The sequence below is a fragment of the Ptychodera flava genome, chromosome 19 (genome assembly GCF_041260155.1).
Source record: "Ptychodera flava strain L36383 chromosome 19, AS_Pfla_20210202, whole genome shotgun sequence".
Lineage (NCBI taxonomy): Eukaryota > Metazoa > Hemichordata > Enteropneusta > Ptychoderidae > Ptychodera > Ptychodera flava.
The window spans coordinates 15,800,019-15,931,178 of NC_091946.1; the positions used below are offsets into that span (position 1 = coordinate 15,800,019).

General features: G+C 37.8%; 4 protein-coding genes across 4 annotated transcripts; all 4 read left to right on the top strand.

Annotated features, from left to right (window-relative positions):
• The first annotated feature begins 7,783 nt into the window (after positions 1 to 7,783).
• LOC139118056 (neuronal pentraxin-1-like) lies at positions 7,784 to 8,167 on the top strand. The gene has a single exon (XM_070681351.1). It carries the CDS (start codon positions 7,784 to 7,786, stop codon positions 8,165 to 8,167), a length of 384 nt encoding a protein of 127 aa, XP_070537452.1.
• An 8,243-nt stretch (positions 8,168 to 16,410) lies between these two features.
• LOC139118057 (uncharacterized) lies at positions 16,411 to 66,452 on the top strand. Its single transcript, XM_070681353.1, has 20 exons — positions 16,411 to 16,936; positions 52,469 to 52,551; positions 53,278 to 53,332; positions 54,904 to 55,044; positions 55,610 to 55,767; positions 56,490 to 56,667; positions 56,845 to 57,002; positions 57,384 to 57,470; positions 57,749 to 57,879; positions 58,308 to 58,433; positions 58,853 to 58,969; positions 59,185 to 59,371; positions 60,360 to 60,464; positions 61,183 to 61,243; positions 61,655 to 61,961; positions 62,208 to 62,272; positions 63,460 to 63,720; positions 63,925 to 64,185; positions 64,490 to 65,116; positions 65,726 to 66,452. Exons 1-20 carry the CDS (start codon positions 16,411 to 16,413, stop codon positions 66,304 to 66,306), a joined length of 4,215 nt encoding a protein of 1,404 aa, XP_070537454.1. The 3' UTR covers positions 66,307 to 66,452.
• A 4,733-nt stretch (positions 66,453 to 71,185) lies between these two features.
• LOC139118679 (uncharacterized) lies at positions 71,186 to 89,839 on the top strand. The gene is made up of 19 exons (XM_070682097.1): positions 71,186 to 71,272; positions 72,061 to 72,115; positions 73,008 to 73,148; positions 73,947 to 74,104; positions 74,753 to 74,918; positions 76,045 to 76,202; positions 76,578 to 76,664; positions 77,006 to 77,136; positions 77,485 to 77,610; positions 79,810 to 79,926; positions 81,370 to 81,556; positions 83,023 to 83,127; positions 83,784 to 83,844; positions 85,071 to 85,377; positions 85,636 to 85,700; positions 86,676 to 86,936; positions 87,136 to 87,399; positions 87,734 to 88,360; positions 88,918 to 89,839. Exons 1-19 carry the CDS (start codon positions 71,192 to 71,194, stop codon positions 89,496 to 89,498), a joined length of 3,678 nt encoding a protein of 1,225 aa, XP_070538198.1. The 5' UTR covers positions 71,186 to 71,191; the 3' UTR covers positions 89,499 to 89,839.
• Positions 89,840 to 94,938: 5,099 nt separating this feature from the next.
• On the top strand, positions 94,939 to 119,249 carry LOC139118680 (uncharacterized). The gene is made up of 19 exons (XM_070682099.1): positions 94,939 to 95,241; positions 95,863 to 95,917; positions 96,836 to 96,976; positions 97,763 to 97,920; positions 98,526 to 98,676; positions 98,879 to 99,036; positions 99,396 to 99,482; positions 99,837 to 99,967; positions 100,435 to 100,560; positions 102,636 to 102,752; positions 102,962 to 103,148; positions 112,168 to 112,272; positions 113,211 to 113,271; positions 114,455 to 114,761; positions 115,044 to 115,108; positions 116,001 to 116,261; positions 116,467 to 116,730; positions 117,072 to 117,698; positions 118,337 to 119,249. The coding sequence occupies exons 1-19, from the start codon at positions 95,161 to 95,163 to the stop codon at positions 118,912 to 118,914; spliced, it is 3,660 nt and encodes a 1,219-aa protein (XP_070538200.1). The 5' UTR covers positions 94,939 to 95,160; the 3' UTR covers positions 118,915 to 119,249.
• The last annotated feature ends 11,911 nt before the right edge of the window (positions 119,250 to 131,160 follow it).

The window sequence follows — 131,160 nt, forward strand, 5'->3', positions numbered from 1 at the left end:
GCTAGGCATCCTTGCCTTATTTTTGAAAGATGATGGTGTAAAGTGCCCTCAAAGAATTTTTAAGCGAAACTTTACATCTTTTAGTTTTTAGGCGTGTACTATTGTAAAAGATTTTCCAGGAAGCAAGACTCTACAAAGCAGATACGAGACAAACGTATTCCTCGGTTGACTGGAGGAGGTTTTCAGTCGGTTGCTTTTTACGTGCATCAATATTTCATGAGTTCTCTCTTCAAGATAATCTACAGCAGATCGCAATGCCATAAATGCCTTATCATGTAACGTTGAAAAGTAAATTCACGGCTCGCGAGTTCGATTAATGTTCACATTAATTTTTAAAGTTTTGAAGGCAGCACGTGTGTGTAAACAACATTTCTTAGGCATCTTTCTTACGTCGCCGACTTTGAAATTTCGTGGGATGAAATTCCTCTCAAAGAAGATCTGGATCTCGACCAAACCGAACCAAACCGACTGTAGCTTTACAAAATCTCATATTTTTCTGGATGATATCCTGTTATACACGTGGCAACGGTGCTGATAGCAGTATTTGTACTAAAATAGAGTTGGTCAATTACTACCAAGGCCAATGTATTCCTATATACCAGGCCCCTTATGTAAATATTGATAAAATCTGGGGTGTGGTCATTGCATGAACACTGCTTAGAGTAAAAATTAAGTAAGTACCAATAAACCATATATTTTCTGAATCAGCATGGAATTTTCCACTTTGTCATACATAAATTTTGTATTTCCAGGTCACGTGACTGATCACATGACACGTCATGTGACCAGAGTTGGCAAAGAATATGAATATTTGAAGCATCAGGACGTGTTTTGAATCCATAAAATGATGCAAATTTGAATACAGTTGCAATTTTCATGGCATTGTCTTTACATATATGTAATAATAACTACCCTTTACTTTATTTATAGATGTACCTATTTAAGATTTTTCTCACCAAAGGCAGAGTAAATGAACCATAAACATCAGCATCTGACATGATTCTGTATTTGAAAATCAACACATTTTATATTTGTAAACACCTGCTTTAAGTCTTCCTTGCAGAAACATGCATCTAAAATGGTTATGATTTATCAAAAAATATTTCACAATATTTAAAAATACATTTTAGGGAACAACATATCACATGACCAAACACATGACCAGTCATGTGACCAGTCATATTGATAATATGGCTGCTATAAAATTTTACTGGCTTATATATAGTAAAACACTGTATTTCCTCTAGTTTCATTCAAGAATATAGCTGTTAATAGAACACATTTACATATAAATCATTTGTTTTCAATAAATAAACATTTCATTTCATTAAAAAACCCCATAAACATCTTTACGATCGTCCGTACTTCTGAAAACTGTAAACAATCAGCGCGACGCTTCAGTGATCAGCCTGACCTTTCAGGGTCGAGGTCATGGGTCACGACATTTGCTTCCGGATTTTGGCCATATTCGGACGTACGGTGGCGCAATCACATTCAGGCCAGATCGGAATACATCAATCTTAGTTGCGCTGCGTGCAGGAGCCGAAATTACGGGATTTTTAGCGACAAAAACGAAGCAAATACGCCTATTTAACTGTGCCGGATATTTCCGGCACTCAAGGTATATGGTAATTCAATATGGCGCCGGAAATATCCGGCGCCATAGGTAGTCAAGGGGTTAAGTGAAAAAATTCATTTTAAAATCCAATAAACTTTCCTTTAGTAAGGCGTTGAAGCAAGACGGTCTTAAATAAATCAGTTTGTAAACTTGATACTTCCTGCAAGGTTTCCCTTGTCTCTTTAGAGCTTTCATTTTAAAATCGATAAGAATGCCTACGACAACATATTGAATGCCTACCACAATAGATTAAATGCCTACGACAGCCAATTTAATGCCCAACACATTGAATGCCTAGGACAACATATCGAATGCCTAGGACAATATGGCAAATGCCTATGGCATCATATCGAGTGCCTACGACAACATATTGAATGCCTACCGAAACATATTATAAGCCCAAGACAACATATTGCATGCCTACGACAACATTTTGAATTCGTACAGCAACATATTGAATGCCAGGACAATATGGAAAATGCCCAGCACAACATTGTAAATACCTGCGTCAACATATTAAATGCCTATACGACATATTAAATGCCTACGACAACATATTGAATGCGTAGAAATATATGGTAAATAGGCCTAGGACATTTTAAATAACTAGCACAACATATTACATACCAGTCCTATACGACAACATATTGAATGCCTACGACAACATATTGAATGCCTAGGACAACATATTGAATGCCTAGGACAATATGGCAAATGCCTACGGCATCATATTGAATGCCCAGCACAACATATTGAATGCCTACCACAACATATTAAATGCCCACGACAACATATTGAATGCGTAGGAATATATGGTAAATAGGCCTAGGACATTTTAAATAACTAGCACAACATATTACATACCAGTCCTATACGACAACATATTGAATGCCTACGACAACATATTGAATGCCTAGGACAACATATTGAATGCCTAGGACAATATGGCAAATGCCTACGGCATCATATTGAATGCCCAGCACAACATATTGAATGCCTACCACAACATATTAAATGCCCACGACAACATATTGAATGCCTACCACAACATATTGAATTCGTACGGCAACATTTTGAATGCCTAGGACAATATGGTAAATGCCCAGGACAACATTGTAAATACCTGCGACAGCATATTAAATGCCTATACGACATATTAAATGCAAACGACAACATATTGAATGCGTAGGACAATATGGTAAATGCCTTGGACATTTTAAATAACTAGCACAACATATTACATACCCATACGACAACATATTAAATGCCTACGACAACATACTGAATGCCTACCTGGATATATAAAATGCCCACGACAACATTATAATGCCTAGGATTATATGAAAAAAATGCTTACGACAACATATTGAATGCCTACGACAACATATTGAATTCCTTGGACAATACGGAAAATGCCTAAGACAACATATTAAATACTTGCGACAACATATAAAATGCCTACGGCAACATATTGAATGCCTGGTACAACATATTAAATGCCTACGAGAACATACTGAATGCCTAGGACAATATGGTAAATGCCTACGACAACATATTAAATGATCATGACAACATGTAGAATGCCTAGGACAATATGATAAATGCCTAGGACAACATATTACATGCGAGCGACAACATATTACATGCCTAAGACAAACATATTGAATGCCTAGGAAAATATGGTAAATGCCTACGGCAACATATTAAATGATCATGACAAGATATTGAATGCCTAGGACAATATGATAATGCCTAGGACAACATATAACATGCCTACGGCAACATATTGAATGTCTGGTACAACATATCAAATGCCTACGAGAACATACTGAATGCCTAGGACAATATGGTAAATGCCTACGACAACATATTAAATGATCATGACAACATATTGAATGCCTAGGACAATATGATAATGCCTAGGACAACATATAACATGCCTACGGCAACATATTGAATGTCTGGTACAACATATCAAATGCCTACGAGAACATATTGAACACCAACCACAATATATTATTTGCCAACGACAAACATATTGAATGCCTACTACAATATATAAAATGCCTGCGACAGCATATTAAATGCCTAGGACAATGTGGTAAATGCCTTCGATAACATAATGAATGCCTAGGACAACATAATGAACGCCTTGGAAAACAGTTGATACATCACAACTTGTTAATACTCATGACAACATGATATTAGACAACTTAAGTCAGCCATGACTTTCCTTAGATTTGACTATGCTATTCATGTAAGATATGTTTGCTCTGCTTGTTCATTACCTATTGTGTGTTACTTGATTTTGTAAACAATTAACTTGGGCAGCACAATTGAAGATCGTGGACGGGTATGACTGTTGATTTTATTTTACAACTTCGACTTGTTATCAAAAGAGCACGAAAGAGAAAAGGAGTACCTTATGGTCTGAACTTAAGAATGTGTCGCCATTGACTATGTCTTTATCGGACAGTCAGTGTTTATATAACCGGTGGCCATAATGACCTGCAAAATGAACAAAAGGTTAATCCGAAAGTGGCTGATATGGGGAATTACAAACTGGCATTCGGACTTCAATTAACAACATTCTCATAGAGAAAATTGTTGACAAGACGTATAACTGTGGAATTGCAAATCTTTGCTGTTCTTTGTAAGTCGACACGTCTACCTACAGACAGATAGATTTGGCGATATCTTGATGGGCTGGCCTATCTACTACAATTGTTGGTTGCGGGCGAATGAATGTTCTTCATGACTAGTTTTGCTCGAGCTTCTACGATAAAATCTTTCAAATCTTGTATTTTCCTAGAATCTTAGATTAAAATTGCAGGAGTTTTTTACGCCGTTTCAACCACTTGATCGTTTCCTTCTATCTGTTGATAGATATATCGTCCTTTTTCATACTCTATCAATACTTCTATGAAATGACAGATGTCATGGTATCTCATCAAGTTTGATATCTTGAGTTAGAAAGGATCAATTACAGCTAGAGGATAGTTATAATTCTTTAAAATTCGCTAGAAAAACTATCGAAGGCGAATACTGTTGTCGGAATAAATTATGCGTGAAACTTTTATTAACAGTGTAGACGAATGTTTGGCATCGTGCGCATATTCAAAACAGCAAGTGCGGGATACGGAATCTGGATTGGTTAATAATGAAATAACCCTGTATCGCCTGCATTAATAATAGAGCTACGCGCTAAATGAGCGCAAGGTGGTAATAATGATCTTTCAAAATTTATTAAACCCTTTAAACAAATATAACAAGTGCACCCAAGACTTTGCAATTCAGAAGACGACAGCGATTAATACGGTTTGGTTTGATGATGCGAAAATGGAATCAAATGATATGAATTAATTCATTCTCAAGACATTTGCCGGCTCATAAGCCCGAGAAAACATTTTGTTGTCGAGTGTTGCTCGATTGTCAGGTCCTGTGTGTTGAAAGCGAAAGAGTTTTTGACTTCTGACAAGATTCTCAACCTGATATCCCATTTGGATTGGTTGGGGACCTGTTGAACAGATCGTACTCTTGAATTACCTATTGCTATTATTTTTAAGAAACTCTCATTTAGTCAGAAGACAATGTCACCAAAGAGTGCACGTGTTGAGGAGATTCTGGTCTTTTAACGTCATTCAGATTTGTTACTCAGAATACGATTTGTTATCATGGAATTGCTAAACAGCTCTTGCCTTACTGCAACAGCAGTTATAATTTCCTGTTGCCTTCTCTTACCAATAGTCACAAACTGTAACATTTGCAAAGCTGCTACAATGCCGCTAAGAATATGAGTGAACACATCATGGCTCTTTGCGACTTTCTTGTCAGTGTAATACAGCGCAATGCACGAGAAATTACAGCTGATGCAAATGAGCCCTTTCACACCTATTTTGAAATTTTAACATCCAGGCGTAATTATCACTATCGAATGTAATGAAGGGCGATACAGCGAAGGCCTCGCACTACTAGCAATCAGAAAACTCGGTCTCTGACTGCTATGCCAGTCTTTACAAGTTTGAACGTTAGTTTTAGTCCCCATGGACACCGTCTGGGCGACTTACTGGTTTGGTCATGTCAGTGCGTGCGTGCGTGCGTTCACGCAGATATCTCAGAGATACCTTGAGCGATTTCACTCAAACTTGGTACAAGGATTACTCCTTATGTCATACATATGCACGTCGACATTTTGTGATCCGATCTAATATGGCCGTGTGACGGACATTTTATTAAAAAAGCAGGGACTATGTCATTGACAATGACATTTTGAAAAAAGAGCTCTATTTCTAGAGCGACTGCACTAAATTTGATAAAACTTTTTAAAGATATTCGTCACACAGAGCTCTGATAGCACACAGTCAGGATTGCGTATATGGTGAATCTTTGTAATTTGGGTGATACGTCTAATGGTAAATTTTAATGGTGATTAGTCTTATTGTTGATAAGTTTTATGGTTAGCTTTGTCTAAAATATTCTTATTATCTTCAAGGTGGGAAGGATGAAAATACGAAGATTCCAATGGTATAATTATCGAGGCAAAGTTTCAAAACCGAAGAGGGCCATATTTGTGATGAATGGACATCCCCAACGCCACAACAGCATTCTAGTTCCCCTGAAATTTACCGGAACCGTGGTCTTGGAGATCATAACTACCGCAGAAATCCAGACAATGAATAAGGCCCTTGGTGCTACACTGTTGAGGATCCGAGATGGTAGTAATGTGATGCCGGACAGCTAGGGGATCGTGGTAGGAAACTTAATAAAGTCAAGATACGTCATTTTGTGTCAGCTTTACTTGCATTTACAATTTGTAGTAATCTTGCTATTATCATTAAACCACTCTACAGTGATGTTACTAAAAGTATACATTCCTTTCCTCATTTTGGAGATGTTTATGTTTGCTTATATTGGTATTTTTAGACAACCATCTGTTTCTTCAATGCTATTCACAAAGATTCATTCGAATCAGTTCAGGAAACCATGCCATGATAGATTTAAACACGATATTTTTCTTAGCAAAAAACTTGGTCAAGTATAAGACGGGAAAATGGTACGTCTAGGGGAAACATCGACGCTTGAATCGACAAAACCTTTCTCGGACAGCATATTTGATATTACTGAGAGAAGTTCGGGTGAGAAGTTCGGGTAGCAACTCGACCGTGCCTTTCGCTTATTCATCGCCATCTACTGAAGACGAATTCAGTGTTCACAATATCGGTAACATGAAGATGTCCGTGCACGGCACCGCTGGAGACTCCTCTTAATGTGGTGCGAACGACGGTTTCTTGCGTCACGTAACTGTGACGTGGCAGAGTTCAAGTGGTGGTTGGCAGTTTTTCAAATATGGCGAAAAGGGGCATCAACTTGAAGCAGGTGGACTAATGATTATTGGCCGTGGCCAAGATAAAGTTAACGACGCATGGTCTTCTGGGTACATAGAGGACGAGATGACAAACTTCAATGCCTGGAACAGAAAACTAACAGCAGAGGATATACAGAATTTGGCAAAAGCATGTGATGGATCTGTCTCCTGTAATTTGATATCTTAGTTTTCAGTTTTCAGCTCCGGGTAGCTTACCGATCGAAAAGGCTGATACATGCGGTAAAGTCTCTTGTTTTCGTTTATACTAGTGTCAAAACATACTACCTACACTTTCTTAGTATAAAACAACATCGGGGGGGCGAGTGGCAGATCTTCAAAGATGGCGCAGAACTTGGCAAAAGCATATGATGGATCTGTCTCCTGTAATTTGATATCTTGGTTTTCAGTTTTCAGCTCCGGGTAGTTTACCGATCGAAAAGGCTGATACATGCGGTAAATTCTCTTTTTTTCGTTTATACTAGTGTCAAAACATACTACCTACACTTTCTTAGTATAAAACAACGCAATTCGGTGTTCTTTGGTCACTTTGATAAAAAATTACACATTTAAATTGAGCACTTTGACTGTATGGTTACATTGCAGAACCAGTGTTGTCTGGCCTGGAGGGGAAAATGATCATGTTTGACGGTGATTTTACCATCGAGACCTCCACTACCATTCCTAAGCTGACACAACTAACTGCATGCTTTTGGTTACAATCAACCTACTCCAATGGAGGATGGTTTACTTACCAAACACAAGGGCAGTACGCGATGGCTTTGTAGTATGATACCGAATTAATGGTGCAGAATTGCAACTGGAATGGTGTTTCGACCACTGTCAATGACGGCAATTGGCATCACGTGTGTGTCACGTTGAAGTCATCGGGAGGCGAGTGGCAGGTCTTCAAAGATGGCGTCAGAGCTACGAATGGAGTTGGACATGGTGATGAATTCGAACTGGCAGCCAGTGGCAAGTTCATATTGGCTACTTCTAGGCAATATGAAGTCAAAGGCAACATGATGATCTTCAACGTTTGGGACCACGTGTTAACCAACGAAGAAGTCACTGATGTTACGAATGCCCTCGATGGCAACGACGAGGGAAACGTGTTGTCTTGGAAACATGGTGTCATATCTCCTCCCGACCAATACACTACGAATGTCAACTTATGTGCTGAGTAGTTCAAGAAAAAATATATGCCGTACGTAGGAATAGAAGGTGGCTGAAAGATAAGCTTAGCTAGTTGATTCATGCGAGATTTAGTATATGTTATGAGCGACCCGGAAACCTCAATCTAACCCTTGAGTATAGAGTGTTGGTTAGATGGCTTTGCATTTCATATGAATATATCTTTTCCTTACTTTAGAAATAAACATCACATTTGCTCAAAAACGTTTGTGAACATTTGCAGCTTTTCCATAGTAAATGTGCGTTACTAACTATCTTATGCTCTCACATCGCTGCAATCATGAACTTTAAATCAGACAACAGATAAAAGGTGATCCAACCTCTGTGTTCAAAACCAATAGTTTTAATTTTTTTACTGTGAAGGTTAAAATTTGAGATTTATAAAAGGCGAAAACCTACATGTCACCAGATTAGCTTTTTAGCTAGTAGGCGATAAAATGCATCTATTTCTCACATGTAGAAAACAGAAAATACTGTACATTCAATAGAATGTGACCACATATTTATCTTCGATATAGTTCTCTGGTGGTTACGAGAATATTACTTGCGTTATTTTCAATTTCAATTATGTGTCAAAGGTTCACAAGTTCCTCCAGAGTGTTTGTCGTTATCTTGTACACATGGGGGATGGACTCTTATATCCTTTCTTTGTTCGCCATTTGAAGTCACCAATCATTTTAAAAGTTTTGTGACATTCACATTCAGGGTAGGAGACGCCTCAGGAAAAGACCTTCAACTTTTTATACTACTTCGCTAGTCTGCTGCTTTTGTGGATCCATATTAAAGTCCCTCGAATAAATGAAATTTTCATCGACTTTGTATCGATGGTTAAAGTTTTCTCCACGAAGTTAACGCCGCGTATGGTGGCCATTTGAAATCGCAAATATACGTGAATTTAAGGTAATTTCTTTCATCCGAAACTTTGCGTAATTTCTTTCATCCCAAACTTTGCATAGCGATGCTAGAGCTTTAGTGCTGACTATGAAAGAGAGAATGCTTATAAGTTTTCTTGAGGAAAGTTGGAACAAAACACTAAATTTTGGTTAAGAAACGTATTATGTCTTAAACCTGGACCACGCACAATGATCATACACTGATGTAGTAGATTTGTCTTAAAACATCAAATTATACAATTCTAAATATGCGTAGTACAGCTGTATTCTTAGCCATTTGTTCCTTTTACTTCCTCAAAGCGGTTCGTTATTTATGGCACATTGACCGTGTGTTAATTGCAAAACAAAGCAAACACGCAAACGTCTGCCGCAAAGCTGACTCCAATGACCACATGTTGTTATATACAAACGACCACTTGGAACGAAAATTGACAAATAGGCTAGTTTCATGCGGTTAGTTCTTTTTCAAACCCCTCTAAAAACAACCTGCTGTCGAACTTAGTATTTGTTGGTGTTTCATGGTTCTTCTTCGATATTAAGAATAATGCATTCGCCTATGCCACATCAAAAATGTTAAGACTGCACAGTGGGTAAATTACATGGTCATGGATAGGGCCGACTTGCAGCGATTTGGAAGCTGTTATCCAATTGGTTGGCAGAATCCTATCGTAATAATTGAATAATTCAAATAAACTCCCTAGGTTGCTGTGAAAAATGACAATCGACCAATTAGGTATAGAACGTTGGAAACACGTTGCAAGTCAGCGTATGGATACTGCAGATTTTACGGCACAATACACTTTCAATTGGTTTTAGAGCTCAAAGAAAAGTGACTCACTGAAATGATAATGACTTTAACCTGACCCTGTGTTGAAGCTTATAAGTTACAGACAAAATCAAGAAAACTAATCATTGAAAACGATATCATGTCGATGCGGTATCAAATACGTAAAATAGATTAATTTAGGTAGCATCACATAAAGGAAGTCTCAACAACCTAGAGCGTTAAATTATGTCTTTTTGCGACCATCAATGTTTTATGATTTCAGAGATGGGTATATAGCGTTTCAACTTAAGATTGCCATAGAAGTCATTATTATATTCTACACTTCAGGCCACACATTCAACATAGTAGAAGTGTTTAATATTCAGTCTTTTGTCAGTCTTTCTTCTGTCATTGAGAATGAGAGTTTCTTACAATCAATTCAATTCGATGGGCTCGACTTTTTACATATTCAAAAGGTCTTTCTTTGCTCTTTTCAGTTGTTTACATGAATACATACGACCGCGGGAAAAAGACAAGAACAACCGATATCCTTCGAAATTACCCAAATTCGGGTGTCCAAAATAATTGATAAGATACAAGACACATTTAAAGAGACGGATAATCGATTTCATTGAATTTCATTTATCATTTCATCATCCCAAGAGATGTGGGATAAAAATGTTCCATGTGCAACAGGATGTCGCAAAAGGTATGCATTACTTGATATTATGCAATCAAAACGAGTACTATTAAGTGGTTCTCTAACAGAGCCGAGAATGTCGTGTGGAAGTATGTTTCTGAAGTCGAGTCTGTGTGATGAAGCAGTAGAAGTGAAGAGCAAATACATTACTTTTTCAAAGTTTTCTTGGAAAGGAGGTTGTGGTTGAACGATCTTAAGATGGAAGGTATTCATACATTCAGCGTTTGCACCTAGAGGAGCAGAAATTTGTGTCCTTTGGTATTAGAATGTTAGAAACAAATGAAGGAAAACAAATACACGTATCTTGCAGCCACCCAACCTTTGCTGCAGCAATTCTTTGTATGCTGGCATGGGCTTTGTGGCCCGCCTCATTCTTGAGCTCAGAGTACAGCATGAAACAAAAAGACGTATAACGCAGGCAGCCAAGTAACATTAGGCATGTCGTCATCTACACAACAAGACAGAAAATTTGTCACTTTAGGAAAATGCAGTCGCAAATATTTGTGTCAGAAACATGGTGGAAATTACGGAATAAAAAACCATTCATGCAATTTGATAACGGACACCCCCCAAAAAATTGTGTTTTTCTATTTGACGCCTGCTAGCGCTTGCTCACGGCGTTCACTCATGTTTAAATCAGAGAATAAATCGAACTTATACACGGTTTTAAAATGGCAAACCATTGGTAATTTATTTCTGACAAAAAACAACAATAATAGTCTAAGGTCAATAATTATATGAATAAGGCATGTTGAAGTATTAAAATAAGTATACAATCCTTGTATGTTTTTTAAGAAAAATGAGAGTCAACATTCACTCTTTGACAAAAATTGCAACATCGTATTTCATTTTAAAATACACATGTTTATTTGAGGAAAATTAATTATATATCATATGAATACAAAGTTTGCAACATTCCATCTAACCTGCGCTATTCTGGAAAAATGCTATTTCTCCCTACATGTACCATAGGTTTTGTACTGTGATCAACAGTTTAAGATGTCAAAGTTTCACAGATAGACTGGGAAGTACGCTGCATTCTGTGGTTGTGTCGATGTATGTATATCGGTGTTCTTGCCTGTAATGTTATTGCTGTTGACTTGATATTTGCCTATACATTTGCTGAATATATCACATCATTGCTTGTCTCTTTGTCGAATATTAGCCCTCCTTTTATGTATTCGTCAAATTCAACTTTACCGAAGATATAACACTTATAATTATAATAATAATAATGATAATAATATTAAGCTTCAACTCGATAGCCGTGATAGGAAGAGCCCCTTTTCACAAATGTCGAGTGATGTAAAAGTATATTTTACAAGGACAAACAAAAGTACATTTATACATAAATACAATTATTTTATTTTGATTTCTAGGAACAATTACCAAGCATTTTATTTTAAGCCATTTACATGTCATTTCATTCTCATTTCAAGCTGCTTGATTAAATGATCTGTTGTGAGTTTGTAACGGTTCTGAGATCTTGAGATTTCACTTTTACAGTCTCGTAAACAAGGCTCAGAGGAGTTGGTGGAGAAAATTCCTAGCATCTAAGTTATACAGTTGTTACTGTTATGTGTTATGTGTTCGATTACAACAGTCCCTTCACACACTTAAAGGTTGTACTAATTTTTAGGTGAAGCTTACTGAGATGCTTTTAAGTGCCTTGCATCTGAATAGTCTATCACACAAAACATAAGAATCGCTACTGGACGCGATATGTTCCTTTCTACAGTCATTTATTGCACGCGTTTGCTGAATAATAGATGGCTAACAAAGTAAAATAAGCACTGCCTTAAAGATTGAACGTTTGTTTTTGCCTTTCTGAAGGGTGCTCGATCTTTAACTATGTGAATAAATTGAGTACTTCACATGTCCGCTAAGAGTGATGATGAGACATAGACCCCGTTTGTAAAACATGAGCTTTTAGTCGTCCGCCTAGGGACGGGGACTTCCTTCCATGTATCCTGACCCACTTTTCTATCATTGAAATTCGTTCAAGTCTGGCACAAGCTTAATAATAATAGATTATGAGCTACGTATAAACATCAATTTTTTTAACGATACAATCAAATACAGCCCCTTTCGATCATTCTTTTTTTTATTTTGAAACCAAGTTATTCTGATCATCAGGTTTTTGAAATTCGTCGACGAATTTTTTTACAGTATGTTATGATAACTATGATGGAACTACAGTTGCACTGTACGACCTGCTGTTATGTCCCTTTTCGACCAACATGCTTTAAATAACCTATTAAACACATTGCATGCGCACTTTAGCACACGACCTCGCTCCCGGCCTCGTTGACCAGTTTTTCTGAGCCTCGATCGACTTTGCAGCAAAGGGAGTAAAATACCTAATTATTATACCATTTGAAAGAGATCTTTACTAAACCGAAGTAGAATATCGTTTTTTGTTGAGTGGACAACTGCTCGCCCATAACTTAAAGAAATAACGTTTTTTCGACATTGATCTCTTGATGTGGTTCCTAAGCTGGTCGATTTTGGTCGTTTTGCTGGGCGATATGGCGCCAGAAAGCACTTTCGTTACATTTCTTTACGCCAGACGGCCATTTCGTCACACCTTTGATGCCCAGCGTCATAACGCAGACATGTCTGAACAGGTCTTTAACATTTTTGACAAATCCGGGGTTTATCATCAACGAAAAAAGTTCCAATTGGTACCTCAACAGATAAAGTTTCTTGGTTTCTTAATAGACTCGACCACAATGATAATTCCTCTTCTGTCAACCAAACAGTATACAACACTGCATGACTCTCATGAAAGGACAAAACTTTCCTGTCCACGACCTTGTTCGTATCATTGGCAAGATGACGGAAGCAACTGTGGCTGTCTTCCAAGCACCGGTACATGATATGCAAAACGTTGCAAGGTTCAACCATAGACCCAGGAGCGAGAGGGGCTATGGTTCAACGAATACATCAAAATATGTTCACACGACACAGATGGGAGAAAGGACTTGGTGTGGTGGGTAATCCACTGAAAGGATTCAACGGCCGGCAAATAACGCTGCCAGTGCCAGATTTAAGCATAACAGCAGATGCCTCCCGCAAAGGGTGGGGGCATACACAATGGGACAGAAACGGGGGTACATGGAGAAAAGCAGAAACAGCCTTCCATATAAATGTCCTAAAACTCTTAGCTGCTATTCTAGCAGTAAAGTCATTCTCCACGTCGGTCGAAAATTGTCAACCTCTACTAAGAATGGACAATACGACAGCAATGTCACACGATCACTCTCATTAGTAATAATAGCTAGCAAAACATCTGCAAGAATGGTGCCTCAAGAAAAGAATAACAGTATCTGCCGATCACATCCGTGGGAAACCGAATATTGAGACAGACAGGCAGTCAATGGTCGACCTCGACTCAAGCAACTGGCAGTCAGACAAACATATATTCCGCCAGATATGTTCCAAATTGGGTCCACTATCAATAACACTGTTTGCAAATCGTCTGACTAAAGACTAAGGAGGCAACAATCGTACTGATGTGCTGTGATATACATATTCTCGTCAATGTTGGTCACAATCTGCCTAAAATGCATCGTGCAAGGCACGAATTTCATCATTTAGTTACGTTTTTAAGATTATGAAATAACGAACGGTGGTACCAAATATCAAAGCTACCGCCAAAATAGTTCACCGCTCTTTTTCAAAGTGTCGAAATATCTCTCGAGACAGTAAGAGGCGCTGCTTGATTTGTCGCAGGCTCAACTTTATTAAAATAACATCGGAACACTTTCAGAAATCCTTTGCGAAACATGTGATAATGAAACGCGTAGATAAAAGGATTGACGCACATGTTGCAAAAAACCAGTACTACGGCTGTATTGAAAAACGGACCCTGGAAATCAAAATAGCCACCAAGATTGTACTGTAAGTAGCACACTTGGTTCACTGTCCAGCACACGACGTAGGTTACGAACACGATAAATAGAGTTTTAGTGACGTTTCTTTTCGCCTTATTTGTCGATACGCTGCCTTGAACGGCATGGTTCTTAAGCTTCATCAAAATGCTAACGTATGAGAACACCATTAGGGACAGGGGTAGGAAATACATCATCAGAAACACAAAAACGCCGAAGACCTTCTGCACTAATCTATTCGGCCATATTGGATAGCAGAAACCATGCGCGACTTTGTTCACCAATAGCCAGTGAAGTTCAAAGGTGAATGCCGCAGACCAGATAAATAATACTATTATGCGCGCCTTTGTGAAAGTGAATTTGTGTCGGTATGATGCTGGGTGAACAATGGCGACGTACCGTTCCATAGTCATTGCAACTAAATTGAAAGTGGACGCCACAAAAAGCCACCAAAGAAGAAACTCTGATAACCAAATTTTGCATAACACTTCTCCCACTATGCCTTGCGGTATGGTCAAAGGGCACATAAACTTTGTCACGAGAAATAAGCAAGAGCTTAACAAATCAATAACCGACTGGTTGACGATGAAGAAGTTTGTAAGTGTGTGCAACGAACGCACTCTCGCAAAAACAAAAATAACCACTGCATTGCCAACGACACCGAGGCTGCCCAAGATGCCGTACACAATGGACATCACACGTTGTAACGATAAAGATGTAGAATGTTGTGACGTTGAATCAGGGAATGTCAAATTCGATGACGTACTAGTCGTTATATTCATTTTGTGTTTAAACTCTTTTCTTTTCGAACCAATATGAAGTACTGTCGAATGAGTTTTATAACTGAAATTTCACCAAAGGCCAGTGTGTCTCGGTCTTTCAAATCTTCTTCAGGAAGATATCCAAACGGTTGAGGATGAAAGATGTTGTTAACACTTGCGTGGAAGACTTGTTCGTGTTTTTCTTCGCAACTGCAAAAACAATGAGAAGTAAAAATTGCTCAAATGTTTTCAGTATTTTAATACTTTCACTCATTATGTGCTGTCCCAATATGAATATTTTGTGCGAATGCGAATATATCAGGCTAATCATTCACTATTCCCATACTAGAAAGAACACGTGCACAAAAATATCACAATTTCATAACACGCGTTCCTTAGCAACCAATGACAGGAAGCAAAATAAAGAAGTCATTTCTTGAAACCGGAGTAACTTAATATGCAAATGCTGAAATTTTATGTAGTAATCATGAAACGAAATGTGCACAACTGAAAAATTAATTCATTAACCAATAACCTACAGACAAAGATCAGGATAACAGCGCAATCCAAGCTTAACTTAATGGCATGCATACTTCAAAAAGTGAACATGAAATGTGCTTTGTCAAGCATGTATGTATGTATGTATGTATGTATGTATGTATGTATGTATGTATGTATGTATTCTACATTAATGAATGAATACACTATGCGTATCTATATGTATGCATACATATGTGTGTAGCTATATGTATGCATACATATGTATGGCCAATGTATATGTGTGTTTGTCTGTGTGTGTATATATATATATATATATATATATATATATATATATATATATATATATATATATATATATATATAAGTAGTAGGTTTTTGTTCCCTTTTGGGATAAAGTAAGAATTTTACACCCATTTTATTCATTTATCTAAAGGAAGTGAAGGAAAAATTAACCATCCATGTAACTAAAGTATGACCCTGACCTATATATGAACTCACGCGCGACAGCTGGCGCAGCAGTGCATTGTCCTGAACTAAGCAGGGAAATTCCCTGCTGAGTCAGGTCCTGGACTTGCGCAATGTGTTAGCAATACACTATTATATGACTCACTGTCATATAATAGACATTTACGTCAGTATTTATAGATGATTCACTGTGGTATTTCAACATCTGTATGGCTATTTAAGCAGACGAAAAGCTGTGAAACAGTCACATTTCAATAATGGATGGAAACTATTCAAATGACGTGGATATGTTATCACTTACAAGCTCTACAGATGAAGAGGAGTTACTACTAGATGGATTTGAGTATAAATATTTCCCAGCAAATAATCCAGAAGCCCTGAATGAGCGAATTAGACATTGTGTGAAATTTTATCGTGATATAGTTATTGGAAATAATCATCAATTTTCAGCAACAGAACCGGAGGTGCCTCAACTAGAAGTTCAACAAACTCCAAACCCAAAGCGCAAGAAAGTGATTTCTCCCGATGAAATTTTCAATGAGTTGAAGCGATCTTACCAGAGAGGAGTGGTGATCCCCGAGATACTGGAACCACCAATCATCACGAATTCATTCGAAGAGTTCAAGATTGGATTCAAGAATTTCTACCATGGTTTTAGAGCACGTGATCAACGAAAGTTACAGGATAACTACTTGTACGGCCAGTGGTTGGAAAAAGCTTTCGTTCATTTCAGCGAGAAGAAAAAGAAAAAGGAGAATTTCATTGATTGGGTTGAAGAGAACTGTGACATAAAACATGTTCGCGCGAGCCAGTTCAGAAAATTTTATAATGATTTCAAACATTATCCACAAATATTACATTGTAAATTAAGCTTTGAATGGTTTAACAAGAATGGTAAAAAGTTGTTGTTATATTTTGATGACCACAGAGAAGAAATTTTTCAGTGGACCCATCCTCTACAGTGCACATGTAATTTATGCGCAGCGACCTTTAACGTACCTGTCATGTGATTTCAGAGGTCTGAAAGTCTACAGTTTTCAGAAACATTTTCTACAAAATTTTTTCTGAACCTAACTTTCATATCCATTCAATCCATAATGTCTTAGGTATCTTTCCAGAGGAGGACTAAATCCTTCTTGTTTTTGTATTTCTAGTGCCTGTTTGAATATGTTCTGAATAAGTTCTGACTCGTTTTCTGTTGTTGCACCTTTTTCTTGTATTTGAGTAAACAACTGCTTATATTGCACATAATAATGTTTATACTTCTCTCTTCTTTTTGATACTCCAGTTTTTCCTTGTATTACATCAATAATAACACCTGGTACAGGCGTCAAAGCTATGAGTACCGGAACTGTAGGAATTGCCGCTATTACAGCAGAGCTTACAAGAATTCCTTTAGTAATATTAAGAGCCATATCAATTCGACCCATTAATTTATAACTTCGTCGATATGCAGCACTTGTTCTTTCTATGTAATCAGCCAATTGTTCAACGCTTTCAACAACTGAGATGTGCATTTTTTTTACTGTATATGTAAGGGGATAAAAAATAATTGTAGTAATATAGAAAGACAATATGGCAGAAGGAGGAGAAGAAAATATACCACTCCAGGATTTCGATGATGCAAATTTAAATGATGATGATGATGCTACTGCTGAAACATTCTTTATAGAAGATGATAATGCCCTTGCAGAAGCTGATCCTTTCCTGGATAGTCCAATGGTGGATAAATTAATTAAACAGAGAAGACAAATTACAGAAAATATGGCTGAAGTACTCTTAGACAAATATAGGATTACTAATCCGAATGCACGAACCGAATTGATTTTAAATGCTAAGATTGAAGGTGGTGAACTGTATTATAAAGACATCAGAGTTACAACAGATAAAGGAAGTAGATTTTTAGAGAAATCCACATTAAGAAAGAGGAAAGGAGGACCTGAATTTATAAATAAAGTATACACATGGAGTGGAGTCGAATATCACTCTAGCGCAGAGCCCGAATTTGTAAGTTCTACATTGTATTCTGAAGATGTGAAAAACAATAAAATACCGGCTGAGAAGATGACACCAGAAGACATGGGTATATACAAAGATGAACTGACATTCTTACGACAAGATGCTTCTGGTAATGCAGATAAAATACAAGCTTTTGAAAATAAAATCGATGAATGGAACAATCTAAACCCTGAATATAGAGCTATTAATGATGAATTAAAGATTGCGAATATGCGTCTTGGTGAGCTTAACAACGAAAAAGTTAAAATAAGGCTAGAGAAAAGAGAAGTTGAAAAACAGTTAAAGGAAATTCCTGAAGATCACACCCAAGGAAAAGAAAAAGCCAAGAAACTACTAGCTGAACTCATAACAAGAGAAGCTAAAATTGTTGATCGAATTGAATACGAAAATGGTAAGATTAGCGGGGCACGTGAAAGTCTCGCTACTACTAGGTCTCTTCGTGATGTAATTTCCGATCCAGAATTGTCACTCAGGCTGAAGCTGACTGAGTTATTTAAACGAAATGGTATTACAATCGCTGCAATACTGACTGCCCTTGGAATGACAATATCAACAATTGCCCTGGCTGTGACTAGAGGAGGAGGAGGAGGAGCGGGAGCAGGAACTGGCGGGTCTGGTTCAGGTCCGCCCAAAGTATATACAAAAGCGAAAGAAATTGTAAAGCAATTTGGCGAATGGTTAAAAACATTGGCCGCAAAAAGTGCTGCTGCAATACCAGGTTTAATCGGCTCCCTTGTCAGTTTTCTATTAAAAACAGCAGGATCGGTGGTTGGATTTGTTGGAGAACAGCTATGGATATTTTTAACTGGATTAACATTAGTCATTATAAATAAAATTATGTACTAATATATGGCCGCGCATGTTTGGTGAAAAGAATATTGCAAAGTTTCTTTCTAAAAATAAAGACCTGTTTGGTTTCTCTGTCGAATTGGAATGGTGCAAACTTCGGCGGGTAAATCGCCATATCCTTCGAGCAAATCCAGGTGTCCGACTCAAAGATGATAATCTATATCATAACATTTTAGCTTTCGTGAAGGAATGTCAAAAGACTAACTTCTTTAAGCGACTAGAATTCATAAACGTCTTTCAGGAGATTGACAATGATGAAATGGAAGTCCAACATCTCCAAGAATATTGGGTTCTTCGATTGATTCGCGACACAGGTAATCGATTTATCTTTCAATCAGACGGAAATATTTATGTAAAGATGTGATTTTTTCTTCAAAGTCATTATATACACGAAGTGAAACTTAAGATGTGATTAATTTTCTTTTTAACTGTAATTTTTTCTTCTACACTACTATATACATTACACGAAAATGGGGTACGATAGATCATTATTACCGAATTTCACCAACCGAATACCGAAGGGAACGAAGTCAGAAAGAACTCATCATGTGATTGCTCATAATCCAAGTGAGGCAGATCCAGGTCAGACACTTATCATACGATGTCCGAAGTTAGAAAGCGGAGTAGTACTAGTTCCAGATACTTTCGACCTGGTTTTGATCTCGAAGTAACGGGAGATGAATATACCGAGTAGTACATAAAAAATTTGGTGAAAAAATTTGGTGGAGCGTATGGAACTCAAATTTGAGGGTCAGACACTTTTCAATTTGAATAAATATAACCTTATTGAATGTTATCGTGATCTCTTCAAACATAAAAAGGAGAGAACGAACATGACATTGTACGGAATTCAGAACGAAAATCTAAGAAAATTAAGAAGTGGCGCGACCGATGCAGATGCCGCCGTCGTGAACGATAAGTTACTTTTCGACACATATAAAACAAAATATGCTATTCGTCTGTCTCATCCCCTCATAACAGGTCATGGAGTTGCATATCCAAAAGAGTTAGGGAGTCATATCGAATGGGAAATTACGCTTGCACCTGCCTCCCAATTACTTGTCAGTAATCAGGTTGTTACAGCCAATTATAAATTAAAAAACATTCAAATGGAATACGAAACAATTTCTGATTCCGTACTCGCGAGAGATACTGCTGGTTATTACAACAGTGGGAAAAGTTTTCTCTACGAGCATATACATTATTTAAGAATAATCCCATTCAAAGAATCGGACACGGTTATCAATGAAAATATAAATGTGCCACGACGTAGCATTAGAGGTATCTTATTACTCTTCACTAAAAATCAGAATCAGACAGAACTGAACAGTGAACTTTTCTTTAACCCATCCATTGAATCTGTGTCTGTATCAATCGAAGGCATTGCAAATAAAGTGTACACTCAGAAGATGATACCAAGACAATTTTGGACAGAAACACGACGGTATTTTGCTGAAGATAAAGATTGGTGTGAAATTGATATAGATGAGGTCGATTATTTGAAGAATAAATTTTGTCTGTTTATCGATCTGCGTAGTTTTAAAGATATTGAGTTTCATGGAAATGGTCTTAGAGTAATGAACACAAAGGACGGAATACAGCTTGAGATCCTGAAGAAAGATGCCTCGTGGGGTGGCGATGACGCTCACAATGATAATATATTTGCCCACGTTTATGTTATCAGTGATGCCCAGGTATCTGTTGAAAATAGTAGATTAAAGTCTTTACAATTTTAACCATGACCCGTCATTCCTATTGGCCACGTTTCTGCCAACCATTCGCCCGTGTCCAGATCGTATAACTGCACACGCTTGATATCATTTGGCGCCATCATAATTTTACTACGCTTTTCACTACGGATTTCTCCAGCCTTTTTCCGTACAAACTGTACAAATTGTGCCGGCTCCGGCTTCTTCCCAGTTTCAAATAGATCTTTATAATCTTCAAAGTTCAAATGTTTTCTAACACAAACATCTTTAACCCCTTTATTTTTTTTCGTCTCGGAAACGGGAGTTCGAAAAGCATACACTTTCGAGCGTATGCCGACAAAATCAAGAATAGGTTCACTATTCAACTCATCTTTAAATTTACCTATCACTTTTTTATTAATCTTCGGAAAGTTGGGCCCACTCATCCCACTAGTATCATATATAGACTTCTCACCATTCTTTTCAACATCTTCTCGGACTATATCATTGAAAGTTACGTCCGGATCCGGGATCGGTACACTGTAAACAAAACTGTCAGTATCCATGTAGGCTAATCGTATTCCAGGGAACCGCTTTCGAAAGTAATTGTAATGCGTCTCATACATTAGCAGCTTAGAAAGTTCCAGTACTGCGGCGCCGATGAAAACTGGTTTTACATATCTATGCTCATCCGTTTTCAGTTCCAGTAGGGCACTGTCGCAGGAATCGCCATCCTCTTCGGAAGTTATGAAAGTTATATGTTTCGTCTTTGGATTATACTTCTGAATCTTTTTACGGCCACTATCCGTACCGTTCCAGTCCGAAACAAATTTAAAGTCTCTGTACTTTCGAACATCTTCTATTGTCTTACCGAACATTGCATTATTCATCAGCTTATAGAAATTCGTTTCGAAATCTGTCTTCCCGTTTGCCCTCATTTTAGTGTTAAAGTCAATATATTTCGCGAGACATGCCCTCTCATCGAAAGCAAGCACCCGATAAATCTTTTTCAATCTCATTCCCATCCGAAGATAGAATTCCAGCAACTTGTAGTGTAAGACGTATCTCTCTCTGTCCAACACACTTGTAATCAGTCGAGTGCCCTGCCTCGGAAATTCATAGTGATGTGGCGCTAATGGCAAATCGCTGTGTTCTTCATGTAATTCGACCGGATATTCTAAGTCTACTTCTAGAAAACTTGGTGGAAAGGTGGCGCCAGGTCCCCACCCTCCGGAACCCGCTCCGCCGGCTCCGCCTCGGGCCCCGCCTTCCCATTCGTCCCACTCTTCCATCGTCATCCAATGAAGTCCGCCCGTGGGCATTGCCTGACTCATTGCCCAGCCGTAGAGATTGTTTGCATCGAGATATTTTATTTCGGTCACCGGCTTCTCTGGATCGTAATTCCCGCCAGCTTCACCAGCCCCTTCGGCGACGTAAGCAGGATGATTTGTCTGTAAGTAATGAATATTACACTGGCTGATACCGCCTCGAATCCCCCTCTGTACGAAATTCATCTGCTCAGCATCTTGAATGAGCCCAAATTTATTGCCCGTGTAAAGTAACATAGCATCCCATGTCAAGCCGGGCGCTGACATGTAATGGGCCGGATCTAACTTGTACGCTTCTAAACATGTGTCACGGAAATTTTCGAATATATTTGCAAGAAGTAGAACGTCAGTCTCACAATAGAATTCCATATAATCACGAATCGTCTTACATCCAACTTCGTCCCATACTCGCAAAGCATGTTCGTAATCAGACTCCGAAATCCCCTCTTCCGTCAATTCGCTATAAAATTCCCCCCTCTCCGGGAGCTCCTCCTCTCCCAGTCTGTCAACCGAGTCTAAATATTCGTAGGGGAAGAAACCTTTCGCTCTTTGAATGTCCGGGTACGAAAGTGGTACCGTCCACCCATCCTCCGGCACAGTTTTTGCCAACTTCGCGAGCGACCCCATCATCAACTGAGCACTATCCATAAACTTTATAGAAAAGAAACGTTTCTTTATCTCCCTCTTCCCTCCGCCGACAACAACTGAGGCACTAAAAATAAATGTTTTCGAGAGACCCATAATTCCACCATTGCTCGTCTTAGCTATGATTTTAGGCTCTGGTCCGGAACCATCATCATCTATTTCATGTAATTCTTTCAAAATAAAAGAACCATCGTATCCCTTGAGGTTGTGAAAGTAGATAGAAATGGTTCTCGACGGTCGACATCCCTCGCAATAAAAAGTCGCCCCCTCCTTCACTACTCGGTATCCTGCCGGCTCTCCACATGCAATACAGACTGGATTGTCGTAATTAGAAGGATCTTTCATCGGTATTATTTTCCAATAATACGATTTCGAATAATACTCGGCCCGTTCTTTCATATCCTTTAGAAATTCTGTAACACAGGAGAGACCTGTGAATGCTCTTTTACCATAAACTTTTGGCCGCCGTTCCGAAGGGGCCCACCCCCGTTCCATCATAACATACGAAAGACAAATTGGAATATGTCGACCGGTCCCCTTCTCAATAATTGCCTCAGTATCTGCATAGACGACGTAGGGGGCGGGAACCTTCTTCCGATGTCCTTCGAATTGACATACTTCCTTAGGAAAAACTGGCTGGGCGGCGTCTGTTCCACAGTATACCTGATGTTTTTCTAACTCTTCTGTTGACTTAAAACCTCTTTTACAAACCGGGCAAATACACTTCCTTCTGTGCTTATTCTTACGATTAGTATGAGAATTAAGAAGACGATTTAACGAAGTAATTGGCACGAAGTGACCCCCGCCCTCCCCACCAACTATCAGTAATATATTTGCAACCCGATCCGCTCCCGGAACGGGTCCCTCGGCTCCGCTATATAACACAGTTATGTCTGACGGGTCGGGATCGGACTCGTGGATCTGAAACACTTGAAGTTGGACTCCCGGATTTTGCTGCTCGAAGCGCCTGAACACAGTCAGATCGGCGGGCGTAGGAAAGGGAATACCTTCCCAACAGTAGTCAGCCATAAATGGGGCGTACGTCTTCCAGTTTCTCCTTACCTGACCACCCCTCTTTTCACGAAACTCGGGATCGCTCAACTTTATACTTGCTACGACGGCATACTGAAAACAATTCTCGGCCCCCACCGGTAGAATAAGTTCGCTAACACAATGCTTATTTTTTAACCATCCGGGAAGTTGGACTGCGCCAGCCCCGGCACCGAGTAAAACTTCTACTAGAATTACTTCAAAATTAAGTATCTCCTCGAGAACGAGGCCAGAACCCTCAACAGCTTCAATTGTATCAAGCATACGATTGTAGCGATCTATTAATTGTTGTTTCACATCCGCCCCTCCTACATCTTTTGTGTATGTATTTTTTAATTTAACAGGCAATGTACGATTTTGTGTATTACCAGTTTTCGAATCCGATAATTTGACTTCCATTTCAGTATAAACAGAGTACATCTTTCTTTCTTTGACCATACCTTCAATATCCACCAGCTCCCCGATATCCTCGACTCGCTTGACTTCAGGAAATTCTTTTCGTAAAACTGCTCCCTTGAATGCTGTATGTAATCGACGGGCCATAATAATCTTTATGATATATACTATCCTAAAAATTTTTAAAATGAAAAAATAATTATTCTATGATAGGTCATCAAAATCCACTATAATATTTTTGTCAGCATTAATTTGTTTATATATCTCACCTAATCTTTCTAAGTCGACTAGTTCTTCCGCATCTTGAATTTCTGGTTTATTAGGCGCAGCACAAAATAACCTCTCAACAGTGAAAGAAAGGCCACGCTTACTTAATCGCGGTTTAAATGCTAAGAATTCTATCTTACTACCTTTCCTGATATTACGAGGTACAATAGCAGGATTTTCTCGGACTGGCAATGGGCTCACTGTTTTAAAAGCACAGTCAATTTCTTGAACCATATCAATACATGTAGCAAAATCGTCCCCTCTTTTAAACCGAAATTTAAAATACGCCACTGGCTGTGCCTCGCTCCCTCGCTTCTGATACACTTTAGATGGATTGTAAAATCCAGTAGTATTCTTGGAGTGAGCGGCCAGGCTTGCAGCATAACTTTTAGCAGTGCTTGCATCGAAACTTTCACCTAGGGTACGGAATATTATTAAATCGGTAAACTTTTGAAGACTCGGTTGCCAACGGACACACATTTCATCGCATGTAGCTGGATCTTTAGAACCGTACTTAGGTCCGATGGGGAAAACCACTTCTAGCTCACTGTCTATGTATATGAAAGGATCTACCAAAGATTCTTCAAATATGAGTTTGCCGTCACTGATTCGGTCTCCTTCTCCGGTTTCAAGTATTTTTATTGCAGTTGAAATAGAAAGGATTGTCATTGTATTATCGTATATATCTTAATAAAAAAATAATTTAAAAAAATTTTTTCTATGATATAGTATCCCAAAATGCCATACATATTCATAAATGGACCAACTGGAAGTGGTAAGAGTTACGATGCATTAAATTTGGATCCGTGTCACGTACCAGAATTTGACACTAGTTTTTCCAGCAACATTGCCGACTTTTATAATGGGCGCCACGTTTCGATTGCCGATTTTCAGAAACAGTTTATAGAACATACTCTTAGTTTACAATATCAGGCTGGGGAGGGGGAGGGGGAGTGGGAGGGCCTCCCTTCAGAACGCTACATTATTTGTGACTCTTCCATAATTCAACATCTGACTTTTTCTAGAATCCGGGGCGTTTCCGTGGCAGCGGAAGAAAAAAGGATTGTTTCTTTAGCATTTAACCATTTACATAGTTTCATTATCATATTCAAAGATATGCCTTGGTATTATTGCAGGCGGAATGTGTTGACTCGAGCCAGGTCGTACGAAATAACCGCCTTAAAAGAACTAGAAGAGATTCACAACAAGTTCAAACAGACTTTCTTAGAAATTTGCCACGACTACAGGCTTCCATGTTTGGTAATTCGGAACGCTCTTACGCATGAAGTTCTCAATAATATACTTAATCCAACAATTGATACCGAGACAGTCGGGCCAGTAGATTTTCCACGAGCTTTTGACTTTGGAATTGCATGGGGCAGCGGCAGCCAAGGATTTTTAATAGAAGGTTTCAGCAAGGAGGAACTTGAAAAAGCTTATTATCCACCTAATCAAGAACAACTAGAACAACCTCGAGTCTCACTCAAGAACCTACACAAACTTCTTAATGCTTGTGAATCTGTGCACGCTTATAATGCTTCTTTTGACTTACAGGCACTTGATATGATGAAAAGGGTGGACTTTGAAGTTACTTGTCTATGGCTCATGTCAGTTGTGTACATTATACTTCAACCAGAACTTATAGATAAAGCTGAAAAATGGGGACTCGAAAGAACAGCTAATGGCAACATGAGAAGTCGCTTTGAAGATCTTGCAAACTTAATATGTGGCTCCGGATCCTTCCCTGTACCATCTCATCCACATACGGCCAAACAAGATGCAATAAGTGAACATTACTTACGACAGTACATGATAAATAATTGGCCAGGTGGGGGGTGGAAGCGAGGTGGTAAACTGACACTTTCGGCTTTCAAGAAATTAAGACTTCGTCCATGGTACTTACTGAATAACTTTCGTAAATACTTACGTTAGTACTTACGTAGTACTTGACAAGTACCAGCACAGGAACTTACGAAGTACTTACGTAGTACTAATAACATTTTCCTCCGGCTCCCAACTATTGAAACTTTCTGGATAGCCGCGCCATTTTATCAGATAATATTTCTTTCCTCTAATTTTTTTCGTCTTCAAAATTCGTTCTACTCTGTACAGCTCGTCGGCTCCAGCAGCGCTCTGAAGTTCATCGGAGTAGAAAGTGCCGAGTATTTCCTCTCCATTCAGATCTTTTATTTTGTAAACTGGTGGTGTTCCTAGTCCAGCTGCGTACACCACTTTTGAAACTACGAAAATCTCCTCTGTCCAATTTGGTAAATATCCTTTCTTAAAAGTGGTCTTGTATTTTGTAATTCGAGCCCGTTCTCCCGGCTTGAATTCAGGGTTAACTCCCCCGGCTGCCAACTCAGGACCGAATAGTGTATAAAATGCCTGCCAATCGTTCTCCTCTGTTACGTCGACGGGTTTCATTTTGATACTTCCGTGTACGGTGTTATTGTAATTCTCAAGAAGTTCTGGTAGAATGGGGAGCCAGGAACGTGTCTGTTTATATGTAAAGTATTTCCACATCATCGTCTTAAGAGTCCGATTAAAACGTTCAACGACGCTAGCTTTTTTGTCTCTGTATGTGTGAAACCAATGAATGCCTGACTCCTGGAGCCACCCCTGCATTTTTCGATTAGTAAATTCCCGTCCCTCATCTGTCTGAAGTTTGTTGGACCTTCTCCCGGATTTCTTAATCACGTCTTGTAGCGCCTGTAACGTATCATCAGCCGTTTTTGACTGTATCGGCCTGGCCCATGCGTATTTACTGAGTACATCGATTACTGTTAGCATGTATCGAATGTTACGGTTCTCTTTTGCGAACGGGGGAGGGAATTCCACAAGGTCAGCCTGCCAAAACTCTTCCACCGATGTTACGAAAACGCGCCTCCCCCTTCGGAACGCGCCACGAGTACGAGGTACCGGTTTATGTAGATTATAGGTTAGCTGAGTTTTTAACCACTCCTGCACCTCTTTCTTAGTAACGTGGAGTCCGCTGGCCCGTGCTGCGTCATATAATTTTTGTACACCTCCAAATCCAGTTTTCGGGTTGTAATATAATTCTCTAAGAGTACCTTCGGGATTTCCTTCAGCTTCCATAATTGCTATATTATACGAAAAATTTTATGCCGTACGGATGCCGTAAACGAAATACTAGTTTACTGAATTGTGTATTTTGCAATCGACTGATTAGTGAATCTGCCTTCTGTTTTGACATCCTCATTCCATATTCTTTTATAATAGTCTTGTTGTCTGTCTCGCTCGGTGTGAAAAATAGTACTAACATCTGTATGTTTTCCCTGAATGGTTTACTAATACTAGTATATTGTTGAGTCAGAACCCAGACAGATAATCTGTCGTGTCTTGAGCTGAAAGCAATTTTGACTAAATTGTCACTGCGCTTCTTTATATCTTTGGACGCGGCGCAGTCGTCGAGTACTATTAAAGTGTTTGTACCGGCCCATTCGTTCCGTACGTAGGCTAGTGTATCATCCACAGCATCGAGTCTGACCGGAAACACGAATACGTTGTCATCTGTGAAAATGAATCTTTTATTATATGTTTCATTGTTCATGAATGTCAGACAAATGAAAACTACATATTCAAATTTCCTTAAGTACGGACCGGTTAGGAGGTCCATTACAAATTCTGTTTTGCCAGAACCTATCGGTCCAGTTATAATCATGTTGAATGGTGGGGTTGCGAACATTGCCATCGGATCGGATCTATATACTGTACATGAATGTAATGAATATGGCTAAAGATAACAAACCAATTTTGCCGAATTCGTGAATAGGGTCTGCGGTGAGTGTTGCAGATGCTGCCCGTTCCGGGGGGAGGGGAGGGGAGGGGAGGGGAGGGGGATCCCGACTCGTATCAGTCGCTCCTCCGACCTTACGCTCGTCCTGCCACTTCACAGGATCATCCCACCCTTCCATCTCATGTATAGCACTTTCTCGAACTTCCGTGTTTATATCACCATTCACCCCGAAGACATAGATTCTGTTGCGTATTGCAATTCATTATTATAACCCGAGATTGCCGGGCCCGAAAGAATGACCATCTCAGACGGCAAGAGAAGTAAATTGGGTGAGACTGCCATATCAAGTTTGACACCAGTATTTGTTATTGTGTCTTGATATCGCCTATAACTGATTACTTTGTCGGTATTACGAATTTCATCTTCGAGGAGAACGCCGAATTCTTTTCGGACTTGCTGTGCACTGCCAGTATCACCTACTATGGTACTGCGAATATTTGCTTGTGCGCCGAGTATGCAATATACGTAGGCTTCAAGGCTTTCATTGAGGCGGGCTAGGCCAGCCTTTGTTAGACCCGAGTCTCCCTTCAGAGGAATGAAACTATTATATTGTCCCTCCGATCCATCATTTCTGAAGAAATAATAGTGTGGTCGGTCTTTGTCGGACAGTACATGTTTTTTCTTTCCAAAAATTGTATGTGTATAGAAAACGCCTCCGTCGGCGGAGAGGAAAAAGTCGTGTCCATTGTATACAGCGGCAGGCTGTCGAACGGGACCACGGTTAGTGTAATATTCATATCCATAACCAAGACCCTTATTTTGACCTTTTCGATATCGAAAGTCGGACTTCGTTGGACTTATATTTCCAAATTCTGTACAGAGAAGTTCATATTGAACGAGATTGTACGGATTGTCGCCCGCTTTGAAGGTGGGGGTATCGTCTGGAAGTGCAACACCCATTTCATGAAGGATACGACGTACTGTAAAGTAAACATGGAAACGGCAGAATGATCGTATTTGTGGTGGATATTTCTTATCGACGAGATGGGCGAATGATATACCACAACCAGTAGTGCTGCACCATACGGCGAAATTTAATTGCTGGTCCCAGTATTTCATGTGCGGGCCGCCCAGCCAGACATTACTTTCTTTTGCTGATCGATGAGTGATTACGTTATCTTTAAATATATCCCGTGGATGAAAAGTAAATTTATCTGTCGGTGTTACATATACTTCTAAGTCCATGAGAATAGGTTTTACTCCCCCGTTCGGTTTGGAAGGAATATCAGTATGCTGTACTGTGGGTACGCTCGTCTTATTCAATTGAAAAGCAACAGGGAATAGGTCTGTACTCATTATTTGTGTTTCTATATACATATAGATTTAAATGGAGGAGAATTTTCCCGGAATCCCTGTCGGAATCATACTAACATTCCAGACTATGTTAATACTTTATTTCGGATTCAGGTTTAAACGAATTTTTTATTTTTTACTAAGAATAGATAACATACTGCAAACAATGGAGAATTTAATAAAGTCATCGGCAGCGGCAAATACGACAGCGCATTCCGAAGAGCCAACCGCAGCGTCGGACGCTCGATCCATAATAGAGACGAAACGTGAAAAAATACTCTGTGTCATCGCAAGTGGTCAAAGTAAGTTATTTTTTGGTAAGGAGATTTCAGTTGCTGACGTAGAAAAATGGAGAGATGAAACGGTGGATAAAGCCTTCAAAATGTACGAAGCGAAATACAGTTCTCTTATAAGTGATACCATCACTCAAAGTTTCATAGATCTAGGAGCCCGTGCAATAAGTCAGGTAGTTCCAATCGATGACCGAGATAACTATGCCACTGATCTTAAAAAGGATTTTATTCTAAACAGTGAAATAAAACGATTATCAGGACGGATAGCCTACACATGGGGGCCCGTGATTGCTCTAATTTCCACCGGTTTAATTACGGGTAAACATTTAAATTTAAAAAAAATCGGGTTTAATATAGTACCTGAAATAAATGGATTCAACTTCGCAAACGATTCCGACTCAGCAAACGGAAACGACGACGGGGCCCACACCGCAAACGGAAACGACTCCGACACAGCGCAACATAGAGAAAGTGACGTTACCGACGAAGCATCCAGGGAGAGTTGCTGCAGGGAAGCAAGTAGCGGAATGGAAAAGGGCAAAACAAGGAGAAGAAACGCCAAGCAATGGAGAGGGAGGGAGGGGATAGTGATGCGGTAGCGAGTCCCTTTCGAGACCGTTCCGATAGGGTACCGCCTACAACGAAAGAACAGGGTGATAATAAATGGTATAATAAATGTTATCTTGTTTTAGGAATTGTGGGAGTTTCATTGACTGCATTAGGGTTATATTTTGGGCGTGCTCGGCATAATTGTCCCCTCCGGAAAGATGAACCGCTTCAGAAAGCGAAAAAAACAGAGCCCGTAGCGGCTCCCTCCGGAACAGTTCCGACAGGGGTTCCGAGGGGAGGGGAGGGGGGACCCAGCTCCTCTACATTGTATGAGATGGATTAATACATAATTTTATTATGACTAATGTTTCCAATTACGAAACATATAACTTCCAAAGAGGATGGCGATTCCTGCGACAGTGTCCTACTAAACCTGTTCTCCCCCATATGTTTTTATTTTTATTTTTATATACTAGTCAGCAATCATGGATATTAAAACAGTTGTAAACACAATATACGATGGTATTGTAATCGCAGGACTTGCGATGGGATATCTTATGATCTCCAGCAAATTTCTGAAAATAGAGGTTGGCGATCCAAGTCGACCAAATTTGACTCGATTGGCAAAATTAGGCGGTGCGACTGCTGCCGCGGTTGCGACCAAAGATCTCCTTGAACAGAAAAATATTATTCCTGCAGAACCTTATACTTTGTAATAATATACAGTTAGCTATGGCTTCAGCTATAGGAATGACAGTTCTCGGTGCTGTATTAAATGCAACGGCATTCACAGGAGGAAATATTATCGGACAAAAGCTTTCTGGGAATGGTGAGGCTCTTATTGAAGAGAAAGTCCGACATGATAAAGCATTAGAAAAATTTGAACATGATCGCAACGTCTGGTCAGAAAAAAGATTACTCCAGGCTGACTGGGAAAGAGAAAATCAAACAAAGAATGCACATGCTGCGGCAGAATTAAGAGATACAGATGCAGAAATCCTAGAAGAAGCAGAAGCGGTGCAAAGCAAAGCAGTTCAATTCTCAGATTATTATCAGCCAAGTCAAGAGCAAAAAAAATATGAGATGATCTATATTGCTGGAGGATTGGTCGTGGGATGGTTTATGTTACACCGGTAGGATCCTTCGGAACGACTACAATAATTCAATACAAAAGCTAGTTGGCCAGTTATTGAAATTGATCATGTTTCCATCCTGATCTGTTATCCAGATGCGCATTGAACTCATCCAGTCTGAGCTTTTTCTCAATGGCATGGAAATTGAGCCATTTTTAAAATCATAGGTGACCTTTTCACCTATTTCTTTTGTATCCTGAATGGGAAGTGTTTGTAAAGAGTCTGATACTACTCCCTGTATGTATTCGTCAGAGCCCAAGCCAACATAACTTCCAGTAAAATCAACAACATCTGAATGAACTATATATTCAGTGACTGTTAAGAAATCCATTCGACCTGGACTCATAGTACTTTTTATCACGGGGTTGTCCTCAGGTTTATCTGAAAAGCCGACGACGTTGGCGAAGCTACCTGTGGCATTGAAATAGACTTTAATATCTTTAGCCAAAGTTAGAAGAACGTGGCCTGTCGGCAGATATTTTTCAAAATTAATTTTTTGCTTCAACCCGATTGCTTTGTTTAACGTATCGATATTGTAGTTACCCGTCGTATTGATTTAGTCTTCTTCGGTTGGTCGCCTTCTTGGGTATTTTAATACATTATTCGTCGATGTTATGTTATGCCATGAATTGTACAGTCCATACTCTAGCAGCCTTATCTTCGTAAACTGTGATATGTCAATGCAAGGGTTAAAATACATAGTAACCGGTTTGCCTGTTTTGCTTACAATCTTAATGATCATCGTTGTATGTTGTATATTATTACAAGGTATTATTTTAATTTTCACTGTATATAGGTTAATTATGTCTGGTCCAAGTAACTCCGGTCTAGGTGCAATTCGTGTACAAAATCTTGAGCTTGAAGATTTAAGTGATGTTAAAGTGAACAATAATACTAAGATAGCTACTAATCATAATAAGGATTATGTCCTTCGTTACAAGGACCGCGAAAAATATTTCGTTTTAGCCGCGGCGCCCAACGAGCATGCTGTAGAATTTTCTGAACTTACAGACATTGATGAAACCGTAATTGATGCCACAAAGGCTTCGAATGATCCTACTCCTTTTGCACTGACATGGAATTCGGCTAGTCGGAAATTCATGCCTTATAATGTACCGCGTAACATCTTAGATATATTGGATAGTGAAATTAGTGGTGGAGTTGCTGAACTGCCAGGAACTCCAAATGTTATTTATTTCGATAGCAATGTTAACAAGTACAAGTTGTTAGATTTTCGTAGTTGGCTTACTCCTACGAATCCATACATTGCACTTCTTGGTATACCGATTCACCTTAAAATTAGTCCTCTTAATACAATAATGAAGGCAGATAATACACTAAGAAGGTGGATAAACGAGGGGGAGAATTATTGCTCGTATACAGCTAGCGGAGTTCCAGTTAGATTATTTTGGGACACAACTTTAAAGAAACTGGGTCTGAAAAGTGTCGGTGATGAGGCAGCTGTTCTCACTTTACAGACTGTAAATCAACAGATGACTGATAATATGAAAATACTTCAACATGGTACAGTTCTCATTAGATGTGTAAAGTTAGCTACTGGAGATGAATTTGACGATTTGGTTGGATATTATGCTATGAAAACAGATAACAGAACAACTTGTGATATTATCATAAGTATTGATAAAGATCGCAATGAAATGAGTATTGAATGTTTTGTTGGTGGGAATAGAGTAGAGAACGACTTAGGAACTACATTTGTACGTAGAGATAAAAGAGTGAACACTTTAGATATCAGTACCATTCATCTGAAATGACTCATTTTGTTTGAAGTAATGGTCTTCCGACATATTTTAAGTTCAGAGGAAATTACTAAAATTTTATCTCTCGTGTGAACAAGTTAACTAGAGTCGTTCAGAAAAAATTCTGTAGAAAATGTTTCTGAAAACTGTAGACTTTCAGACCTCTGAAACCACGTGACAAGTTGCTAAGCAACATTCGAAGCCCGGTATTGCGAAAGTTCCCTACCGGAAAGCCCCTGCTGAAAAGGTATTGCGCAACAGTGTTCAAGATCGGAACGGTTACTGTATGGGAGGGACTAAAATAGGTGAAAATCTCGCTCCGATAGGCGTAGGAAAAACATAGTAAATTCACACAACCAGAAAACGAGTATATACTTACATCCAGAAGACAAAAATCAGCACTGGAACGGGCACTGGAACCCCTTAAGGAGCAGTACAGAGCTGCAGCACAGTCGGAATCTATCTAACAAATGATCCGACAGACGTACTGATAGTGGATTACCTAGTGAGTCATAGCGCATTGCAAAAGTTCCATTTGGAATGTGAATGACCTGACTCAGCAGGCCCAGGACAATGCACTGCTGCGCCAGCTGTCGCGCGTGAGTTCATATATAGGTCAGGGTCATACTTTAGTTACATGGATGGTTAATTTTTCCTTCACTTCCTTTAGATAAATGAATAAAATGGGTGTAAAATTCTTACTTTATCCCAAAAGGGAACAAAAACCTACTACTTATATATATATATATATATATATATATATATATATATATATATATATATATATATATATATATATATATATATATATATATATATATATATATATATATATATATATATATATATATATATTGGTTCGAATCCGATTGAAAACTAGCCGTATTTTCTACCCTGGGTTGGTAGCTCTGCTGGTGGACAGAATTGTCCCCGAGGTTATCGTTCGCCCAGTTAAAGCGATGTATTCGTTGCTTTGCTTCGATAAAGTTTGTATTTGCGATGTGTGATAGTGAGCATACGTGCGTAAGTGCTTCACGAACTCTACAACGTGTGGAGCGGTCTCAATCAGAAAAATGTAACAACTTATTCGGCTATTGAACCACTCTTTTTTTGGAGTGGAGATTTAGCAGAGCTGCTCTCTCTGTGGCTAAAAGCAAACTTTGATGCATAAAATTGCATCGAACAAACAAAGTACGACAAGAAAAAAAGATAACAGAAATACAAAGTAAACGTTCATGCTTATATGCCTGCAGTATTAAATTTTTACAATGTCGCCTGGAAGGCACACAAAGGTAGGCGAGAAGGTAAGAATTCGAGGATTTTCTGTCCTCTTATTAGGCTCTTCCGATGAAACAACCATGCATTCAGACGTCTCAAAGTAGCAAAAATGACGGGAAAAGCCTACAGCGTTTTATAATTTGAAATAAAAGAAGAGTGGATTTGTTGTTATCCGAAACGACTTCAGAAAACGAGATCGATTTTTTTTAACCTCAAGCCACCCCTTTCTTTGCGGATATTTTCTTCTATTCAGCCGATACAAAAATAATAATGATAAGATCTAGCCGTCTTTAACAGTCCCTCGCCATACTTCTTCCAGCAAATGAACAGCACTCCTTTCGTTTAAAAACTTCAGTAGCTCTAGGGTACAAAGACATTTCAGTCACTCAGTTATCATAGAAGAATATCAAGTACTCAAAATAGAACGAATGCACCTGCGCTAGAAAATTGTCAATATGTACCAGCGATATTTTCTTGGAAAAATTAACGATACAGAGAATAATATGGGGGATTGGAAATCATATTTGTAAAAGACAGGAACGCACCTGAACTAGTTTTTGCTGTGTATACTGGCACGTTGTACTCTAGAAGTTGTCGACAAAAGCAGTAGTTTTTCGTAAAAAATGATGATCTAAATAATAAAAAGAGAATGCAACATAAAACTCTATAGGATTACCTTTTCGCCAAAAAGTGTAGTAAAATAATGTTCACAAAAAATCTGTAATACAGCATGTAGCATGCATGAATGCATACATGCATACAAACATACATACATACATGCATGCATGCATGCATGCAGCATGTAGCATGCATGCATGCATGCATGCATGCATGCTACATGCTGTATTGCAGATGCATGCATGCAGTACGTACGTACACACACACACACACACACACACACATACATACATACATACATACATACATACATACATACATACATACATACATACATACATACATACATACATACATACATACAGAAAAAAATCGGCATTCAATGACATAGTCTGCTACTAGCTTCACGTGCTGTTTTGTCGATGTAAGTCTTGACATTCCGAATCGATTTGTTGTTCAACTTTCAATAACCATCATTGGCCTCTAAAGCTACTGCTCCTGGTGCAAGCTTTTAATGGAAGCATATCAAACTCTTCAGGACATATGTACTCATAAAACGAAAAAAGATTGGACGGTAAAGATTTTCCTCTCTCTCATCTCTCTGACACGACGCTCCTCGATAACTAATAACATATTACCCAAAATATAACAATTAATAACAAATACCAGGTGGCTTAGCAACAAAAAACAGGAAGATCGTTACACAGATGACAAAGTGCCAAATTTGATACAGAGGTTCACATATATGTAGATCAAAATTAGCTATTGATCCAAAAATTTGGGCCGCCGGAAAGGGTAGATGAAGTCATAAATTCAAAATGGCCGCCATTATAACCCTTAAAAATGGTAAAATACGGTTTATTCCGCCAGTTTTCTATATTCTTTTGAATAAACTGACACAAACATTCTGAATTATAAATAAAACATTGAATTGATGCAAATTAGTTATAATGATGACGTCATAAAGCCAAAATGGCCGACCGAATTTAAAATATCCGCCGTAACATTGTCTAAAAATGTTAAAACACTGTTAATTAAGTCTGTTTTCAGCTCTTTATCACCTGGACTGAAATTTACACCCCGAATTATAGACAAAACATATAATTGATGCAAAATAATTTTTGAGATGACGTCATAAAACCAAAATGGCAACCGAAAGTTACAAAATGGACGATTATGAAGTTCACTGTGCTTGATAAAATAGCCCATTTACGTGACAAAATGATAGTTTAAAGGTAATGTTCAATTTGTATTAATTTTCCATAAACTCAAAATAAAAGATAAATATATCAAAACTCGGCCAATAAGTTCAACATATGTAACAAACTTTTATGAGATTATTGATTATTAAACAATGGTCTGTGTTTGAAAAATCGAGTCGATATAAAGGAAATGAAGGCAACTTCACACACAGGTTCTACCTTTGCTTGTGATACGGTATATTGAGTACATCAATGTGGTTTCGTGATGAGGGAAACATTGTGAGAAACCAGTGAATCGATAGTGCTTTGACCCTCGTAATGTGACCTTGATCCCAGAAAAAATGTTTTATGTTGGTGATTCCTCCTAGTGGCATTTTGGGCCAGTGGTCCCTTCTTCAGTCACTTCAATGGTTTTGTATTCCCACATGCTCATTTCAATGGTAGCCATTGTTGATCAAAGAGAGATGCTAAGATCATTATGTTGCGGTCTGATTGTTACGTGAAGTTTTCCTCTGACCGTTTATTTGTACTCTCCTTGTGTTTAAAGTTTGCTTGAAGGAAGATATCTCGTATGTTTATCTTCCTTTTTAAAATTATTATAGGTTTTCTGGAAAACGATGGCCAGCGTTTAATCGCCCTTCATTATTTGTCAGTTTCTTATCACATTTTTTGATTAGGCTGGTTTTGATGAGGTTATGCTGACAAGGTTTCTGTTACATCATTACTCTTACTTTTGTTGATGAACCTACTTTTGTTGATGAAGGATGGCTGAAATTTTGTTAAATTAACTTTTTTTTGATACAAGTTTTGTCTTTCTTTTTGTTATCTCGTTGTTGAAGGTTTTACATTGAGAAATTGAATTTTTTTTACGAAGTCCATATTGTTGTTGCATGAACGAATATATCTGAGTAATTCACCTTCAATGAAGCATTTGAAGGGTTGTGGAAGATAAATAGCGTCAGATGTTTTGTGTGAGTTTTAAAATCGAGCCATCTCTCTCGATTGCGTCTCTTACATTCGAGGACCACAAAGTCAAGGTATGAGATTTTGTCGATAGAATGTTCAATTATGAATTCCAAAGTTGGACATAGGGTACAGGGTGTTGCATTCCTCGTCATATGTTCTGAATGTTAGAAGTTGATGTTCTATTCCTTTGTAAATCATGGAAATGTCACCTTTTAAATTTCCATACGAATATTTGACCGGATTTGGGATTTAATATAACTTTCTCCGTTTTATGATATGTGATATCAGCTATTTCTGTTGAGCCCATGATGCATCCATTGATTTGTTTGCATTTTTCTCATTTGAATTAAAATATGTTGCGTTTAAGAATAATCGACAGTAAGGCTTTCATGTACGCTGTTGGTGGGTGTTTGTATCATATCAGTGGGCTGGTATTGTTTCAGAGTCCAACGCTACGATCGCTGCATTTATGGTTTCATTTTTGACACGTTTTTCTACATTGATACCACGTCTAATGTTACCAGAATCGAGTTCGCTTGTTTTTTATTGATTCTAACTAGTTAATGAAATTTTGGGTCCCTGGCATATGTAAGTCGTCTTTGGACGATTGATTTTATGACAAAGTCTAGAAATTCCGGCATTTGGTTTATTAGGCTCGAGCAGCCATTTCTATGGAGACGTTGGGTGATGATTGTTCCTTCTGCTTTGGTATTGTGTATTTTGGCAGGAGATACCATGTGGTGTACAAATTATTCTTCTTATTGGAATAGGGAAACTGTAAATCACCTCGTCAATGATCTTCTTGTCGCAGATAACTGATTTCATATACAATACCCACCGTATAGTTAATGTCGCCAAGTGTAATAGTGTACATTTCGCAGCTGTCTATAACTTTCTTTAATGTCATTTGTTTTATTCACAATTGATATGCCTCTTCCTTTATTGATGGATTTTATTGAGATGTGTTTGTTTTTGGACAGATTGTTCGGGGCAGTCTTTTCTGCTAGAGTCATGTTCTTTCTGATATGGGTTGCGAATGGAATTTCCTCTATCGATTAAGTTGCTTCGAGACAGTTTTACAATTTTTGGGTTTTCCGCTGTTAGTAGTGCCGAACATGGACTTATCTTAGAACAGATGTCTGATTGATTGATTGTTTGTTTCTTATGATATTGCACAATCATATTATGCGAATAAATTTGTTGATATCTCATACGACAATTTTTCTGTATAGGCACTTCGGAGTTGGAATAAATTTCTAGCCTTTGCTTAATGCTTTGATTGCAACATTTGTTAAGGTTTGATTTGTACGATTGTTGATGAATCTTAGAATCTTTCTGAGTTCTTATCTTTGTTTAATCTTCCATTTCGGTTTATGTTCTCCCTGGCGATTTTTATGTCTTTGGTTTCCAAACAGCAAAACGAGACCAAAAACGAAAGGCAAAGACACTTTTCATAAAATTCACGAAAGCTGCAAAAAAGTAAGTAAGCTAGCTTCAAAAAGCAAAAAAGTCTTCTCTTTGTTCATAAAACCTTGACCAAACGGTCTTTTTAGGCCAGCACATCCTCCAAAAAGAGAACTACTGTAGCACAAAACTATGTGTCTGTCACTACACATCGAGACATAAAAAAAAGAAAATTCAACAAACGAAAAAGGTTTCTGAAACAAAGGAAGCAAAAGACCAAAATCACAAACATAAAACCTTTTTTCAGGGACCAAGGTCACATGACCAGGGTCAAGGCATGATTTATTCACCGGTGTCTCGCCAGGTTTTTCGTTATCATGAAATCACACTGCTATTGATCTACTCACTATATCGTAACACTTTCAAAAGGTAGAACTCATGGGTAAAGTTGCCATCACTTCCTTTATATTGATTCAGTTTTTCAGACAGAGGCCAATTTCAAATAATTTCATCATAGTTTGAATCTGTGTTGAGCTTATTGGCTAAGTTTTAGTACATTATCATTTATTTTGAGTTTATGGATCATCAAGACAAATTTTACATTACCTTTAAACTATCATTTTGTCACATAAATGGGCTATTGTACTAAGCACAGTGAGCTTCATAATAGGTCATTTTGTAAATGTCGGTTGCCATTTTGGTTTATGACGTCATCACAATAATTGATTTGCATCAATTATATGTTTTTTCTGTAATTTGGGGTGTTAATTTCAGTTCAGGCACTAAAATGCTGGAAACAGGCTTAATTAACAATATTTGAATATTATCAGACAATATTATTTGGGATATTTTGAATTTGGTCGGTCATTTTGGCTTTATGACGACATCATAATAAATGCTTTGTATCAATTGTATGTTGTATTTGTATTTTGGGATGTTTGTGTCAGTTTGTTCAAGAAAACCTTGAAAAATGCCTGAATTAGACGTATTTTACCATTTTTAAGGGTTTTAATGGCGGTCATTTTGAATTTATGACGTCATCGAACCTTTTTGGTGGCCCAAATTTTTGGAGCAATAGCTAATTTTGATCTACTTATACATGCGAACATCTGTAGCAAATTTGGCACTTTTATCATCCGTGTAACGATATTTATGTTAACTCAATGTGTAATAAATAACCAGTAACTGAAACCCAGTATACATCAATACTTGACCCAGTTGGTAATACCAAATAAACATGCTACCAGGCCGAGTTAGTTGCACATAAGTTGTGAGACGATCTGTGACGTAGTATCGGGACATTAATAATGAACACTTTAATTCATTCATTCATTCATTCATTCATTCATTCATTCATTCATTCATTCATTCATTCATCAATTCATCCATCCATCCATCCATCCATCCATCCATCCATCCATCCATCCATCTCATACATTTAATAAAGAGCACGCACAGTACAACCATTACGAATCATTCAATTACGTGTCAGTTTTATTCAAAACATAACATGACGATATCCCGTAATAGATCAGATTGATGCTAAAATGTCCTCGGTACGGTAAGGTGCATATACTCTACAAAGTCAAATTAAATGGGCCTGATGCGAGTATTCACATATCGGTTTAGAGCGTCATTTCAAAACGCGGTTAAGCTTATAGTTACATATGGGGTCAGTGTTACACAATCAGTTGATTTTTACATATTCGTGAATACAAATGAAAGCGACACTTAGAAAGTGTAAGTTGTAAAAGCAGTGACGTCAGAGTTCATTGCAAGGAGTTATCCGGCGCCTTCTTTGTCGATTTGATGCTTGATATGGTTTTCATATGAGGAGCTTTCATTTCTTTAATTATCCTCAATCCTTTCCTTTACAACATAGGCATTCGGGGAACAACAACTCAAGAACCTAGAACTAGGACCGTTGTATCGGGACTGTAATGACATTTGTCATTGCTGCACTATTCAATAGCTTGAGCGATTGCATCCTCAATAATGATCATACTGGGTTTCACACAAAATAATTTGATAAAATATTACGGCAAACGGTGCTTTGCTGTATGTAACACGGTATGACTTAACCAATATTAAATTTTTCACTAATCTTATGTCAAGTCAGCAAAAAACCCCGGGATGAGAAATAGCAATAGGTATGATTGTCCGACCTCTATTTTTGTAAGCAAATATGTTGTTGTACCCCCTGGCTTCCTTATACGGTACTGTTTGGAGCAAGGTGGTGGTTACACTGAAATTTTCGTTAACTTACTTTGAAAACTTTATCTGCGATGTTCACAGCCTGAGTTGCCGACCTTTGGGAGGGAGGGAGAGAGAAAGAGAGAGAGAGAGAGAGAGAGAGAGAGAGAGAGAGAGAGAGAGAGAGAGAGAGAGAGAGAGGGGAGAGGGAGGGATGGAGGGAGGGATGGATGGAGGAGTCAGACATACAGAGATACAAAGAGATTGGCAAAGGAGAGCGTGTATAGAGAGATTGTGAACCGCAGATAGACACAAAGGCAACGAGAGATGACTAAATTATGGTGGCGCCTTTTAATTGTAAAAATTAAACTGTAGTCCAAAATTTCACAGGAAAACTTTAGAACCATTCTCTTTAGAAATTCTACCTTAATATTAGTATGAATTCTATCCAATCTCCATCAACTGCATTTCGAACGCGTTTCAGGGAGATGGAAACCTTTACTTACGGACCGGAGTAATGGATACCAGATACATCCTTGCAGTCGAGGCCAAGGAGTATAACAAAATTGCTTCTTAGTCGTGAGTACTTCTGAGTTACCATTTCTCCTAATTCTAATTAATTCACTGTGTTACCTGCATGAAGACAGGTGATCATAAATGAACGAAGAATTGATTTGTTTATAACATTGTTTGGTGTTCGTTTCTATCACACTGGATACACCTAACACGATTGGAACTAATTTGGGATAATTGGATCTTCATACTTTTCAATTTTCTCAAAAATGTTAGGTGCCCTTTAGCTGAATAAACACAAGAGCGTAACGTAAAAAAAGCAGATGAGCTTACATTTGCAGATGTTAAAGACCTTACTTCACCATCCAATTATCCCAAATTAGTTACAATCGTGTTACCTGTAGTTTCTGCATTTAATGCAATGGAATTGTCCCGGATCATTTCTCGAGGAAACTTTCTTAACCCAAGTAGTTTTCTCGCCTCAAAGTCTTACTTTGGTGTCAGTCCTTTAAATCAAGTTTGGCACTTTTAAAACTATGTGACCGTGAAGACATGTCAAGCCAAATTCTCTAGAAGAGATGAATTAAAATTGACATGGTATCGGGCGCACTGATCGTTTGCATTTATCGGGGCCGCGGGCCGGGTAGTCTCGTATGCCAGACCTCGAACCTGCGTGCGGCGCGAGCGCGCGTTTCGCATGCAGGTTCAAGGTCTGGCATGCGAGACTACGGGCAGGATGGCTCAGCTGTACAGCTTGCCATTAAGTGATCAGCTACGCTTCGCTGGTTTTCTTTATAAGTGTCTATAGAGCACAGCATTTATTGTTTTAGTAATAACAACGGTATCCTTAAAGACGCTAAAATATTTTTGGGGGGGGGGACTTACTCGGGCAGAAGGGAACAGATGACGACAACGCGACTCCTTCGTCGAACCTTCTTCGCTTCACGTTGTGTAACTGTTACGGACAGCGCCGTGCATGATTACGATACGCAAACCCATCGTTTAGTCTCGGTGAGAGCCAGTCAATAATCATTATTTGAACTTTACCTAGGTATTAGTTCGATATCTCGAAACGTTAGTAATTATACAGTCACACATACACGAGATGTAGTACTTTTATTTTTTTATTTACAATTAATTTCGTATTAAAAGCGACCGTATCGGCGTTCAGTCCTGGTGGATATAAACACGGCCATACCTCTCCGGACCCGGATCCCCTCGATATGTTTTGGGCGACCGGCGACCTGTCACAGTCTTGCTGCTGTCCTCACACATGTCCACAGTTGTAATAAACGCAAACGCTTCCTGGTGACAATGGTTGTACTGGTACGGCATCTCGACCATACAATGGAATAGCTCCAGGAACTAAATTCTACCTTACCGTACATCTGCATGAATTACAACCCTGTGTATTCGACGAGAAGTCACGAGGCCAAGGAGCGGCATTCAATGGACTCGAACATGTGCACCGCAGAAAACGCTTGTCTGAATGCTCCCTTTCCGACCCTTTCTTGTAATTTTGACAACTGGTAATACAGCATGCTAGAAAGCACGGTAAATAGCAAATGATATTTTGCTTGAAACAACTGGAACACCAACACGCTGCAAAACTTTTATTACGAGTGTATGCATTCATAATCACTAAGGTTACGTAGCATCATTTCATCATCTTGAAAGGTACTAGTAGTTCAAGTTTACAGATCATTTGCACTTCCTCTAACAATACAAGAGTTTTTATAGATAACCGTGTATTCGCTTTTCACAAACATTTCATATATCGATTGTCACCTTCAATAACGCGGGAAAACGTACTGATAAATAAATTATTAACTTTTATATCCTTAGAAGGACTATCGATGGATACAACCTTGAAGGCTTGAAAAGCGAAAAATAAACAATATTTTAATTCGTGTAGATATCAACTGAAGCATCGATATATCTTAAACTTTTTTCAGTTCCCTTGTCATCTTCAGGTGATAGTATTTTAATATTGCTGTTAGTTTCAAATTGGAGTAATACCAGTGCGGGACAGAAACTCAGCCTGTCAATAATTTAAAAGTGAGACACCAAATATATGTAGAGGTGAAACTGTCACCGATAATGAATAATACACGGTTGGAACTGATTTGGGAGAACAGGATGCTGTAATAAAGTTGATTTAAAGCTAATCTAATTTTTCTGTTTGCAATTGACTTGCTTTTATGGGTAATTTGTAACATTGCAACTTTCAGATACAGGACACCTGACACTTTTGATAAATTTGAACAATAAAAAGATCCTATTCTCGAAAATTCGTTCCAGTCGCGTTATTAATACACGATCATTTTCAAACCGTGTACAGCAACCGTGTCAAATGTGCCATGATTGGTGATCTTGTGCAGTGATCACCGCAATCTTCACTTTCGTCAATGACTCAGGTCTATAAATGTGTCTTTTTCAAATTTGTTATAACTCTTTTTGCCATCCTGCTGTCTGATCTCTCTGTCACAGACCCTTAAGCTTCTGGCTCCAGCTACGGTGTAATATCTACGTATTATATTGATATCTAGGACCAACTTGCTCTTTCAATCTCTCTTTCTGTCTCTTTCTATCTTTCTGTACGTCATAGCCTATTAAACTCATTAAACTCAAAATGCAACTGTGTCTATCTTGATATCTGCATATCGTCTCATTGGGCATGTAATTCAGTCTCTTCATTCATTCTTCCAGTAATCGTTTAAACACTGATCTACCTCTTTGTCAAATCATGATTACAGCCGTGCTTCAGGCTTGACCGTTTTTCTGTGTTATACTCTCTCCGTGAATTTGTCTCTCTTTATTAGTCTACTTTCACTTGTCTCCTTTCTTTCTTTTTTCTTGTTTTGTATTTTGCCTTTCTTCCCTTGTCCATCGCTGCTGTACCTTTCCTTGTTGTCTTGTTTTTTTCCCCCTTTTTTCTTTTCTATCTGTGTGGATCTGTCTGTGTGTTGCTCTGATGATCACATTCTTCTCTGTCTGTCTGTCTGTCTGTCTGTCTGTCTGTGTCTGTGTCTCTCTGTGTGTCTCCCTCCTGTTGAATAAGGTTTGAAAAACTCATACCGTACATCATAGACTCTTTCTGCAATAAACGAACAATGACTTCATGCCTGCATTCTCCCTAGCTCCCAAAGTAAGTTTTCTCTGAAATCTGGCCCTATTAAATAATGGATTGGTTCACATTGGTATATAATAGAGCTATTTCATGGTGACATTAAAGAAAATGAAATACTTAAATCTCCGCACGCTATACACATTGATCGTGTACAGCCACAAGCGCAATATTTAGATAAGTAGGAACCGTTCAACTATCTTGTGCCAGCTGCCAATATCGTGTAAACGTAGAAACACGTTCACTCGCTTCTTCCATGTAAAAGGGATATTTACTCGAAAATTTCCGAAGGTTTACAAGACCAGTGATTTTTCCGAAGTTATGCAACAGGCTCTCCCCGTAATGAAGTCGACGTTCGGAACAGAATACACGTTTCCGCTGAATGTCACGTCTTGGCGGGCTTAATTGATGAAACAAACAGCATATATTCTATATACAGTAAGTACCACATAGTAGCCAAAGCATTGTTCGCAACTTTTTCACTACGTTTTAGTGGTTGATATCCCATACTCAAAAGCCCAAGTATCCGAAGTGTAAGTATAAAGTTGCCTACTATAGTCACGCTTTCTGCCTTATCGGCGTAATGAAATTAGCAGAGATAACAAATTTTGCAAGTTGGTCCTCTGAAATTCAGGTGTGGCCCACATAGGTTTCATTTCGACTTCGATTGGTCACGACGTACGAATTAACATAGTTTAGCGAATCTTTACTGTGCGAATCTTTACTGTAAACAAAGCAAACCAGTAACTATGCTAAAGAACTTATGGCAAGTCGCTGTTCAAACGGATGATTTTTTAAAGTTTACATGAGCTAAAAGACTTTCGGCTTGTCTGAGAATGGTAGTCGTCATACTCAAAAACCTTTCTTCAAAGCTAGCGCCTGAAATACAATACAGACCAATTGTCCACTCACACTAAACCTTACAAATCAAACTAAAGATATCATTTCAACTGTATATTCAAAAGCCGCCGTAAACATAAACAAATATTAAGATACGGTGTAATGCAAGTCCTGCTGTGAAGAGTGACAGCGAACAAGCGCGAAACCTATGAAGTCATACATGTATATCGTTGCACATACGTTACAAACAATATGGCGGCCAGCGATACGCACAACGTGTACTGTAGGCTATTACGTGTGTTTCGCAAATGCGATCACGGCAAGGTCGTCGTTGTCTGCTGTACAACTTTTAACACATTCTTGAGGAAAACGACCAACGTTTATCTCAATGTAAAACATACTCCGCTCGAGTTAAATTTGCCAGTATTGCAGCTGGCCCGTGGTTTGAAGTCCAGCAGATAAATATCCAAGTTGGCGACGTTATAATGAACTTCAACGTGAAATACATTCGCGACTGCGAAAGTTGAGGAATTACGCAAGCTAATGAAACCGTTGATGCATTTCAAGTTCTGATCGTGGGCGCGGCGATCAGCAGTTTGCACCACCGAAGACAAGTTGGTCTGAAACCGGACCATACAATTTGCTATCAAAAGATTATGATTCAGACAGTTCAGTTTCTATGACATTCAAACAAACATATAGGTCAACCAGTAATCCAATCTGATAATGAAACTTTTAACAGCTGCATGGCTTGTACCCCTGAAAAATGCGTATTTAAAAAGAACAATATTTTGAAAAAAAATCCCTACCGACCTACCTACCCTAATTTTGAAATCGATGTTATCGGAACAGCACAATTTATTTGTTTGGCCTAAGCCGAGACCACCTTAGCGGAAGAACACATCATACTGTATGGTTTTGACATCTCACAGAAATGTTTTTTTTTTTAATTTCGACATTGAAACGCTGACTTGATCTGTCTCAAACAGTCTGATGTATGCGTCGGTGCTTTAAACACGATCTCTCCTTCACTGTTATGCCTAGTCCAAAGGTAACATTAAATAAACCTTTTCATTTATTGGTCCATAAGAACACTCACCACGAACATAACGATATTCCTGCCACGAATTAGTAAGCCACATACGATACGAGCGCAACAAGGGAAACAACTTTTGTCTTGTAATAGTCTAACAAAACAAGACAAAGTTCGATCGCGAAGTTTCTTATCGTATACTTCTGTGGAAATCCATATTTTATGAATACAAGCGGGTGCCAAGCAAATCCCTAGTAAAACCACCAGATTTCAAAAAAAGTCCTATATTTGATAATTTGCCTGTTCGTTTATTCACTGTAAAAGCCTTGGAAGTACACCCTCTGTTGTGAAATCCGGCTAAAATCGATTATAGTCAGTCTTTCTTTGATGCCTGAAAATGTTATCATAAATATATAAATTTGCCTTCGTTCAGTATGTTGAATGCTCACAATAAGTCTAAGTACTCCGAAATAAATGTATCATCTCAGATGATTGAAGTAGGGGTTAAGGACGCACATCTGAATATACCGCACATCAACGTTTTTTACGATGGACCGAAATGGAGGCTGTTGGAAACAAAAAAAGCATTGTACATGATCATATATTTGACACAAAATTCGACTCCCTGGTAACTTGGTACCATTACTTGGACTTATAAATATCTCTTACTATTACTCTTATAAGCAATATATTCAACTTACTCGGATATGTCGACTGCATGAGTCGGCCTGTCCCTGCATCTGCAGTGGCGAAGTCGGCTTTTTTGCTGAGCTTTCTCGATCCTCAAATGGCAAATGAGAGCGTGCGTGTTTGCGAGAAAGACATGCCAAGTATATAATTATATCATAGTATATTTTCAAAGATTCCAATTGGCTGGCGCTACAAGTCTGAAACCATGACAACAACCCTATCAGATGTAACGACTGTAGCAACTCACATATATAAAAACCAAACTGATGTTTATTCTGTGAGTTGCATGAACACTGACGATAAGCACCAATAATTGCCTGTTTTCGGTAATGAAAATATAAATATGCATTTCTGACGGGAAGTCGCAAAAGCTATCGCCCAGTGCTTGTTTTTGTTGAAAGTACATGGGGAGATAAACACAGATTATAGTAGATCGGAGCTGTCTTCTCTGGGACATAATATTGAATCTAGGAAACTTAATTGATTAACTTCAATGAACCATGCGTACTTTTATTATACGTAAAATAGTTCAATTTCATGAAAGACACGGACTCTAACAGTGACTTCGATGTAGCAGTGCTAACTTACAGATAGTACTCTTTATGTACAATGACATTGAATGAAACAACTTATGGTGTGCTTCTACAGATGTCACTGACTATGAATGCTGTGGCACTCTTCGAAGGCTCTGATTTCTACGCTCTCTTACGCCCGCTCTGTTCCGACAATTTAGTCAGCTGACCCCAATGCCTGGCCCTAACCCTGCTTTACTAGACAAAAAAACTAAGGAAAGTCGTAAATTGTAAAAGTGATTGGAAGAAAGTGGGAATTTATTTTTATTCTAACGTTATTAGTTAGTCAGTGCCGCAATTGCAAGGCACCATTGCCTTATTTTTGAAAGATGCTGATGTAAAGTGCCCTCAAGGAATTTTTAAGCAAGATGTCTTTTAGTTTCGAGGCATGTAATACTGCAAGAGATTTTCTATTAATCAAGACTGCACAAAACAGACACGAGACAAACGTATTCCTCAGTTGACTGGAGGAGAGTTTCAGTCGGTTGCTTTTTACGTGCATCAATATTTCAAGAGAAGTTTGCGCTTCAAAATAATCTACAGCAGATTGCAATGCCATAAATGCCTTATCATGTAACGTTGAAAAGTCAATTCACGGCTCGCGAGTTCGATTATTGTTCACATTAATGTTTAAAGTTTTGAAGGCAGCACGTGTGCGTTAAGCAACAATTCAAAGGCACCTCTATGTTCGCTTACACCCGCTCCGTTCCGACAATTTGGTCAGCTATCTCCAATTCCTGGCCCTCACCCTCAGCTGCTTTACCAGAAACAAAAAACTGAGAAAAATCGTAAATTGTAAAAATAATTGGAAGAAAGTGGAAATTTATTTTTATTTTTCACGTTATTAGTTAGTCAGTGCCGCAATTGCAAGGCACCCTTGCTTTATTTTTGAAAGATGATGTGTAAAGTGCCTTCAAAGAATTTTTAAGCAAAACTTTACATCTTTTAGTTTCGAGGCGTGTACTATTGTAAGAGATTTTCCAGGAAGCAAGACTCGACAAAGCAGACACGAGACAAACGTATTCCTCGGTTGACTGGAAGAGGTTTTCAGTCGGTTGCTTTTTACGTGCATCAATATTTCATGAAGGATTCTCTCTTCAAAATAATCTGGAGCAGATCGCAATGCCATAAATGTCTTATCATGTAAGTTTAAAAATCAGTTCACGGCTCGCGAGTTCGATTAATGTTCACATTAATTTTTAAAGTTTTGAAGGCAGCACGTGTGTGTAAGCAACATTTCTTAGGCATCTTGCTCACGTCACCGAATTTAAAATTTCGTGGGATGAAATTTCTCTCAAGGAGATCTGGACCAAACCGAATGAATAAGTTGGTCACGCATTTTCTATATGATTGACTGTCCCTTGACAAAATCTCAATATCGATATTTTTCTGGATGATATCCTGTGATACACGTGGCAATGGTTGCCGAAAGCAGTATTTGTGCTAAAATAGAGTTGGTAAATTATTAAGTCAAAATTCATTTTAAAATTCAATAAACTTTCCATTAGTCAGGCGTTGAAGCCTACAGTTTCCTTCCTGCAGTTTACAAGATTTCCCTTGTCTCTTTAGAGTTTTCATTTTAAAGTCCATAAGAATGACTACCACAATATGGTAAATGCCTAGGACAACATGTTAAAAACCAACGACAACATATAAAATGCCTACCACAACATACTAAATGCCTACGACAATATCGAATGCCTAGCAGTACATATTTAAAGCCTAAGACAACATATTGCTGCCTAACACAACAGATTAAATGCCTACGACAGCCTTTTGTATGCCTAGCCCAACATATTAAATCCTACCACAAGATATTAAAAGCCTACGACAACATATCGAATGCCAAGCACAATATATTGAATGCCTACGATAGCATATTGATTGCCTAGTCCAACACATTGAATGCCTACGACAACATTGAATGCCTACGATATTATGGCGAATGCCTACGCCATCATATTGAATGCCTAGCACAACATATTAAATACCTATGCGACAAAATATTGAATGCCTAGGAAAATATGGTAAAATGCCTAGGACAACATTTTAAATAGCTAGCACAACATGTTAAATACCTATTCTACAACATATTGAATGCCTATCATAACATATTAAATGCCTTCGACAACATATTGAATGCCTAGCACAACATATTAAATACCTATGACAACATATTAAATGCCTGCCACACAATATTAAATGCCTACCACAACAAATTGAATGCCTACCTGAACTTATAAAATGCCCACGACACATATTAAATGCCTAGGACAATATGGTAAATGCTTAATACGACCACATATTGAATGCCTAGGACAACATATAAAATGCCTACGCCAACATATTGAATGCCTGGTACAGCATATTAAATGCCTACGAGAACATATTGAACGCCAACCATAACATATTAAATGCCTACGACAACATAGTGAATGCCGAGGACAATATGGTAAATACCTAGGACAACACATTAAACGATCATAACAACATATTGAATGCCTAGGACAATTTGATAAATGCCTAGGACAACATATCACATGCCTACGACAACATATTAAATGCTTAAGACAACATATTGAGTGCCTAGCACAACATATTTAATGCCTACAAAAACACATTCAATACCCACGACAACATATTAATGCCTGCGATAACATATTGAATGCCTACGACAACATATTGAATGCCTAGGAAAACATATTGAAAGCCTTGGAAAACACTGGAAGTACATAAGTTAAATGCACATCACAACTTGTTAATGCTCATGACAACATGATATTAGACCACTTAAGTCAGTCATGGCTTTCCTTAGATTTGACTATGCTATTTATCTAAGATATGTTTGCTGTTCTTTGTGAGTAGAACACGGCTACCTACAGACAGATGGATTTGGCGATATCTTGATGGGCTGGCCTATCTACCACAGTTGTTGGCTGCGGGCGAATGAATGTACTTCGTGACTTGCTTTGCTAGAGCTTCTACGATCTTTAAATCTTTTTAAAATCTTTCAAATCTTGTATTTTCCTAGAATTTTAGATTGAAATTGCAGGAGTGTGGCTTCAGGATTTGGACGCCGTTTCAATCACTTGATCGTGTCCATCTATCTTTTAATAGATATCTTGTCCCTTTTCATACTCCATTAATCCTCCTATGAAATGATAAATGTCACGATATATTTTAAGTTTCATATCTTGAGTTAAAAAGGATCAATCACAGCTAGAGGATAATTCGGCTTGACGTCAATGGCCCAGCATGTTTTAGTGCTGATTGATGCTGACTGAAACTGTTCCTTGTCAGGAAAACCAATCAGGTCTGATAGCAATAGTAATTCATGGCAGTCTGATGTAAAAAGAGAACTTGAGAATGTCATAAATTTTAAGTCACGATTATAGAGAAAAGATGAGCGTTTAATGGTATCACTTTAATTCAATGCCTAGGCTTGATTTTTTTCATATCTCAAAAGTCTCTTTATGCTGTAGTTCTAATCGCGTGAATGCATACAACCACGGAAAATGACACAAACAATCCATTTCCTTCGAAATTACCCGATTGGGTTATAAAATATAATTGATAAACCATAAGACACCTTTAAAGAGACGGATCTTTGATATTTCATTGATATACATAATTATCGAACTAGAAAAAGAATCATGACGAAGAACGTTTCATGCATTCTCCTAACTTATATCAACATACCAGACTGCAACGATTTTAAGGTATTCATTTTCTGCACAAACAGTGTGCACGTGTTTGGCGGAAGTGCCTCTGAGAAGCCTATACCAGGTGAACTTGATCAACTCATTATGTAAACTCAATCAAATCCCCTTCGTAAAGAAATGATACTTTCTAAAGAAATGCAATCATACATTTTGGCCAATTTAAATGTATGGACAACTAACATGCATTAAGACTTAAGAAATTATTCTTGACAAAGGGTTTGGAAACGAAAGGTTACAAAGTGGACAAAGGTTTCATCATTCATATCAATGCAAAGCAAAGGTCCCAAGGGATCGGTTTATATTAAATTTAACCTGACACATAAGTTAGCAGCACGTCAGTCTCAGCATCAATCGATATCTGTGTAGTATTCAACTCTCGATCACCGTAAGTGATGTGTCAGTGTCTGTCACAAACGAATCCAGTAAATTATTTGTCAATTATATTCATATCTCGATGTACACTCTGCAAACATCCTTGACAAATATCGCATGGTAGTTACTGTAAACAAGCAAAGGAAATTGACAGTACAACATCGTCTGTTGTTCAGGGATTACACATAATTTATTCTTGATAGCAACATAAGTAATTTTGACTGAGAGATTAACGAAGCGGTATTGTATGCCAGTTCCTGAAATTTGATATCAGGTTTTGATTAATGCATTTTTTGTATAATCTGATACTTTTGACATGATTCAAAGAATAATTGGAGGCAGCACAACTGCTGTTGTTAAAACTTGAACGGTTTAATACTCGTTAAAATTTTAAACAAAACTATCCTTAAGAACTTCTGCGTAACATCAATCGAAATTTTTTTGTCGATATATGTATGTCGTGGAGGGAAGTTTCATACCATGCCGAGCTTGATTCAGAAACTCTACTGATCAAGATAAATATGTGCATTTATCCTTATAGGAATAATTATTGCTCTTCCGTTGGTAATCGGTGTGTTTCGATATAAAAACATTCACGAATACCATCTATTTTATTTTTAGATAAAAATTATTTTGAACCTCGGTCAGTTTAGGACTTAAATACCTGATGGCAAAGAGCTTTCATTAATCCATTTTAGACATGGCAGTTGAAGGCAAGGTGGTGCTGACGCTCGCTATTTCGCTGCTCTCACACAATGTAGCAGCATTTTCCCTTGATAAGGTTAGTGAACTTCTGCATGTAGTACTGGTTTAAATTATAAACTCAATTGCAAAAGCGTGTAATATTCTAGTGTATATCACTAAATCATACAGCCATCTGATATCTTCCTTCGCACTCCTTTAATAGCTATATCATTATCGGATTTGCTCCAGCCATATTGTCTTCTCTCCATTGCAACAATGAGCAAAACTACGGCGAATAATATTTTAAACATATGTCGAACACTCTACTAAGCCGGGAATAAAAATGAAGTTTCCAAAGCCTGGCTTAGTTAGAACTAATTTGGGAGAATTGGATCTTCAAATATTTTAAATTTATCAAAAGTGTTAGGCGCCCTATAGCTGGAAAAGGTAATATTACAAAACACTCATAAAAACAAGTGTATAACTTAAACAGAAAAGCAGATGGGCGTGCATTTGCAGATAATGCAAAGATAACTTCACCATCCAATTGTCCCAAATTAGTTCAAAACGTGTTCTACTTAAACCACATTGACGTGTATTAATCGTCACTGAATTCGAGTACCGTTCATCTTTGGGGTCTCTTGGCTTATTAGCGTTAACTTTGTAAGGGGCAAATGAAATGGGTCTTTGTGTTGTTTTCTCTTTTCCCCCTAAAAACCCAACCAAAAATATATAGCCTGTCTCTGTTTGTCTCTATCTATGTCTGTCTGCTTGCCTGCCCATTGCTCACCCTCCATCTTCTTCCTCGCTCTCTCCCTCCCAGATACTACCAGCAGAGGCGGTCCAACGATACGCGAAGGCCGCAGGCTTGGATGAAGGTAAGGAAAAGTGACGTGACACAGATGATATCTGGTTTAACTGTTCTTGTTTTTCGCCTTGCTCTCCCTTCATCACAGTGCAGAAATATGAAACGTTTGATCCTAGTTTTTATCAGCTTTATGACTTTGACGTGTTCTTGTCCATAATGTACTTCCGAATCCATTTATGTGAGGCGTTTCTGTTGACGAAATACTGATAGCATTAAAATTTTTTGAACAGTACAGAATAGTTTACAAACATTCTTTTCTCGTATAAGGCTTGAATGTTTATCATATGACTTTTGTAAATTAATATAAATTACAAGCAAACTTCGACATTTTTTCTTAGAACTTTCAGACAAATTTGACAACATGTGATTGTTATCTAAATCACTAATTCTACCATTGGCGACCTGCACGAAAGTCATTGAACATGTATTCATATATCCTTTCGATGATATCCGTGCTATTTCTAAAACAAGAACTGTATTTGTATCAATGGTTTCCCCTGTCTTTACTTAGTATACGGCTAGTTTTCAATCGGGTTCGAACCCACAACACACGGCATCAGTCGCCTAGCGGAGAGGCCACAGAGAGAACCGCTCGGCTAAATCTCCACTCCCAAAAAAGAGTGGTTCAATAGCCGGCCAAGTATCTTAATTGCAACCCCTGATTATCACACACCATATTGTTAATCAATAACCTGCCTAGTGAGACGTTGACCTCATCAGTCAACATCTCGTGAATTACCGATGATCTTAAGATATTAACCACGTGACTTACTCCTCTGATAAGGTCAACGCGATAGATCATTAGGCAGTGTTTACAGACTGACAGCAGCGTGTGGTCAAGTGATCAGAGGCTCCAATTAAAGTGCCAAGCACTGTCTCTTTACCAAGTTTCAATTAACGGGCGACCGTTTATACTATGGACAATACAAATCTGCAGAAAATGTCACAGATACCAGCAATGTAATATGTGAAAATCGTACTTCTTCCTGTCATCCAACCCTACAAGGACTTGATGAATACGTGTATTTCTCTAAATGCGCTTCCCTTTTCTCGAGAATGGTGCAATGTTTTTGCATAATTTGTTTGTGGTCAGGGGTCGACGAGTTGGAAATAAGTACTTCCCCCTAAACCGGGCGAATTGCATGGGTTTAAGGCATGATTCACAAAAATGCCAAGAAATGATAAGACATTATGAACAGATTTCTTGCCTATGTAATTATTTCTCAGACATTATGATCGAGCTAACCTGTTTTTCCTACACTGTATACTAAGGTTATGCATTACTGTGTGTTTATATAGCTTCTATCTCGTATACAGCGTTCAGTAGGATTTATGCGTGTTGCACTTGGCTTTTTTCATTGTACCACCTATTTTAACATATCCAAAATCTTTGCAACGGCATTTTATTTTCAGTCTTCATGCGATTCGTAATCGTAAACCTGACAATTAAAGTACACCGTACCTCACCAATATTTTAAAGACCTGTTCCATTTGTGGCAGTCTGAAATTGCTGTGAAGCTTGAAGTTTCTTTTGTTCTTCATCGAATACAACGCGCCTTTGTACACTGCCAATAATTTCAGGAGGAGAATATGACGTTGTCTATCCTAAGTTCAGCCAACGTCGGAAAAGGGAGGCTGCCGTGAATGATGATGACGTGGAGGATCACATTACTGTGACTGCATTTGGTGAAACGTACAACTTACGCTTGAAACGAAGTGATGGTAAGTTTGAATATTGTAGCACCTTATTATCATTTACTAGCACCATCTTCATATGTAGCTGTAAATTGTGATGAATATTCCAAAATTGTCTTGTTTGTAAATTACATGCTGATATAACTATAATACGGAATTCACGTTTAAACGATTGGTGTTTCACTTTGCATCAAAAGCTTAATGTTTCCCATGACTTTGGTCCAGACCAGAATTCATCTTTGAACAGTAACGTCGTGCACCGTGCACCATGATGCCTTGTGATTGGAAGCTCAATATTTCTTAAGACGAGCAAAAAGTGTTTCATAGATATTGAAAATACTATGAAAAGCTACCAGTGTAAGTTTGACAGACATCCGTCACTGGGGAACCAAACATATTTTTGAATACTGTTTGCCACATTGCTGTCAATGATTTCGGCAACATTTGCACATGCACAATATGCATAAGCACATGTATCAGCACACATTGTCGAGTTAATTACTTCAAAGCTGTGACATTTCTTTGTGATATTACCATCGAACTGCATTCTAAAATGTCCAATAGTCCAAGCTCATTCTGCTATCTTTCACAGATTTCTTTGTTACGCCATTCGTGGAATACTGTGGCGATGGTGGAATTCGTTTGGACAGGTTTCCGGTTGATGTCGACAAGTCTTGCTATCACAGTGGTTACATCACTGGTGTTGAAAACTCCTTGGTTGCTGTTAAATCTTGCAACGGAGATGACGTGGTATGTAATCCGTGGAAGTACATTGTAAACTTCACAGCAAGAATGCAATTGTGTTATTCCGCTAAATACCATGAAAGTCCATAAGGGACATTTTGAAGGACAAAATAATTATCATTTCGTGCGCACTCGATACTGACTTGTGCGCACATTAAAGTATCTCGCGCGCACCAGATAATGTCTCGTGATATGAGATAGTTTCTCGTGGCCCCAAGAAACTATCTAGAGCGCACAAGATATTATCACGTGGCCACGAGAAATTATCTCGTGTGCACGAAATACTACTTGGTGTGCACGAATTGCTATCTGGTGCGCACGAGATATTATCTCATGCGCACGAGATGATATTTTTTTCTTATTTCAAAAATGCCCCTGTGGGCTTTCATAAAATACAATACTAGAGACATAGCCTTAGTTTTGTTAAGTTTGTAGTCTTCATAGTATGTGTCATATAGTCTTCTATTAACCCGATTTCCGTTTATGTCTATTCGTACATCATATCTTACATCTGACATTTGCCTGCTTTTCCAGTCCGCACTCAAAGATCGGTAATTGATCTGTTATAAACTTCAAGGCACTCCTGGATATGAACGAAAATGAGCGCTTAATTCAGCCAACAACATTGTTATGTTTCAATAGCCTGGAATTTACTTATTCGTGCCTCTCCGTTAGACATATAATGCATTTTCAAATGTACGTTGCATTTTGCGTATATTAAAAACAAGACCGGCTGGTTAATTGGAGACTACACACTCTTCCTGCACCCGTTGAAAAGCGAAGATCTCCCGGCAAGGCTAAGGCGAGACATCGATGGACACCCACATATAGCATTGCTTGTGCACGAAAATCCCATGGAAGAATTCTTGCAGCATGACGTCCTGGTACCGAAAGGAGAAGCAGGTGGTAAGTGAAGTCTATACTATAAGACTCTGAAAACTAGTGTTCTTTACATGGAATCTAGCTGTAAAAGCGACTTATAAGATTGGTCTACAGGCATGTTATTTGATATTCCAGAGTCTGGTCAAAGGCTCTCTGCATTGTTTAGTACAAACATTATGAAAAATATTCTAATATTAACAGAGCGACATCGAAAACGTTCTGCACAGAATGAGCGGGAAACAAGAGGTATGGAGAATTCTCGACCTACGTATATTGAGTTGATGGTAACCGTTGACAAGACCGCTCAGGAGAAACTGGGGGACAACACTATTCCTCACGTACTTGCTATGGTTAATATGGTGAGTGATAGTGGACATGCATGATTCAAAGAATATCAGACATTTTCATTGTCTTTATGGTTTTGAAATTCGTTTCTTTTATTCTTATGTGCAATTTACAGCTTTATATCAAGTTAGGTCCTTGCTTCAGTGTTTTTTGAATAATTTTTCATTTTGCCAGCTTGATCACGTCAGCAAATTATTCTGAACAGCTTCAAGTTCCAACTCACTATATTTTAAGCTAAATATTGATCCTAAATTGCTCTCTGAATTCCGTTTTTGATAACCATTAATTTTCAATATAGACATGCCACGATATTGTCGAAGTAAGATAGGGAAATAAGGGCACAATCATTGCAACAGCCAGAGCTTGACTTAAGCGATGTTTCCTTTCGATTGTAGGTTGCGACTGCTTATAGACATCCCTCGTCGGAAGATATGAACTTCAACGTTCGACTGGTCAGATTAATTCTTATTGACGACGATAAGGTACGAACTACAGCTGGCATATATGTACTGATTAGCTAACTTATTAGCAGTAATGATGATGATAAAGATGACGTCGAGAATAATTTATGGAAAGCAAGAACGTTTTATAACAACACATGTTTGTTTTGAACATAATAATGATGTCTAAAACAGAAAAGACTGCAACGATAGCAGCAACAGCAGCAATAACAACAACACAACATGAGCAATCATCATTGCTATTATCATTTTCGCCAAAGTTAATCAATAACTTTCTCTTTACGATTTCCTAAATAAAGTGCAAACCATTTTTGAACATCTCGGATGATGTCTATGACCGCCTTAGCTTTTTTGCTGCTTGGGCAGATACCATCAACGTTGCCGACGAAGATAGTCCTCTGCACTTCGACTATGGTTTCCTTATTACTCAGTAAGTAAAGAATGCTTCTATTATCTAATGTTATTGGCAAATATTTATTTCGATATGAACCATCAAAGTATGAAACGTAGCACTATTGCTGCTAAACATAGACTTTACATTGAGGCATTTCTCATAATGCTTCATTCAGAATTGAACCATCGAAGCAACAAATATCAGCGTGATTTCGATTGTGAAACTAACAACACAAGAGACTTCAATGGGAATAACGCATGCGCACATGAAATAAATGTTCTGCGAGGTTCAGAAACACGTTATCTTATTATGAGCTCATTAGCGTACAAGGACCCTCTTATCACATTCGATGATACTGGACTTCGATCAACAAGACTTACTAAGATTGTTGTTTCTCTATGTTGGAGGCACCATACCAAATAGACTGTTTTCTCTAGACATGTTCTTTTCCTTGAACCATATAGGAAGGACTGGATTAATTCTGACGTCGGTGGTCTTGCCTACAGAGGAGCAATGTGTGGTTATTATTCCGTTGGCTTGTGTCCTATCAGCACCTATGTCAGTTGCTTTGGCCATGAAATGTCGCACTCGTAAGTTACTAAAATATGTGGACTAGAAAATTATAGAGATCTTTCTTGGAACGTATACTTTTTTCGTTGCTTATTTTGAACTTCTAATTAAAAATGGCCAAGATCATGTAATTACATAAGTCACCCGTCATATATTATATTGTCAGGAAAATCCGAGGAACAAGTTTTGCTTTGGCCTAAAGAGGACGTAATTCCTTTCATACCTGTCCTTTTTCAGAAAATTATAAAACGAATTCCGTAATGTTCAAAATTATCAAAGGTCATTCAAGATCATCCAAAATGGAGGAGGATTCAGAAAAATAAATGTCAATCTCACAAGTACTAGTTGGCGCATACAGTAAGATTTAAAAGTAAAGTTTCATGTAAAAAGAAATTGTTGTTTTACCAAAATTAATGGTTGCTCTACTCATTAACTATAGGCTCGGCCTAAACCATGAACTGACAGCCTGTCCCGAGTCAACCGATAAAGGCTTTCATTCAGGTGGATACTACAAATTCACGGAATGTAATAGAAATGAACTCAAAGACTACATGATGTGAGTATGCGACATAGTTAAAATCAGATCTTAAAATGTGTTTAATTGCTACACACACAATTATTTTTTAAGGCATGCAAAGGAAGGAAGGAAGTATGTATGTATGTATGTATGTATGTATGTATGTATGTATGTATGTATGTATGTATGTATGTAAGTATGACCAATCAAGAAATTTCAATGCTAAAAGTAGTGTCATGAATATTTTATTACAGACAGTATCGACATCCTTCTTCATGTTTGTACGATGAACCTTTACCACAAACTACATTTCCGTGGCCTGGGTATGGTAAAACGGAAAAAGTGATTTCTGGGGAAGTCTTTACTCCAGACATGCAGTGTAAGGGTTATTATTATGGAAAAAGTAAAGGGCAGTGCCCATGGAAAACACTGGAAGTACAGGTATAGACATTTTCGATGTCACTTACTGATAGTTTTTTGCAATATGAACTTCATTAAAGCAATGATGCCCGAAAGGCAAGGATATACACTGTAATCGGGTACAAACGCAACTAATAGCATGAGCCGCTGAGTGAGTGCCGTATTGGTCGGATTGTGAGAAAATCGAGTATATATCTAGTAGTGGAACGGATTATTGCCATTATCTAACATCAAAATGTAGTTTCATATATTGTATTTTATGGTGGTTTTCTATATATGTCCAGCAATGTAAAAGAAAGGTCAGATTTAAAATACATCCGAATGATAATTCAGAGCCCGGGAGGCATTCTCGGTAATGAAACCGGGAGTCAAGAAGACGTGCGCAAAAACGTAAAAAGTAATAATTCTGGCAGTGCGATGCGCATTCCAAAGGTCTTGACAACACAATTTCACTATGCAATTTCATGTAATTAAATCGCTGTGCAAATAATTCCCATGATATTAATCATAGTAGTTTTTAAAACTTCAAATGGTGTATGCCCAATGTTTTGGCATCAGCCTTCTTTGTTAGTTCTAGGACCGCTTCATACACTCTTGACCAACAAACTCAAGTACGAGCAAATTACGTATGAAGGCCCTGATGTATTATTATGTGTATCATACACTTAAAACACAAATTAGTTGTCAATGTGCTTCAATGGCAACTTCGCATTCTCCAATGGAAATAAATTGTTCCGATTGCCAGTGTTAAAATGGCATGTCTGGCAACATCATGAGAACTAAATTTCCCAACTCATTTTCCAAACTGTCAATTAACTTACTGTCAATTCGAATGGTACGATCCATATTGCAATACACTGGTTTATTAGAGTTTCGTCAAGCAAAGTTCGATCCACCGATAGTACAGTAAAAGAAACAAAGCCCCCCCCCCCCCGCTCAGAGCGTAATGACACAGTCTCTCTTACATTGACTGTTTACTGGCACGATATTGTCGCATGTCAATTTTCAGGACTTCAAGAACGGCGAAGAATGTTATATGTACTGTGAAATGACAGATGGTTCCTGTGAATACTGGGGTAAGGCAATTGAAGGCACGCCTTGTGGACATGGAAAGGTAATGTAACGGCTTCATATTTCTAATATTCCTATAAGAAAGGAATTATAAGATGGAAAAATCGTAGAAGAACTTGATGGAAGACACACATTTTTGGGAGCTCTAAATATCTGTTAACCCTGCCATTTCTTTTAAATTCTATTTAAAGTGCCGGTAGATATAACTTTTGATGATTCGTTTCATTTTTTTGTTTGTATTTCAATTGCTAATTCTTGTGTTCCTACTCTAAAGCATGTGGAAACATCTATTTAGCTCGTCAACCCGCCGTGTATACATGTAAAATGCACTCTATTGTTTACAAACTCCAGCCCAGACAAGAATTCACTTGTCAAGAATGACAAGGCAGTTTCACAATTTACAGGCCGAGATAACAAGCTTAATATGTATCGTGTATCTAAAAATGAAGAGTAAGAACAGGAAACTATGGTTAAAATAATAAAAATAGCGAAAAAGACCATCAAAAGTTATGTCTGATACCGAACCTTTAAACTTCTTTACTCGTTTGAACGATCGTCTGCTAACCTGTAAAGCACTATCTTATGCAAATTTCTTCAAGAGTAATTGTAATGATTTCGTAACCTCCACAAGATATGACTATTGTCCATTACATTGTCCAAGACGACAATAGACATGCCCGTCTGTATCTCCGTCTTGTGATATCGGAATTCTTATTCACATTACTCAAATCATGCACATTTTCTTCCATTCTCAATGGTAGTCTTGTTTGGCAGAAATCTGCACATGCGTTGATCAGGCATCCTGTTCATCGACGGACATAGGTATGTGATGCTAATATTAAATGTTTTGAATCATTTGAATCTTTCTAAAGTATCTTACTTCATTTTAATATTTCTTTTGATGAATAAATTATGAAATAATGACTTCGTCTAAATTTTGCTGAATAGTATTATGTTAACTCGATTTTTGCTACATTGTACTCTAAATATGTGAAATAAATTCTGTAAATACTCATAGAATTGTTATTTATAATCGCAGTCACCGTGTAATATGCTAAGGACACCAGAGACTTTAATAGGAATTACTGTTACTTACTAAAAGTTGCGTTTACGCTTTTATAGAAATTGACAGCCTAATATAAGCAACGGACAAAGAATGAAATTTTTTTTTAAATACCCAAAGTCCCAATATCATAAACATTGCTTTAGAGGCACAATCAAATTATTTTTCAGGTTCTAGGCCTAATAACGTTAATTACGTGCCGTCAGTGTTTGAAGCTGACCGTGACACCGCGGTTCAAGTCTGTAACAGCCAGCAAGGCTCGCTGGTAAAAATACTGAACAAGGACACGTATGACCACTTGATAGGTGTCATTTCAAACCATCATCAGAGGAACGACCGCTTTCATTTCGACGGAAGGCGTTACCCTGACAAGGGAAACGACTGGAGGACATTTGATGGAGAAAAGTTAACTTTCTTCAAGTGGGAATCCAAGGAGCCGAATAATGCCGGCGGCAATCAAGAGTGCTTGTACCTCTGGTAAAAGATTAAGATATGTTTCAATATTCCAATCTATCATTGTGTAATAATATTGTTTTCGCAACCTCAGAAAGACGACCTTTACTCCATTCATGATTTACAGAGATTTATGCTGTTACGATCGGCAGTGGGTATGGTATGTAAAACTGGGTTCTTTCGGGTTACATGTTATTCTATCCTGTTTGCATGTTTTCTACAACATAATGCTACATGAAAACTAAATTCTGCTGGTTTTTTTTTCGTCAGGGAAGGACTAATGGAATTTTCAGACTACCCATGTAGCAGTTACGGACATTATGTCTGCCAGAAAGGTATCGTATCACTTATTCTATCAAACTATAGATCTGACGACAAACACTGTTTATCTTTACTCTAGTTTTCTTTATCCTTTCAAAATAATTTGCTCACAGTTATATTGTCGCAAAACACGACCTTCTTAAGCAGGAACTTAAAATAATTTGATCTTGAAATGTTTACACTTGATAAGTTTCAAATTCAATTAGGATTAAACGTGTCATCAGCTGAATTGATTTAGTTAAACTAACTTCATTGAAAGGAATGTCTTGGTGAATAAAGGGGATGGACGTTGTTTAAGATCGGATGTACCTCTCTCCTGGGAGACTCTCTTTTTTATAGTAATTCATAGTATACTGCTTCTGTAATGTGGACTTATATTACGCTGAAGGGTATTTAGTAATTTTTGAAAACCAAACTTGCTGCAAATGTTAACGACGGCATTTCAGCAGTGAACGATGTTGAGATATGACATGAAAATGTATTAATAAGTTGAATATTTAAATCTGACATCAATTAAAGTAAGAAATTGGGGAAGTTATTGTCTCTGCTGACAAGACAAGCAACTTTTGCAAGGTTAACGCTGATGGTTATCTGAAGCTGTTACGAGAGAACATTACTAAGTGATACAATTTAGTGGACGACAGCGTCTACAACGAAATCAATAGTGAGGTGAAGGAAATAGCAAGTAGACATATATATATATATATATATATATATATATATATATATATATATATATATATATATATGTGTATGTAAGATTTATAAAAATACAAAATATCTGTTGTTAGGCGTTAAGCTTTAGTAAGTCTTTCAATTCAAAATATTTCTTACAAGCCATACCTGCACATCAAATTGATGCGATCATCTTCACATTCGTCATTGCAACTTTGATACATTCCTAGTTCTTACTGTCTGTCTGAATATTGCAGGGTGCATGAAACTTAAACAGCAGATATTACTTTACACCTCAAGTAATTTGTGTCATGATTTATAAAGCTCTGCTTGTATAGCATCAAGCACTGCAATTTCCCACGGGGACATATGTATACATTCATAATGGAATGATTCACTATACAATGAAACGAAACAGAAAGCGATGATCTAGGAATATAGGAGATTGGAAACTTCTTTTGCGATAGCTTTCAGTTGCTTCCTGCTCCTACTTAGGTCTTGTCGTTTTCTCTTTTGACCCTTACAGATGGTAAAGGGGAATGTTTCACCGAGGCATTGGCAAACGACTATCGAGGTATGAAATCAACCACTAAGCAAGGTTACACATGTCTTAAATGGACAGAACACTCATATCCTAAGACTCCTAAGGCGTTTCCAAATCGTGGACTTGGTGATCACAATTACTGCCGTAACCCTGATGTTGACTCTGGCGGCGCTTGGTGCTACATTTTCGGCGGAAGTATACACTATGATTACTGTGACGTTGGTCAACCTCAACAGACCTGTGGTGAGTGGAGTAGAATCTGTAGTAATGTCTAAATTTGCCATCTGACTCATGAAAAATTTATCAGATATATATTAAAGCAACCCTATCGTGTTCTCTGCCTCAAACCTTTCCCTGTACGCTGTCCCACTGTTAATGTGCACATGACATCGTGGAATAATATAAAGTTAAAGTTCAACTGGTTAAAGTCAGATTCTGATTTAACAGGTGGAAAAGACGAATGTTACCAAGATGCCAATGGATATGATTATCGAGGTAAACGTTCAAAGACCATAAGTGGTTACACCTGTCAGAAATGGACCTCTCAGACTCCACGGCAGCATAACAGAATTCCTGAAAATTATCCAAACCGTGGTCTTGGCGATCATAACTACTGCAGAAACCCTGACAATGAGAAGGACCCTTGGTGCTACACGGTCGATGGCCCGAGGTGGGAGTACTGTGATGTTGGCAGGCCAGGGGATTGTGGTATGATACCCAAGTTGAACTAATTCATTTCTTACGTGCTAACGTATTTGGATCGGTTGATATACTCGAAAACGTTTTGTTACATTACGTGAAATACTACAGCTTACGTTAAGGTTCATCTAAGGTACAGATTCGGTATATTCGAGTAGATATAGTGGACAACTATCTTAACGGGACTGTGAATTCAAATGTGTTTTGTTTAAAAAAAATGTATACATTAAGACATATTTAAGTCAGTTTGATTCGATGTGCATCGATTCGAATTTGCTGCAATAATAGAATCTGTGATCACTTTATTTTACAGAAAAACTTGGTCAAAACATGCACGGAAAGATGGTACGACTAGGGGAAACATCCACACTTGTATCGACAAAACCTTTCTCGGATAGCATCTATGAAATTACTGTGTCATTCTGGGTAAGAAGTTCTGGTAGGGACTATGGTGTGCCTTTCGTTTATTCCTCCCCATCCATTGAAGATGACTTCAGTGTTCGTAATATCGGCTATATGCAGATGTATGTACATGGCATTGAGGGGGAAGCATCTTCATGCAGTGCAAATGACGGTTTTTGGCGTCATGTGACGGTGACGTGGCAGAGCGCGAGTGGTGGTTGGCAGTTTTTCAAAGATGGCGTTCAAATGGCCACGGGCTCCGATTTGGCAAAGGGGTTTCAAATTGAAGCCGGTGGAATAATGGTTATTGGCCGTGGCCAAGATAAAGTTGGCGACGCATGGTCTTCTGGTTACATAGAGGGCGAGATGACAAACTTCAATGCCTGGAACAGAAAACTGACGGCCGAGGAAATCCAAAATTTGGCAAGGGCATGTGATAGTTCTATGACTGGCAATTTGATATCCTGGATTAGTGACGATCTTGGTGTTCAACTCTCGGTCCCGGGTAGTTTACCGATCGAAGACGCCGATACATGCGGTAACTTCCCTTATATCAGTACAAAGTTCGAATGTGTCAAAACAACTAGCTAAACTGTTTGGCAAGCTTCGGAAAAACTCGTATTTCATTGCATTCGACGAATGTCAAAGTAATCGATCAAAAATGTAAAATAAAAACAATATAAGAATTCATCGTAAATGTTGGCCACATATGCTGATCATTATTTGATTACACCCTTTTTAGTTCCTTGATTACTATGTCTAGCGTATCTTCTGACTGAAAGCATTTTGTTTTACAAAACCATTTTAAGTAGGTCTCTATTTTTACAAATTATCAGAATGAGACAAGAGTACAGTGCAATAAGCCGGATCCATTATTTTGTTTCAGCTGAAGATATTTGAAGATATCATCAATCTCATGCAGAAAACTTTTGATGATGTGAAATAGAATGCACGAAAAAACTTCGAAAATTAAAGCTAAATGAAACTGAAAAAGTACCGTTGGTTTATCGACCTAGTGTTCTTTCATTGTATCGTTCATAGTGTTAGCTCTAATCATTTTCAGAGAAAGCGTAATGACAACTGATGAAATATTAAGAAAACGCAAATCAAGCACAATAACAAGTGTGACTGTATGGTTACATTACAGAACCAGTGGTTTCTGGCCTGGAGGGAAAAATGATTATGTTTGACGGTGAGTTTACCATCGAGACCTCGACTACCATTCCTAAGCTGACACAACTAACTGCATGCTTTTGGTTACAATCAACCTACTCCAATGGAGGATGGTTCACCTACCAAACACAAGGGAAGTACGCGATGGCTTTGTGGTATGATACCGAATTAATGGTGCAGAATAGCAACTGGAATGGTGTTTCGACCACTGTCAATGACGGCAATTGGCATCACGTGTGTGTCACGTGGAAGTCATCGGGAGGCGAGTGGCAGGTCTTTAAAGATGGCGTCAGAGCTACGAATGGAGCTGGACATGGTGATGGATTCGAACTGGCAGCCGGTGGCAAGTTCATATTGGGTACTTCTAGGCAGTATGAAGTGAAAGGCAACATGGCGTTCTTCAATGTTTGGGACCGCGTGTTGACCAACGAAGAAGTCACTGGTGTTAAGAATGCCTGCGATGGCAACTACATCGGCAATGTGTTGTCTTGGAAACGGGGAGTTAAACCTCCTCCCGGCCAATATACTGAGCATGTCAACTTGTGTGCTCAGTAGTTTATGGAAGAAAATATCCTAAACGTCGGAATACTATGTTGCTAAAATATAAATCTGGTTGATTCATTTTAGACTTACAGTTTCTAAGCGACATAAAGTCCTCAGTTCTTCAAATGAATAGAGACGGTTGGTCAGATAACTTTGCATTTCGCATGGATTTATCTTCCTTTAGTTTAAAAATAAACATCATATCAGATCATAACTGTCATCTGTAGTTTTTCTCATGTGTAAATGTACGCTATTGTACTGTATAAAGGTTAGCATTTGACAAGTGGTCTTACAAATCCTTCTTGTTAAAATATAATTCTCTGATATTCTTCCTCAAATATCTCCTTTGAAACATATCAATTAAAGGTATAGTGTCAACTGTTCCAATTTTGCCACAGTTACCATGGAAAGAGAAAATCTAATCAATCACAGATTTTAAGCGGGTGGCCGCTTTTTAAAATCAGCGCCCTCACATGGGCATTTTGAATACCAAAGAACACCCATTTGACCATATATGGGCATATTTAGATTACAGGTGACTGTATACCTTTAAAGCAATGGCAATTGTTGGCTCAATTTGGCTAATTGTTAAAGCAACTGATGAGGCTAATAGATAGGGGATGCACACCAACCGTTCTTACTATTTCTTCTTATGATTCAATATTTACAACGGACTTATCTGCGGTTGCAGATCAACTTTTTAAAATGAAGAGGCTAATAGATAGGGGAAAGCTACGCACTACATTTTCAATTTAAGTTGAAAAGAATCCTATCGAGATTTGAACCTTTAAGCATCAACCTATAATCGCGTCAGCAATGAAATTGTTGCAAAATAACTTGTTTCACCGAGTTTGTTCTATTCTCTTGAAGTATGGGACTCTTCTCTTCCTTCTTTTTTCATTTACTGTGAAAGAAAACGCCAACAAAAGCATGATTAGAACTTAAATTTGCCTAAAACAATCATTGCTAATCAAAATCGTACGTTGACATCACAGGTTTTATCTCAGAGCAGTGATTTAAACAAATGTTAATTCGCAGATTACAGGCGTTTTCCTACCGTATGTGTCTCTTCTATTCTCGAGATATTATCTGATGTTAATGGCATGTATGATGGCGTTGATTATGATTTCATCACCTACACAATGGGATTGCAGCAAAACCTGATTCAGATGACCGTGCAATATGCCGTTTGTCACAGACCACCACTTCAAACGGAAAATGAGCTTCTTCCGTCTTGTGAGTTCTTTGTCCGTCAACACAACCTTCTATAATGCGTTATGGTTACTAAGTTTGCATGATGTTCTTAAAAGTGAAGACCAATACATTCACCTAGGCCATCATCAAAAACGTTAAGACTACATCTGAGGTAGGTTACATGGCTATGGGTATGGGAGATTTCGCAATAACATATAATTTCCATTCGCTTAAGAGTTCGAAGGAATGTCACCGTAATGATAGTGACCTTGATCGACCATACCATGATTACCAATAATGCTTCTCACACACTTTTCAGAACATGTTCAAATTCAATAAAACAAAGGACCATTGTCGTACATGACTAATGCACGTGTCATAGATGGCGATATCGAGAAACTTATCATGAAAAGGTTATCTTCTTTCTTGACGGCATGAAACATATAAAGTGAGTGTATTTCAGATAGCATTGTGTAAAGGAAATCTGTAGAACACGATTGGAACTAATTTGGGATAATTGGATGGTGAAATAATGTCGATTAATCTACAAGTGTTATCCATCTGCTTTTCTTTTTATATTACACACTTGTTTTTATGAGTATTTTGCGATATTGCAACATTTAGCTATATGGCACCTAACGCTTTTAAGAAATTTGCAAAATATGAAAATCCAATTATCCCAAATTAGTTCCAATCGTGTTTTAGGGTTACTTCTTTCAATCCGAAAATCAGTGTTAATCATAATCAAAGAAGGCTGTTTAGCACCGCATGTCGGATAGAAATGTCACAAAAAGTTATTATCACATGAATTGACCCGAAACGCCACCTGTCTGACGTAGAAAAGGACCGAGAGGAATCCGAATTACCCCTGTTATACGTCATCAACTGGAACTTTTTTCTTACACTTTCCCGTGGCGATTTTGTGTACAGACCGATCTGTCGCGATCGATGGCGTGCTTTCATGACATATTTGCGAAGAGGTAATGCAATAAATTCAGACATGGAAGCATGGGAGGCATGTCAAACGAAATTTCGAGTCGCCAAAGCTTTTGTAGCTATTCCGAAGAATAGAATGGGGTGCCGTCGCGGCTACACGCCAATCTAGTAGTACGGACGCCCAATGTGGAATGTTGAACCTGGAAATAAGCCCGAAATCTACACCTCAATGTAAGTTCGACTAGATAAAGAAGTACCGTATGATCTTCGGAAAGCGACATAGAAGGCAAAAGACATCAAATCATTCGAAGAACAAAGATACATTTCATTCAGTCTGTAAATTCTCGATCGAAATCGAACCTGCAGCGTAGCGCTGTGCGCTGTAGCAAAGACATATGATCTGGCAGCTGTATCTGAAGTCTGAACTCTGCAGTGGAACGCTATGGGTGCATTATCGAAAGTTGACTCGGAAAACAGAAAAGAGTTTCCGTCAAGTGACAAATTTGGAGTTATCTACGGGCGAGATATGTGTCACTGCAAACATCAAAGTTCGTGTGACATAAACATTGACGACCGGGATCGGGACTGACGAGCTTACACCTTGGGAGACGCGGTGGTGACGGCTCGCTGTGGCCACGTACTTAATCTGGGTCATAATGGATGCAATTGAACTGAACTTTGCGGGCTCGCCAAGATCGTAAGCTCGTGGTATTTTGAAATCCACGATACCTCCTTGAATAAGTACTACTGTTTCGATCTTGTTGTTGTCTTCCCTTCATAAATATATTTGAAAATATTTTAAATAATTCTGGTGATAGCACCATGTTGTCAGGTTCTGTAGCGGTGGAGCCCCCATGCCAGCCGATGGAAAACCTTCTTTGGCGTTGGGACAGCTCGAGACAATGATTGACAAGTTCCCGTGATCGAATTCGTATATCTGATCGGGTAAGATTGCATTCGGTGTATCAAAATTTCAAATTCACCGGATTTATGAATAAAAGTACCCAGTAAACATTTGCATATCTTCAGGGCGATGGGCCGTTTTACTCATTAAATGAAAGTAATCGAGGAAATAAAACCCTAATTCCGCTCGAAGTTGTACTGCTCCGCGAAAAACACTGTATACGATGACGTCAAACAAAGAAGATTTCATTAGATAATATATAAATATAGATTTTGCATTCAAGGCCACTGTTTCAACACTGAAGAAGGGCTCGAAGATGCACCTCCAGAAGGTGAATATTGCAAATTCATTTTCAAACTTTTGTGCTACAGAAATGAAGAACTGTCTTTGTATAATATTTATTTCCATGTAAACTTCAGGCGTTGCCAATTATGAGTAGCTTATCAACTATATCAGCTGTAAAGTTGCCTATAAGCACCTGATAATATTCTTATATTGGGTCACCAGTAACGGATAGGGTCGAACATTTATTTCCGATGCCATATTTACCCCTATTTTTCCACTAGCATTAATGTACACGAATAACATATTTCCTCCGGGATTACCTAAAATTTGTCTGTCACCAACTATTTGATAAGAAATTTGATACATTTAAAGAGAGGCGGATATTTGATATTCAAATGATCTAAATATTTATCGATATAGAAAGAGAAAGAAGATGACGAAGGACATTATGAATTTTCTTAACATATATCAAATTGCAAGACTTAATTCATAACTTTTAACGCATTCACCGTATTCACAAAATGTTTGTATTTCTTTATAGGAGGTCGATAACGCATAGCAGCTCATTATGTTAACTCCTTCAACTATGCCTACGCAAACAAGTAAGTGTTTAAGGACATTCATTTCATAGATTCAATTTTAAAAAGATACAGGTACATATTTTGCCCATTTTAATGGCAGTGAAAGTTTATATGTATGGAATTAAGAAATTGTGTTCGACAAAAGCTTTCAAAACAACAGAGACTTAAAGTGGGGAAAGGTTCCACCAATAAAACTAACACCAGGCATAACTTTTCTTGACGGATCAGTTCGCAACATATAACTAAATCGATATTTGTGCATTAGTTATTTCTCGATCAATTTGAATGTTCTGTCAGTGTCTGTAACTGACATGTCTAGTGACATATTTGTCAATTACTCTTGGTCGATGTACACTCTGTAAACGTCCTTCACAAATGTCATAATTGTAGTCTCTGAAACCAGCAAAGGAAATTCCAGTACGACATCGATTGTTGTTGAGCGATCAAACATAATTTTTTCTTTTGTTGCAAAATTATTAATTTTGACAATGAGACTAACCAAGCCGTATTATATGTCAGGCCCTGACATTAGATGTCACAGTTATGATTAATAGCGTATTTTGAATAATCTGATACTTTTGACATGATTGGAATTATATTGGAATAATTGAAGTAGAAAAAATATACACGACATATTAAGGTTGTGTAAACTGGAACAGCATATTACTTTTACAACTTTTTGTGAAAATATCCTTTCAAAATTCTGAATAACATCAATCGAACACACTTTTTGGGTAGATAAATATTCCTTAGAGAGAAGTTTCACACCATGCTAGGCTTCACTCAGAATGTGTCTAATAATCAAGATACATTTTGAATTTATCCCTAGGCCTATAGGAATAATTATTGCTCTTCCGTTGGCAATCAGTGTGTTTCGATATGAAAGGGGGAATGGATACCAATTCACTTATTTTTAGATGGAAACAATTTAGAATTGTCGGCAGATTCAGACTTAAATACCCGGTAGAAAGGGAACTTCAGTTAATCCATTTTAGACATGGCGGTCAAAGGCAATGTGGTGCTGATTTTCGTCATTTTTTCAATTTCATACCACGTAGCGTCGTTATCCTTGGAGAAGGTAAGTGAACTGCTGCAGGTAGTCACATTTTAAATGGTAAACTCAATTGCAAAAGCTTTCGTCAGATAGTTTCGTGAGTATCCTTTAATAATACTTCCATTACATGGTGAATGACACTTCTTCGGCCTGCTTTAATAACTTTATTAGTATCGAATATGATCCAGCAAAATTCCATGCATGGCAATGCTGCGGCAAATCTACATCGGATAAATTCTTCACCATTTGTTCGACAGGCGACCAAAACGGGCATAAAAGAAAACGGTGTTTAAGAAAATGATGTTTCCAAATCACTCAAAATGACCTGAAAACAATAAAGTAAACTTGTATGTAAAACTGCTTTTGTTTTTTCCATAATGGTTTGTGAAGTATGTTAAGGGCACGGGACATGATGAGTCATGTAGCTGCTAAGTATCTAAAAACACACTTTGTTGATTTACCTAGATGAATACTGTTCATCTCTTAACGTCTTTTGGCCTAAAGGGAAAGCTGTCTTTCTGTTGTTTTCTCCCATTTTTCCTAAAAACCAACCAACTAAACAACCGACCAACCAACCAACATTCTGTCTGTGGGACCTTCCTCATAAACCTCCCGTCTGTCTTTCTGTCTGTTTGTCTGCCTGTTTCTGTCTTTCCCCTTTCTTTCTCTCTCTCTCTCCCGGTCTCTCCCGGTCTCTCTCTCTCTCTCTCTCTCTCTCTCTCTCTCTCTCTCTCTCTCTCTCTCTCTCTCTCTCTCTCTCTCTCTCTCTCTCTCTCTCTCTCTCTCTCTCTCTCTCTCTCTCTCTCGCACAGACACTACCAGAAGAGGCAGTCAAACGATATGCGAAGGCCGCAGGCTTAGATGAAGGTAAGGAAAAGTGATATGACAGTAATACTGTCAGTTTGTTGTTTTGTTCGTTTCGTTTGCCCTTGATAGAAAGATGAAACGTTTAATCTTCGTCTGTACGACCTCCATGGCGTGAAGGTATTCTTGTCTATAATGTACTTCATATGGTGTACAGTTTTTCTGATAATGAAATGCCGAAAGTTCATCTCAAAAGTACTGGCTACATGTTTAACTCGTAAAGATCATCCTTTGATATTCTTCATCTTTTCGTATTAATCTACAAGGAAAGTCCGAGACATTGTTTAAAAACATTAGGACAAATTTGCCAGCATCCGATTGTAATTCAAATCATAAATTAAACAATTGCCGATCTTGTCTTATGGGACTTCTTTGCATTTCAATTATGCCCTATTGGGCATAATAGGTCTTTGGCCCGGGATGGAGGAGTGGCGAAAATGGTACTTGACTGTAATCACGCGGATCGCATGGATTCACAAAAACTCTAAAGAATGATACGATATTATGAATATACATCTTGACTCATATCATGTTTTCTAAGACTTTGTAATAGGCTGTTCTAACTAAATTGAAAATGGCGTTGAATGCATTTCTGTATGCATTTCTATGTCCTATCCGACTTATATATAATTTTTCTGCGCTATATTTCACTTTTCCATTGTACCAATCATTTGAACATATTCAATGACTTGGCAATAGCACTAGAATTTCAGTGTCCTCACGTATCCTAATAGTAAGCGTGGATTAATCAACTACCTCTGTATATTAAGCTATTTTTGTGTTCCTCGCCCATTTCGTGAAGACGTGTGCCATCTTTGCGGCGGTCTATACATTTCTCGAATGCATGTGTTCTTCATCCGTGTACCTGGTCTTTGTACTCTGCCAATAATTTCAGGAGGAGAATATGACGTAGTCTATCCTAAGTTTAGCCAACGTCGGAAAAGGGAGGCCCCCGTCAATGACGATGACGTTGAGGATCACATTACAGTGACTGCATTTGGTGAAACGTACAACTTACGCTTGAAACGAAGTGATGGTAAGTGTGAATAATGTAACATCCCACTGTCATTTTACTGAGTTTCATTTTAAAACTGTAAAGCGTAATATATTTTCCTTGTTTAAACGCCTTGTGTCCAACTTGTCATCACAAGTTGAAACTGTATGACTTTCTTCGCGATCGTTACCAAGCTAAATTGATTACGCCGGATAAGAATTAATCTTACTACGAACATTAAAGTCGCATGCCATGCAAAATGCATTATGGATAGAAGGCAAATGCATGCAATATTTCAACATATCTTAGGAAGAAGAAAATATTTTTCTTTCGGACATACTGTAAAATGGTATAAAAAGTTACAACGAGTGTTCTTGTAAAAGACGTACGTAACTATATATTATATTGTTTCGATAAACAGACTGATGCGGAATCGTGTGAAACTAAATACATTTGTTAAAAATGGCTTTTGCCCTATTGCTATCAAACATGAACTCTGCAGCATTCGCATATGCAAATATGCAAAAGTCCAAGTATACGCACAAAGGGGGCATCCAGGACCAGTGGTTAAGGCAACGGACTCTATCAGAGGATGAAGTGTTCAAGCCTTTAGCACGGTGTTGTTCCCCAGAGCAGGGCACTTTACTCCTCAGCGCTCCGTTAGGGGTTACTGGTTAATGGGTAACCCATACCTCATCCTGTAATTGGGCTATCGCCCGTTGGATGATGGACTGATAAAACAAAACTTTCGAACTTACCACTTCAAGGCTTTGGCATATCTTGTGTTCAATCAACCATTACAGTGTCAATGTTCCCAGCGCGTTTTCCTTTCTTTCACAGATTTCTTTAATGCGCAATTCGTGGAATACTGCGGCACTGAGGGCATTCGCGCCGACTGGTTTCCTTTTGATGCCGACAAGTCTTGCTTCTACAATGGTTACATCACTGGCGTTGAAAACTCCTTAGTTGCTGTTAAATCTTGCAACGGAGATGATGTGGTATGTAATCCGTGGATGTTTATTTTATAGTTGTGACAACAAGTGTACAAATGTGACGCCCTACTCATATACAACCCGGACGACGGAATATTAGTTTAGTGAAGCTTGTAGTCTTCAGAATGTTACATCTGATTCTTGCCTCCATTTTCCTACCATTCACTGTTTGGTAAATTGATAAAATAAAAGTACAGCCCTACAACCCGTACGACAAAACACAGCCACTTCTTCAATGCAGTTAATTTTCGATAGTATTTTGCATCTAACTAAATTGAAGTCCGCGGTGTTCAGGCTGCACATCATGTTGTCTTCCATGTAACCTGGTTTTCGTACCTTTCTATTCGTGCAACATATCTTACATTTGAACGTGTTTTCCAATCTTTTCAATAATTTGTTTTGTGTCAGAAAAAATTAACCATTAGTATACATATTGTCACGACCTGACAGAAAACGGAGCAATTGACTGTAATCGGTGTGATAAACATAAAAGCGATGCTTGTGTGAATGCGAACGGAAACAAGTGCTTGATTAAGCAGACACGATAGGACGTTACGTTACTCTTTATGTCACCTGTTCTTGCCTTGCTTATGATGAAAATAGTGTATTAACAGATTTACGTTTGGTGCATTTTTCATAAAAAATTAAAAAAAGACCGGTTGGTTGATTGGAGACTACACGCTCTTCCTGCACCCGTTGAAAAGCAAAGATCTGCCGGCAAGGTTTAGGCGAGCCATCGATGGACACCCACATATAGCATTGCTTGTAGAGGAGAACCCCACAGAAGAATTTTGGCAGAACGACATCTTGATACCAAAAGGTAATATACATAGTAAGCGAAACTTATTCGTCACAGAGCTGAGAAATTCTGAAAGAAGTATTGTTTACGTTGCATTTGGCTACAAAAGCGTAATTTTCGTTAGGGCATGTTATTTCATATTCCAGTGTAAGGAACGACGAATTTGTTACATTTATGTCAGGCGCCCTCACTGTTTTGCACAAACATTATGCATAAGGGAGCGTTCAGTTTTTACGGCCTGGGGGGGGGCAGCAAAATCAGCAAAAATATAGACCCCCTGCATTTTTAGTGAAAAAAGATGACCCCCCCCCCTTTGTCAGATGAAAAAAATTGATGACCCCCCCCCTCCGCTGAAAAATAACCAAAACCCATATGTCAAATTTACCCGCATGGTTTGGATTTGAACTCCGGTACGCGGCACGCTTTATTCGTGTAGCAGAGATGCCAGTGCACAAACTTCTCAGCCACACTAATTGAAACGTCTGTTAATTAGGACGACTGTAAGGCAATTTTTAACTTCATTTCCATAGACAACTTATGTCCATGGACATTGTATAAAGTAAACTTTATTGGAGTGGTTCGCCAAAGGCAGCCCTCCGGTTAAGAGGGTCATGGGCCATTACGTAAAGTCAACTTTATTCTAGTGGGCCACCAAAGGTGGCCCGCTGGTAAAGAGGGTCGATCATGGCTATTGCATAAAGTAAACTTTACTGGACAGGGCTGCTGAAGGCGTGCGGCCATTAAGATTGCCGTGGGGAATTACATAAAGTCAATTTATTGTAGTGGGCCGCCGCAGGCGGCCCGCCGGTAAGGAGGGTTGATCATGGCCATCGCATGAAGTAAACCTAATTGGAGTTGGCCGCCAAAGGCGTCTGCCCGTTAAGAGGGTCATGGGTAATACATAATGTATATTTATTGTAGTGGGCCGCCCAAGGCGGCCCGCCGGTAAAGAGGGTCGATCATGGCCATGGCATAAAGTGAACTTTATTGTTGGTATTATGTTTTTGAAAATGTGGTGACCCCCCTTTCCTACCAGTGAAAAAGTGATGACCCCCCCCTTTGCAGATTCAAAAATTACGATGACCCCCTGGATTTTGCCGCCCCCCCGCCGTAAAAACTGAACGGTCCATAAATTCTACTGTTACAGAACAAGCAAAACGCGTTGCAGAGCACGATAGGGAAACCAGAGACAAAGGCAATGTTCCTAGACCTACATACGTAGAATTGATGGTAGCGGTTGACAAAACCGCTCAGGAAAAACTTGGGAAGAACACGATACCTCACGTACTTGCAATGGTTAATATGGTGAGTTATTGTGAAAATGCTATTCTTAAATCAAAGAAAATTAGGCATTTTCATTTGTTTAAATGGTTTTTGACATTTTTCATTTCGTTTGTTGGTCTTCACGTGCAATTTACGGCTTTATATAAAAACAGGTCCCGACTTTGGTGTTTGAATTACGTTTCATTTTGCCAGCTTTATAACTCCAGCAAAGTACTCTGAGCAGTTTCAAGTGTAACTCAGAACATTCTCAAATCAAGTTTGATGTTTGAAGTGTCCCTCATAGTAATCTCTGAATATGGATATTACTTTTATTGTTCAAATAAGATAGGAAGAAAAAGGGTTCAATTATTGTAACAGCAAAAGCTTGACATTTGTGATATTTTCGTTTGATCGTAGGTTGGTACTGCTTATAAACATCCGTCATCGGAAGACATGAACATCCATGTACGGCTTGTCAGGTTAATTCTGATTGACGACGATACGGTATGGATTCTTGTCTTCATAGATGTACACATTAGCTAACATAATAATGATGATGATGATGATGATGATGATCATCATCATCATCATCATGACGACGACGACGACGACGACGACGACGACAAAGACGATGATGATGGTGATGGTAATTCATAGAACGCATGGTCATTTACCCCATGCGTTTCTTGCAAGAAGAAGATATAATCTCAGAAATGGCAAATATGACGACGACTTTAGCTGCAGTAGTAGCACTACCAGCAGCAACAACAACAATCATTATCACTATCATCTTTATCATATAAGCCCATCCTTAATTCTCTCTCTTTGCGATTCCTTAAACAAAGTGTACACCATTTTTGGATATGGCGGACGATGTCAATGTCCGTCTGGAAAATTTTGCTGGTTGGGCGGACGCCATCAACGTTGACGATGACGATAGTCCTTTGCACTTCGACTATGGTTTCCTCATTACTGAGTAAGTAAAGAATGATTTTATAATCTGCTGTTATTGACAAATAGTCATTTCGATATGAACTTTCAAAGTATGAAACAACACAATAGCTGCTTAATGTAGACTTTCTATGGAAGTATATCTTTTTTATGATTTAACTAAAAGTCGTAAGTTTTTTAACGACCGTTTTGAAAGTTGCATTGCGCTTAAACGTTTGTGTTCTTCAGTAACACGTGATTTCACGATCATCTTACGTGCAACTATACCTAGATCATCAAAACTTGCTAAAATCACACGATAACATTGTTATAGGAATACTGTGAGTACTGCTTCCCGTTAGAAGACTTGTATTTTTGTTTCAAAACCATCTAGGAAGCACTGGATTAATTCTGACATTGGCGGCATCGCCTACAGAGGAGCAATGTGCGGTTATTGGGCCGTTGGCTTGTGTCCTATCAGCACCTCCGTCAGTTGCTTTGGCCATGAAATGTCGCACACGTAAGTTACTATATATCTATACACCATTTGTTTTTTAGTGTATCGAAAAACAAATAAGAACAACAGTGAAATCGACGTGGTCAATGCTTTTTTTAAATTACATTTTATGAGGAAAGACTGTATCACATTACACTGTCAGGTGCAATAATTATCAACTAGGCGGTAATAGAGGCTTCAACTCAGTCTGCAAAAGTTGAAACATTGTCTTGCAGGAGGTTAGACGCCGGTGCCGCTGTGGATCGGGTGGTATTGTTTTGACTTTGTCTGGCCTACTGCTTGACAGTGTTCTAACTTTTTCGGTGCTTTGAGTTATTAGAAAAAACGTTTCGCGATAGAAAAATAAACGCCAACTGCATCTATAGCAAACCTTTTCGTTTGATAGATTTTGCAACAATTTAACCCAATACGACGTCCACTAATCTCACTTACAGAACCCTTCCAGTGAGGGAAATATAAACCGTTGTACCGACCCGTACACATTGTACCGAAAAAAATATTGTAGCTTTTTGTGCAGTTTCATCGACAAGAAATGTGATTAAGGCAATATAAGAATGTTTTAGTAGTCAGTGTACGGGTGAGTTTTTCAACAATGAGAGCGCAGCAACACTGACGATGTTGACTGTGGCACAGTGAACGTCAAAATGGGTTAAATTGTTGCAAAATTTATCGGAGGAGAACGTTTGTGCAGGTGGTGTCATTTTCTATCGCCAGAAACATTTTTATGTAATTCCAAGCTATTTTGAAATTCACTGTAAATGTAGCTGCGGGTTACGTGATGTTTTTGTAAAAGAAGTCATGATTTGTCTGCTGAGTCCTACCAAACGATACAATAAGTTGCTCAATACCACAAAACGATTGAGATAAACGGATTGTACTTTTGCAAGCTGCAATTGGAGGATTAGGCTCACAGGTCATCAGCGATCTTCTAATCATCTGGAATTAAATGGATCCAAGTGCAATATAACAAAAAGCTCTAGCCTAACTGATAAACCTAGGACTTGATATATGCATATTTATAAACTAGGTAGAAATAAAGTTACAGTAAACTTCTCACGAGGTAGCTTCTGTCTGTAAATATCAGGGTTGTGTATATCGTAATTGCTAAAATACTTGTTAAAAGGTCAAAGGTTGTCGAAGGTCATAAATGGGGATCGAATTTTGGTTGTTTACCGGTTAACAACCAACAATCTTATCTCTTGCCCTACTGGTCAACCTACGATCAAATGTTCGTATGCACTCGACACAGGTGACATATATAACTGAATTTGTGATGAAACATCACACAGTTTAAAGACAGAGTTAAGCTAGTCATGCTTAAAATCTTATTCTTCATAAATACAGACCCTTAATGAGTTCGAGCTTCGTTGATTCTCGCATGACTTGGGCATTATACGATGGCAGCAATCGCGAGAAATCGATTTCTGCTGGTAAAAGTGATCTGAGACAATACGGCTAGTTTTCAATCGGGATCGAACCCAAGCATTGAGAATAAAGTGTTTGACTTTCTTTGTCAGAAAGGGGTCATCTGATCGTCGAAGCCAAAATGTCCGAAAGGTTGCAATGCATAACAGATATCAAGTTTGGTTTCACGCAACCTCTGAAAAATTAGTCAAAGTTTCGGCACCCGTTTATACAATCAGAAATTAACTTTATCAAACTCTCAGGCGTACACAGATAACGTCACACTAAATGAAGCTAGAGGGGAGGGCGAAAGGGCCTTCGGGTTATGACTTGTGAATATTTGGAAATGCTGAACACTCAGGAAACAACTTGACATAAAGTATTGTCGTTACTTAGAGAATTACTCACGGCATCCACAAGCAATTAAATGGTCTTGATTGGTCACGTTCCTCCGATGGCTTGACTTATTACATTGCAACAAATTGCTTTTAAAATTCAAAGAATTCTAAAAGGTCAAGTTCTACACTTTTGCTGCCCTCTTCATATCAAACAATTGAGGGCGCGCGGTATATTACATTTATTTTTGAGCAAGCCAGAAAGTCAAAAGGGCTAAAAGGTGCCTTTTGGTGAAGGTAATTTGTTAAGGACATCTTTTCCAAACAGATACTATTCTACGACTATAATAAAATAATCCACGGTATCAATCGCACATTTACTGGCTCGCATTTCACTGATTAAAGTAATCTTTCATGACAAGACCTTTTTTGAATTAATATTTACCTTATGTATTTACGATAGACTTGGCCTTAATCATGAACTAGACATTTGTCCTTGGTCAACCGATAAAGGTTTTCATTCGGGTGGATATTACAAGTTCACGGAATGCAACAGAAACCAACTCAAAGAGTACATGATGTGAGTATAAAGTTATGTTGACATCTGATCTGAAAGTACGTATTATTAACTTGTTAATTCCGAAGTCATGTATGTATGTATGTATGTATGTATGTATGTATGTATGTATGTATGTATGTATGTATGACCAATCCACAGGCACACGACGTCTTTTAAAATAACTTGTCTGTAATTTTAATGTTGAAACATGCATTTTATGAAAATCTGTGCAAACGGAAAGCGTGCGGGCAGCCATTGAGTTTGAGACATACAGCGAACAGTGCCCCGTGCACGCGCACGGCTGTGGCCGCTCAGCTCTACTGTTAACGTTACCATGGAGGTAGTAGAGAGATGACGTTACTAACTTTATACAGATTGCAAATTTTAAAATCACTTGTCTACAATTTTAATATTGAAACTTGCATTTTATTGATAACTGTGCGGACGGAAATCATGCAGGCAGCTTTTGAGACATAGGCCTACAGTTAGCAGCGCCCAGAACACGGCTGTGCTGTGGCCGCTCGGCTGTTTTGTACACATTACTCTAAAGGTACGAAACTATTGAGCAAATAATTTAAATAAAATCCGTAAAATAAAACGTTGTTGGCAACCCTGGGATTCAAACTTCTCTGTGTTGTCGCATGCGTGGTACGAGATCGATCGACTGGGTTCTTGAAACACTGCAATGGGCCATGTAATTGCTGGTAAGTCGCTAACTTTTACCTCCGGACAACTCCCGTGACACCGCCATTTTCATGATTTTGAAGGATATTCCTCAGTACGAATAACAATGACGTATTGGTTTAAAAGGAAAGTATGCGCATGCGTCAACTTCAAGCTGCACACTTTGAAAATGGCGCTGGCACGGGACTTGTCCGTCAAAAAACATTGCGCTAATTATCAGCCGTAGATAGGGCCGATGTTGACTTTACAAGTTAGGAAGCCGATCGATCGATTTTGTAAGTATTTCCTTGATTAAGTTGAAGTTTGAGTCTCGAGGATGGCCAATAACCGTTAATTTTGTCTAATTTAAAAATTATTTTCCAAATACTTTCGTACCTTTAGAGTAATGTGTACAAGACAGCCGAGCGGCCACAGCCGTGTTCTGGGCGCTGCTCACAGTATGTCTCAAAAGCTGTCCGCATGATTTCTGTTTGCACAGTTATTAATAAAATGCATGTTTCACCATTCAATTACAGACAACTGGTTTTAAAATTCGCCGAGTGTAACAGCAGAGCTAAACGGCCACAGCCATGCACTGCACTGTAGTGTATTGATGCTGATGGGCACTGTTCACTGTATGCCTAAAAATCTGGCCTCACGATTTTCGTTTGCACATTAGTTAATAAAATGCATGTTTCAACATTAAAAATTCAGATAATTGATTTTAAAATGAACCGTGCGCCTATGGACCAATCAAGAACTTTCAATACTAAAAGTAGTGTCTTAAATATTTTATTACAGACAGTATCGACAACCTTCATCATGTTTGTACGATGAACCTTCACCGCAAACTACCTTTCCATGGCCCGGGTATGGTAAAACAGAAAAAGTGATTTCGGGAGAAGCCTTTACTCCAGACGTGCAGTGTATTGGTTATTATTATGGAAGAAGTACGGGAGAGTGTCCATGGAAAGCATTGAAAGTACAGGTATGGACATTGCAATGCCCTTCAGTGGCTGTTTGTATAACGGGACCTTTGTTTTATTAAAAAAGGCAGGCTCCCATAGACATAATTTTGGTATAATGCGCGACATAAAGCACGAGCCCCTAGGCGATTTCCGTACTTCTCGAACAGAAGTCAGATCGATTGGATACCCGCTTGTAGAGATGATCATTGCTATATTCGGACATCAAAATATATTCGAATGGTATTTTTATGTGATTTTCTCCAGACCTTTAACAACGAAAAAGAAAGGGCATTTCTCATAATTCAGTAAACTCGAGTTGAAATGAAAATACGGAAGCCAAGAGCAAAGCACTTTATTTTGTAGGCATCGTAGGCAGTGTCCTTGGAAATGGAACAGACGCCGAGATATGATACCTCTGGTTTGGCAATTCGCAAACCAGGGTCTCAAATAGCACAATTTTTCAAAGTTTTTTCAAGTTTTACTCTCATTACGTTGCTTTGTAAATAATTTCAATGTTTTAATCACATGCAGCTTTTAAACCCTGCTTTTACTCAAAATGCCCCTTCTTTTGGCGTCAAAACAATGACATTCTATGCTATGTATTGTATTGTATTGTATTGTATTGTATTGTATTGTATTGTATTGTATTGTATTGTATTGTATTATATTGTATTGTATTGTATTGTATTGTATTGTATTGTTTTGTTTTGTTTTGTTTTGTTTTGTTTTGTTTTGTATTTATCACCTTCCTACGGCATAGTCCCCGATTTAGGATATGTAGTGACTTTTCAAAGAGAACTGAGCAGTATTATTGACTTGAAATGCATGGAAAATAAACCGTAAAAATGATTTCGAAGATAATTTCGAAAGAGTGTGTTGCAGAACATTTCATTTTGAAACCTCGAAATGTGCCTTAGACACAATAATTTTTCGCACGTGACTATTAGCTCGACATCAGTTTATCATGAAAGTTTGAGTATTTACTTTCAATATTCATTGTCATCTACCGATTCAGTAGGGAGACATATCACGTAATCATCAAAACTGTTATAGTGCCACTTGATAATCTCTCATCTATTTGAATATGCTTGGCAGTGTGATCAGCTGTGATATGTAGATCTATTCTTCGAAAAAGAAATGGCTAAGTAGTCATATCTAATGATGTATTTTTTGTCCAAAGAGAAATTAGTGCTTTCAAATTATGCTTTTCAACAAGCATTCTGAATTAATTTCTAAATGTAGACATACGTTCAAAATTTATTTGCTTACCTTTTGAACTTTCGACCCAAGTATTGTCCAAAACGTACCACGAAACTCGGAATAAGTTACATTCGTCGTATACTCGAATAAAGATTGATTCACCCGAAGATAGCAAGTGCGCGGAACATTGCAGGTTCCCTGATTCAGAGCGTAATGACATATGGTCTCTCTCTCATGTACTCAGATGACTGTTTACTTGTATGATATTGTCACTTGTCATTTTCAGGGCGTTAATAACGGCGACGAATGTCACATGTACTGTGAAATGACAGATGGTTCCTGTGAACACTGGGGCAAGGCAATTGAAGGCACGCCTTGTGGACACGGAAAGGTAATGTTTTGAAGAGAAGCATAGTTTTATTATATTGTAAGATGACAAAAAGTGGAGCAAGTACTGGATAGGTGACGAAGGTGCCCTAAATATCACTTACTCCTGCCAATGCTATGAGGAATTGTTTACATTGCTAGTAGTTGTAACTTTTGATGATTTTGCAACTGTTTTCCTTTTTGTCTGTCAATTACAAGTTCTTGTCCCACTCCCCGAAGCATGTGGATAAACCCAGGATCCCCTTGACTGTTAGCTATAACAATGCAGTGTGCACATGAACAGGATGAGGCAACAAGTGTAACACTATTATCCAAACGTACTCCGTGGTGTAGAATTAGAAACGGTAGTTGACATTAACTGTAAAGAAAGTGAGACAATTAATAACATTGTAAAGAGTTATTTATAAAACAGCAACTAGGCGGTCCTTTAAAACTGGTTGTTCCGTTTGAACGGTCAACTGTTAGTCTTGAGTTCCTTTCATAATAGGTAGTATGATTTCGTAACCTTAACAATTTATGATATTGATCTATTAAGTAGTTGGAGTCAGTAAATCTAAGTGACCAGAGTTTAGGTTCGTATTGTGGCGAGAAAATTGCTTTCAGTATTATCGAAAATCTATATCTATAAGACTCTAAATTGTCGTCCATTCTCCATCTTAGTCTTGTTTAGGTGACATCTGCACATGCGTTGATCAGACATCCTGTTCATCAACTGGGATAGGTGAGTAAGCAACTTATTAACATTACATGTTTCCAATCATAGGAATTGATAAAGTTGTCTGACCTCGTTTTCTAAAGAATGGAATAATGGCTTTACATGTAAATTTTGCTGGAAAAATATTAAGTAACAAACTTGGTTTGTGCATATATAAGTACTAAAATTATATTTATAGATACGTTTGTTATAATAGCAAAAGAACATTTTATATATTGCGCAATGATGTGCATTGTCACTGTGTATTGTGCTGCATTGGTTATTACTAAATGTTTCAGATGAGAGGCCCAACTATCCGCATACGAGCCTAAAAGAGGACAAATTAACAGCAATAACTCATTCAAAGTTGCAGAGAGTAAGTGCGCATTTTGCAATTGGAATATGGTGTTCGACTTCATGCATCACAAATAGGGCTGTAGAAATCGATAACATTACAGTGTTTTCTGTTTGCTAAAGAATAATCGCAATTTCAGTCATTTCGCCTGAGTGTGCACATGACATGAATTATTTATGCACAAAGGGCGACATGCGTTGCAGAACTCACCTTGCATTCTTCCTGCCAAAGATTTGACAACTTAATAATCGGGTGTCATTTGAAGCTTGTTTACAATAATCCATTATTCATAGTGGAGACCAAAAGAGGCAAATTTACTGTCGAGAAATTGGGGACTCTAATTCTGAGACCTAAGTTTGATGTACTAAAACAATGCATCAAAAGCGTAAGCGGCCCTTTTTTAAGCATTACCATAGTTTGCTAAAGGACGTATTTCTGCTTTTATATAATATATGCGCCTCGGGACAGATATTTAAACTGTCGAATACAATACGGTGCTGCTTTACCGCTTGTAGCGGCTTATTTCCTTGGAGTGAAATAAGTTTTCACCGTCTTCCCTTTGTGAAACCGAACAATTTAATCTCCGACATATAGTTAATACAAAGATTGAAGCAATTTTGAATCTCAAATATCAGTGACTTTAATTCCGTTTTGTTTGCCATAATTTGTATTGTCATTTCTTTGTTTTCTTCTTGACTTTGAAAGTAAATAATGTTTACTCTAGAAAAGTTTCGGCGAAGGATTAAGTGTTTTAGTTTCGATGCACGTACTACCTTAATGAATATTGGCAACCTAATAATAGTAACTTTAAATGAATAAAGATTGACCTTGACCGTCTATTTCAATACCCTGTCTCCAAATGTCCACGGTTTTCCATCACAGTCAAATTATTTTCCAGGTTCCGGGCCTAATAACCTCAACTACGTGCCGTCAGTGTTTCGAGCTGACCGTGACACCGCGGTTCAAGTCTGTAACAGTCAGCAAGGCTCGTTGGCAAAAATACTGAACAAGGACACGTACGACCACTTGATAGGTGTCATTTCAAACCATCAGCAGAGTAACGACCGCTTTCATTTCGACGGAAGGCGCTATTCGTACATTGGAAACGAATGGATGACTCTGGATGGAGAAAAGCTAACTTTCTTCACGTGGGAATATGGGGAACCAAACAATGCCGATGGGAAACAAGAGTGCTTGTATCTCTGGTAAAATTCAGAAATATTGAACAAAAAACAAATCTGTCACGAACTTCACGAGACCACAAAAAGACAACAGCTATTTTAGTCATGACTGCTACAGACTTATGTGACTTGGTGATCGACGATTGCGACCGTGTACGCTACAAGGACAGGGTTACGTGTTTATCTCAATAGATAATAACGCATTACATCGTTACACACATTACACATTCTTGTCTGTTAAAAATCTATAATTATGTGACATGAATGTTTTCTTCACATTAGGGAAGGACAACTGAAATTTTCAGACTACCTATGTAACAGTTACGCACATTACATCTGTCAGAAAGGTAACGAACAACTCATTGTTTCAAAATATCGATCGATCGAGTGAAAAGCTGTTCATCTTTACTTTCGGTTTTCTTAATAGTTTCAAAGTCGATGCTGTGAACTTTACACTCGATAAGCTTCAAATTAATGTGTTATTGCTAGAGATTGTTCCGTAAACACTTAACAAGAACGAGTTTGCTTTTTGATAGAGGAGATGGACGAGTTTAAGGTAGGAACTCGGTGACAAATTTTGGACTGACAATATCTTTACAGTAATTGCTAGTCTAATGCTCGTGCACACTCATTTTGAAGCCTGTTGGATAAATGAAATGTTTTCATTTGAAAATCGTAGATTTAAATCCCCCGCCCTCCAGTGTTTACATTGGAGATATCGGCCATTTCGAATTTGTATATTGTATTTATTTTATTTCTCGTATTACAAACGTTTGTTTATATACCCCTGAAAATGTTGTTGATTATTAGAGAGAATGCGTAATAACCGTTTTCAGAATTAGACAGCGAAGCTACTGCTGTGAACTGCAGTTAAACTGTTTACACGAATTTGTAATTTGTTTCAACAGTAGCTAGCTGTAGTGTGTTATAACTGGGCAGTTTTCGTAACTTTATTTTTACTGCCAACATGCAGAGTATAGCTTATCGTGTGTCATCTGACTCTGTTAATGTTGTCGAGTCTGCCAGCTAGCTATTTTTGAAACTAATTAGTGTAAACAGTTTTATCGCAGTTCACAGCAGTAGCTTCGCTGTCTAATTCTGAAAACGGTAGTAAAGTCTTCACAGAGAAAGTTAGGGCAAAAGTGTCAAATGTTCTGTTTTCGAGGTTTTAACTGCCTCAAACTAGGAAAGCCCGTTGCACGTTCATAGATGACGTTTCTTGAGTGGTTTCGAATGCTGAAATAATTCACTGCACAGTGCGAAAAAACACATAGCAGTGATTTAACGAGCGTCGTTTGATCTCTTGTCTTACTTCATTACAGACGGCAAAGGGGAATGTTATACCGAGGCATTGGCAAACGACTATCGAGGTATGAAATCAACCACTAAGCAAGGTTACACATGTCTTAAATGGACTGAACACTCATATCCTAAGACTCCTGAAGCGTTTCCAACTCGTGGACTTGGCGATCACAATTACTGCCGCAACCCTGACGTTGGCTCCGGCGGCGCTTGGTGCTACATTTCCGGCGGGAGTACACACTATGATTACTGCCACGTTGGTCAACCTCGGCAGACATGTGGTGAGTGTAATACATGTCGTAATGCCTAAATTTGCTATGTGACTATTTTGACAAATTAATCTGATATATCGAAGCATCTCAGTAGTGTCCTGTGCCTCAATCCTTTGTACGCTGTACCATTGTAAATTTAAAACAAATGATGCCATGGATTAACAAGGGGTCAAGCTCCACGGGTTAAAGTCATATTTGTATTTAACAGGTGGAAAAGAAGAATGTTACCAAGATACAAGTGGGTATGACTATCGAGGTAAAGTTTCAAAGACCACAAATGGTCACACCTGTCAGAAATGGACCGCCCAGACACCACAACAGCATTATAGTACGCCTGAAAATTATCCGAATCAGGGTATTGGAGACCATAACTATTGCCAAAATCCAGACAGTGGATCTGTGGGGCCTTGGTGTTACACTGTCGATGGCCCGAGATGGGAGCACTGTGATGTTGGCAAGCCAGGAGATTGTGGTAGGAGGCTTTATATAAACTAGTAATTTGTTTACATACCAACCACAAGAATACCAATCTAAAGGGTGTGAAGAATCATTCGATATACTCGAAAACATGATTCAAACAATAGGTGAGCCCAGGGTTACTGTCCCAGCGCACGTTTGATGTCACACGAGGTACAGATTTGCTATTTATGAGTCCATGTTTTTAAACCAGAAGGCGACTATTATCTCAACTTATCTGTAAATGTAATGGTAATTCCAATAAACGCATTCATTAAGACACGTGTTAGTCAGTGTGACTCAATGGACTTCGATTGGTTTCATATGATCCGTATTGGCTGCACTTACAGAAAAACTTGGTCAAAACTTGCAAGGCAAGATGGTACGACTAGGGGAAACATCCACACTGGTATCGACAAAACCTTTCTCGGACAGCATCTATGAAATTACGGTGTCATTCTGGGTGAGAAGTTCTGGTAGCGACACTGGTTTGCCTTTCATGTATTCCTCCCCAACTGTCCATGATGTATTCAGTGTTCGTTTTATCGGCTACATGCAATTGTACGTACATGCCATCGATGGTGGACCATCTAACTGTGGTGCAAACGACGGTTATTGGCATCACGTGACTGTGACGTGGCAAAGCTGGAGTGGTGGTTGGCAGTTTTTCAAAGATGGCATTATGGTATCGTCGGGCTCTGACTTGGCAAAGGGGTTTCAAATTGAAGCAGGTGGAATAATGATTATTGGCCGTGGCCAAAATAGAATCGGCGATGCATTTACTTCCGATTACATAGAAGGCGAAATGACAAACTTCAATGCATGGAACAGAAGACTGACGGCCGAGGAAATCCAGTATTTGGCAAAGTCATGTGATGGTTCTATGACGGGCAATTTGATATCCTGGAACAGTGATGATCTTAGTGTTCAGCTTTCAGCCCCGGGTAGTTTACCCATCGAAAAGGCCGACACATGCGGTAAAGTACCTGTCTTTTGCAAATAAGCTCAGTGCAATGTTGAAGTTATAGACTTTGACAATATTACGTTTATTGTTTCGTATCTAATGGTAGTACATGATGCTTGAAGCAACGTCAACACATCTTGAAACGAAATATGTAACACTATATTTTATAATAGGTAGGGTAACCATGTTTTATTTCTAATCAGCTATACGGCATTTTTAAACCCTTCATCAAAATTACTCCGAAATTTATTGTACCGTCCTATTCCTCCACGAAACGCAATAAACACGATTTATTTCGTAGGATGAAATGACATAAAAAGAGCTGCAGCTATTCTTTCTGTACTGTAACATTATCATCCTCATTTTCATTATTGAATAAACTTGGAATTTAAGATATTTGAGGTATTTGTATGCTCATTCTTGCAGCGATTTCAAAAACAAATATATCGATAGACACCTTAATGGGTCATACATTTTGCGGTGGACGCATTGTTATAATTACAGGAGGGGCTAGTCTTGAAAACTTATGTAAATTAACCCAAATTTAAAAAATGTTATGTTGCCTTACAGAACCAGTATCATCTCGCTTGGACTGGAAAATGATCATATTCGGTGACGGCATCACCGTCGAGAGCTTCACTACTATTCCTAAGCTGACCCAGCTAACTGCATGCTTTTGGTTACAATCGACATACTCCAATGGAGGATGGTTCACCTACCAAAGACAAGGGCAGCAAGCGATGGCGTTGTGGTACGATACACAGTTAATGGTGCAGAGCGGCAACTGGAATGGCATTTCGACCACTGTCAACGACGGCAAATGGCATCACGTGTGTGTCACATGGGCGTCTGCCGGAGGCGAGTGGCAGGTCTTTAAAGATGGTGTCAGAGCTTCGAATGGAGTTGGATATGGCAGTGGATTCGAACTGGCAGCCGGTGGCAAGTTCATTCTTGGTGCGTATGGAGCGTATGGAGTCAAAGGCAACATGGCGTTCTTCAATGTTTGGGACCGGGTGTTGACCGACGGAGAAGTCACAGCTGTAAAGAATGCTTGCGATGGCAGTTACGAGGGTAACGTCTTGTCGTGGAAACGGGGCATTAAATCTCCTCCTGACCAATACACTGCTGGTGTAAACCTCTGTGCCATTTAGTTAGAGACAGCTACAGTCTTGATGCTTGGAAGGCGTGTAGCTGAGTTTAAGTAACGTCTTCATTCTTGAGATGGGATTTGCGTTCAAGTTTCATTTCCATTGATTATAGTATTTAATAAACGGTAGATGTTCATGCAATTGATTACTCTACAATTAAACAATTTTAGCAAACTTAGTGTTTCGATTTCATCACTGTTTAAAATTAAGGTGTATGAGTAAAACACACTAGATTACTTTATTAAATTGTCACAGTCAAGATCAAGACGCTGTGAGTAAAAATGTAACTCTTTTAACTTGACATATTGCTATTTTATCTCCCCTTTAAAAATAAATCTTAGCACAAATATATGCTCTCTCTCTCTCTCTCTCTCTCTCTCTCTCTCTCTCTCTCTCTCTCTCTCTCTCTCTCTTGGTTATGTCTTTTGCCCTATTTGTGTGAATGGTAAGAATGAAGTATCTCAAGCTAAACGTGCTCAAGTTTATACAACAAAGTTACAGGAATCATATTCAAGGGGCTGGTCTACTTTGCAAATTTGACCATATTGACCAAGTTATTTCACTTTGAATTGCAGTTACTTGTAACTGATCCAATTGAGGGACAATATATTTGATAGGATATAATATATGTCATTTTAAAAATAATTTTCAGAAGGCCCAGATGGCAAGGCTTATGACACTATAAATGAATTTGATAAGGCGTTGCTCGTGGACCAGATTAGCAGTTGTTCAATCATTTAAGGTGCATATGCACAGGCTTTCTGTTCATATATTACCACTTTGCTCTTGCGCCAATGCACAATGCACCAATGAACTCCATCGGATCGCACAGATTCGGCAGACGTAATATTAGTAGAGGGATAAATGGATCGAACCGTGTGGCTTACTTTGTATGATGATGTGTGATCAATATGCTCGCCAATATTTCAATTGATTGGTCTTAGTCTGGTTTGGTTAGAGATGAATTGAAAAGGGTGTGAGTAGATGGGCGCAGTGTGTACTGTTCAATATGTACTTTGAAGGGACCACTAATTTAACGTAGTATGAGCCTCGAAAGTGAAAGACTTAAACTTTTGCTCAAACTCACAGAATATCTGTCTCGAGACGCATTCTACCTTAAAGGGGAAGTTCCTACATGCTAGCTTAAAGGCCGCTTATTCCGGAGTAGCGATTTTCGCCATTTAAAACTCGCGCGATGTTTTAACAAGCGACCTAGCGGCCGATATAGCTCCGCTGTGTTTATGTAGAGAATAACTATTTTTGACACATGTTGATGAAGAAGGTGGAAATCTTTGATAGCTCATTTCAGTGGCCAGAAAAATAGTGGCTAAAATAGCTGCAAAAATACACAATTGAAGATTTCATCATAATTTGAATATATCACATCGGATCATCCCTAAGAACATGTCAACCAAAGCTATCTGACAAGTAGTTTTTTGAGAATAAAACTTTCTGAACAAAAATGGCAAAAATTGCCCCCAAAATAAAAATTGCAGATTTCACCATAATTTTAATGTATCATATATTACAATAATCCCTTTGAAACTGTATACCAAATATCAAAGCTATCGACTTGCATTTTTTGAGAAACAAATTTTTTGACGAAAATGGCAAAAATTGCCCCAAAACACGAAATTGGAGATTTCATCATAATTTCAAAAGATCAAATTTAGTTCATCTGTAGGAACCTGCATTTCAAAGCTATCAGACCAGTACTTTTTGAGAAACACATTTTTTGACCGAAGATGGCAAAAATTGCCCAAAAAATACAAAATTAAAGATTTCCTCAGATATTCAATATATATTACTTAGTTCATATATAGGAACCTGTACACCAAATTTCAAAGCTATCAGACCAGTACCTTTTGAGAAACACATTTTTTGACAAAAAATGGAAAAAATTGTTCCAAAATACAAAATTGCAGATTTCATCATAATTTTAATAAATATATTTTAGTTCATCTATAGGAACATGTATACCAAATTACAAAGCTATCAGATGAGTAGTTTTGGAAATACACATTTTTTGACCAAAAATGGCAAAAATTGCCCCAAAAATACAATCTTACAGATTTCATCGGAAATTCAATATATATTACTTAGTTCATATATGGGAACCTGTATACCAAATTTCAAAGCTATCAGACCAATACTTACTGAGAAATACATTTTTTGACCAAAAATGGCAAAAATTGCCTTAAAATGCAAATTTTCATATTTCTGCGCAATTTGAGGTAATCTGAAAAAGAGCATCCCTAGGAACCTATGTACCAAATATCAAAGCGATCTGACTGGTAGTTTTGAAGAAGAAGATTTTTAAAGATTTTTTACCAAAAATGACAAAAAATGCCTTAAAAATACAAATATGGAAATTTCACCACAACTTTAACAAATCTGACTGAAGTCTTCCTAAGTAAACTGCATATTAAATTTCAAAGCAATCGAACAAGAGGTTTCAGAGGAGAAGATTTTTATACCAAAAACAGCAAAAAATACCCCAAAAATAGAAATATGCACATTTCACCACGATTTAAAGAAACTTAAGTGAGGTTACCCCTAGTGAACTGCATATAAAATTTCAAAGCAATTGGACTAGCGGTTTCAGAGGAGAAGGCAATTGTTGACAGACGACGACGACGGACAACAACGACGGACGATGACGGACGACGACGACGGACGATGATGGAATCAACCTATTTGATAAACTCCGCATCGCTGACAGCGGAGCTAAACATTTGATAAGAATAGTGACGGAAGTTGCAGACTAGGGCTTTATCAAGTTAATTTATTTTGAATCATGGGAAAAGCGCCAGGCTTGGCGCTTTTATCACGTGATATGCCAGGGACCATTTTCCGGCGGGTATTGCACTGTCCAGTCATTCATGTTCACGCCAGGCTGTTCGTATTTGCATGACGTAAACAATGGCTATGCAAATATTCATAGCCTGGTGTGAACATGAATATCGTGATTTGAAAGGCCGAAAATAGCAACTATTGTGAAGAGAACCGAAAAACCAGGGAAAGATTAAAAAGAGAGAAATTGAATGTGATATATCTCGAAAGAGCCTTTCACAGTGTGCTTTTCAAACACCGGAAAGCAGGCACTAGTACTGAAAGCAGGCACTAGTATTGACCGGAAATCTATTACAATGCAAAAAAAGAAAAAGAAAGAAAGAAAAAAAAACCATTAACACAAAACCAAAAGTTCGGTAATCTATCTAAGTACCTAAACAAACTAAATGTTGACAGATTAGTACAGCGTCTAGTCAAACTCAACTTGCCCAAACCAAACTCAAAGCATCCAGAACTCCCGTCGATTATGACACTACACATCGGATACATTATGACACTACACATCGGATACATTATGACACCATACATCGGATCGCGCACAATAGAGTCAGTCAACAGTGACTAACTCTCTCAATAACGAATCTGGCTTCTCCTCTTCAACGGAAGACGACTATCACACAACCAAACGGGGATACATATCAACAGGGCGACTGATGAAGGGGCCTCACGTTTGGTTCCGAAACACCGTTAAGACGAATCACTCACGCATAAAACCGGTTTACCGGGGACCAAGATCACATAACCAGGGTCAAAGCACTATCGATTCACCGGTATTTCGCCATGTATTCCACACAAAATAACTACAATGATCCACTCATTCACTATATCGTACCACTTACAACATTAAATCCGATGTGTGAAGTACTTGTCATTTCCTTTGTATATATTGCTTACCAATAAAACATAATGAAAAGGCTATCTTCTTTCTTTACGGTATCAAACATATGAAGTGTATTTCAGATAGCAGCATTGTGTAAAGGAAATCATAGGGTTACATCTTTTAATCTGAAAATCAGTGTTAGTCATAGTCACAGAGGGCTGTTTAGCGCCACACTTTCGAAAGAAAATAAAGATTAATATATTTTGCTCTTAAGGCTACCATTCCAACGCAGTAGAAGGCTCGAAGATGCACCTCCAATTAAAACAGCGAATATTTAAAATTAATTTCAAAGACTTTGTGCTAGAGATATGAAGATCTGTCTTTGTATAATATTTATTTCCATGTCAATCTCACGCTTTGCCAGTTACTAGTCGCTTTTACTAATTATCAACTGTATCAGCTATAAAGTTGCCTATAGGTACTTAATTATTTACTAATATGGGGTCACCATTAGCGGAAGGGCTCGAACATTTATTTCCGATGCTATATTATCCCCGTTTTTCCTCCATTACTTATATGAATGTACACGAATGACATTTCCTCCGAAATTACCAAAAAGATTTCCTTTCATAGGAAATACGATACATTTATAAGAGAGGCGGATATTTGATATTTAATTGATTTTACACATTTATCGATGTAGAAAGAGAAAGATGATGACGAAAGATGTTCAATATATTTTCTTAAAATATATCAACTTGCCAGACTTAGTTACTCACTTTCAACCCATTCACCATCTGCACAAACCGTTTGTACTTGTTCTTCAGAAGTGAAATTTAGGAACCCATACCTGGTGAACTTTCATCGGTCTATGTTAACTGAATCAAATCACCCCTCACAAACAAGTAATGGTTTCAAGACATTCACTTAAGATTCTATTTCGAAAGAAATGCAGGCTTATATTTTGCCCAATTTAATGGTATTGGCAATATATATATATATATATATATATATATATATATATATATATATATAATATATATATATATATATATTGTCAGGGCCTGACATATATATATATATATATATATATATATGAAATTAGGAATTAGGAAGTTATGCTGCACAAAGGGTTTTAAAACGGAGGCTAAAAATGGGGAAAGGCTCAATCAATAAAAGGAATACCAAGCATAATTTTCGTGAAATATAAGTTTGCAGCATGTCATTCTTAGCATTAATCGATATTTGTGAATTATTACCTCTAAATGACTGTGAATGTTCTTTCAGTGTCTATAACAAGCATGTTTAGTAGTATATTTGTTAATTATATTGATTTTGATCGATTTACACTCTGCAAACGTCCTTAAGAAATGTCGTAATTGCAATCTCCTTAAACCAGCAAAGGAAATTACCAATGTGACACCGACTGTTGGTGAGCGATTAAATGTAATTTTCTTTTCAAGCAAAATTATTAATTTTGACGAAGAGACTAACCAGGCCGTATTATATGTCAGGCCCTGACAGTAGATTTCAACCGTTGATTAATACTTTGTATTGAATAATCTGATACTGTCGACAAAATTGGAATTATATTAGTAAGAATAATTTAGATAGCGAAAATGCTCACGACATATTGAGGTTGTGAAAACTGGAACAACATACTACTGTTACAACTTTGTACTAAATTATTCTTTCAAAATTCTGAATAACATCAATCGAACACCATTTTTGTCGATACATATTATTTAGAGGGACGTTTCACACCATGCCAGTTTTCACTCAGTATGCCATGTGTTTACTAACTACGATAAATATTTGAATTTATCTTTACAGCAATAATTATTGCTCTTCCGTTGGTAATCGGTGTGTTTCAATATGTAAGGGGACATGAATACCAGTCCATTTTATTTTTAGATGGGAACTTTAGAACTGTCGGCAGTTTCGGACTTAAATACCTGGTAGCAAGTGGCCTTTTATTAATCCATTTTAGACATGGCGGTTAAAGGCAGTGTGGTGGCACTTCTCGTCATTTCTTCAATTTCATTTAATGTAGCGTCGTTATCCTTGGACAAGGTAAGTGAACTTCTGCAAGTACACAGTTTAAATCATTAACTCAATGGCAAAGCTTTATTTTGATAGTTTCGTATGGATCCTGAATAGTACTTCCATCTGATGCGATGAACGGCCCTTCTTCGGTCTCCTTTAGCAACTATATCAGTATTGGATTTGGTCCAGCAAAATTCCATTCATGGCGTCACTGCAGCAAACCTACAGAGGATAAATTGTTCACTATTTGTTCAACAGGCGATCGAAGCGAGCATAAAAGAAACCGATGTTTAAGAAAATGAAATTTCCAAAATCACTATAAATGACTCTAAAGCCATAGAAGTAAATTAGTATGTAAAGCTGTTTTTTGGTGTTTCGATAATAGGCTTGTGAAGAATATTCAAGAGCAAGGGTAATGATGAGTCATGTAGCTGATATTGTTACTTTGTGGATCTACCTCGATTAATTGGAATACCATTCTTCTTAAACGTCTTTTGGCCTACAGAGCTAGCTTCGTTATAAACAATGAAAGCGGTCTTTCTGTTTTTTCTTCCATTCTCCCATAAAACAACCAACCAACAATTTAAAATTCTGTCTGTTTGATCTCCCTCTCTCCGCCTCTCTCTCGCACCCCCATCCCCAACACAGGCACTACCAGAAGAGGCAGTCCAACGATATGCGAAGGCCGCAGGCTTGGATGAAGGTAAGAAAAAGTGATGTGACAATGATACTATCAGTTTCTGTTTGCTGTTTTGTTCGCTTTGATTGCCTTTGATAACAATACAGAAAGATGAGGCGTTTGGTCTTCGTCTCTATAACCCCAATAACTTCGACGAATTCTTGTCTATTATGTACTTCATAAGGTGTAAAGTGTATCTGATAGCGAAATGCCCAAAAGTTCGTCAAAAAAGTAAAGGAAATTTCAATAAAATATTTAGCTCGTGAAGGTTGTCATTTTATATTTTTCATGTTTTCGTATTAATCTACAAGGAAAGTTTTGAACATTTTTTCTTAAAACCTTCGGACAAATTTGCCAACATCTGATTGTTATCCAAATCAGTGATTTAACCATTGCCGATCTTGTCGACTGCGCACAATTTCAGAGTGGTACAGTAACTTCTGTTCGTTGGAATGGCGCCCTATCGGGCATAATAGGTCTTACGCCAGGGAAGGAGGTGTGGGGAAAATAATATATGACTGTAAATCATGCTGATTGCATGGATTCACAAAATTGCAAAAGAGTGATACGTTTAACATAAATAAACATGTTGCCTTACAACATGTTTTCTGAGACTTTTCATCGCTATCGCTTGTGTGTCCAATCAAAACATTATGTGTGATTTTCTGTGTTGTATTTGTCTTTTATCCTTGTATCAATTATTTGAACATATTGAATGACTTGGCAACAGCATTAGATTGCCAGCCTTCGCGCGTCTCGTAATATAAAAAGCCCGGGAGTTGTCAACAGGCCCTGTATATCAAGCCATTTTCGACGTCTTTCTTGCCTATATTGTGTAGACATGTGTCATCTTTATGGCGTTTTGCAAATCGCTCAAAAGCAGGAAGTTCCATTTGTTCTTTATCCATGTAACTGACCTTTGCACACTGGCATTAATTTCAGGAGGAGAATATGACGTTGTCTATCCTAAATTTAGCCAACGTTGGAAAAGGGAGGCCACCGTCGATGATGATGACGTGGATGATCATGTTACAGTGACTGCATTTGGTGAAACGTACAATTTACGCTTGAAACGAAGTGATGGTAAGTCAGTACCCTACTGTCGTTTTACTGAGCTTCATTTTGTACAGCTGTAAATCGTAACATATTTTCCCTGCATTTTCTGCATTTGGTGAAACGTACAATTTACGCTTGAAACGAAGTGATGGTAAGTCAGTACCCTACTGTCGTTTTACTGAGCTTCATTTTATACAGCTGTAAATCGTAACATATTTTCCCAAATATTTTGCAAGTAAAAAGCATGTCGTCTTTTACTAACAATTATACGTAAGTCATGTTCAAACGCCTTGTTTCCAACGTGTCAGCACAAGTTTAATCTATATGACGGCCTTCGTGATCGTTACAGATCTAAATTCGTACAAAGGACAGGAATTCATGTGTGAACATAATAGTCGTGTATCGTACAAAATGCATTGTAGAGGGAAGGCAAAGACGTGTAACATATATTTCAACAGATATCAAGAAGAAGAAAAGATTATTGTTTCGTTGACATGTATAATGAAAATAGCATGAAAAGTTACAACCAGTGTACATATAGCAGACGTCTGTGACTATATCAAACAGTAATGATAAATAGACAGATGAGGAATCATGGGAAGATAAACGAATGTGTTACGAATCGTTTTTGCCATGTTGCTGTAAGACATGGACTCTACAACATGTGCATATGCAAATATGCATAATCACATGTATAAGCACAAATTGTTGAGCTTATCTTCATCAAGGCTGTGGCATTTCTTGTCTTTGATATATCTGGCACTGCATTCTTAAATACCCAATGGTCCCAGCTCGTTCCCCTTTCTTTCACAGATTTCTTTGTTACGCCATTCGTGGAATACTGCGGCACTGGTGGCATTCGCTCTGACTGGTTTCCTTTTGATGCTGACAAGTCATGCTTCTACAATGGTTACATCACTGGCGTCGAAAACTCCTTAGTTGCCGTTAAATCTTGCAACGGAGATGACGTGGTATGCAATCCGTGGATGTTTATTTTATAATTGTCACTGGAAGTGTACAAATGTGAAGCACATAGTCTCCCATCAAACCTGTTTTCCATTTCTTGCTATTCGGACATCTGATACTTGCCTCCATTTTCCTATCATTCAAAGATCGGTAAATTGTTATAGTATGAACACAAATGTATAACTGTCTTTTAAAACAACCCGTACAATAAGCCACTTCTTCAATGCTGTGAGCTCTCATTTGACTTTTTCAATTATAACTAGAATGAAGTCAACATTGTTATGTTGTCTTCCATGTAACCTGATTTCCGTTTCTTTCTATTCGTGCAACATATTTTACATCCGATAGCGTTTTCCTATCTTTCCAAGAATTTACATTAATTTTTTACGATGTCACGCTCGGACAAAAAATGAAGCAATTAAGTGTAATCGATGTGATAAACACATGGACAATGCTTGTGAATGCCAACACAAACAAGCGCTTGATTAAGCTGACACTAGTATTTTACGTTATTCTTGATATCACCTGTTCTTGCCTTGCCAATGGTGAAAATAGTGCATTAACCAACTTGTGTTTGGTGCATTTTTCAAAAAATAAACAATAAAACAAGACCGGTTGGTTGATTGGAAACTACACCTTATTTCTGCATCCGTTGAAAAGCCAAGATCTGCCGGTAATCGATGGACATCCACATATAGCATTACTAGTGGAGGAGAACCCCACAGAAGAATTGTGGCAGAACGACATATTGATACCAAAAGGTAATACAGATAGTTAGCGAATTTTATTCATCACAGAGCTGTGGAATTCTGAAAGCAGTATGCTGTACGTTGAATTTGGCCATAAAAGGCTCATTATATTTGATATTCCAGTGTTACAGTAAGGAACGACGATTTGTTATTTTTATATCAGGCCCCCTTCACTGTTTAACACCAATATTATGCATACATTCTACTATAACAGAACAAGCAAAACGTGTTGCAGAGCACGAGAGGGAAACCAGAGACAATGGCAATGTTCCTCGACCTACATACGTCGAATTGATGGTAGCGGTTGACAAAACCGCTCAGGAAAAACTTGGGAAGAACACGATACCTCACGTACTTGCAATGGTTAATATGGTGAGAGATTGTTAAAATACTGTGCTTCATAAAAAATGATTACTAAATGGTTTTTGACATTTGTAATTTTCTTTTTGGTCTTCATTTGCAATTTACAGCTTTATATCAAAACAGGTCCTGACTATAGTGTTTTTCTTTTACCAGCTTTATAACTCCAGCAAAGTACTCTGAAAAACTTCAAGTGCAACTCATAACATTCTTACATCCAGCTTGATGTTTGAAGTGTCCCCCCCCCCACATAGTAATATCTGAATGTTTGACATTACTTTTATTGTTGAATAAGATGGGAAGAAAAGGGTTCAATTATTGTAACAGCAAGTCTACAGCTTGAAATTTGTAATGTTTTCGGTTGATCGTAGGTTGGTACTGCTTATAAACATCCGTCGTCGAAAGATATGAACATCCATGTACGGCTTGTCAGGTTGATTCTAATTGACGATGACAAGGTATGAATTACTGTTGTCATAGAAGTTCAGTTTAGCTAACATAATGATCATGATGATGATGATGATGATGATGATGATGATGATGATGATGATGATGATGATGATGATGATGATGATGATGATGATGGTGGTGGTGGTGGTGGTGGTGGTGGTGGTGGTGGTGATAATTGACAGAAAGCAAGGTCGTTTTACCGAATGCGTTCCTTTCAAGAAGAACAAATGATCCCAGAAAAGATGACGACGACTTTAACTGCAGTAGTAGCAGCGACAATAACAACAACAATCATTATCACTATCATCTTTATCATCTAAGCCCATCCTTAACTCTCCGTCTTTACGATTACTTAAATAAAGTGCAAACCATATTTTAATATGGCGGACGATGTCTATGACCGTCTGGACAATTTTGCTGGTTGGGCGGATGCCATCAACGTTGAAGATGACGATAGTCCTTTGCACTTCGACTATGGTTTCCTTATTACTGAGTAAGTAAACAATGCGTTTATAATCTAATGTTATTTGCAAATCTTTATTTCGAAATGAACTATTAAAGTATGAAACATAACACAATAGCTAATTAACGTAGGCTTTCCATGGAAGTGTTGGTTTTAATGATGTATTCATAACTGATTAAGAAAAAGTCATGTCATCGAATGTCATAAGGTTTTTAACGACGTCTGTAACATCCATTGTGACACTACCAAACGAAAGCAACTATAATGTGGATCAAGCATGCGCGCATAAAATAAATGTTTGCGATCTACGGTAACACGTCATTTCATGATAATCTCACTTGCATACGAAAGTTTCCCCCAAACGTTACATGCATCTTGGCCTAAATCATCAAAGCTTGTTGAAATTATACGGAAGATTCTTTTTTGTTGAAATAAGAAATACCATGTGTGATGTTTCCCGTTAGAAGACTTGTATTTTTGTTTCATAAACCATCCAGAAAGGACTGGGTTAATTCTGACGTTGGTGGTCTAGCATACAGGGGAACAATGTGCGGTTATTGGGCCGTTGGCTTGTGCCCTATCAGCACCTCCGTCAGTTGCTTTGGCCATGAAATGTCGCACACGTAAGTTACTATACTTATATAAGCTATAAAAAATTAAAAAGGCCTTTTTCGCTGTTATTGATGCCGATTTTGAACTTCTTATTACAACATTTGCAAGAAATAAATGCACCTTCACATTGCAATTGCACTGCATGAAAACCCAATAATTCAGATAAATTAACATTAATGAGTTGCCTGTATTATAGTATAATACACGTGAATTCACATGAATCCACATGAATACAGGCTTGCTGAATACAAAAAATGAATTATTGACTGTATTCATCTGTATATGCACTTTTCAGCTAAAATACAGACAATAATCCATGCTAATACAGTAAGTATTATAGGGTTTTTATGCATTGCAATTGTGCGTAATAAGTGCTTAATGAGTCACCATGTTCTTGGAACTAAAAGTAATTATCTTCGTAAAAACGATAGCAATCGTTTGTTCCGTTATTCCTAAATATAAGTAATATATGTAATATATACGTCGCTCAGGATTACTTAACCAAGAAATTCCGAGGAACAAGTCCAACTCCCATTCGGCCTAAGAGGGCGCGTTTCCATTCATGATTGTCCGTTTTCAGAAAATGAACTAATATTGTGTAATGTTCGAAGTTGCTCCTGAATGAAGATGCTCCATACATTTTACAAACCAATTAGATTGCAATGTGCATTTACCTTTCGTACAACCATCCACATATTGTACACTGTGCAAAAATCTTAGCTACTGGTAGTGTAATGCCGTAAGTTGCCACCTTTATGAACCCTATTTGACGTCTACAACCTTACACTCAGATTCACCCAATACTTGTAAAGTAAAACTTTGGTTCCCGGTTCTATCTTTATTTTTTGTGCAAAACAACATAAATAATGCAAATAATATTGTAACTGGTTTAACCTGAAAGCTACCGCAGGCAGAGTACCTTAAAGACAAGACACATATACGTAATAATGTTTGTTTTCAATGTATCTATCCAAATTAAGTCATGATTTGTTTGCATGAGTCCTACCAAACGATACAATCCGTTGCTTCATGCCGCCCGGAAACGGTGAGATTAGCGGATTGCACCATTGCAAGTTATAATTAGAGAATTAGGCCAAAGGTCATCCGAGATCATTTAATAAACAAACCTGGAAATAAATGAGTTCGCGTGCAAGAAAACAAAACCTGTAGCTCTATTGATTAACCTAGGACTTGATATATGCATAACTAACGTAGAAGAGACGTTGCAATGAACTTCCCACATGAGGTGGCTTCTGTCTACGAATACTGAGGGCTCTGTCCTATTGTGATTGTTGAAATACTTGTAAAAGGTCAAATTTTGTCCAAGGTCATAAAATGTGGGATTACAGCCATCGAATCGTATCTCTTGCCCTAATGGTAAGCCTACAATTAAATGTTGGTATGCACTCTAGACATGACATAAAGCTTGATTGGCGATTTGTCATGAAATATCACACAGTTTAAAGATAGAGTTACACTGGTCATATCTAAAATCTTATTCAATAACGACAGACACTTAATGAATTCAAGTTTCGTTGATTCTCGCTTGAGTTGAGCGTGTAAAGATGGCAGACATCGTGAGAAATCGATTCCTGCAGAACATATTGAAAAGAACTCGTCATGAAGTATTCTTGTTACTTTGAGAATTACCCGCAGCAATAACAAACTATTATATTAAATGATTGTAAATGGTAATGCTTATACAGTATCTTGACTTGCTACATTGCAAAGGTGCTTTTAAAATTCCAAAAAAGGGTCAATTTATACATGTCGTTTGTCCTCTATGTATCCAACGATTGAAGGCGCGTGCTATGTAACATTTGTTTTTGAGCCAGCCAGAAAGTCAAAAGGGCTAAAAGGTGCATTAAGGCTTATGATATATTAAGTATCACGGTGGCAGAAGAGTGGAGGTAATTTGTCAAGTACATCTTTCCCAGCAAAATACTGTGTTCTACGACTATAAGACAATAATCCACAATGTCAATCGCACATTTACTAGCTCGCATTTAACCTAATTGAAGTAATTTGTCATGTATAGTACGAAACCTTTCTTTGAATTAACATTTAATTTATATATTTACAATAGGCTTGGCCTTAATCATGAACTAGAGATTTGTCCTTGGTCAACCGATAAAGGTTTTCATTCTGGCGGATACTACAAATTCACGGAATGCAACAGAAATGAACTCAAAGATTACATGATGTGAGTATATAGCTATGTTGAAACCTGATCTGAAAGTACATATTCACTCATTAATTTCGAAGTCATGCGAATTTCACATGTATGTATGTATGTATGTATGTATGTATGTATGTATGTATGTATGTATGTATGTATGTATGTATGTATGTATGTATAATAAAAGATGTCAATACTAAAAGTAATATCATAATTTTTAAAATTTATCACAGAAAGTATCGACAACCTTCCTCGTGTTTGTACGATGAACCTTCACCACAAACTACCTTTCCATGGCCTGGGTATGGTAAAACAGAAAAAGTGATTTCGGGAGAAGCCTTTACTCCAGACGTGCAGTGTATGGGTTATTATTATGGAAGAAGCACAGGAGAGTGTCCATGGAAAACTTTAGAAGTACAGGTATGGACATTTCCGATGTCCCTTAATTGCCGTCAATGTAATGAGACCTTTATTTGACATTTGCAATGATCACTGAGAGGCTAGAAGGTATAGAAATAATCCAAGGTTTTGGTATGCTGCGCAATATAAAGCACGATCCGCTATGCGATTTCCATACCGATCTAACCCTACCAAGATCGAGTGGATATCCGCTTGTTGAGATGATCATTGCTATTATTAGTCGGGTCGGAAGGTAGGGTTCCCATGCACCCCATGGATGTATTTTTTTAACCTACATTTTTGTAATCCTTAGGGTCTATATTTAATGAATTTTGATGTTCCCAAAATCAAATCGTGTCCCATGGGTTCATTTGGCGCCATCTTTGCCGCCATCTTGGCCGCCATCTTGGATTTCAACGATGGGGTAGGGGTCACGTATCTACCGCTCGACGGAAACAGAAACAATAAAATACTATAAACGTTACATTTTTAGAAAGCCAAGATCATGGCCTTTTCATTGATATATAACTTAATAGGGATTAATTAATATTCGAACATCGATTAGACTTTATAACGGCCATTGGCCGTAAATCGTAAAATTTGCTAAATTTCACACCCAATAATTAAGTTCCCGTTCCTCCAAACAATTTTTCATAAGGTATTTATATATTTTTTGGAAGACCTCAGTGCAATAAACAAGAAAAACAAGATTAAAAGTATGTGTCTTGAGATTTAGTGGGTGCATGAGCTTGTTTTCTTATTACGCGGTATGCCACATATCCGTGTGTAACATAAGGGTAGGGGTAATGTTTCCCTTTCTGTTTCGAATCATGAATGATGAAACCATAAAAATGTTACATTTTTTGAAAGTGCTGCATCAGACCTTTCTAAAAATATATAGATTTATGGGGAAAAATTGCATATTTAAAAGTTACAAAGCTAAACCTTTCGGTTTGTGTCGATTTTAAGTGATTTTTTAAGAACGAAATTACAACATATGGAGTAGGGGTAATGTTTCCCTTTCTGCCTCGAGCCATGAATTACGAAACCATATAACTATTACACTGTTTGAAAGCTCTGAAATTGGCCTTCCCAAATATGTATAGTTTTATTGGGAAAAGTCCATATTTTAAAGTTACAAAGCTTATGCCTTTCAGCTTGTGTAAATTTTAAGTGATTTTTTAAGGACGAAATTACAACATATGGGGTAGGGGTAATGTTTCCCTTTCTGCCTCGAGCCATGAATTATGAAACCATATAAATGTTATACTGTTTGAAAGCTCTGAAATGGGCCTTTCCAAACATGTATAGTTTTATTGGGAAAAGTTGCATATTTGAAAGTTACAAAGCTTAAGCCTTTCAGTTTGTGTCAATTTTAAGTGATTTTTTGAACAAAATTATAATATAAGGGGTAGGGGTAATGTTTCCCGTTCTGCCTTGAACCATGAATTATGAAACCATATAAATGTTATACTGTTTGAAAGCTCTGAAATTGGCCTTTCCAAACATGTATAGTTTTATTGGGGAAAATTGCATATTTGAAAGTTACAAAGCTTAAGCCGTGCAGTTTGTGTCAATTTTAAGTGATTTTTGAACAATATGCACAAAACAGTTAGTCCGTTGGCCATGTATCGAAATCATCCCCTCTAAGGCATTTTACCCACTATGATTTTCTGTTAGCTAGTATTCTCAGCTGTCATAATCTGCTTATTTTCCATTTAACTGATTGTGTGTGAGAGTGTAACGACTTGTTTGTGAAGGGCTGTCACGCCCTCAGTAGTAAAATAGGAATGGGTTAGGGGTAACATATTTACCGCTAGTCGGAAACAAAACAAAAAGTACCATAAACAATACATTCCTAGAAAGCCCAGATATAAGCTTTTTACTTTTATGATAATTATTCGACTTTAGATGGCGCCAACATTCCGTATGTACATGGCGGTCAGCAGCTGAATCATTCACATAACGAACGTTGATATGGCCTGAAACTTCGGTAATTCATTCAAGCAAACTCTTGTTTGATTAAGTTGATAGTTTTCCTTTCTTTTTTATTTCGAGTATTTGCCATGGCATGACTGAAACGAACCTTGAAACGAAGGCTGTACGTATCTATATTAGTCCGAGCCTGAGCGTGATCTGAGAGCAAACAGATCCGCAGATAATGCGAACGATCGCAACCGTTACCAACAGACTCATTATGCAGAGCCATGCCCCAAAACGCCCAACCAAACTTGGCACTAATCATGATCCCAGTCCATTTCGAGCCGGGCTTTAAGGGAAGTGCGGTGGCCTTTGAAAGACCTTTGGTTTGGTTTTGTACCGTAGTATAGGAAGAAAACCCGACCTGTCGTCGTTGCTATGAATGTTTGTGTTGTTTTTAGCCTCTTTTTTGCCTATTTGAAGAATCGTCTTTGCAGCCTTCCATCCTGCGTTCTGTGTAGCGAGTGTCTTCGATTGCTCTCTTAAGTTTGTGATGTACAACTGTCTTGAGTCCCGGTGCTTTATTGGGTGTAGAGGTAAATAGTTAGAGATCAGGGTGATAAATTGGTTGCCGCAGTGTCTTTCCAGGTGTTGCCACTTTTGAAGGAATTCAACTCTCGGTATTTTGCCTGGTAAGTATTCTTTAAGGTGTACCTGTAGGCTACGTGGTACTGAATAGGGGCCACTTAGGTTCAACACATTCGATACTCTTGACTTTCGCTTATACCCCGTTGTATGAGTAACTGGGATCGGAAATGGGAAAGGCTCAATTAATATCCATCTTTCCTAATATTAATTCTCGTTTGGCTTACAGATGGACACCTCTACTTGTTTCGGTGAAAATTTGACTTTCAATTGTACAAAACATTGAGTATGACTTTCTTCTGTGTGTTATTTAAGCCTATGAAAATATGAAAATTGCATACATATTGTTGTCAAATATCTCAATCTTAGATTGTAAGAGATAGGCTTAGGCTTCCCTGTAATCATACAAATTAGTTAAATGGGAATTTATTGGAGTAGATTACAGTAATCGAAGAGAATGGTTGACACTATAGAAAGACTTATCTCGGATTGCGGGGACCTAACTATAAAAGAACAGCACAGTATACTTGCCGGATTTATTGACTGTTCATTTATAGTACAGGCTAGGACAACATGGAATGTAAAACATACAAATCAAAGAAGTGGCAAATTTTCTCAACTTTTAACAAAGTTTATATTCCATCATTACTATCAGGATTAGGATTTCCCAATCTATAAATAAGCTATTACTTGATTACACCTTGATTCAGCATGACTAACATTTTGCATTGCCACGCAACCAGCCATGCCCGTCCCTGGGATCGCGAACAATGCCTTTAACGAAGCTTTTGAACGCTTTTTTGAATTGTGTAAGAATGTCCTCTCTGTGGAGTATAATGTGTGAAGCCGTTGTCTAGCTCGCTTGACTCTGATGATTATGTTGACTTCTTTTTTCTCAGCTGCTGGTGGCTGATCTAACTCGACAGTTAGATCAATCTAGTCTCTCTGATTCTATCATGCTGGTGGGAATGGTATCTTCAAGCATTGACCCTAAAACGTCCGTTTGTAGGGTCTTTGCTTCAAAGACGTCAGGGTCTAACATTGGGTAAATGTCATCCATGATAAGAAACTAATGATAGATTCACTCACAAGGCATTTTAAACATTGAGGTGTCAATGGGAATATAAGCCTTTTTAGTCATTTTCTGAGGTTTGTCTAGCCTTCTTATTACTTGGTGTAGAGAGTGTTGTTCGCCTTCTGTTTACTATTTAGTTGCGTAATTTGAATGCGTTCTGTGACATTTGGCTTTTCGGGTTTTAGTTCCGGAATTATTTTGCTATTGAATTTTAGTACCCAGTCGAAAATGTAATCCTCATACGGAGTATATAGTGTTCTGCGTTGTAAAATAATTTCGAAAAATTGGTTATGATCTCTTGTTTTCTGGTAAGGAAGGTAAAGCGTTGTCGATCCATCTTATCTTATTATGGAGAAGCTATATTGTGCATTAATGGTGATTGGTTTTCAGCGATAAAAGATTCTCTCGTGTTCCCGTGTGGTATTAAAAGTAATAGTGAGCTCTGATTTGCCCAGACGGTCACTTGACTGTGCATGTATTTACGATATACTGTAAAGTTGGCCATTCCCATCTCCAAAGTGGGTTTCTTTCACATTGTTTGTATTTTCATCACAAGTTTCAATATACTGATATAATATAGCGATAAACAACCCTATAAGTTGGGTACATCACTCGAGCTCTGTTTTGACCATTTCACTCCTTATACACACGACTGAAGTTCGTGCGTATATGTTGTTTACCGGTCGAAACCGTGTGGTATCCTTTCAAAGTGGTGCTTTATTGCTTATATAACTCTAGCGATACAATTAAAGAAAAGGGATTGATTGTTGCTGCTGTCATATCAACTTTGCATGACGACTATGACATCCAATTTAGTGTTTGTGGGTTTGGAATATATAATTTTTGACATATTATAGCTGTTAACTTTCTTTCCCTAATTTGAGTTATTGAAATAAGTAAAACGTCTTTTATTAACCACCATTTTAGCTTTTTAGTGCTATTTAATGCCTATTGAGTATTTTTCTATGTTCCTTTTAACAAGTAAATGTCAGTAAAGTAACACAAACTTTTGAGTTTAGGCATTGTCACTGCATAATTTTGAGTTTACCCCATCAAGCCATATCTTGTTGGAAAAACAACTGCGTTAGTGTTTCAGAGATATGATATTTATGTGGCTTCCTTATTCGCTGCGCTTGGTAGGAGAGGAAACATTACCCATACCCCTATCCCTTAAATGTATATTATAGAGGGATGTACGGATACCATATATTAGGTAAACAATCGACGCACCCATAAGTCTCAAGAAGATACACTCTTTTAATGTTTTTACTTCTCTATTGCATTAAGTTTTTTTCAAATGATATATAAATACCTTGTAAAAATTGTTTGGAGGAACATGAACTTAATTATTGGGTTGAAATTAAGCAGATTTTACAATTTACATTTCATGTCCGATATAAATCTAATCGATGTTTGAATATCGATTTATCCCCATTTAGTTGTATACCAATGGTAAGGGGATTATCTGGGTTTTCTAAGAATGTATTGCTTATGGTATTTTTTGTTTTTGTTTCCGACTAGCGGTAAATATGTTACCCCTAACCCATTCCTATTTTACTACTGAGGGCGTGACAGCCCTTCACAAACAAGTCGTTACACTCTCACACACCATCAGTTTAATGGAAATAAGCAGATTATGACAGCTGAGAATACTAGCTAACAGAAAATCATAGTGGGTAAAATGCCTTAGAGAGGATGATTTCGATACCTGGCCAACGGACTAACTGTTTATCAGTTAAAATTGACACAAACTGCACGGCGTAAGCTTTGTAACTTTCACATATGCAACTTTCCCCAATAAAACTATACATGTTTGGAAAGGCCAATTTCAGAGCTTTCAAACAGTATAACATTTATATGGTTTCATAATTCATGGTTCAAGGCAGAACGGGAAACATTACCCCAACCTTTATATTATAATTTTGTTTAAAAAATCACTGAAAATTGACACAAACTGAAAGGCATAAGCTTTGTAACTTTAAAATATTGACTTTTCACAATAAAACTATACATGTTTGGAAAGGCCCTTTCAGAGCTTTCAAACAGTATAACATTTATATGGTTTCATAATTCATAAATCGAGGCAGAAAGGGAAACATTACCCTACCCCATATGTTGTAATTTCGTTACTAAAAAATGACTAAAAAATTGATACAAACTGAAAGATTTAAGCTTTGTAACTACAAAATATGGACTTTTCCCAATGAAACTATACATGTTTGGAAAGGCCAATTTCAGAGCTTTCAAACGGTATAACATTTATATGGTTTCATAATCCATGGTTCAAGGCAGAAAGGGAAACATTACCCCTACCCCATATGTTGTAATTTCGTCCTTAAAAAATCACTTAAAGTTGACACAAGCTGAAAGGCATAAGCTTTGTAACTTTAAAATATGGACTTTTCCCAATAAAACTATACATGTTTGGAAAGGCCAATTTCAGAGCTTTCAAACAGTATAACATTTATATGGTTTCATAATTCATGGTTCAAGGCAGAACGGGAAACATTACCCCAACCTTTATATTATAATTTTGTTTAAAAAATCACTTAAAATTGACACAAACTGAAAGGCATAAGCTTGTAACTTTAAAATATGGACATTTCCCAATTAAACTATACATGTTTGGAAAGGCCCATTTCAGAGCTTTCAAACAGTATAACATTTATATGGTTTCATAATTCATAAATCGAGGCAGAAAGGGAAACATTACCCCTACCCCATATGTTGTAATTTCGTTACTAAAAAATGACTAAAAATTGATACAAACTGAAAGATTTAAGCTTTGTAACTACAAAATATGGACTTTTCCCAATGAAACTATACATGTTTGGAAAGGCCAATTCAGAGCTTTCAAACTGTATAACATTTATATGGTTTCATAATCCATGGTTCAAGGCAGAAAGGGAAACATTACCCCTACCCATATGTTGTAATTTCGTCCTTAAAAAATCACTTAAAGTTGACACAAGCTGAAAGGCATAAGCTTTGTAACTTTAAAATTATATGGACTTTTCCCAATAAAACTATACATGTTTGAAAAGGCCAATTTCAGCGCTTTCAAACTTTATAACATTTATATGGTTTCATAATTCATGGTTCAAGGCAGAACGGGAAACATTACCCCAACCTTTATATTATAATTTTGTTTAAAAAATCACTTAAAATTGACACAAACTGAAAGGCATAAGCTTTGTAACTTTAAAATATGGACATTTCCCAATTAAACTATACATGTTTGGAAAGGCCAATTTCAGAGTATTCAAACAGTATAACATTTATATGGTTTCATAATCCATGGTTCAAGCAGAAAGGGAAACATTACCCCTACCCCATATGTTGTAATTTCGTCCTTAAAAAATCACTTCAGGTTGACACAAGCTGAAAGGCATAAGCTTTGTAACTTTAAAATATGGACTTTTCCCAATAAAACTATACATGTTTGGGAAGGCCAATTTCAGAGCTTTCAAACAGTGTAACATTTATATGGTTTCGTAATTCATGGCTCGAGGCAGAAAGGGAAACATTACCCCTACCCCATATGTTGTAATTTCGTTCTTAAAAAATCACTTAAAATCGACACAAACCGAAAGGTTTAAGCTTTGTAACTTTTAAATATGCAATTTTTCCCCATAAATCTATATATTTTTAGAAAGGCCTGATGCAGCACTTTCAAAAAATGTAACATTTTTATGGTTTCATCATTCATGATTCGAAACAGAAAGGGAAACATTACCCCTACCCCTTATGTTACACACGGATATGTGGCATACCGCGTAATAAGAAAACAAGCTCATGCACCCACTAAATCTCAAGACACATACTTTTAATCTTGTTTTTCTTGTTTATTGTACTGAGGTCTTCCAAAAAATATATAAATACCTTACGAAAAATTGTTTGGAGGAACGGGAACTTAATTATTGGGTGTGAAATTTAGCAAATTTACGATTTACGGCCAATGGCCGTTATAAAGTCTAATCGATGTTCGAATATTAATTAATCCCTATTAAGTTATATATCAATGAAAAGGCCATGATCTTGGCTTTCTAAAAATGTAACGTTTATAGTATTTTATTGTTTCTGTTTCCGTCGAGCGGTAGATACGTGACCCCTACCCCATTGTTGAAATCCAAGATGGCGGCCAAGATGGCGGCAAAGATGGCGCCAAATGAAACCCATGGGACACTATTTGATTTTGGGAACATCAAAATTCATTTAATATAGACCCTAAGGATTACAAAAATGTAGGTTAAAAAAATACATCCATAGGGTGCATGGGAACCCTACCTTCCGACTAGACTATATCTTACATAAAAATATATTCTTATGGTATTTTAATTTGGTTTTCTCCAGACTGTTAACAACGTAAAGATAAGGTAGATTTAAAAATTCAGTTTAACTTGAGCCCAGAGCAGAGCACTTTATACGCATTCTCGGCAGAGTCATTGGAAATAGAGTAGATGCCAAAATGTGCTAATTTTCGTTTGGCGATGCCCGAACAAAAGGCTCCAATATCACAATTTTACAATATTTTTTTCTTTCAAGTTTACTGTCATTACGTTGCTTTGCAAATGATTCCTGTGTTTTTAATTATTGCATTTTAAGAACCTCAGTTTTTCTCCAAATGCCCCTTGATTCGGCGTCGAAACAAGTGTCATTCTGTGCCACTTGAAGGATCTTTTTCAGCGTTGGAATATCCTTGTTTTGTCAGTGCGCATGCGTAAGTTCTCGACCAATCAGAATGATGCATTGACATGTTGTCTCTATAAAATAATGATAATCTAGATAATAGTAGATTTGTTTACCTATTGTAGGCAAGGCGTCCCCTGCAATAGAAATAAATTATCCCGATGTCCGATTTGTAATACATGAACGACATGTTTGTCAACATCCAAATGTTACATTCTGAAATTAAACATAAGCGTTGATTTATTCGACAGAAGATAGACGGAAAAGAATATTAATTATGAACTTTAACGGCGCGTTATGAGCAATGAATACGTCAACAGTAGCCGTAATAATGATCGAAGCGCAGTGAGTGAACATCATAGTATGGCGGTCCCTGATTTTGGATATATATAGTGACATTTTCATTCGATTTAGCAGCATTTCTAACTAGCTGTGCATCGGAAAATTATTCTTCGTACGCGACTCATTTGCTCGACATAAGTTTTAAAATTCAAGGTTGAATATTAACCTTTCAATATTGTTTTCTTCCTTCCAAGTACTGGAATATGTTACATTCATATACTCAAGTGAAGATCGATTCACAAAAGATAGCAAGTGCATAGAACAGCGTAGGTCCCCTGATTCAGAGCGTAATTCGTAAAAACACGGTCTTTACAACACTTAATTAGATGACCGTTTACAAGCTTGATATTATTGCATGTTAATTTTCAGAACCTTAATTTTGGCGAAGAATGTCAATTGTACTGTGAAATGACAGATGGTTCCTGTGAACACTGGGGTAAGGCCATTGAAGGCACACCTTGTGGACGTGGAAAGGTAACGCTGTGGCCGCATATTTCAAATATGGTTTACAATACATTTTAAGAAAAGCGTGGTTTTATTTTATCGTAAGATGACAAAAAATGGAGCAAGTGCTGGATAAATGACACAAGTTTCGAGCGCTCTAAATATCAAATACACCTTTAAATCTGACTTGAAAGATTATGTGAAAATGAATGTTCCTTTGTAGATGTAATTATTGTAATTTGCTTGAGCCCCGATGAAAATTACTGTACAAGTAACTCGGCCGCTCAATAAAAGTGTAAATAAATAAATAAATAAATAAATAAATAATAAATAAATAAATAAATAAATAATAAATATCAAATGCCCCTGCCATTTCTATTGGTAAGCAGTTTTTAAGGGTTAGTAGCTCTAACTTTTGATGATTTTTTTACAGTACTTGTTTTCCTTTTGTCTGTCTATTGCAAATTCTTCTCCTTCTCCCCAAAGCATGTGAATACACATAAGGTTTAACTCGTAAACCCAAAATTCACTTGACTATTAGCAGCGACAATGCACTTCACACATGTACAGGCTTAGGCAACAAGCTGAACACGGTGAATCCCAACATGCTTTGGGTGTAGAATAAGAAAGTTACTGTAGTTGATATTTATCACAAAGAAGGTGAAACAATTGAAAAGAGTTACGTACAAAACACCTTCTAAGCAGCCCTTTAGAATTCGAACTTGTTGCTTCGTTTTAAAGGTCAACTCTTAACCTGTCTTCCAATGTGACATGCAAATTTCTTCCAGCATGCTTGCAATGGTTTCGTTGCCTCAACAAATTATGACATTGATCGATTGAGTAGTCTGAGTCGAAAAATGTGAGTGACAAGACTGCACGTCTGTACTGTGGCGAAGAAATTTTCCATCAATATTATGCTAAAATCTATATCTGTACTACTTCAAATTGTCGTTCATTCTCCTTCTTAGTCTTGTTTAGGTGACATCTGCACATGCGTTGATCAGACATTCTGTTCATCAACTGGGATAGGTGAGTATCAACTGCTGACATTACTTGTTTCCAATCATAGGAATCGTCAAAGTTGCCTAACTTCACTTTCATCTTTCCTTGGTTGAATAAAGTATGGAATAATGGCTTCGTGTAAATTTTGCTGGAAAAAATATTAAGTCACAAACCTGGTTAGCGTATCCCAATTCAAATATAACTCATCAATTCTGTAAAATTATACTTATAGATCTGTTTATTATGAACCCAGTTACTGTAGTTTAATGGCAAAAACACGGAACGTTACATATGGCGCAATGACGGTGTAACATGCAGTTGGATTACCACAAAATGTTCGAGATGAGAAGCCTAACAACCTGCATATTAACTTATAAGAGGAAAAACAGCAATAAACATATACACAGAGTTGCAAAGAGAAAGTGGCGAATTTGGGATTTGGATATTTCGACCCTTTGCATCACAATAGGGCTGCAAAAATCGATAAAGAATAATCGCGATTTCAGTCATTTCGCCTTGGCTTGCGCGCGACACGAATGACTGGTGCACTGATAAGGTTTGACAACACCAACAAGAATCGGATGTGGTTTTAAGCCTATTTAGACGTTCACAGTGGAGACAAGGAAGGCAGATTTACTGTCGAGAAATTGGGGACTTTAATTCTGAGACCTAAGTTTGATATATTAAAACAATGCAACAAAAGCGTAAGCGGCCTCTTTTTTTAAGCATAATTGTTCTCTATAATTTGCGTTTCCGCCCCAATATAAAATACGCCTTTGGGACAGATACATGTATTTAGATTGGCAAATGTTTACAATACTGTCTGCTCCACCGCTTGTGTGCTCTTAGAGTGAAATATGTTTTCACCGTCTTAGCCTTGTAAAAATTCAATTTTTGCACACAGAGTTAATACAGGGATTGCAGCCATTTTGAAAATCAAGTATTGGTAAATTTAATTCCGTTCCATTGTACCAAGATTCGCATGATGGCGGTGGGTTTTCTTCTTGATTTTTAAAGTGAATTATGGTTGAAAGTGTCGTCTAGGAAAGTTTAGACAAAAGTCAATGTTAAGTCTTTCAATTTCGAGGCGTGTACTAACTTTATGGATATCAGCAACCTTATAAGAGTAAAGGATAAAGTATTGACCGTCTATTGCAAAAATATGCCTCCTTATCTCCATTATTTTCCATCACCGTCAAATTATTTCCAGGTTCCAGGCCTAAAAACATCAACTACATGCCGTCAGTGTTTGAAGCAGACCGTGACACCGCGGTTCAAATCTGTAACAGCCAGCAAGGCTCGTTGGCAAAAATACTCAACAAGGACACGTACGACCACTTGATAGGTGTCATTTCAACCCATCATCAGAGGAACAACCGGTTTCATTTCGACGGAAGGCGCTTTTCGTACATTGGAAACGACTGGAGGACACTGAATGGAGAAAGGTTAGCTTTCTTCACGTGGGAACATGGGGAGCCGAACAATCGTGATGGCAATGAAGAGTGTTTGTATCTCTGGTAAAAGTTTGAAATTTTACGCAAAAATCAAAAATCAAATCTGTTATTAACTTCTAACGGCTATAAAAAGGCAACAACTATTAGAGTCATAACTACAGACTTGTGTGACGTGATGATCGATGATCGGGACTGTGTACGCTACAAAGACAGAATAACATTTATATGTCAATACATAATTATGTATTTCTTCACTTCGTTACATACACATTTCACATTCCTGTTTGTTCAAAATCTCAAATAATGTCACACAGAAACTGATCACTACTGTTTTCTTCATGTCAGGGAGGAAGTAATGAATTTTTCCGACTACGCATGTAACAGTAACGCACATTACATTTGTCAGAAAGGTAACGTACGACTCGTCGTTTCAATATCACGATCGATCCAGGGAGCAGCTGTTCATCTCTACTAGAGATTTCCTTAATACTAGTACTTTCAAAGGAATTTGCTCACATTTATATTGTCCAAACAAATGATCCTACTGATGTGCAGCGCGCTCAGAAGGTTATATCTGATTGGTCGATTGTCACTAGTCACATCAACATAGGGAGTCTTTTTGTATTATTCAATAACAACTCTATGATTCAGCCACCCTATAACAGCTTCCGAGACTCCGCACATTAGCAAATGATCTGCTTGAGTGGAAGTTTACAAAGTGTTCGATTTTAAAATGTTTACTATTAATGAGCTTGAAATTAATATGTCATTGGCAGAGTTTATTTAGTAAAACTAACGTAACAAGGAGTGGCCGTTTTAATGAAATATACGGACGTGGTTAAAGGTAGGGCCTCAGGAAAAAAGCTTTCGAATTGACAATATTTTTACATTTGTGCGTACTCTTTGTGAAGCCTTTGGAATAAATGAAATGTTTTCATTTGAAAATCGAACATTTATTTTCCTCTCACAGAGTTCATAGGAAATATCGATCATTTGAATTGGTAAATTATAGGTATTTTATTCTCTAGTTCCAAACATGGTACAGTATGTTGACACTGTATATATTCTAGATTATGAGAGACATTGGGGAAAGTTAGTTTAAGAGAAAATTAAAGCGTAAGACGTTCTGTTACGATTTTTACACTGCCCATTTCGTGTTCATTGTGATGTTTCTTGAGTGACTTTCAATGATGAAATGACTTCTAATGATGAAATTGTTAACAGCACAATGTGACGAAACGCATAGCAACGATTTAGGGAGTGTCGCTTGGGTTTGTCTTATTTTCCTTTTGATTCTTACAGACGGCAAGGGGGAATGTTTTACCGAGGCATTGGCAAACGACTATCGAGGTATGAAATCAACCACTAAGCAAGGTTACACATGTCTTAAATGGACAGAACACTCATATCCTAAGACTCCTGAAGCGTTTCCAAATCGTGGACTTGGCGATCACAATTACTGCCGTAACCCTGATGTCGACTCTGGTGGCGCTTGGTGCTACATTTCCGGCGGAAGTATACACTATGATTACTGTGACGTTGGTCAACCTCAACAGACGTGTGGTGAGTGTAAATAATTGTCATATGTGATTATGTCTCCATTTGCTATGTAATCATTGTGACGTATTTATTCGATGTATCAAAGCATCCCAGCATTGTCCTCTGCCTCAATCGTTTGCACCCTGTCCCACTGTGAATGTACACATGTACACGTGGATTAACTAGGGGTCAGAGTTCAATTGGTTAAAGTCAGATTTCTATTTAACAGGTGGAAAAGACGAATGTTACCAAGATGCCAATGGATATGATTATCGAGGTAAACTTTCACAGACCATAAGTGGTCACACCTGTCAGAAGTGGACCGCCCAGACACCACAACAGCATTATAGTACACCTGAAAATTATCCGAATCGGGGTATTGGAGACCATAACTATTGCCGAAATCCAGACAACGGAGATGTAGGTCCTTGGTGCTTCACGGTCGATGGCCCGAGATGGAAGCATTGTGACGTTGGCAAGCCAGGAGATTGCGGTAGGAGACTCAATATAAACTGATCAATTTTTACATATCAACTACTAGAATATTACTTTAAAGGGTATTGATCTGTCGATGTACTCCGAGTCGTTGACGAAAACATGTTATTACATAAGTCAGCCGATGGTTACTGTCACAGCTCACGCTTGATTTCACACGAGGTACAGATTCGCAATTGGTGAGTCGATATATACCCGATATTTTATAAACCAGAAGACAAGTTTTAACTGGACTTTTCTGTAAATGTAAACAATCGCATTTATTAAGACCTGTTTCAGTCAGGTCGCTTCGATACGATTTATTAAAATAAAATAATGAAATGTTTGCTTCATTTACAGAAAAACTTGGTCAAAACATGCACGGGAAGATGGTACGGCTTGGGGAAACATCCACACTGGTATCGACAAAACCTTTCTTGGACAGCATCTCTGAAATTACGGTGTCATTCTGGGTAAGAAGTTCCGGTAGTGACTCTGGTTTGCCTTTCATGTATTCCTCCCCAACCATTCAAGATGAATTCAGTGTTCGTAGTATCGGCTCTATGCACATGTACGTACATGGGATAGCTGGTGGAGCCTCTTACTGTGGTGTAAACGACGGTTTTTGGCATCACGTGACTGTGACGTGGCAGAGTTTGGGTGGTGATTTTCAATTTTTCAAAGATGGCATTATGGTCTCTTCGGGTGCCGACTTGGCAAAGGGGTTTCAAATAGAAGCTGGGGGAATACTAGTTATTGGCCGTGGCCAATTAAGAATGGGCGATGCTTTACCTTACAATTACATAGAAGGCGAGATGACAAGCTTCAATGCTTGGAACAGAAAACTGACGGCCGAGGAAATCCAGATTTCGGCAAGGTCATGTGATGGTTCTATGACTGGCAATTTGATATCCTGGAGCAGTTACGATCTTGGTGTTCAGCTGTCGGCCCCAGGTAGTTTACCTATCGAAAAGGCCGATACATGCGGTAAAGTATCTATATTTAGCAAATAAACAGCTCAGAACAATATTCAATGATAGTTTTTGACAAGCATAGATAAAGTTTGACACGAATGACGAATAGGATTATGCAATCAGCATTGTGGTCATAGACCTTGACCATATTACAATTTTCGTTACATGTTTTAAGGTAATATAACAATTATAGAACAGGTTGCTTGAAGCAATGTAAACACATTTTGAAACGGAATGTAATATTTCATTATCGGTTAGGTAACCATTTTGTATTTTCCATCAGCTGGACAGTATCTTTAATCCCTTCATCACAATTACGCAGACTTTGATTGCAACTTCTATTACTCCTCCCGGAAACGCAAAAAGCACGTCTGTATTTCATGAGATAAAGTTACATAAATAAGGGTAACTAAGCTTCCTATGTATTATCATCCACATTTACGTAAAAGTATTATCTTGGAATCGATTAATATTTGTATGCTTATTCTTGCAACAATTTTAAAAAATGTATTGATAGCTTTCGTTTATAGGTTAAATGTTATTTGGAGGACGCATTTTCATATTTTTTATATATGCAGCATGGACTAGTCTAGAGAACTTAAAATATGTAAATTAACCTGATATAAAAGAAATTATTCCTTTGCCTTACAGAAGATCTATTGTCTCGCTTAGACTGGAAAATGATCATGTTCAGTGGCGACATTACCGTCGAGAGCTTCACCACTATTCCTAAGCTGACACAACTAACTGCATGCTTTTGGTTACAATCAACCTACTCCAATGGAGGATGGTTCACCTACCAAACACGAGGGCAGTACGCGATGGCGTTGTGGTATGATACCCAATTAATGGTGCAGAGCGGCCACTGGAATGATGTTTCGACCACTGTAAATGACGGCAAATGGCATCACTTGTGTGTCACGTGGACGTCAGCTGGCGAGTGGCAGGTCTTCAAAGATGGTGTCAAAGCTTCGAATGGCGCAGGACATGGCACTGGATTCGAATTGGCAGCCGGTGGCAGGTTCATTCTGGGTGCCTATGGGGACTACGGAGTCAAAGGCAACATGGCGTTCTTCAATGTTTGGGACCGTGTAATGACCGACGGAGAAGTCACTGCTGTAAAGAATGCTTGCGATGGCAATTACGAGGGTAACGTCTTGTCTTGGAAACGCGGCATTAAATCTCCTCCTAGTCAATACACAGCAAGCGTGAACCTTTGTGTTATTTAGTCTGAGATAGTCACACTCTTGATGCTCGATACTCATGTTCTTGAGTTTGAGTTTTGTCTTTACTGCCTACGATGCGATTTTGCGTCAGAGTTCCATCGTTAATGGTAAAACGATGGATGTTAATGCCATTGCTCTTCATTTGAGTTTTGGTAAACCTAATACAGCCTTTTCATCACTAGTTAACATTCAGATATCTGAGTAAAATACACTAGATTACTTATCAATTTTTCACAGTCAAGTTCAAAAGGTTGTGAGTGAAAATAAATCACTTTTAATTTGACTTTTTGACATCTTTTTTCTCAACTTAGAAAAATAAATCTCAGCACAAATATATGCATTGTCTGTCTCTGTGTAATAACTTGTGCCCAAATCGTGTCATGGTAAGAATCAAGTCTCACATACAACATGCTCAAATTAATGTAACAAAATTACAGGTATCGTGATCAAGGGGCTGTAACAGACAACACAGCATATTGATTAATGTATGTGTGTGGGTATAAGTAAGTAATTAAAATGCATGTTTGTATATGTCTGTCTATCTGTCTGTCCGTCTTGCTCCGTACTGCCTGTCTGTTCGACCGTTTGTTTGTCATCATCGCTTATGTATTTCTTTTCTCAAATACTCCTAGCATCATATTAAGACCCACTTTACATACGAAAGTGCAACAGAGAGAAAACATTTGAAAGGATGTAGTTCATGTCATTTTTCACTATTTCCAGAAGACACAGTTTGCAAATGCGGTTAATGAAACTATTGGTGATGGAATTATATAAGGCGTCGATCGAGGACCAAAGTAATAGTTGTTCAATCATTTCAGGTGCATATGCGCAGGCGTTCTGTTAACATATCACCACTTACCTCATGCTGCACCTGTGAACTCTGTCTGACCGTACAGATTGAGTGTGCAAAATTTTAATTGAGTGATAAATGGACCGGGCTTACTTTGTATAATCTTAGTCTGGTTTGATTTTGGATGAATTGTGTTTGGAAAGGGGTGTTATTGTTAGTTCTGGCTTTAAAGGGACAGACGAATTAAGGATCCATGGGTACTTGCATGTGTTGGGTTCACAAGTTTTTGTAACAGCTTAGGTCTAAAACTGATGTTTGACTGATCTTTGAAGACAAACTTGGGTGGAATTGGCTCACGTATATGATCACCAGTGACCTTGCAAATCGCTTGAATCAATCGAACAAGCTGGTGTTTCATACGTTTTAAATGATCAAAATCGTTTCCAATTTTGAGTGGACGGCAAAGACCCTTGTATGATAGCATCCAAATGGTTGAGTCATTTTTCCTGTATTGGTTACATTGGTCTTTCTGAGGGACGGAAAAAATTAAAAAAATAGTGTGAAACGGCAATTTATGTTATACAATCTACATATACCATTATTTCAACACCATTTGATGTCATTCATAATAAGATTGACATGTTTGGTTTTCATTCCAGTTCAGGTACGTTCTACTTGGTCGATTATGCAAATATTTTCTGGCCCACTCTCAAATTTTCAACATGGTTGAATGGGCGGGAGATGTCTAAGTACAAGAATAGAATAAAAAAATGAAAGAAAGCGTACCTGGTGTTTCTTATAAGCAAGATATTGAGACATATCATATTCGTTATGGTAGAGCATATAGTTCAGAATTTGTGGAGAGACAGAGAAATCTCTCTTGCAAGCTTGTAAATCAGGGTTACTCAAGAAAAAGGCTTGTCTCTAAATTCAAACGCGTTTTTGCAGGTGCCATGAACTGATAGATAAGTATTACGTGTCACTTACACAAATGATCACTGATGGTATCGGCGACATGTGTCTGTGCACGTGGATTAAGACCACTCCAAATCTTGACGAACAGATTGATATATAGCTGGTGCAACAACCATTTTTTAAACACTTGACTTTACTTCTAACTTGTTTTTACAGGCGGTCCATATATTTTCTTGTACAAATTTAACTTTGCTGTATGTACCAGTACTAGCTTGTTGTCTATATCTGTGTTGTGGTGTTTGTGTTTGTTACATCGAGTTTGTCACTTTTGAATTTATGACTATGAAATAAATTATGGCTTGGTAACAGTTCTGATTCTCCCCATACCCCCAAGGCGCTGAGGGGGGGGGGTGGACATATCAGATAGGTTTCTGCCTTAATTCAATACAAATTAAATTGCAGGCATCATCAATGGAGAAACTGACTGTATCGGAGCAAAATGTGAATTTGATTCTTCAATATCGAGTCATATCATAACATATTTACATTTATTATTATATGGTTTATCACAGAGTCCCCTGAGATTGCTTCAAATGAAAAGTCGGTAACACGACTCTCTTATGAGAAACCTCGTCGTTTTACTAATAGCGAAGTCGTCAAGTAGTAGTCGACGATCACTTGTTTTTGAATTAGTATCTACTCAGCCTAATAAAATACGGATGAGTTTCACTGTAACAGTTGTATTTGCCTTATCGCTATCTACACAAATTTAATCCAATCGCTTTGCACCTTTAGTGTGCGTGAAAGAAATTGGATACTGCATACAAACGTGCGGTATCGGCTAGCGCGAATCGAGCGCGGTCCTGAAAAGCACCAGAAATATATGGCTATATCCGTCGGCCTACGTCCCCGGGGAATAGTGATGCGTTCATGGTAACGCACAACTCGATATACGGGCGCTATAGCCCTCACGACCAGGGAATAGGTGTTAACTTTTATTTTTGGTTTTCTGAGCTTGATGTGTGAAATGAAGTACATGTTACTGGCGACGACCTACAATGGGCTTGATGGGCATCATCGCCAGCAGCCGATGTCAGGTATACTGTGATGTATGCTACATCGTGCGAGTAAGGTATGATCGAGTGTTCCTTGATTGAGATGTGTGCTCAAGCTTATCCTTGGATGGCGCTACATGAGTACGTGAATTGTGCAGTTATTTCTTGGGAGGGCGCGGCGCGCACACTTTTCGTGACGTGAACATGAGTAGAGTAACCTCGCTCTACTTAATTAGATAATATTTTAACATAATCCTGCCAGTCTGACACATATTTTACCACAACTTAGTTAAGGATATCGTTGTATAGATTCCAATAAATTGGTCAAGGGGATCGTTAAGCGGGCGAAAATCCAGTACAATTTACTGTTCAAAGGGACCAAATGAACATGTAAAGACAAAAATTTTAAAGCTGTTTGATAGTGGCGGGTGATGGCGTACGTCAGACTCTCTTCCACGCCTTTTAACATACTTGGGCAACTATAGAAGACAAAGTTACCGAATATTTACAGACAAGTGAATTTCAAACAAACCACAAATCCTATGTTTCGACTACGGAGAAAATCAAAATATTTTTCGATCACAAAAAATATTAAAACTGTCACAAAAATAGGCAAGTGAAAGCTGCACTTATTATTTGAGCTTCAAAGGGAGCCTGCACAAGCGATAGACGAGAAAAGAGGAGCCGGATATTTGTCTCCGACGCTCGTCAAGTTCTTACTTATATGTAAGTAGTCTACTATTACTGCGTCAGTAAAGGACTTTTGTCACGACCTCTACTCCTTACAAACCTGTTGCATGCAGCGAGTATCATTTCCGATGCCCCGTTGGCAACCCCGGGTGATTGTTGTTGGCGTAACTGGATACTCTGTTCACGGTTCCAACGTCCCTGCCCTCTAAACAGCAAATAGTCATCAAAACTGTGCAATGCGCTCAATATGAAATTAGTCAAGCGTAATGTATTCCATTTCTACAGTTACACGATGGTCTCAGGCATGAAGGCACCAAAGTTTAGACTGAGATCACAGGTTATCATTAACACTCCAGCATGAGGTCTTCATATTTAGCTCACGTCTGTGTGTGTGAGTGTTTGGTACTGGTTTGCTATGGCGATAGTGTTGACAGTCGACATATATCAAGTAATACTGCACAAAATTTCATGAAACTTTTCCCTCATGACAATCTCAGAACATTATGATTGTACTGTGAGTGTCATATCAATTATCTGCTCATTTGCATATTTAATAAACTTTTGTAAATAGTTATATAACTCCAAAATTCCTACACCAAATTTGATGATACCTGCTACAAATGTTCATCTGATAGATATCTAATTATACTGAGAAGCATTGAGCAGTGTCAAGTTAATAAACAGCTCATTTGCATATTTAATAAGTTGTAATTAGTCAAGTAACTCCGAAATAAAACATCAAATTGTATGAAGTCTGCTGCAGATACTGATCCGATAGATTTCTGACTGTGTTTGACTCTGTTATGCAGTACTGAGTAGTATCATGTTGATTAAGGGTTCATTTGCATATTTAATGAACTTCGTTATTGGTGATATAACTCCGAAATTACAGAACTAAATTTGATGAAAAGTGCCACAGATGTTTATTTCATAGATGTCTAATTGTCTCATGAAGCATTGAGCAGTATCAAGTTAATAAATTGTTCATTTGCATATTAAATGAAGTTTTGTAATTAGTGATTTAGTTCCGAAAGTACTGTGCAAAAGTTTATGAAACCTGCTACAGATATTGATCTGACAGATATCTGATTGTTCTCTGAAGCAATTAGCAGTGTCAAGTTCATTAATGGCTCTTTGCACATATTATAAACTTTGTAATTAGTAATATACCTCCAAAATGACATCACCAAATTTGATGAAACCTGCTACAGATATTGACTGTTCTATGAATCATTTAGCAGTGTCAACTCAATTCAATGTTTCTTTAATTTGCATATAACATAAATGTAATATACATACGAAATTCGACAAACGTTGCTACAGATATTGGTATGGTAGATGTTTAATTTGTACTGTGAAGCATCGAGCAGTGTCACATTAAGAAATGTCTCATTTGCATATGTCATGAATTTTTGTTGTTAGTAATTTGACTCCAACACTATTTTACTAAACTCAACTGAAGCTGCTACATGGTGATCTGACAGATATCTTACTCTTCTGTGATGCGTTTAGTCGTGTCAATTATGGCTTATTTGCATATTTAATAACTTTTATAAGTATTAATATGAGTCAAAATTACTGTACCAGATCTGATTACACTTGCTATGAATGTGACAGAAATCTGGCCTATACTGAGAATAAGAACAAGTGTCCTGTTAATGAATTGCAAAACTACAGTTCTTTTATTAAAGTTGCTCTAGGTGTTTGACTTGATTTGAACTGTACTTCATGTTTCTTCCCTGCTCGAAACCCAAATGACAGCAGTCAAAACAATTTAGCATCTTTATTACAGCTAATTGCATATTTGTGCATTCAATGACCTTAGGAATGAATTTGTGGTGAATATTGTTCATGATGTTGATCATAACACCTTCGAGTGGCAAACATGTGGCAAAAGTTTAACTTTACAGAAAACTGCAATATATACCGAAACACGTGAGCATTATATATATATATATATATATATATATATATATATATATATATATATTATATATATATATATATATATATATATATATATGCATAATATATGCATAAAATTCTATAATATAGGGCTCAGCCCTTGGTGTCGCGCCAGGGGTTAAGATTGGCAATGTTATTTGTATTGATTCATGATAAACTGTAATTGTTACTTCATAAACGTTTATATGAAAACTATGCCCAGTTTGCCTCTGATGAAAGCAGTTCACGTACTTACACGACGTCAAACCCTGCAGCAGGGCAGGTATAGATTTTCTGTAGCGTGTAAAAATTTTGGACAAAATTGGCAATTTTTACAATGATAACAGCCTATGGCGTTAAACAAGGGACGTATTATGCAATAATTATCATTGCAATGGTAACCGCACTGCCCACCTTCCACTTGCAAGCTGAAAACTATAGCGTTCCGTCTAAAAACTTGCAATTTTTGAATCTAATTATTGACACAGGGGGCGCTCTTCTATAATTCAATCCCAGCATTCTTTGCGTATGCCCCCGTTCATATGCACGACAGTTTTCTCCGTTTATCTATATCAACGATACTTTGTATCAGCGACAAGGTGTATAATAACATTTACTGGCTAATAAAAGAGGTATATTTTATAAAAGGCATGTTATATCATAGTAATTTGTTTCGTATTTGTTTATTTACGAGTACTCAAAAAAAAAAAACATGGCGGCGCCCATCATGAGAAAGAAGGGTACACTTCCGGTTACTCGCATAGTATATTATGAATAAGCGCATGCGTAGTCAGTAAGCCGCTGGCGCGACTATTATATGCATACATACATACATACATATATACATATATATGTATGTATATATATATATATATATATATATATATATATATATATATATATATATATATATATATATATATATATGTGTGTGTGTGTGTGTGTGTGTGTGTGTGTGTACATAAATTGGTATTGTGTGAGTGAATAGCCTCTGAAACATCATGTGACTCTGTTTTGCTGAAGCTCATGTTTGCCAATTCTTTTGTCACGCAATCATCAATCCATCTCCAACCCAATGGTCAAGGATGTATAAACTCGACACGCATCAAAGCCTGGGCATATACTAGTAAGCATTTTGTTAAGAGTTGGAATGTGAACAAAAATCTAAACATATTACTGGTTTTCCATTTATGAACTCTTTCGGATGTGTAGTCAAAGTCCGTTTTGGCCTCAGTAATCCCTCATTGGTTTTGCAGAAGATCATTTTTAAAGTCAATTTATTTATTATGTGGTCCTTTCGCTTTCGACTACCATTTAATTTTCAAATACATGTATCATACCAGCTGTGTTTGTAAAGTGAGCAAATGTGAGAGACTGGTAGTCATATTTAAATCGAAACATATTACTGGTCGAATTGACACACACTGCGCGTACATTGGCATTTTTTCCCTTTAAACAAACAAGGGGTCCATTTCTGTGCCAGCAACGACCGCACATGGCTGTAAAAGTTTGTGATACATACAGCTCTGTAAACAGCTACTTAAAGACCTGTGTTATGTGATGTGAACATAGGTTGCGATAGGCCCTAAACGTTATGAGTTTGTCTGCAAATGGCATAACTGCGTTCACTTTCTAAAAACAGACATGTGACAAGGGCGCATTTCTTTGTATGTCTTACACATTGGAATTGTCGGACTATATTTCTGCAATTTCTGAGAAAAATTTAACCCTTTGAGCGCCAAAGTCTATTTTTGTCCCTACATAAAATAAATCCCTGTCAATTTTTCTCAGATTTTTGCCAAAATTTTCAGAAAAAACTAGCCAATGAAATGTGATGTCCATTTGGCCCAAAACTATAAAAAAATTACAGAAAAAATCATAAAAGTTGGTAAAATTTTGCTCTTAAATTTTGGTGGGAGAAAATTACAGCGCTCAAAGGGTTAAATACTCAACTTTTTTTAAAAAAATTACTGCACAAATCTCGCATTTAGCGTGCCTTGAGAGTCAACATCGGATAAAACTCTGTCTGCTAATCAAGGAACACGATCAGAACTAGCTAGGCTTTATGCTGTCATGTGCTTATAGACCTGTCAGTACGTCTTTGAAATGTTACTGAAATCACAGGCTTTTTTGTAGGAGTTATAAATCACATGGGAGCGACTGATAACAGCCTCTTAAAGGCTGGTCTCGGACTCTGCCCGTAGTTTCCTTTCTGTTTTTGTTAAGTTTATCATTTATCGTTTTAAAATATGTTTCCACGTTCTTCACGCTATGTGCAATTCTTGCCCCAGATGAAAAATACTGAATTACGACACGACATTTCTTGACTGTCAGACAAAATGGGGACAAAAAACAAACCAATATTGCCTGTAAACTGTTGATTTATCTCTTGCGCGATACTTACGAGTTCTTAAGAATAACGACTGGTCTAGCTGAAGGAATAGCTGTCGGAGATGTTTTGAATTCTTATAATAATTGTGTAATGTAATTGACGTCGTTGACGACTATTGGCGAATATTTATCTTAACAGTATGTGTGTGGGTAACTTTTATTTAGGCATTGTATCAAATCCAACAACCCTGATCAATTATTTGTATGTTTGTTATTTTAACTAATGTATTATGACAGGCATACATGTAATTTTCGATTTTGTATCCTGAATGAGATCAGTGTTTTGGCACGGATTCTAGATAACAAGGCGTCAGACAGATTGGGTTGCAAAGAATGCGTCAACATTACTCTCTGGGCAATGTCCCTTTATCCACAGGAGCTTGCAGCGTGGCTTGGATAGTCGATCCGTGGAGGTAGAAGGAGAGACTACCTCCATAGTTGATCTAAGGCCCGGGATCGAAGTGTCAGGCCGAAAGGCGATTCATTGTAGCTATTCTTCCGAGGTAATACCGAAGTTTGGCCTCCGGCCTCACACTTCGATTCAGTCTTCGATAGACTTAATACAAGCAATGCTGCCAGCACCTGTGCATCTGTCTAGGATAACGTGGACTGCGTATTCTCATTTGAAATACGTAATTGGAAAAGAACTTGTACTATTCGCATAATAAGGGTCAGCGAGATCTAATGACCTACATTTTCTTAGTTTACAGTCTCCTTGTATCGCGCTCCAAGAAGTCGGAGATCACATTCTCACTTGAAATAGGTAATTTTGAAAAGAAATGAAGGAAAATTGAGCTTCCCCAAAGTTAATGACAATATAAACCACCCAGATCACGTCATTGGGTCAGAGCACGGTTATTCTACCCCACGTCAGAGAGACCAAATAACCCCAGAAGTTTGAGAGACCAAATAACCCAAGAAGTTCTTTTTCATGGTGTCATTGTATTCTGTACTCCCAGAAGTACGGGTGTAGTCAGAGGTAAATTTGCACTCTTGTTGTTGTTTTTATTTTTCAATGTACCTTTTCACACCTGCAGTTCACACATACAGGAAGTCAGCCAGATTGTCTTATTGTGTACAGATTGTCCTGACAAGCCCCAACTTCTATATTTACAAGGTGAGTTCTGATACTTGTGTTTTAATAGAATAGTTGATTTGGAGATGTAAAACTAGGCCAAATGTCATGGATGTCAAGCTACTTTACATTTTGTATGATAGTGCAGTAACCATTTTTATGTGGACTGACAGCTGGTTATTTGTGAACCTAAACAATAGAGTTGTACTTCTTGAATGACACTATACAACAAAAAAACTAAGCCAGTTATGTACAGAACCATGAATTAGAAGTATTCTTTGCCTTCTATGGCAATTCATTGACACAGTATATCTCATCAGAGTCTAAATTAGAATGGTAATTTTTTTAGATCCTGAATATATTTTTTTTTCTTCGTGAAGCCTCTTAAATGACCAAATTGCAGCTTTTATTTTTTCTAGGATGATACCCTGTTGCTGTTTAGTGTTTAAATGCACAAACAAAACATTTAAATTTAGAACATGTAGAAGGTAGTTGAGCTTTATCATCAAATTCACAACGGTGTTGGTAATTGCTACCAAGGTACAGGACCCTTCCAGTTATTCACAATACCATCCAAGGTACAGGAGCCTGCAAAACACTCGGAATGGGTAAGGCATATCAACCGAATGGATCCCCAGACAAAAATAAGAACAGGATGACAGACAAGACGACATTAAACTGATCCAATAATCATTTTCATTCAAGGTAATACATTACCAGGTCAATGGGACATTTGTTATTTACAAAGTAAAGTGGGACAATCCTGAACCACTGATAGGTAGTGGTGGTGCCAGGTGTCCAGAATGGGCAAGCGTACCCTGCTAGCATACTATATATATATAAACCTGTCAAGATTGGTCCAAAGTTGTTTAAACTGTATGACGTGATACAAATGCAGCAGAGTATGTTCTTAACACTTTGTTGATGGAAAACCTACGACAGAAAAGCCTAACCTAAGTCTGAAAATGCCTTACGGCGTACAACAGCAAGCGCAAAGAAGAAAATTTCAGAAGGATCCAGCTGTGATTACTGCAAAGAAGAAAAAGGCTTCGGACAAGAGGGAAGAAACATTCAAGATAAAGGAAAAAAAGAAGCAGGAAAGAAGATACTATTGAAAATGCTTCCCCGGATACTGACATTCAGATTGAATTAGATGTTGATGACAACTCAGGACTGAACACTAAGCCTGTACACTTTAATGTTCATGATGAACACAGCTACTCATTTCAGTGCAATAGTAATCAAAATTGTATCTACAAAGGGTGTGAGGAAAAACACACTATGACTCTATTATAAGATAAAATTCAAAATTAGATGCCAAGCCTATTGTCAACTGCGAAATTTATGAAAGCTAAACAAAAAATAAATTGGTGAACAACTTCTGACCAGTAACAAGAAAGTCAAATTCTATACTGATCTTCCAAGCATTGGTTTACTGTATGATCTTCAAAGGTAGACAGAATGCACCATTGGTATGGAAAGAAACATGTTGTTTCAGCTAAGGTCCCAAGGAGATTTCTTAAGTCACCAAAAATTGTGCCAATGAGAAACTTAAGTAGAAAAGATGAATGGCCTCTTGTTCAGAATTTCAGTATTTCACAGCATACATATCTTATGATCCTAGTATTTGATGGTGTGATCACTGTATCTGCGACATTGTGCAATGTCTCTCCAGCTCTTGTAAGGTGAAAGAATTTATTCGTGTAAAGTAATCATTTTTTATGAAGGCCAGCAACCCTGCAGTCAAATCTTGCCGCTCCTGGAATCTTCTTTTAAAGGTTTCACCTGGCATAGCAGATAAATCTGGGCCAGGATAAACATTTAAGGGCTTTCCCAACTCTTGCAGCAAGACAGATAACTTTTGTGCCATTATTATCTTAGTTAATGTGAACACAGGCAACTTATTTCTAGCGTCAATGAGATTAAATGCCACATTCCCATTCATTTACTGCACACCGCACATCATTTACCGCGTTCCAAAAAATACCCGTCCAGAGTTATTTTCTTTTGATAAAATGTACTTTATAATATTTATTGTACTCAGCCACGCTGATTCCTTGTCACTGTATGTAAAGAAATTGGAATGTGTAATATGCATAATAAATACTGTGATATGAAAATCAGTGAATATTATAGAAATAACGGGCGACGCTCTGACCATTAACGTTAATTTGTGGGCATGGGCGAGAGGAAAGCCCAAACTTACCGGGCGAGGCTTGCCGAGCCCGTTAATTAGGCTTTCCTCGAGCCCGCGCCGACAAATAAACGTTAATGGTCAGAGCGGAGTCTGTTCTCTCAATTATATTATCAGCGACCCCAAGAAAACCGTCAAAATTTCCGAAAATCTCAGGAGCGAACGACAACTGGGCCCCAGAAACTGAGCAATACTCGAGGCACTGTCACGCGCGCTGTAAAATATTGGCAAATCCGGAGATGCTTTCAGAAAAAAGTATATCAACTTGACCTACACGTGCTCCATTTTATTTTGTGATTGATTATGATTTACGTTTGAGCTGTAAAGTTACGATACTTTGAGTTGTTAATATTATTATTATTCATATTCACGGGAATGTAAACAAACCATTACTGTGTATTTGTGGTCAGTCACGTGGTTCAACTCGACCAATCAAAATGCGACGGGCAGGGCAAGGTAATATTTATTTATTTATTTATTTACTTAACTTTATTTATTGTCGATAACATGTTCGGCCAATAAGGCCGATCTTCCACAAGGTCGACTTTAAAAATTTACAGAATGACAGAGGAAAAAATACAAGTACTAATACAAGCAACAAACCAGTAAAAAATCACGTCAAGAAAAAAAAACAGCAATTAAGACAATAAGACAACTAACACTACAACATAAGGCAAGAACATATCACTTCCGATCCATGAGAAATTTATACAATTGCAACTTGAAAGATCTCAGATTTGGGCTGTTTTTCAAAGATGAGGGGAGTTCATTCCAAAGGACAGCACCAGAATATGAAAGGCTTTTTCTCATTATTTCCGTTCTAATTTTTGGCAAGTACAAATTGTTTGTTGAAGTTGAGCGCAGAGACCTGGATGAATGAACGTTAGCAGGCTGGAAAAGATTACTCAAATAATTTGGACACAAGCCATTGACAATTTGGAACATCTGGACCCCTTTTTGATAAATCAAGCGACTACCGAGTGGTAGTCCATTGCCTTATTTTACAGGGAAAAAATAAATCAAACATCACAGAAACATTGAATTGGTATGCCAACTGGTTTAAGCTACTTTCTATACAGGGAACAGGCTGACAACAAATGATAACATGAACTCTAAAGGCTTACGTGTCTCATAGAAAATATTTAATGGCGTTAGTCCATCAATGTTGTATGTGAAAACTCACCTTCAAGGC

Bases quoted from the DNA above. Each gene is read 5' to 3' on its own strand.
- LOC139118057 (XM_070681353.1), top strand. From the start codon at position 16,411: ATGGATGGAAACTATTCAAATGACGTGGATATGTTATCACTTACAAGC. The intron at 55,768-56,489 runs GTATGTAATCCG...ATTAAAAACAAG, and splicing joins CTTGCAACGGAGATGACGTG to ACCGGCTGGTTAATTGGAGA. The intron at 61,244-61,654 runs GTATGTGATGCT...ATTATTTTTCAG, and splicing joins CTGTTCATCGACGGACATAG to GTTCTAGGCCTAATAACGTT.
- LOC139118679 (XM_070682097.1), top strand. From the start codon at position 71,192: ATGGCGGTCAAAGGCAATGTGGTGCTGATTTTCGTCATTTTTTCAATT. The intron at 72,116-73,007 runs GTAAGGAAAAGT...CAATAATTTCAG, and splicing joins GGCCGCAGGCTTAGATGAAG to GAGGAGAATATGACGTAGTC. The intron at 83,845-85,070 runs GTGAGTAAGCAA...ATTATTTTCCAG, and splicing joins CTGTTCATCAACTGGGATAG to GTTCCGGGCCTAATAACCTC.
- LOC139118056 (XM_070681351.1), top strand. From the start codon at position 7,784: ATGGTGCAGAATTGCAACTGGAATGGTGTTTCGACCACTGTCAATGAC.
- LOC139118680 (XM_070682099.1), top strand. From the start codon at position 95,161: ATGGCGGTTAAAGGCAGTGTGGTGGCACTTCTCGTCATTTCTTCAATT. The intron at 95,918-96,835 runs GTAAGAAAAAGT...CATTAATTTCAG, and splicing joins GGCCGCAGGCTTGGATGAAG to GAGGAGAATATGACGTTGTC. The intron at 99,037-99,395 runs GTGAGAGATTGT...GGTTGATCGTAG, and splicing joins TACTTGCAATGGTTAATATG to GTTGGTACTGCTTATAAACA.